The following is a 144,179-nucleotide window of genomic DNA, read 5'->3' as shown; positions in this document are numbered from 1 at the left end:
TCACTTTTAATATTTTGGGATATCTTCTGTTAGGTGCAATGTAAGTGCTTTCCATATAGTATCTTATTTAATTGTATAAATTCTCCATGAGATAGATACTCAAAGTCTGTTTTATATTAAAGAATGGGATGCTGAGAGTTGAACTCCCTTAAGGTCACAGACCGTACCAGGTCTGTTTGGTTCCAAAGCCCTATTTAACCATTGCAGTCTGCTGTCTGTGCACACGCACGCACTCACACACGCACACACACACATACATACAACACATTGATCATGTATATTTTGGTTTGCTTTTTGGGCCGCCCATTGCAAATATTTTCCCAGTCAAGATATAATGACTTCAGTGAGTGTGTCGTATACCACTGTATGGCAGTAAGCAGGGTTTTGAAGCTTAATAATCACTGGTGAAGTGGGGTTCATTGTAGCATTTGGGGAGTCAGGAGGAGTGGTTGCTTTAGGGAGGAAAGTAATTTGTCATCACATCAGCTGAAAAGCATGTTAAACATTTCAGAATGTGGAGCTGGAAGCTGGAAGAGAGGTTTTGGGCTGGAGATAACTGGTGGAAGAGATGGTTGGAGCTGAGGGAGTAATACAGTCTCAATGAGAGGAGAGGCCATTAGGATGCCGAGGGTGGAACCTGGGAGAGCTGGAGTCCAGGGCTGAGAAGCGTCTGTCCCATGACTGCTGGTGCCCTCCTCTGCTTGGAGAGTTGTGGTTTCAGCTCCAAGTTTCAACACCTCCTGTTCTAGTAACCCTTGTGAAATTCTGCACTACTCGTAAGTCCTCGTCCCCCCCACCAAGAAGGGCCCATTTGGAAAGCTTCAAGGGTCACACAGATAGTTACTGCTCTATACACCAAAAAAGTCCCTTTGAAAAAGTTGATGATGATTATTTTTACATCAGAGAATATTTTTAGATCATGTTTAAGAGATGATTACTGGGTGTATGTTAGATAGAAAGTGCTGTGGACGCTTTAAGGGTGAATAGGAAATATCTAGATGTTAAGGGGCTTATCACACCTGGTAGATGTGGGCGTCTTTACAGAAAAAGAATTGCTTTAGTTTGGACTAGTTTTCATTTTTCATGACCAAAGACTGTATATTAGTAATAGAAACTTAGTCTGAACTAGCTTTTGCAAAAGGAGAATCTTGTAGGCTGGATGTATACAGAGACAGACTAGAACCAGGGCTTATGGGGAACCCAGGAAGTCCGCTGAGGTCTTCTCTTCCCCTCCTCCTCTGTTTTGTTTCTTTCCTCCATTTTGGAACCTGGCCGCTAACAGTGGCCCCCCTCAATTTTGGCCATGCTGCTTAGTTGCAGTTTGCAAATACTGTGGAAGGATGCCAGTTGGCCTAGCTTGGGTGGCCTGGCCAGCCTGGGCCAGCCCACAGTGACAAGGACAGGATTGTATTTTAATAAGATGGTGTGAGCATGTGGATGGAATCAGACACTGGGGATTCTCTAAAGAAAGGACAGTTTGCAAAAATGGAGCAAGGGGTAATGTAGTAGATATCTACTGCAGACCCCCTTCTATTTAAAAATACTTTGCCCTCAAGGGTCCCACAATTTGAAAGATTTTTTTAATCTGCTAAACTGATGGCTAGCTTGGCTAACTAGATCTTGGTTGGCCTTTAAAATATTTGCATGTGGTTGAATGATGTCCTTGACTGGGTGTCAGCTGGGACCCCTGGCACACACCAGTCCTTGCATAGATTTCTACATAGACTGCCCTTCCCAGCACCTGTGCGAGGTTAGATCATCAGCCTTACAGGTAACCAGAAGTCACACTAGAGTGTAGAGACACAAAGACCCTCAGCCCTAGGGGCAGGAGAGCTTTGAGGAACTGGGGATTCGTGGGTTCAGCTGCTCCCATGGTCAGCAGCAAGGTCCAGTAGCTTTGATTTGGAATCTCTTTGCCTCATTTTTTCTCTTTAAACTATCAGTTATTTTGGTCTCCCACCTGTGCAGAGTGGGAAGTCATCCACACAAAACTTTTGAATTCCCAAATTGCAATGCTGTGTAAAGAATTGAACCTAAGAAAAAAAGAAGTTGAATTTGTGAAACCAGTAACAATTAGCTTTCCTACATTTTAGTTGAAACAACTAAATGCCTAATGAGTTTGTCCAGTGAACTGGATTCCAGCTCATTAGCTGGAATAGCTGACACCCCAGTGGGGTACAGTCCTTATCCTTAATGTGAAACCAGTGTCTTACAGAGGAACTTTCAGTCTTTAAGAGGCTGTGATTGAGTCAAGCTACGAAGTGCCATTTGGAATAAGAGGATTTGCTCCCAGTGCAGCATTCTTGATTGGCATTGGTCAGAGGAGATTGGGAATGTCCAGCAGCCTTTAATACTGTCTGTTTTCACTGGTCTTTCCACTAGCATAGTCTAGCACAGCGATCCCCAAAGGATGGACTGCCAGCTCCAGAATCTCCTAGGCTGCTGGCCCAAATGCAGATTTCAGGGGCACATTCTAGTGGAATCAGAAGCTGAGAGAAGGAATCTGCCTTTTTTTTTTTTTTGAGACAGAGTTTCGTTCTTGTTGCCCCGGCTGGAGGGCTGGAGTACAATGACGCGATCTCGGCTCACTGCAACCTCTGCCTCCCGAGTTCAAGTGATTCTCCTACCTTAGCCTCCTGAGTAGCTGGGATTACAGACACGCGCCACCACACCCAGCTCTTTTTGAATTTTTAGTGGAGACGGGTTTCTCCATGTTGGTGAGGCTGGTCTCGAACTCCTGACCTCAGGTGATCTGCCCGCCTCAGCCTCCCAAAGTGCTGGGATTACAGGCGTGAGCCACTGTGCTTGGCAGGAATCCACATTTTTAGCAAGCCCTTTAAGACTAGAGAAGCACATGAATCAGGGATCAAAAGCTCGAATTTGGTGTTAATAAACTGTGTGATATAGTTCTGATAAGCCACTTCACTTTTTTGGGCTAAAATCTCTTATTGGGAAAATGAGAATTAAATGCCATAAAGGGTCCTTTTGGCCATGGCAGTATTCTTTCTTTCTTTTTTTGAGATGGAGCCTCGCTCTGTCGCCCAGGCTGGAGTGTAGTGGCGCGATCTCGGCTCACTGCAAGCTCCGCCTCCCGGGTTCACGCCATTCTCCTGCCTCAGCCTCCCGAGTAGCTGGGACCACAGGCGCCCGCCACCACACCTGGCTAATTTTTTGTATTTTTATTAGAGACGGTGTTTCACCGTGTTAGCCGGGATGGTCTTGATCTCCTGATGTCGTGATCCGCCTGCCTCGACCTCCCATGGGATTACAGGCGTGAGCCACCGCGCCTGGCTGGCAATATTCTTTACCCCTCATGCCCCTGTGGTTCTTTCAGGTGCCTATAGAAGAAATTTGCTCTGTCATAACTTTTGGGCACAGGTGCGGGGCCTGTCACCAAGCAATATGCTTGGTGTCCCCAAGGACTTCACAGCTATACCTAGTTGCTGTGAATTCCTTGAATGCAGAGAATGGGAAGCAGGAAAGGAAGAAGGGTACAAGTTTGCTATTCTTGGGCTCAGTTCATCAAAAATTAGGCTGTCTGCAGCAGTTATTAAGATTTTCAAGCCACTGCTACCCTGTACTTTTCCTGACCCCATCCCAGTATCCACCCTATAAAAGCAAAACCTAAAAAAAGAATATCTAATGGTCTGTGTGTATGAAAGCTTGCCCATGTCTTTGGTGTGAGGTGGGGGACAGTAAGGGCAGTGTGTGGGTTGCTGCCTGGCTTCGTTCACTTGGTGCTATCTCCAAGTGAGGTTAGAGTTCTCGTCCCAAGATTTGAAGATATGAAGGATTGAAAGTTTTTTTTTTTTTAATACCACTTTAAACTTTGCTTTATTACAGTACCTACCTGTAAAGTACTATAAATTGATATTTTTCGTAACTCACAAGTATCTTACAACTCTTCTCCTTTTTTCCCTTTTGTTTAAAGGTATGCATCTGTTCAGTGTAAATGTAAATGTGCCCCAATAATTGGCAGTGTGGGCACCTCTTCATCTGCAGATAGCCTCAAGTGAGCTGTAGGCCCGGCATTTCTGTGCCTGGCAGACACTGGTGCCTCCCCTGCTCTGGGTCCTGGTCTCACCGACACGGCTGTAGTCCCCTGAGACCAGGTGGGCAAGGATGTTTAGGGAGGGTTCAAGAAGGGGACCATGCCCCCGTTGCAGTTCACTCCCACCCAGCTGCAGATGGAAGTTTCACAGTTTTGCCCTGGGATTGGCTGCAGGAACTCCATGGAAACTTTACCCCCCACTTTGAAAAACCAAGCTTTTCGTAATCCCGTGGAGGAAACCAGACAGACTACAGACTCCATGCTCAGGAAGCGAGCCCCGAGGCTGGCTGCTCAGATATTTGCCCCCCTTGCCAATGTCATTCCCCATATGGAGCCCTGGCCTCCTGGCCGCCTTGGCCTTTGCCCACACACTCCTGATGTTTGGAAGTGATGATTAGACAGGATTCGTAAAGGCTGCCCTTGGGTTCCTGTGGCTCGTTCCCCACAGACACTTAACACAGATGGTCACCGTCTCCCAGGAACTCTGGAGACAGAAAAACCTTTAGCCTGCTTTAGAAGTCTACAGAAATTCATTAAGACATGTGGCCTTTCCCGTTTTGGTGGGCACTCTCTGTTCACTTCCTTGATTGGCCCTGACAGCCATCAGCTGGCCTAGTTTTGCAGGTGTGCGCTTTCTGAGTCTCAAGGATTCGGGAGGAGGCACCATCTTTGACCAGAGGAGGGATCTGGGGAGAAAGGAGGGCCTCTGTCCTCTGCCCAGGGCTCTCTAGTCAGGGGGTAATTGTTGGGGAACCCCAGGCCTGTCCCAGCCAGGAGAGCCTAGGCTGAGGAAGAAGGTGACTGAGATGCACGTGAAAGCGAGTGTATTCTTAGGTCGGTGACTTGGTTCACCTAAATGGATTAATAAAGTTTCTCAGCTTTCATTTCCAATAAGGTAAATATTGACAGGTATAACTCACATAAACAAAAGCTCTTTGGGACTCTCAGTTGCAATTAAAATTGGATATAAAATATCCAAGTTAAACGCTGTTAAAAGAGAAGTGGCAAGGTGTTTAACATCCCTTATAACCACAGATGTGTGCATTAAGACAATAAGGTATCATGTTGTACCTCTAAGACCGACAAAGATAGAAAAGCATGATCCTGTCACAGTGAGGGTTTGGAGAAGTAAACCTTCTCATGCATTGCTGGGGGATGGGGTGGGCCTAAAGTGCTGCAGGGTTTTTTTGAGCGCAGTTTGGTAATACCTCTGAAATTGAATATGTATGCCTGTCTTTTGACCCTGTAATTGCATTTTTTAAAAACTCCAAAATGGCCTTGTATTAAATAGCAAAGCAGAATTGCAATATAGTTTTAAGATATGTGTAACTTAGGTCACAAAAGCGATGTAAAATGTTTGCAGTATGACTGTTAAATCTTCATACAGCTAAAGCCAATTATTGACTTTTTTTATACCAATACAAACATAAAATCATTTTGTGATGAATAGTAGTCCAAATTGAATCACTTTGTTGGTAAATATCTTTCTTCCCACTACATTTTCCCATTGCTTTGGATCTGAGGCCCGGGATTGGGGAGGATTGGAAATGTGCCTCGGGCATTCTTCTCCTCTTGTCCTCCTTGTCCCCCACAATTTCATATTCACAAGTATATCTTAAAGAAGCATCCACACAAGTGGATAACAGCACTTGTACATGGATGCGTATTGCAGGATTTTTTTTATAATAGTGATAGAATACTGTACAGTTGTTGAAAAGAATATGGTAACTATATATGTATATAGAAAGATGTTCACCGTGTAAAGTTACAAATCAGTATTTACCTGACTTTGTGTATGTGGTAACAGTAGAGAAGAAACCATATGGGTGTGCATAGTGCCTTGAGGAATATATGCTAAACTACTACAAGTGGATATCTGAAGAACCACAGTTTCAAAGTGTGGTCTGGGGACCCCTAGGGGCCCCCGAGATTCTTTCAGAGGGTCCATAATTATATGATGGTGATATTGACAAATGTGACTTTTTGGTTATTGTGTAAGAAAATGTACCAACATTTGGAAGATCCTGCATAATTTATTGAATCCATTTTCCACCTTTTTCATATGACTAACGCTTGATATTAAAAGATCCATTCAAAGTGCAAGACTGATAGGTTTTAATGTAATAGAGTGTGAACATTTCATTGGTATAGTTCCAAATTCCACACTAAACAACAATCAACTAAAGGGCAGTAGCAAAGAGGAATATCCATGATTGTCTGAAAAGGCTATTGAAATACTCCTTCCTTTCCCAGTTATACAGCTGTGTGAGGCCAGATTTTCTTCGTTTACTTCAACCAAAACAGCACGTCACAAAGGACCAAATGCAGAACCAGATAAGCCAGACATGTAAAAAGATTTATGAAAATATTATTTGTGTTAACATGTAATGGGCTTCTTCTTCTTCTTCTTCTTCTTCTTATTATTATTATTATTATTATTATTGAGACAGAACCTCACTCTGTTGCCCAGGCTGGAGTGCAATGACAAGATCTTGGCTCACTGTAGCCTCTGCCTCCTAGGCTCAGGTGATCCTCCCACCTCAGCCTCCCGAGTAGCTGGGACCACAGGCAAATGCCTCCATACCCAGCTGATTTTTGTATTTTTTGTGGAGATAGAGTTTTACCATGTTGTCCAGGCTGGTCTTGAACTCCTGGGGTCAAGTGCTCCACCTGTCTTGGCCTCCCAAAGTGCTGGAATTACAGGTGTAAGCCACCACGCCTGACTGGTTTATTATTTTTAGTGGATTAATACATATTTTAAATTTTCTCAGTTTTAATTTCTAGTAATGTAAATATTCATAGGTATAACCCACATAAACCAAAGCTCTTTGGGACCTTCAGTAATTTTTAAGAGTGTTTGGAGACCAAAACATTTGAGGTCTGCTGTTTTATAACAGGGAATTAAGGAGAACTGGTTCATATGATTATGAACCATTTGAATTTTTAATACAATTAGAATACAATTAGAGTGTTTATTTTTACAATCAGAAAAAAAAAAAAGAATGTACAAAGACATTTCTTAAAGAAAATGATCAATTGCTTTTCTTCATCTGTTCCCAGGACAGAACAAGCGGAAATGGGCTTAGTTTGTACAAATGTTAGTTTAGGTTAGAGATAAACAAGAATGTCCTTCTGAGAATTGTTAAATTGCAGAACTGGCTCCGTGTCAATGTGGATGCCCTCACTTGTAAGTTAGCAGAAAATCCAACCCAAACCGCTTTACCTGGTAGAGGAGTTTCCTGAAAAGTGTAGAGGTGGGATGTGCTTTGGGTTTAATGGGGCTTAATCTGGAGGCACAGTCATGCAATCTGGTTTATCTTCTGTCTCTGAATCCTGATGGCTCTTTAGAGTCTAGTCCTCAGCTTGGCAGGTCTGAAATATTAACAGGGGATGAAGCTGACCAAATGACACGAGTGTGTTTCTGCCCATTGGGAGGAGAAGGCTACATAGGAGACCACGTCATCAGAAGCTGTTTAGTGAGCACAGAGCTGGAACCCACCAGGAAGCTGAGAGTCCTTCAGGGTGTTTCTGTCAAGCTTGGGTAGCTGAGCTCATAGGCCGTCTCCAACTGCATCAACACTGATGAAGTCTCTCTTTGGCTTTTTCTAAGCAGTATGAAGGGCAGCATCCTTCAGTCAACACATCCTTTATCAGAAATCAGGTTATAATCGATTAGATCTCTGCTTTCTTCAATTACAGCCCAGGCCTGTGGATATAAACTAGACATTGTGATTAGATTTGGGGCATTTACCAAGTCTTTAAAATAAATTTGTGAGCCATCTGTATATGCTTACTCATTCATTGTGTTTCTAAAAGATAACTGAAAGTTGTCTCATTGTTAATACATTTTCATAATAGAAAACTTAGAAAATTCAGAAAAGCCAGAAATAAAAATTGCCTGTGATCCAAGCAGCCTGCTATACCACTGCTGAGTCTGGGGCCTCTCTCTTCATCTTCCCTGCATAGGCAGTGCAGGGTGATGGTCAAAGCACCCGTTTCAGAGTCCTGCAGACCTGGTGTCACTCTGCCACTGACTAGATGGTCTTAGGCAAAGGCCTTTGTCATCTCTTTTCTTTTCCTTTCTTTTCTTTTCTTTTGAGATAGGGTCTTGCTCTGTTGCCCAGATTGGAATGCAGTGGTGCGATCACAGCTCACTGCAGCCTCAACTTCCTGGACTCAAGTGATCCTCCCACCTCAGCCTCCCAAGTAGCTGGGACCACAGGCACGTACCACCACGCCCAGGCAAATTTTAAAATATTTTTGTAGAAATGAGGGTCTTGTCATCTTGCCCAGGCTGGCCTGGAACTCCTGGGCTCAAGCAGATCCTCCTGCCTCAGGCTCCCAAAGTGATGGAATTACAGGCGTGAGCCTATAATCTGCACCTGCCGGTTTTTTGGTTTCTAAAAAAACTTAACATTTTTCATGATGTTTTGGTTTAAATCGACACAAATTTCCTTTGAAAGGTTCCTCTCATCTTTTAAGCCTTGTTTCCTAGTGGTCATGTTTCTATTGTCCTTTCTTTAAGTTAGGAAGAACTCTCTCTCCCATGCAGCCTCCAGAGACATTCAGAGGCTTTCAGTGACCTAACACCCAGCTGGGAGCCACCGCCCTGTCTGAAGTGTATTTGTATGTGGAGCCTACTGTTTTGAAAATTCCAAGTGAAAGGAAGCAGTTTCAAGGGTGGTTTGGGCTTGTTTGGTCCCATTGTTGGGAATGCTGTGGCTTGCGGGGCCACCTGCGTGTGTTGCGGGAGGGGTGGAGGGGAGCTCTGGGCATGGGAGAAGAGGAGTGAATGATCAGGAAGGAAGCAGGAAGCCTGCACAGAGAGCGGAAGGACCTGCACTCGCAGTTTACAGCCATGGAAGCTGCTGATTGTTCTTGAATTTAAAGTAGAGAATAAAGGACCACAAATTGCAGGGTTTGAGCATTCCGTGTTTTTCTTAAATGAGCCTGTCTGCATTTTCAAAACGTGTGCTTTCAAAAGAGAGCTGTATTTTCTGAATCCAGCTGTGAATGTGGAGACTAGCCGTCCTCCCACGACATGCGGAACGCACCATTAGATGCAGGCTGCTTCTGCTCCGAGGGTGGCTTGCACGGTGGCTCCCCAGCCACTCCTTTTTCTGGAAGGGTGAGAGGTTCTTGTTCATGGTGACTTAACCTTGTCTTACAATCAAGTCCTTTTGGATGGTCACTCTCTCCCCTTCCTGCAACCAAGACCCACATGCCTTCGGCATAGAGAGATTGACCGCCAGGTCTGCTCTCTGAAGAGCGCTCCTGGAGGAAACTTGGTTGGGTGTCTTTGGCCCTCGATGTGGTGGGAGGCACGCGAGGACTCAGTAGTCTGGTGCTTCCCACGGGGACACCTGGTGGTGTGCAGGGCACTCGGCGGCTGCCCCTTCAGCCTGCACCTCTGTGACTGCCTGAGGGATGCAGCCGGAGATCTGTGGGTGCCAGCACCACCCCACTGCCAGGCCACTTCTGCAGCTACGTGTTCTCTGGGAGGGTGTCGGAGATCTCTGCAGCCAGGCGTTGTCACTGATTCACCAAATATCTGCCTGTCTGCTCTGTAAGTTTCTGGGCTGGGTACTGAGAGATCCAAAAGGGAAATGGTGTTTGCCTTCATGGAGCTTGTCCCGTGTCAGGAGAGAGAAGACCCGTGTGCACACTGATCACAGAAAGAGGAGTAAATGCCCTAAGACAGATGGAGAGGGCGAGGGGAAGGGGTGAACGAACTGGCTGAACCAATCACAGTCTGAAGAGTGGAGGGAATCAGGTACAGGGCGGGTGGTTGAGGAGCATTGACAGATGCAGTGGGGATGGGGGTGTAGTGGGGGACAGTCTGGGCTGTGCAGGTTGGGAGTCAAGGGCATAAGCCTGAAGAACAGTCAGACCAGATGGTGGAGTGCTGGCTACGGATCTTCCGCCTCCCTCTAGAAAACGTTAAGTGTTGCAGTGTAAACCGCCACAGCTGAGGAAGAGGGGCCCGGGCTAGGAAGTCTTGGTTTACTGTGCAGCGACTTACCTCATGTCCTCCGAGCTGATTTAGAGGATTTCTGGTAAATCAGGAAGTTTAGTCTGGTGCCTGAAGGCAGTGGCATTGAGAGGCTGGGACGTGTGTAGGCGTGTGTGTGCGCGTGCATATGTATGTGTGTGCGTCTAATCCTTGTTAAATCCGTCTGAACTTTTGCCATGTGTTGGGTTGGGTAATAGGTGTGTGCGGGGCTGCGCTGTATTCCTAGGCGGGTCAGAATTCCTTTCTAGGCCAGTGTTCCACCTGATGACAAGGCAGCTTTGTGAGTCATCTGGGTGCTACAGTGCAGAAGTGTCCAGGGAGAGATCCTCTTTGCTTTCGACTCCTTGCCGGGTGCGTCACCTCGGTGGGTCTGGGAATAACTTGGAAATGGCACTGTCAGGAGAAAAGCCTGGAGCCAGGTGTCTGGCTGGAATGGAGTCATGGGGGAGTCAGAGCCTTTGAAACCTAGAAGCATTCAAGCTCCTGTGTTTACCTGGGCCGACCTCAAACCATCCTAGGAAGGAGAAAATCAGACCTGCTCTGATACCAGGGTGCCTACTGCTACTTAGGTGTTTTTCAGTGATTCATTCCTGGGGTGAGAAACTGAGTCTTGGATTTACCCACTCTGCTGGTGTCAGAGGGGCTCAGCAGGGAAGTAGGTCTAGGATTCCAGATGAACTTCTTCCATGATTTTTGAGCACGTACTGATGTGACCCCCAAGAGGACGTGGCTTTCTTGATTAAAGTTAATATTTCTTTTATTAAATCCTAGAAAAGATAGGGACGTCAGAGCTGGCCGAGTCAGACTCCTGGGGCATGTTGATGGTATCCAGATGCAATTCTGCAGAGGAATCCTGGAAGACAGGAGCAAGTCTAGAGGAAAGGCCACGGGTGGTTAGTGGGCAAGAGGTCATAATGAAAATAGTGGAAGAGCCTGAGATATTTAGCTTGGAGAGAAGACAGGGTTGGGTTTTGTTTTAGGGCATAGGGGTGGTGGAAAGTAAATGACCTTCAGATTAAAGGGTAGTTAGGAAAGAGTGAAACTAGATCTGTTTGGATGCCCAGCCATCACACCCAGCATCAGGCGCTCTGTGGGGCCTCCAGGCTGGGAGGCTTTGACTTGGTATAAAATAATTGTATTGGTTTGGAGAGGAGCGCACTGGTTTGGAAGGTCCTCCTTTTGGGGTTTGAGGTAAGATATCCCAAGTCCTTTCCTAATTGAGAGTTTCCCCTTCCTCACGAGGCAGTGTCACTGGCACGTTGTCACCCTGCCTGACTGTGCTGGCTGTCTTCTGAGCGAAGGTGACCATCTGGCTCCTTCTCATGTACCACCTCAGTGCTGGATTGGGAGAGGAGCGGGAGGAACACAGTGGGACGGGGCGCTTCTGTTTTCAGAGCCTGGCTGCACCTACGGCTCCTTCCTGAGGCGAGTCTGCCCACTAGCAGAGTGGAAGAGAAACCGTGGAAATAATAACAACAATGAGAATAGAGGCTATTGATTTTTTTTTTTAGTAGCTGAGCAGTTTATCCACGGTTTCTCAGCTGGTGAGTGGCGGAGCCAAGATCTGAACCCAGGCAAGGAGGTAAGCAGGTTCTGAGCCTGCACTTTTAATTCTGTGCTCTTCTGCTCGGCTGGCCTGAAATTCCAAACTTACAGGATAATAAATATAAGTGGCTTGGGAAAATCAGAAAGATATTTGTGTCAAGATCACTGGTTCTTTGCTGGAACTGGGCATCAGTATCATCTGGGTACTTTTTGTGTTGTTTATTTATTTTTTCAATAGAAAATTCCTGAACTAACTGACTTTTCTTTCCCTCCCTCTCTCCCTTCCTTCCTTTCTTCCTTCTTTCTTTCCCTGTCTCTCCTTTTTTTCAATAGAAAATTCCCAAACTATGGATAATTTTTAAAACACAAATGACAGATATGCTGTTTCCCTCCCTCTTGACAGACACACATCCTATCGAACTCTAATCAAGAAAAAAAGCAAGCAGTGGTGTCTGCCCTAGGGTGTGGTGGCCTGGGCATCTCTTAAGTTGCCCATTGCTTGCCTATTCAAGGTATGTTTTTGAGATGCCATTGAATGAAGTTTGCCCTCTGAGTACAGCCCTGGAAACTGTCTCTCTTTTGCTTGCAGTTCATTTAGGACAGAGAAGCAACAGTTTATATAGGGTCACAAAGTGTTTGAGCTAGCCATAGATGAGCCAGCCCAAATCCCCCATTTTATAGGCTGGCAGAGGGTCGGGACCTCAACCAAGCCACAGAGGATGGCAAAGCTGGGCCTGGAGACCACGCTCCTGACCTGTGACTGAGGTCTCTTCCTAAGAAAGTTTAGAAATTCTAGTGTCATGAGTAGTTGTGGTAACAACAGAACCCACCTTCTATCTGGAAGTCTTCTCGAGTGTCTTAGCGAAAGATGTTCTGAAGGCTGGGCACAGTGGCTCACGCCTGTAATACCAGCACTTTGGGAGGCCAGGGCAAATCACTTGAGCCCAGGAGTTTGAGACCAGCCTGGGCAAGATGGCAAGACCCCATCTCTACAAAGAATTTCTTCAAAAAATTAGCCAGGGATGGTGGTATGCACCTGTAGTCCCAGCAGCTTGGGAAGTTGAGGCAGGAGGATCCCTTGAGCCCAGGAGTTTGAGGTGGCAGTGAGCTATATGGTCATACCACCGCACTCCAGCCTGGTTGACAAAGCAAGACCCCATCTCTAAATGTGTGTGTGTGTGTGTGTGTGTGTATGCTATGTAATAAAACATAGTTCTGATTTTTATGGTTTATTCAGGCCGTAGGAGAGAGACAGCCAGTGTTCACTTGGCAATTTAGAGTAGTTGGAGGATTTGAAGAATAAACCTGGAATTTAACACCCAATCTGTTTACAAGATGAACACTTTTTACCAGGCCTCAGCTTCCTTTTGTGAAAGCCCTGCTGTCTTATGTGTAAAATCTTACTGCTAGGTAAATGAGTCATTTTGGTAATTATAAAATCTGTAAATCCTCTGACACTTTCTGTGTGCTTTTCTACATGCACATACCCATGCATCTTTAGTGCTTTAGCCCAGGAGGCATTAGCCCTGTTTATTGAATGGATTGATACTGAATCTCCCTAGTAGCTCCATAAGAGAAATTATTGTTCCATTTTGCCATCAACCAAAGCACTGAGATGAAGGTGATAAATGCCTTGCTCAGTGGCCAAGAAGTTGAAGGCAGGTCCCCTGGTGTCTTCTTGAGTTTCTTCCCGTTGCCATTCAGAGCAGGGTCTGTGGAACAGCAGCATTGCACGGGATCACCATAGGGGCTTGGTGGAAGCACAGCCATCCAGTGGCACCAGACCCACTGAATCAGAGTCTGCTTGTTGAACAAGATCCCCGGGTGGTTCTCATTCACCTTAAAGGTTAAGAGGCGCTGGTGCGGTTCTATGCTGCATTTCCAAGCGGCTTAACTGTTCTCTCTTTGGTATTGGTGTAAATGATGCATTTCCTGTTCTGATCCTGCTCTTTTCTCTGGGATGGGTGGTGGGGAAGGGAGGAACTGGAAGATAAACAAGTATATGACTTTTATAAATGTTCTTTGTTCTTTTGCTGCTTGATTTTGTGGGACTAGTTTTCAGGAGGCACTGTAGAGCCCTTCATCTTCCAGGGCTTTCTCGTACTCAGTCAGTTACTCTGGGGAGGGATCCCAGAACCATCTGGGATAAGACTGACCCTGCCTGGAGGAGAGGGAGGCAGTGTAACCTCTGACCACTGAGCTGCACAGAGGTGGGTACTCCAGGGGGATGTCACATTGGCCAGCTGCTGTCGCCGGCAAGGGGCATTCTGTTGCCCCTGGGAGTTGAGAATGACTGCATCGCTCAGATCCTAACACAGTAGCAGGGAAGGCCAATGTGGGTCTTCTCCAAGTCTAATTGGGAGAGAAGGTGACACACTCGTTTCTTGGCGTCCAAAGTGAAAGCAGGTGGGGCCACTAGAATGTGCAATGCTGTTGCTTCATCAGGCGCGCTCAGGAGGGCCAGGGTAAATTCTGCAGGCTGACCTAGTTGCCCCACAGATGCGATCCTCCCTGGACTCATTGAGTAACGTCTGAGGTGTGGGCATAACACAATTAAGGTGTTCTCAAAGCTGGAAATCCAAAGCATCCGAGTGATGCTCTGAATCATTTGCTGTGTGGAAGGAATGTGCTGGCAGGCGCAGATTGCCGGCTGAGTGTTCCACCGAAATGAAACTCAAGTGCTGACTTCTTGTTTTTTACCTCCCCACCCCTTCCCTCAAGGTTGGTCTCCGCCAGCTGGACATGTCCTTGCTCTGCCAACTGTACAGTCTCTACGAGTCGATTCAGGAATACAAGGGGGCGTGCCAGGCAGCCTCCAGCCCAGACTGCACTTATGCTCTGGAGAACGGCTTCTTTGATGAAGAGGAGGAATATTTCCAGGAGCAGAACTCCCTGCACGGCAGGAGGGACCGAGGCCCTCCTCGGGACTTGTCACTGCCTGTCTCCTCCCTCTCCAGCGGCGACTGGATTCTGGAGTCCATCTAGAGGGTCTTGGGAGGGATGTGACTGTTGGGAAGCCCTTCGTACTGGACACACTGTCAGCATTTGCTGCTTCTCTTGCAAGAAAGCACCTCCGTTTTGGATGGTCCTCGGGCACAGGGGATGAGTGCTACCAGTTTCATTTGTAGGCAGGGAGTTCTCTGCGGACGCATGGTGGCAGTCTGCTTTGATGGCAGCAGTTTTTGCTTAGGTGACCTAGAGGTCCTCAGCAGTATCCTCCACACCTTTCTATTGAGGTGCACCTGCTGGGGATTCATAGTGAGAATATAACAAGAGGATCTCGGTGAAAGGCCTCAGTGGGTGTTTTGTGTGAGGTGGCTTGTAGCTAGCTGCTTCCTTGTGGATGGTAGAGTATTCCAATCCTCTTTGTGCTAGGGTTCTTGCTTCCAGTTTGGGGTGTGTTAGAACCACCATTTCACTGCTTCCCTTCCTCAATATGCTCTGCAGCTTTTCTTGCTGTTTAATGAGCTTTTAAGCCTCTCGCTTCAGCTTTATTTATTTGTAAGCTGCATTACTAACTGCCCAGTGATTCGGTGAAGGCTTTTTACTGAAAAAGTTCACATTTCTAGTCACCCCAATCAACTGGCTTTTTTCAACCAAAAATTTATATCATTCTTTGTCTATGAGGTACAAGAGGAAGGAAGATAATACAAAGACATGTTGAATAGTGAAAAAAAAAAAAAAAAAAACAACTGGGGCAAGCCAATGTTCTGTAAAACTCACTGTAAGATGGCAAATGTTTTCATTTTTAAGATTCTGAATGTAAACTAGTGTGCTAGAAAGCAAACCACCCTCCACTCAAACCAGTAATTACCTTAAGCCTTAATATATTTATTAAAATACTTTATGAGAACATTACACTTTGTAGGTTAAAAATGAGGATAAAATGCTAAACTATCTGTTGTCGTGTGTTATTTTATTCTGAGTTTGAAATCATCAACTTTCATGACTTGAATGCATTGAGTCCAAATAATGAAAGAAAATTACAGTTTGTTTTTCTGCCACTAAATGCATTTGAAAGAAGGTTGATCTGTTGAGCTTAAGGAATCATTTTAGCAAGAGTAGATCACCATTTACAGCTGGTTCTCAGTGCTCTCTTTTTTTTTTGTGAGACGGAGTCTAGCTCTGTCGCCTAGGCTGGAGTGCAGTGGCACAATCTTGGCTCACTGCAACCTCTGCCTACCTGGGTTCAAGCAGTTCTCCTACCTCAGCCTTCCGAGTAGCTGGGATTACAGGCGCCCACCACCATGCCCAGCTAATTTTTGTATTTTTAGTAGAGACGGAGTTTCACTGTGTTGGCCAAGCTGGTCTCAAACTCCTGACCTCGTGATCCACCCGCCTTGTAATCCCAAAGTGCTGGGATTACAAGCGTGAGCCACCATGCCTGGCCACTCTTCTGTCTTTGAATGCTGCAGACTCCTTCATCTTTCTTTTGGTGCGATAATTGCTCACTAGAGCCTCCTTCAGGTTAGGGAGAGGAAGACATCTCAACATCATGCATCGCCCAGTGTTAACCTGTCAAGTACACCCTGTGTCAGGAACTGGGGTGATATACAGGGAAGGAAGAATACGCCTGCTTATTTCCTCTGTTGAAAGGAGGTAAAATGAAAGGTGGCAATTAATTGCCTTCAGCACATAACTGGTCAGTGGGGACAAGAAAATTGAAAGCAGTTAAGACCAACAGAGTTAAGTTTGGGTCACTTGCAGGAATGTGTTCTTTGAGGCTGTTCCATGGTTACAGTGAGTTGAACCCTTAGATCAGCTGTTCTTGAACCTGACCACTTTAAGAATCACCTGGGGAATGTTTAGGAAAATACTGATGCCTAGGGCTGGGCGTGGTGGCCCATGCCTGTAATTCCAGCACTTTGGGAGGCCAAGGCAGTCGCATCAGAAGGTCAGGAGACTGAGACCATCCTGGCCAACATTGTGAAACTCTGTCTCTACTAAAAATACAAAAATTAGCCGGGCGTGGTGGCACTTGCCTGTAGTCCCAGCTACTGGGGAGGCTGAGGCAGGAGAATCACTTGAACGCAGGAGGCAGAAGTTGCAGTGAACCGAGATCATGCCTCTGCACTGCAGCCTGGCGACAGAGTGAGACTCCATCTCAAAAAAAAAAGAGAAAAGAAAGAAAAGAAAAATACTGATGCCTGAGCTCCAGCACCCCGCATCCCTAGTCTGGATTTAATTAGGAGTAAGGTGTGGGCACCTCTGTGGAGCGAGGAAGCCTCCCAGGTGATTCTAATGTGCAGAAATGTTGAGATACAGTCCTTCAGCTACATAGTGTTCAAAGCACTGTGTTCAAAACACTACAAAGTGTTGTGTAGATCAGACATGCAGAATCTCAAAGCACCCTGACCCTGCTGAATCAGCCCCTGCCTCTTAACAAGATGCCTCTGATGATTCCTCTGCACAAAGCTTGGGAAGCAGCTTTCTGTCGGCTCAGTGCGTAGCACTTGGAGACCACTGCTTCGTAGAGGGCTACCAGGATCTCCTTCAGCACTGAGGAAGAGCGGGCCCCAGGGCATCGTCAGGAGACCCCAGTCCTCTCAGAATGGGTCAACAATACCAAGGGAGTGAAGCTCCAAGGACAAGTTCAGGCTTGGGGGAACTCATGGTTCAGAATGGCTCCCTTCCCTGGGTTGCTGCCTCTGGGCTGTTCTGGAACTGCAGTGATTCATTGTGCTTTTGAGTTTTGGGGCTTTCTTCTCACTATTGCTGGATAGTCTGTCAGAGTTAGACGCGGAATGAGTCGAGGCAGGCCAGGGGCCTCTGCCTTGCTGCTGGGAAGGGCCAGCACATTCCTCGTTCCTATGATGAAGATGCACGTGTATACAATAACCACCACACTTCTTTATACTCCACTTAAAACACATAAATAACCCCAAACTGTTACTCCAAGTATAATGTGAATACAGCTTGGCAAGGAATTTAATATTTACAAAACTACAAAATGTTTTGTAGTATAATTTCTTTACAAAAGGTGTCACAAGGGATTAGAAAATAAATTCAACGATTGTCCTTTATTGCCACCTGGTATAAATCATATCGTTAAGCCCAGAGTGGGACTTTCTCTGCTATTCTTGAGGTTATACTCAGTGCCCAACAGAGAGATGTTAAGGCCATCCCACATTAACTGATGAAAGCTGAAAAAAACATGATTTATTATGTGAGGCAAAGTACATAGTAGTCAAAGCAAAGATTCTGTAGCTTTCTACAGCATGTGTGCAGTGAACCCAGAAGTGTTAATAATTCAAGCCTTGCAATCCACAGATAAGGTGCAGTTCCTCTATGTCCCTAGTAGAATTCATATTCAACTAATCGACTTGACTTGTCGCTTTCATTTGTCCCAACCTAGGCTGATACCATTTTTTCAACTAATATTTAATTTAGCACTTCTCCGGGTCACATTGGTCCAGGCACCAAGAATAACATGAAGAGCCTTGGGCAGATGTGACAGTTACACAAACACCCCAACCCATATGGTTAAGTGTTACCATAATAACATCTGAGTCAGCTTTGAAGATGGATAAGTTCTTTACAAGGAAGAGTGAGAAGGTTGACAGAGTGGCATAATCAAACTCCCCTTCACAGACTTTTATGTCTAGTGTTGTATTTCATAAAACATTTTCATTGCTTTTTTTTTTTTTTTTGAGATGGAGTCTCACTCTGTTGCCAGGCTGGAGTGCAGTGGTGCGAACTTGGCTCACTGCAGCCTCCATCTCCCGGGTTCAAGCGGACATTTTCATTTCTATCATGAAAACACAGGTTAAATGATTTGCTGAAGGTCATGGCTAAATACAGGCAGAGCTAGAGTTCCTTCTCAGATGCAGTTTGTGCTCCGTGTACATAAGGCACAGGCAAGTGCTGCAATATGACAAATCTAGAGAGATTGTCGGGTATAACCCTTTAATCTTATGTGACAATGCTTTACTATTTAATGATTTATTGTGTAATTTTTAAGAAATCAAATCTTGCTCTGACTTCTATGCGGACAGGCCTAGTTTCTTTCAGAGCCTGTTGTCAGCAGTATATGCCAAGCATGTGGATAATGGGGAGGCTCTATAGCATCTTAAGTCACCTCGCTGTGGGTGGGTTGGCCATTTCATGTCAACTTCCTGCCCAAAGAAAACTTTAGAAATCGAAACCTCCAAGCACGTACAGTCTTCTTGTCTTCATGATTGAGTATACTTTCAGTTCAGAGAGATTTATTCTATTAGGAGGTAGTAAAGGTTATGATAACCTCTGGAAGATAACATCTGGAAGTTGCCCCTGATGAACAGCTGACCCCTGCTTGATGACGATTTCATGGGTGAAAAAGCTACAGGAGTGTGGGTCTTCCGGCCACCTAGTGTGAGCCTTGGAAACAGCTTCACCAAACAGCCTGGCTGATGCCTCTCTTCTAGCCAATTGTGATAGGAATGCATTACTTTTCCACCGTGCCTCAGTCCTCCCAACTTCTCTGGCCACTGGTAAAGTAAGGACAAGTTCCGAAAACCCAGCTTCCTACCTAATTCTCCTGACTGCCATGGAGAACTTACACAAGCTCAGCATCTATAGAATGTTGAGCAAGGGTCGGGTGCGGTGGCTCACACCTGTAATCCCAGCACTTTGGGAGGCCGAGGCGGGCAGATCACAAGGTCAGGAGTTCGAGACCAGCCTGGCCACTATGGTGAAAACCTGTATCTACTAAAAATACAAAAATTAGCTGGGCATGGTGGCAGGTGCTTGCAGTCCCAGCTACTCGGGAAGCTGAGGCAGGAGAATCGCCTGAACCCGGGACGCGGAGGTTGCAGTGAGCCGAGATCATGCCACTGCACTCCAGACTGGGCGATAGAGCAAGACTCCATCTCAAAAAAAGAAACAACCACAACAAAAAATGTTGAGCAAGGCCAGCAAAGCAATCTTAGCAAAAATAAAAGCATGAAACAATAGTAAGGAAGATGTTATAGCCTAGGATGCAGATGCCCGAGGCGAGGAGAGGACGGGGTAAATGCTAACTGGAAAATTATGTGTCCTCAATTTCAGGCAGAAGCTCAATGGCTCCATCTTCCTGTTTCCCATTCTGTCTCCAAGATAGAGAATCTCTAATAAGCTCAGTGAGGAATGGAGCCCCAGAAACCATTATATCAGGAAAGTAGATTTTGGTGGGAGGGATACTTTCATTAGAAAGAGGCACGGTAAAAGGAACAGTCACCATACAGTCAGACAGCTCTCCCCAGTTCCCCCAGGGCACATTCTAAGATAAGGGAAATTAGGATTCAACAACTTTGATCAGTTCTGTTCTAGTTAAGGAAAAATAACCTCACCTTTCATTTTATTTCTTTTCCTGCCCTTAGGATGATGAGATGTCGGAGTAGGGCTTAGGGAGAAAGGGTGAAAGAGGAGACCATTTAAGATGGCATCTAAGCCTGGGCAACATGGCAAAACACCTTCTCTACAAAATATACAAAAATTAGCCAGGGATGGTGGTGCATGCCTCTAGTCCCAGCTACTCAGGAGGCTGAGGTGGGAGGATCTCTTGAGCCCCAGAAGGTGGAGGTGGCAGTGAGCCAACATTGTGCCGCTGCACTCCAACCTGGGCAACAGAGAGAGACACTGACTCTCTCTCTATATATATTTTTAAGATGGAATCTTGCTTTGCCACCCAGGCTGGAGTGCAGCGGCGTGATCTTGGCTCACTGCAATCTCTGCCTGCTGGGTTCATGCGATCCTTCTGCATCAGCCTCCTGAGTAGCTAGGATTACAAGCACATGTCACCATGACCGGCTAAGTTTTTCTCCATTTTTAGTAGAGATGGAGTTTCGCCATGTTGGCCAGGTTGGTCTCAAACTCCTGACCTGAAGTGATCCACCCGCCTTGGCCTCTCAAAGTGCTGGAATTACAGGCGTGAGCCACTGCACCCGGCCTAAATAATTTTTTTTTTTTTAAGATGGTGTGTTAAAGTGGAAAGAAAGCTCGTTTGAAATTCCTAAGTCCAGCACAATGGTAGGAAGGCCACGGGGATCTGAGGTTGCAGGGCAAGCTAGCAATCCTGCCCATTTGTTTGGTGTGTCCCTGTGCATACATGCTTCAGGAATCTAGATGGAGAGGTCTGGAGACTGAGGGTGGGTGCTCGCTAACCAGGCTCAACTCACAGGTACTGTGATTACAAGCATGTCATGACCAGCAACCTCTCAACTGGGCACTCGTCCCTTTTGAGACTGTTCCCCAAAGTTCTTGCTCTGTTTGCCTTTTCTGGCAGAAACATGAGGAAAGGCAGGCTCAGCTCAATCCACCTCCAGTCATACACCATCACTAAGTGACTTCTCTTGACATGCTTCTATCAGACACACCCTGAATGACTGTCTCATTGGTCAGAAACCTGTACAGACTCAGCCACCCTTACCAACTTATTTTCATGTGCAGAAAGCTCGAATTGGAAGGAGCTCCAACATAAGACCTGGAAGTTGCACTTGTCTCCACTTGGTGCTGAAGAGAGAGTCCAAAAATGCCCCTATAGGGTAGGAACATGTTCTAGACCAGAGCTATGTTTTATCATACATTTATTAAATGCATTGATATTATTTATATACCCTTTGTTCCTAAACTTATTCCAGGATGCATTATAAAATTCACATAGCACAAAATGCAATTTTAAGAACTGGTTTTAGAATTGGGACAAAGGGAATACAAGGGCAGGACAGATAAGATGAAACTAGTTATAAAATCGTATAAGCAGCACTCACTGTGAGAAGGACAAGTAGTCGTATTTGTTTGCAGGACGTAAACGAGTCAGGTACTGACCTTGAATGCAAATTAAGGACCGTAGATAGATGGTAAATGCTCAGCTCTAGAGCAGGTGTTTGCTTGGTTTCTCTGCCAAAGGCATTCGAGTAAGGTGACTTCTGGAAAACAGGGAAGTGTTCGAGTGGCTTTCTTTAAATGTTGCAAGGGAATCTTTAGCATTGTATCAAATCCACCTCTTGACCAGTGTGGGGATCTCCATCACAGACATCCGGCCATAGCTCTGAGGGCAACTGGCTCCTGCATTTTGAGGCGCCTTTCAAAAACTTCCTGCAATGCCGTGAAATCTGCCTTTCTGTAACTTTGATGAAGCTGCAGATAAAGTGTTCTGCTCCTTGCAGAGTCTTGCTCAAATTTGGGAGGGTGTGGATGGATAGGTTGGCAGGGATACTACTAGCCAGATGATTTTGTGAGAGGCTGAAAAATGCAGCTCCCCCAAAGTTCTCTGGGATTTGTAAGTGTGACCTTGCTTGAAAAAATGGTCTTTGCAGAGGTGATTAAGGATCTTGAGTTAGAAAGATTATTCTGAATTATCCAGGTGGGTCCTAAATGCTATCACAAATGTCCTTATAAGAAAGAAGCAGAGGGAGGCTGGGTGTGGTGGCTCACACCTGTAATCTTAGCACTTTGTGAGGCTGAGTGGGGAGGATGCTTGAGCCCAGCAGTTCAAGACCAGCCTGGGCAACATGGTGAAACCCCATCTCTTTAAAAAAAAAAAGGATTAGCTGGACATGGTTGGTGCATGCCTGTAGTCCCAGTTACTCAGGAGGCTGAGGTGGGAGGATCACTTGAAACTGGGAGGTCGAAGCTGCCACAGTAAGCCATGATCACACCACTGCACTCCAATCTGGGTGAGAGAGCAAGACCCTGTCTCAAGAGAAAGAGAGAGAGAGAGATTTGACTCACACAGAGATGATGTGAAGATGGAAGAGAGATTAGAATGATGTGGCCACAAGCCAAGCAATGGCAGCAGCCACAGAAAGCTGGAAGAGGTAAGGAATGAATTCTGCCCTAGAGCCTCCAGTGGGGAGTGTGGCCCCACCAACAACTTGATTTGGGCCCAGTGAAACTGATTATTTACTTCTTGCCTCCATAACTGATGAGAATGAATGTGCTGTTTTAATTCACCCAGTGTGAGATCATTTACTTCAGCAGCTATAGGAATCTCATGCAGATTTCTGGGCACCTGTATGTTCTCTCCCCTCAGTCCTTCATCTGCCATGATGGCCATCATCACTCAGTTTGCACCATAGTCACTCAATCTACATCATCATCTTTCAATCTGCACCATCACCACTCAGTCTACACAATCATCACTCAGTCTACACAATCGTCACTCAGTCTACACCATCATCACTCAGTCTGCACCATCGTCACTCAATCTACATCATCATCTTTCAATCTGTGCCATCATCACTCAGTCTATGCAATCATCACTCAGTCTACACAATCTTCACTCAGTCTACACCATCGTCACTCAGTCTACACCATTATCACTCAGTCTACACCATCGTCACTCAATCTACATCACCATCTTTCAATCTGCATCAGCATCACTCAGTCTATGCAATCATCACTCAGTCTACACCATCATCACTCAGTCTGCACCATCATCACTCAGTCTACACAACCACTCAGTTTATGCCATCATCACTCAGTCTGCACTATCATCCCTCAATCTCTGCTATCATCACTCTGTATGCCACCATCACTCATTCTGTGCTATAATCACTCAATGTGCACCATCGTCACTCGATCTACATGATCATCACTCAATCTGCACTATCATCACTCAATCTGTGCTATCATCACTCAATCTGTGCTATCATCACTGAATGTATGCCATCACCACTCAGTCTACATGATCATCACTCCATCTGCACAATCATCACTTAGTCTGCATTATCATCACTCAGTCTGTGCTATCATCATGGAATGTATGCCGTTATCACTCAACCTACACGATCATCACTCAGTGTACACCATCATCACTCAATCTGCACTATCATCACTCAGTCTGTGCTATCATCACTGAATGTATGCCATCATCACTCAATCTACACGGTCATCACTCAATCTGCACCAGTCACTCAGCCTATGCCATCATCACTCAATCTGCACCATTATCACTCAGTCTACACCATCATCACTCTGTCTACACCAACATCACTCAATCTACAGACCCAGCACATTATTCAAACTCCTCCAGTACTCTCAGAAAACTTCCTGATGCGTTCTTCTAGCTGACAAGCATCTTCTAGGGATACTGTGGGGATTAAACAAACTAATACTTTTAAAGCCCTTAAAACGGTGCCTGGCACAAAGTAGATAGTATTTATAAATATTTGTTAAATTGGATAAAGAAATAGAATCCTGTTTTGCCTACCAAGGTTCTTGCTTTTATAATGCTCTTCCTCTGTTGGATGTTCAGGAGTGAGGGAATATTTTACATTTAGTCTTGGCTTAAGAAGACTAAATGTAAAAATTCGCCTTCAGAACGTTCCCAATTTTATAACTAAAGGTTGTGGTTAGAAATGTTAGAGCCATGAGGTCTCATGAAGTCTCACAGGTGTTCCACTAAGGAAAGAATACAGAAAAATGCTTGTTTCCTACCACAGCTTCTTCCCTTGGAGAAAAAAGGCTAAGATTTAAAACCAGGTTCTGGTCATTTGAGTTCCTATTGATTTAAAATTCTTTTGTTCCCTATTCCCTGTATTTGAAGAACAGGATATTATCCTCTTTCTCAGTAAAGGAAGACAGACCCCGCCCCAACCCCGCACCCGCAGGGATCCACCATTAGAATACAAATAGGGACCCTCCATTAGACTAGGAGTGGAGACCAAGACAGACCCAATTTTGTCACTACTTGTGTGACCTTGAGCAAAGCCTTTAACCGTTTTTATTTTATTTTAATATAAAGTCTTACTCTCTTACCCAGGCTGGAGTGCAGTGGTATGATCATGGCTTATTGTAGCCTCCAACTCCCAGGCTCGAGCAACCCTCCCACTTTAGCCTCCCAAGTAGCTGGTACCACAGGTGGAGGCCACCACTCCTGGCTAATTTTTTTTTTTTTTTTTTTTGAGATGGAATGTCACTCTGTCACCCAGGCTGGAGTGCAGTGGCACGATCTCAGCTCACTGCAATCTCCGTCTCTTGGGATCAAGCAATTCTCCTGCTTCAGCGTCCTGAGTAGCTGGGATTACAGGAGTGCACCACCCCGCCTGGCTAATTTTTGTATTTTTAGTAGAGACGGGTTTTTGCCATGTTGGCCAGACTGGTCTTGAACTCTTGACCTCAAGTGATCCCCCTGCCTTAGCCTCCCAAAGTGCTAGGATTACAGGTGTGAGCCACTGTGCCCCACCTCCTAGCTAATTTTAAAAATTCATTTGTTGAGATAGGGTCTTGAACTCCTGTGCTAAAGCGATCTTCCTGCCTCAGCCTCCCAGAGTGCAGGGATTACAGCATGAGCCACTGTATCCGGCCCTTAACCATTCTAAGACTGTGATTTTAAAAATGTCTTTTAACTTTTCTGGTTAATGCTTTTTGTCTTGCTGTAAACATCTAAAAATACCCTTTCTTTGGCTCACTATGATGTTTTCTTCCCAATTCGGTTCAAATGACTTCAAACACTCTGGTAGAAAATCTTTTAACAAAAGACCACTTGTCTATTTTCTATGTGACTTATTAGTCTATATTGTGCTCTCATAAATTGAGTACTTTTTCTACTGTGGCTCTTTGCTGTGTTGAAAACTCAAGAGCCAGCAGTGGGCTCTGTCAAAGCGTAACCACAGTGTGAAGAAAACTGATACATAATTGTGATTCCAAGACAGGTTTTCTAGGAAGGCTGGAGTGCATGTACTTTTCAATAAAGATAGGGCACCTAAAAGTGATTTAATTTTTATTACTTCAAGTGGATTTTCATAGAAATACATTTTGTTGTTGTTAGACTGCATCTCAATGTAGGAGGGTGGTCAGGAGGGGTGGTTTGGGAAATATAGACATCATTCTAAGGCACCAAGCATTCCCACCACCTTCTAACTTCCCGACATAACCAAATGGGCAGTTCTGCCTAATCTCAGGAATCATCTTTAAAACAAGCTGTAAAACGAAGTCAGGGCAAAATTAACAACTGTAAAATTTAGGTGGTAGACATGTGTTTTCATTGTACCATTCTTTCAACTTTTCCGTATCTTTGAAATTTTACATTAAAAGTGTTGAAAAGATTTAGGGCCATGAGTTCACAGTGTAGAGATGAGATGAACTCTCCAGGCTTGGGTGTGGGGAAGACTGTGGGGAGGTAATAATGAGTTACTTTCTCTTGCAGTCTACCTAGTAGGCCACTTGAAGGCAGCCTCTCTGCCTTCTTCCTGGGGTCTTACTCTTTCTTTCCCCACTTCAACGAGTGATATAAGAAATAATATGCTGAGGCCGGGCGTGGTGGCTCAAGCCTGTAATCCCAGCACTTTGGGAGGCCGAGACGGGTGGATCACGAGGTCAGGAGATCGAGACCATCCTGGCTAACACGGTGAAACCCCGTCTCTACTAAGAAATACAAAAAAACTAGCTGGGCGAGGTGGCGGGCGCCTGTAGTCCCAGCTACTCGGGAGGCTGAGGCCGGAGAATGGCGTGAACCCGGGAGGCGGAGCTTGCAGTGAGCTGAGATCCGGCCACTGCACTCCAGCCTGGGCGACAGAGCGAGACTCCGTCTCAAAAAAAAAAAAAAAAAAAAAAAAAAAAAAAAAAAAAAAAAAAAAAAAGAAATAATATGCTGAATGGAGTCTAACATTAGTGATGAATCAGATGGGCTTCCTTTGCAACTAGTGGGTCTAGGCCAGTCCTCTACCACATTCCACAGCCCTTAGCTGAACACTGCTCACAAACATCTTGCTGTTATTAGGGAAAGGGGTTCTAATACTTTTTAAAAATTTTATAATTTAATTTCAATAGTTTTTGGGAAAACAGGTGGTTTTTGGTTACACAGATAAGTTCTTTAGTGGTGATTCCCAAGATTTTGGCATGTTCGTCACTGGAGCAGTACATGCTGTACCCAACGTGTAGTCTTTTATCCTTCACTTCCCTCCCACCCTTCCCCCCAGTCTCCAAAGTCCCTTATATCATTTTTACACCTTTGTGTCCTCATAGCTTAGCTCCCACTTATAAGTGATAAGATATGATATTTGGTTTTCCATTCCTGAGTTACTTCACTTAGAATAATGGTCTCCAACTCCATCCAGGTTGCAGCAAATGCCATTATTTCATTTCTTTATATGGCTGAGTAGTATTTCCTTGTATATCACATTTTCTTGTAGATTATATATATGTAATCACTTTTTTTATTCACTTATTGGTTGATGGGAATTTGGGCTGGTTCCATATTCTTGCAATTGTGAATTGTGCCTCTGTAAACATGCATATGCAAGTGTCTTTTTCATATAATGACTTCTTTTCCTCTGGGTAGATACACAGTATTGGGATTGCTGGATCAAATGGTTGTTCTACTTTTAGTTCTTTAAGGAATTTCCATACTGTTTTCCATAGTGGTTTCACTAGTTTACCTTCCCACCTGCAGTGTAAACGTGTTCTCTTTTCACCACATTCATGCCAACATTTATTATTGTTTGATTTTTTAATTATGGCCATTCTTGCAGGAGTAAGGTGGTATCTCATTGTGATTTTAATTTGCATTTCCCTGATAGTGATGTTGAGCATTTTTTTGATATGTTTGTTGGCCATTAGTATATCTTCTTTTGAGAATTGTCTATTCATACCTTTTGCCCATTTTTGATGGATTTTTTTTCTTATTTGTTTGAGTTCCTTGTAGATTCTGGATATTAGTCCTTTGTTGGGTGAAGGAGCTTTTTAGTTTAATTAGGTCTCATCTATTTATTTTTGTTTTTGCTGCATTTGCTTTTAGATTCTTGGTCATTAACTCTGCCTAAGCCAATGTCCGGAAGAGTTTTTCCAATGTTATATTCTAGAATTTTTATGGTTTCAGGTCTTAAAGTCTTTGATCCATGTTAATATTTTTTATAAGGTGAGAGATGAGGATCCAGTTTCATTCTTCTACATGTGTCTTGCCAATTATCCCAGTACCATTTGTTGAATAGGGTGTTTTTCTCTACTTTATGTTTTTGTTTGCTTTGTTGAAGATCAGTTGACTGTAAGTATTTGGCTTTACATGCCTGCTTTTATACCAGTACCATACTGTTTTGGTAACTGTGGCCTTGAACTATAGTTTGAAGTCAGGTAATATGATACCTCCAGATTTGTTCTTTTTGCTTAGGCTTACTTTGGCTATGCAGGCTGTTTTTAGGTTCCATATGAGTTTTGGGATTGTTTTTTCCAGTTCTATGAAGAATGATGATGGTATTTTGATGGCAATTGCATTGAATTTGTAGATTGCTTTTGGCAGTGTGGTCATTTTCACAATATTGATTCCTCTCATCCATGAGCATGGAATGTGTTTCCATTTGTTTGTGTTGTTGATGATTTCTTTTAGGAGTGTTTTGTGGTTTTTCTTGTAGAGATCTTTCACCTCCTTGGTTAGGTGTATTCCTGAGTGTTTTATTTTTTGTAGCTGTTGTAAAAGAGATTGAGTTATTGATTTGATTCTCAGCTTAATTGTTGTTCATGTATAGTGGTGCTACTGATTTGTGTACATTGATTTTGTATCCTGAAACTTCACTGAATTCATTTATTGAATTTAGGAGCTTTTTGGATGAGTCTTTAGGGTTTTCTGGGTATATGATCATATCATTGATGAGCAGTGACAGTTTAACTTCCTCTTTACTGATTTGGATGCTCTTTATTTTTTTCTCTTGTCTGATTGCTCTGGCTAGGACTTCCAGTACTGTGTTGTATAGAAGTGGTGAAAGTGGGTATGCTTGTCTAGTTGCAGTTCTCAGGGGGAATGCTTTCAACTTTTCTCTGTTCAGTATAATGTTGGCTGTGGGCTTCTTATGGATGGTTTTTATTACCCTGAGGTATGTCCCTTCTATGTCAACTTTGTTGAGGGTTTTAATCATAAATGGATGCTGGATTTTGTCAAATGCTTTTTCTGAGTCTATTGAGATGATCATATGATTTTGTTTTTAATTCTGATTATGTGGTATATTACATTTATTTGTTTATTGACTTGCATACATTAAACCATCCCTGCATCCCTGAAGCCCACTTGACCACGGTGGATTATCTTTCTGATATGCTGTTGGATTTGGTTAGCTAGTATTTTGTTGAGGAGTTTTGCATCTATGTTCATTAAGGATATTGATCTGTAGTTTTCTTTTTTTGTTGTTTGTCCTTTCCTCATTTTGGTATTAGGGTGATACTCGCTTCATAGAATGATTTAGGGAGGATTCCTTCTTTCTCTATCTTTTGGAATCATTTCAGTAAGATTAGTACCAGTTCTTCTTTGAATGTCTGGTAGAAATCAGCTGTGAATCCATCTGGCCCTGGACTTTTTTTGTTGAAATTTATTTCTGTTTCAATGTTGCTACTTTTAATTGGTCTGTTCAGAGATTCTATTTCTTCTTGATTTAATCTAGGAGGGTTGTATATTTCTAGACATTTATCTGTCTCCTCAAGGTTTTCTAGTTTGTGCATGTAAAGGTGTTCATAGTAACCATGGACGTTCTTTTGTATTTCTGCAGTATCAGTTGTAATATCTCCTGTTTTGTTTCTAATTGAGCTTATTTGGATCTTCTCTCTTCTTTCCTTGGTTAATCTCACTAATAATCTATTAATTTTGTTTATCTTTTCGAAGACCAGCTTTTTGTTTCATTTATCTTTTGTATATTTTTGTTTAAATTTCATTTAGTTCTGCTCTGATGTTTGTTATTTCTTTTCTTCTGCTGAGGTTGGGTTTGGTTTGTTCTTGTTTCTCTAGTTCCTTGAGGTGTGACCTTAGATTGTCTGTTTGTGCTCTTTCAGACTTTTCAATGTACACATTTAATGATATGAACTTTCCTCTTAGCATTGCTTTTGCTGTATCCCAGTGGTTTTAATAGGTTATGTCACTATTACTGTTTGGTTCAAATAACTTTTTAAATTTCCATCTTGATTTTATTGTTGACCTAAAGATCATTAAGAGCAGGTTATTTAATTTCCATATATTTGTAGAGTTTCAAGAGTTCCTTTTGGAGTTAATTTCCAGTTTTATTCCACTGTGATCTGAGAGGATATTAGATATAATTTTGATTTCCTTAAATGTATCGAGACTTGTTTTGTGACCTATCATGGTCTATCTTGGACAGTGTTCTATGTGCTAATGAAAAGAATGTATATACTGCAGTTGCTGGGTAAATGTTCTGTAAATATCTGTTATGTCCATTTGTTCTAAGGGATAGTTTGAGTCCATTGTTTCTTTGTTGACTTTCTGTCTTGATGACCAGTTTAGTGCTGTCAGTGGAGTACTGAATTCCCCTACTACTATTGTGTTGCTATCTCATTTCTTAGGTCTAGTAGTAGTTGTTTTATGAATTTGGGAGCTCCAATGTTAGGTGCACATATATTTAGGATTGTGATATTTTCCTGTTGGACTAATCCTTTTATCATTATATAATGCCCACTTCATCTTTTTGTTGTTGTTGTTGTTTTAAAGTCTCTTTTGTCTGATGTAAGAATAGCTACTTGTGCTTGCTTTTGGTTTCCATTTGCATGGAATATATTTTTCCACCCCTTTACCTTAAGTTTATGAGTCCTTATGTGTTAGGTGAGTCTCTTGAAGAGAGCAGATACTTGGTTGGTGGATTTTTATCCATTCTGCCATTCTGTATCTTTTAAGAGGAGCATTTAGGCCATTTACATTCAACATTAGTATTAAGATGTGAGGCATTGTTCTATTCATTATGCTAGTTGTTACCTAAATACCTTTTTTCCCCATTTTGTGTGTGTGTTTGTGTGTGTGTGTGTTTTTTAGGCCCTGTGAGATTTATGTTTTAAGAAGGTTCTATTTTGGTGTATTTCAAGGTTTTGTTTCAAGATTTAGAACTCCTTTTAGCATTTGTTGTAGTGCTGGTTTGGCATTGGTGAATTCTCTCAGTATTTGTTTGTCTGAAAAAGATTTTTTCTCGTCTTCATTTGTGAAGCTTAGTTTTTCTGGATACAGAATTCTTGGTTGACAATCATTTTGTTTCAGGAGGCTAAAATATAGGACCCTAATCCCTTCTGGCTTTTAAGGTTTCTGCTGAGAAATTGCTGTTAATCTGACAGGTTTTCCTTTATAGGTTCCCTGATCCTTTTGTCTCACTGCTCTTAAGATTCTTCTTTCATCTTGACTTTAGATAACCTGATGACTGTGTGCTCAGGTGATGATCTTTTTTGTGTTGCATTTTCCAGGTGTTCTTTGAGTTTCTTGTATTTGGATATCTAGATCTTTAGCAAGGCCAGGGAAGTTTTTCTCACTTATTTCCTCAAATAAGTTTTCCAAACTTTTAGATTTCTTTTCTTTCTCAAGAACACCAATTATTCTTAGGTTTGGCCATTTATCATAATCCCAAATTTCTTGGAGGCTTGTTCATTTTTAAAAAATCTTTTTTCTTTGTCTCTGTCAGATTGAGTTAATTTGAAAGACCTGTCTTCGAGCTCTTTAGTTCTTTCTTCTACTTGTTCTATTGTCGAAACGTTCCGGTGCATTTTGTATTTCTCTAAGTGTCTTTCATTTCTAGAAATTGTGATTGTTTTTTCCTTATATTTATTTCTCTGGAGAATTTTTCATCCATATCCTGTATTGTTTTTTAAATTTCTTTAAGTTGGTTTTCAAGTTTCTCTGGTATATCCTTGAGTAGCTTAATAATCAACCTTCTGAATTCTTTTTCTGGCAATTCAGAGATTTCTTCGTTTGGATCCATTGCTAGGGAGCTAGTGTGATCTTTTGGGGGTGTTATAGAACCCTGTTTTGTCATATTACCAGAATTACTTTTCTGGTTCCTTCTTATTTGGGTAGACTATTTCAGTGGAAAGGCCTAGAACTCAAGGCCTGTTGTTCAGATTCTTTTGTGCCATGGGTTCTTCCCTTGATGTGGGGCGCTCCCCTTTTCCCTTGGGATGGAGCTTCCTGAGAGCTGGACTGCAGTGATTGTTATTGTTCTTCTGGGCGTATCCACTCAGTGGGTCCACCAGGCTCTGGGCTGATGCTGGAGACTGTCTGCAGAGTCTCCTGATGTGATCCATCTTCAGGTCTTCAAGCCATGGATACCAGTTCCTGCTCTGGTGGGGGTGGCAGGGAGTGAAATAGACTGTGAGAGTCCTTGGTTGTAGATATGCTTAGTGTGCTGGCTTTCTTGAATGCTGGTTATGCCAGTAGTGAAGTTGTCATGTGGACAGATTCAGGACCTCTGGTTAGCCAGGATGTTGCAGACAGTGGAATTAGCTGTTGTTTTCTCCTTCCTGGGAACAGGGTTATTCTGCAATGAGTTGCTGTAATGGCCTGAGTTGGCTGGCCTCTAGCCAGGAGGTGGTGGTTTCAAGAGAACACCAGCTGTGGTAGTAGAAGGGGGCTATAAGCTTGTCGTAAGTTGGCGAGGATAAATATTCAGGTTTCTCGGATGATAGGTGAGGCCATAAAACTCCCAAGAATTTATGTCTTTTGTGATCAGTTATCAGGGTGGGTAGAGAAATACCATGGTGGGGTTGCGCAGGGATAGGTAGGTCTAGGCTCAGACTCTCCTTGGGTAGGGCTTTCCATTACCATTGTTAAGGATGAGGGGGTGGTTCTCAGGCCAATGGGGTTACGTTCCAGAAGGGATCATGGCTGCCTCTGCTGTGTCATCTAGTTCACCAGGGAAGTGGGAGATAGCTGGTAGCGAGAGGCCTCCCCATGCAGTTGGTGAGGCTGGTCTCACTCCTGCAGTGCCCACTCAGCCCTTGTCCCAGGCTGTAAGCTTCCCCACTAAGAAACTAAGCACAAGTTTCAGGCCTTACCCCTCCATGTCTGCCCACATTGTTGGTGGCGGCTCCTGCGCTCATATCTGCAGCAGTTACCATTTACCCACTGGATTCTGCTCAAGAAAATTCATGCCTTGTAAAAATTATTACAAATTTCAGTTGGAAGCTTCTTTCACCCTGTTTAAGACCTCCCTAATTCTGCTGTCTGCCTTCCCTGAGGGCTCCTGTGAGATGTAGTCAGGGATGGCTTTCCTGGGCTTGAACTGGAGACTGGGAGTGCCTACAAGGCTCTTCCCACTGCTGCTTCTACTTTTGTATTTTGTGCGGTTCCCTAAATCTGTTCCAGCTCTAGGTAGGGTTAAATCCTTCTTCTGTGATCTGGATTTTCAGATTCTCCAGTGGGGATGTGTGTTCAGAGGTAAGTTTTCCCTCTTTCACACATTGAGAACTCACAATTTTTTGCCTGTCTTGCAGAATTTGCAGTGGTGTGCTGCTTCTTTCAAAGGATTTGTAAATTATTTTGGCTTGCCTGGCATGTTCCTATGGTGGTCTTTGGAGCAAAAGTCCATGGTGAGTCTCCACACTGTTCTGTCTGTCCAAGAGGGAGTTGCATGTTAGCCCTGTCTCCCTGTCTCCTATCCACCATCTTCCTCCAGATCTACCTTTTTTTTTTAATGACTAATAAACACTTCTGTGGTGATAAAAAAAATGAGATTTATTAATTTATAAATGGAAGATGTGTTTATCTTCACTTGTCTAACAGATTAGACAGATTTGCAAAGCTATAATCATTGATGTATTACAGTTTTGGTCCTTTTTTTGACACTTTTTTTTTTTTGAGACGAGTCTTTTTCTGTCACCCAGGCTGGAGTGCAGTGGCACGATCTTGGCTTACCATAACCTCTGCCTCCCAGGCTCAAGTGATCTTCCCACCTCAGCCTCCTGAGTAGCTTGGACTATAGCTGTGTGCCACCACGCCTGGCTATTTTTTTTTTTTTTTTTTTTTGTAGAGACAGGACTTTGCAATGTTTCCCAGACTGGTCTCAAACTCCTGGGTGCAAGTGATCTGCCCACCTCAGCCTCCCCAAGTGCTGGGATCATGGGCATGAGGCACCGTGGATGGCCTCCGACACTTGTTTTTAACTGACCTTTTCCTTTTGGTTGTATGCCTTTGAATCCTGTTCTCCCTCTCTCCCCTTAACACTTACAGATGGTCAACAGCCCTCTCTGTCCTGTGGCTGTTTTGAGATGTTACCCCAATTAATTTTTTCTAATCTTTGGATTCTTCTGTTTAACTAGCTGTGCTGGTTTCACAGTCCTTGGGGACAAATTACAAAAGGTTCTTCATAAACCATTTATATGACTTCCTAGTGTCACTGTGAAGCCCCCACTGCCGAGCCTCGTCCTGGTGTCTATGTACTTTCAGGCCCTGCACAATCTCCAACACACTCTCCACCCTCTAATTCAACATGTGTTCTTGTTCTCTCTAGCAGGGATACTGGAAAGTTCCTTTCCTTTCCCCTTCCTCTCCAAAGCCCTCCCAACTTCAAACGCTGCAATAGGTGTTGCTACTCTGTACTGCCCAAGCACCCTGTCCCACCTCTTCATTGCACTGCACTGTGATTCTCTACTCATACTTCCGAGTCCAGCACTGCCCAGTAAGCTTCAAGGGGACCATGTCTTATTCACTCCTGTAACCACAGGGTCTGCCACAGAGACAGCAGGTGCTCAGTAAGTATCTGTGGCATGAATAATAATGAAAGAACAAATGAATGAAACAGGGAGAGTGGAAAGGGGAGAGGTGTTATTTGTTTTTAATCACAGCTTTATTCAGATGTAATTTACCCTTGTAAAGTATATAACTCAGTGGTTTTCATTATCATTTATTTTTGGATCACCCAATTTTAAAGATTACCTTAATTACTGAATTGAAAATTTATAAAAACTCGGTTTATTCTGAAATACTTTATTAAAAGCGTTTCTACTGTAAGAACACAAAATATTTTAAGCCAGTAACAACATTTAAATTAAAAAGATACAAACATGTCAAAGGAATGAAACCTAGATGTTTTATTATGTGTGAATTATGAGTGCTTACCTGGGCTTGTGTATAACATATACATCTTCACCTGTTGCATGTCATTTAGTCTCTGCAGCAACATTCTTTGTGTCCGTGTGGGTGTTTCTATATGTGACTGTGAATATCTGTATGTAAATGGCTTGTCTCTTGGGTGCATCTGTGGGGGTGGGTATCCACTGCTATTATCATTGCTTTCTTTTTCAGAAAGTGTTTCCAATCTTTGCTTCATTTTACTCAACAGAAATGAGGAGGTTGGTTTATATTTCATGTCTTTTCTCTTTCAGATACAGCTGGTCATGCCACAGATAGTAAAGATGAATAAAACTGTGAAAAATAAAGGATGTATTTAGAATGGCACATTCTGCTGAAAAATCAAACTGACAGACACTTACTAGGGCAAGTCCTGAGTTAAGGTGGATACAAAGGAACCCAAGGCATGCCTCTCCCAGCACCAGACTTCTGAGCAGGCTGGGGGAGTGAGGCATAAACACATGAAATTTTAATGCCAGACACAGATAAGTATAAAACATGAGATCATAAAAAACAGTGTAATGGCTTTCAAGTGATTGAAGATATATGACCTTATTTTCCTAACTATAAATTATAATTGACTGTTGGACAAGCAGATGCACTTATGAAAGCAGAAACAAAAGATCTGACCCTGGGGCAATGTCAGAAGTTCTTGGGCAAGTGACTGCTCTAGGTGTTAAGTTGAGCACTAGGAAGTAAACGGAGAAAGCACTGCAAACTGGAGTTTTTGGAAAGTCTTCACTTATTCCATGGAGAGGCAAAGCTGACCATATTTGGTTAGGTGGAGACGAGGGCCCTGCAGGACCCAAGGAGAACATAAGGCAAGTTTGGAGAAGAGAGGACCTGTGGTGGATGTGGAACGTAAGTAGGAACATGCCTGGGGAGATCAATTAGGATGACATTATGGAGGGCCACACTAATGCTCAGAGAAAACTAAAGACATTCTTCGGAAAGAGACAAGAAACTCCTATGTCAGCAATCAGAAATGATGGAAAAATTGAGAAGGCCCCAGGAATGGTGCTCCCTGAAGACTTACATGGCAGCAGTATGGGTTGCAGGCTGGTTTGGAGGTGTTAGAACCTTTAGGCAGGAGAGGGTGAGGTCTGAGTGAAAAGAGATGAGGAGCATTTCAAGAGAAACACTATCAGAAAAGGACTCTGCTTCAACAGGAGAGTGCAGGTGACACTGAATTCCATATCAGACCTGTGGACACTTGAGGTAATGGCAGGACCGTCCTGGTAGCAGGCAGGGGACCTGGCAGAGAGGGGAAGCTGGAGGTATGAGGCCTGGAAGGAAAGTGCACAGTTATGTGCACAGTGAGCGGGGAAGGAATAGGGCTGAGGACAGAATCCTGGCACAGGCAAAGAAGTCAGTAAAGAAAGATCTAACAGGAAGGGACTGGGTGTTCTATTTCAGGAGGAGCCAGGAGCCAGAGGTTTCTGGAGCAGAGCTGAGGGAGGAGGAGGACTCAGAAAACAAGTGGGAATTGGCTTCCTTATGTTTTTTTTTTTGAGACGGGATCTTGTTCTGTCACCCAGGCTGGAGTGCAGTGGTGCAATCACAGCTCACTGTAGCCTTAACTTCACGGGCTTAAGCAATCCTCCTACCTCAGCTTCCTGAGTAGCTGGGAGTACAGGTGTATGCCACCATGCCCAGCTATTGTTTTTTTTTTTTCTCCCTATAAAGATGGGGTCTCACTATGTTGCCCAGGCTGGTCTTGATCTCCTGGGCTCAAGCCGTCTTCCTGACTCGGCCTCCCAAAGTGCTGGGATTACTGACATGAGCTATTGTGCCCTGCTCTCCTTGTGAATTTTAGGAGCATAGGTTCAGGAGACTCTGGGTGAAAGTATGTTTTATAAAGAGAAAAGGTAGTGAAGAAGGAGGGGAAGCAGGCTTACATCAACTGTTCTGGAATGAAGAGCTTGCATGTACACAGGCAGAGGGAGAGAGCTGCTATACAAGAGAGAGGGTCAATGAAGCAGCAATATGTCTGAAGACCCAAAAAGGAGGATTAGCTGGGCATGAAGAGAGACTGAGGCAACAGGAGTGGAGGAGTGGAGGACGGCGTGTTAGAAGAAGCTTTACAGCCGCTACTTGCAAGGAGGATGTAACAGAGCAAGGAGGGAGAGACCAAAGCGCAGCCTCAACTCTGTCCCTCTGCTCCAGTGTTTTCCTCACTCTCTGGCCCAGCCTTCCGGGATCCTGCCTAAGGTCCTGCTTCCTAACACAGAGGCTGCCATCCACAGTCTGGCTGTGACTGGAGAGAGGGGGACACCCACAGATCAGAAACAGCCCCAGAGAGGAAGCTGAGCACAACATGAGATAGGAAGGAGAGAAGGAGGAAAGAACGAGGGAGATCGAAGAGGACCTGAAGTAAAGAGGGAAGCTTAAGGAACTTGCGAAGGTCTCACTTCTCAGCAAAGTCAGAGCAGACACAGGGGACGACCAGAACAAAACAACTAAGGTATGGCCCTCTGATAGAAGGGTCACTGGAGGTGACTATGAAGGCACAGGAGCAGCATGACATCTTCTGAGGTTCTGTGCACTGGCAGAGGTGGCTGCGCAGGAAACACTGCAAGGCTCTCTAGGAGACAGGTGGCAAGACCCACCCAAACAGCCTTAGCAAAGGGTGTATGATGGAAGGCAAAAGGCTGATAGATGCCAACGTACTAACAGAGAAGAGCACAACGCAGCCTACAGGTTCCAGGTGTGGTTAAAAAAGAGGCAAGGCGGGTCAGAAGCAGAGGAAAGTGAGAGGTCAAGAGACTAGAGGTGAGAAAGGCAGCAAAAAGCTGGCATGGGGGAAGGGAGGGTGGAGAATGGCTGGGAAGGGTAGGAGACAGTTTTAGAGTCTACAATCCTAGTAGAATGGGTGGGAGTGGAGGTGTTAGAAAAATTGTGAGGATAGGACCCTAGAAGCAACAAAAACATGGATGTTGATGTCCCAGAGGGTGACAAAAGGAACTAAAGAGAAGACCCCTGGGAGCCATGTACTAAAGTCCTCGAGGAAGATGAGGGTGACCTAGAGGCAATTAGACGCTAGAGAATGGGTTATGTAAGGGCACCGACTTCTTTTACAATGACATCTGTCTAATTTGAGAAGGCTATATGTCTGAATGCATGAACACCACATGCTTTCAGTACCTCTTCAGAAGTCCTGAGATTTATAGATGGCACAATCACTTCCAACATCCCATTCCATACTCTGGAAGAAGTAGACCATGATGCTTTCCAGCAGTAAGCCACTCACCATGGCCAAGAAGGAGAGCTTTCGGTTGATGTTGAGGGTCACTGGAAAAAAGAAGGCAGCCAATAAGTCCAGAATTAATGAAACGATATTGATATGTGAATTTTGGTGTAGTATGAATTGTTCTGTAAAGCTGTTTTTAGAAAAATCTATTTTTGTTCTTATTAATCTGTGCTGTTACCTTCTCCCACTTTTCCATCTACATGTTTATTTAGAGAACCAAAGCCTCTGCTTACAACAAAACACTAAGCCCCTCCTCCTCAAATCAAGTGGCAGATTCCCATGAATATCAAAGGAGAAAACAAAAAATTCTAAGGCTATAAGAGAATAACGACAACAAAAAAATGATACTTCCAGTGTCACAGTTTGCAAGATGACAAGCGTTCTGATAAAAAGTATCAGGTAATAAGTGCATTTAAAAGAGGAATTCGGCCAGGCACAGTGGCTCATGCCTGTTCCCAGCACTTTGGGAGGCCAAGGTGGGCAGACTGCTCGAACCCAGGAGTTCAAGACCAGGCTGGCAACATGTTGAAACCCTGTGTCTACAAAAAATTAGCGGGGTGTGGTGGCATATACCTGTGGCCAGCTTTTCAGGAGGCTGAGGTGGGAGGATCACTTGAGCTCAGGAAGTAGAGGCTGTAGTGAGCTGTGATCATATCACTGTACTCTAGCCTGGGTGACAGAGTGACACCCTGTCTCAAAAAAATAAATAAAATAAAAGTAAATAAAATAGCAGTGTGTACAATATATGGGTAAAATGAAGGCACACAGGGCTGCTCTTCCTGGTATAGCAGAAATTGTCCTGGATTGAGAGGCAGATACTCAGCATTCTCTCCTGACTTGATAACTGCCCAGCCATGTAACTTTGGACAAGTCACTTAACCCTCAGAGTCCCAGGAGCTCATTCATAAAATCAAATAATGGCTGTTCTACTAACCTCACAGGACACAGATGATGCATATGAGAGCATTTTGAAAACTATAAAGTATTACATGGGTAAATGTAACAAAACACTGAGTATCTGCTATAGAAGTGTTAGGTATTGTCACTATGTGATGAAGAATTCCAGTGTTCAACAGGTTATATAAAAACTGCACCCTAGAAACAAGGCTTTAAGCTTTTTATGGGTTGAAAGCTGAGAAGGCAGAATAAACACAGAAACATACCTCTAATTGCCTGAAAATTTGATGTTAGAACAAATACTTTAATGAGTTTGAGGCACAGAGGTGTGTAGTCATGTTCCCAAATGACAGCTGGAATCAGCAAGAGTTTTCCGTAGCTAGATAATAATAATGCTTTCAGCAGCAAAATGAAGTTGGGCTTTTTTTTCGCCGTCATGGGCCGTTCTACCCACAGGAAGGTAAAAATGCCAATAAAATAGGCAGTCTGTTCTAAAGAAGAAATGGAAAATAAAAGTATGAATGTCCCCATCCAAAATATATCACCCTAAAAACAAATAAACCACAGTTCCAAATTACAGCTTAGCAGCTGACTTCATAAGAAATACTTTCTCAAGATCACAATCTCTTTTTCTTCTTCTTTTTTTTAAAATAAACTTCTGGCTTTTGTGTCAGATCCTGCTGGTATAATTTCAGAAACATTATCCACTGAAGAAAAAGTAACTCATAAGAATTGTAATCATCAACTTTCTGAAGTTCCTTGAAGGAAGTAAGATTCGGCTTAAACATCTTCAGTGTAAGAGCTCTCCAAAGAATAAAACAGGAGAATGGTGGCTTTTCAGCCTGAAAGATGGGACCCATCCTAAGAATGGGATAACACAGGAAGACATTTTTCTTTGTGCATTCTTCCACTATTTAAGTGCCTATTATCCACATGATTTTTAATATTGTTTTTGTTTGTTTGTTTGTTTTTGAGACGGAGTCTCGCTCTGTCGCCCAGGCTGGAGTGCGGTGGCCGGATCTCGGCTCACTGCAAGCTCCGCCTCCCGGGTTTACGCCATTCTCCTGCCTCAGCCTCCCGAGTAACTGGGACTACAGGTGCCCGCCACCTCACCCGGCTAGTTTTTTGTATTTTTTAGTAGAGACGGGGTTTCACCGTGTTAGCCAGGATGGTCTGGATCTCCTGACCTCGTGATCCGTCCGTCTCGGCCTCCCAAAGTGCTGGGATTACAGGCTTGAGCCACCGCGCCCAGCCTAATATTGTTAATTGAGACTTCCTTTACTCATTTTAACGACATTTTAAAATGCAATTCCTTACACTTCCAGAAAGTATTCACAGGACAGAGTCCAGAGTAGCAGCAGCAATAGTTCCACTGTCCCCTACGGTCAGAACACAGCACAATCTGTTCAGCTTCTGCTAACTAGGAATTTAACATCTCTTTTAACTGTGCTGTAATTTTTATTAGGATTGTTAGTCATCTGATTACCCAACTGTATCCATTCTGAGTGGCCGGTCCCTCATTTTTTTTTTTCCCATATAAGCTATGTTATTAGCAGTTTAGGTGTCTGCAGAATTAGGTTTCTCTGGACACATGTATTATATTACAGCAGAAACAACTATCCTCTTTTTTGAACTTAATAAAACCAAACTAAAGAGGTTCCAAATGTAGGTGGATTAGGATCAATAAAAATAATTTAGGATGGTTAACCTCCATGAAATAGGATGTATTTCATGCTATCTCCCTTCAAAATAACTAAAAGGCTTGTCAGCTACAAGAATCTACTCAGGTAGATTGTAAAGCTTGGATTTTGGATAAAAATAATAAATAATTCCTTGAATGAATACATAGTGAATGAATAGCAAATAACAAGAACCATCTAACAATGGTAGGTTGACTCCTGTCACTGGAGACATTCAAAGCTACAACCTCTCTCAGGAATCTAGACGGAAAGATTTCTTGCACCAGACAAGCTAGACTAGATAACCTCCACATCTTTTAAATGTAGGATTTATGAGATTTACGGAACTACACCAGCCCTCAGGCTCTCATCAGTCAGGTCAGTTCAGTAGGAGCTGCTACCTACCTATAGAATACCCCAGTGTGGAAAACACTGAAGGGGGTCGGGAGACTTTCCTCAGTCTCAGCACTGATAGTGACCCACTGTGAGGCTTCGGGAAAATCTATACATCTATGTTTCCGCAGCTATAGATGGGGGAACCCCTAACCTACCTACTTACCTCAGAGGATGATTGTGAAAATTAAATAATTCCTGTAAAAGCAGTTTTTAAATTATAAAATGCTTTATTTATGTAAGATATTCTTTTATTTTTTTGAGACAGAGTCTTACTTTGTCGTCCAGGCAAGAGTGCAGTGGCATGAACGTGACTCACTGCAGCTTTGATCTCTTGGGTTCAAGTGATCCTCCTGTCTCTGCCCCTCAAGTAGCTGGGACTACAGGCACATGCCACCATGCCCAGCTAAGTTTTGTAATTTTTATAGAGACAGAGTATTGCCATGTTGCCCAGGCTGGTTTCCAACTTCTGAGCTCAAGCAATCCACCTGTCTTGGCCTCCCAAAGTGCTGGTATTACAGGCGTGAGGTACCATGCCCAGCTAAGAAATTCTTTTGGACTATACAGTCTAATTAGGGATTAGACTGAGACACATAAAAAAAAGTTAAGTAACAGTAGAAAGAAACTTCTGATTAAGCATCAAAACGTCTACTACAGAGTAGTTGCTATAGGAATTCTAACCCATTTAAAAACAAGCCTGGTTTTTAATACTATATACAAAATATGGACATATAACAGTTTATCTTTAGAAATTTTAAGAAGGGCCAGAAGCAGTGGCTGATGCCTGCAGTCTCAGCACTTTGGGAGGCCCATATGGGAGGACTGTTTGAGCCCAGGAGATCAAGACCAACCTGGGCAACAGAGTAAGATACTGTCGTTACATAATTTTTTTTAAAAATTAGCCAGGCACAGTAGCATGTACCTGTAGTCCCAGCTACTCAGGAGACGGAGGCAGGGGGATCCCTTGAGCCCAGGAGCTCCAGGCTGCAGTGAGCTATGACTGTGCCACCGCACTCTAGCCTTGGTGACAGAGCAAGACCTTGACTCTTAAAAAAATAAAAATTAAAAAAAAATTTTAAGAGGCTTTGCTTTAAAGTTTAAAATCATATTAGGTTCTAATTCTTGGGCTAGATGATGTGCTCAAGGATGTTTTTAGTAGTATTATGCTTCATAAGATAAAAAGGCTAACATATTCTTTTGTATATTTCAAATATTTTAAATTGCCGCAAAGTCCAAATTGTATATAAAATTATCGATAGACTGGACATCATGGCGGTTAAGCTGTCATAAGCCTTAGTAATTAAATAATAATGGATGCGGAGATTTTTCTATGTATTTTCCATGGATATATCTCTAGTACCTAAAGTAGTAACTGGCACCTAATAAGTATTTTAAAAATATTTATTAAGGGAATGAATAATAATGAATAATGAATGAATAATCACCGAGTGTAACTGATGATGACTTGCTCAAGTTAGAGTGCGTACATGAATGTAGTATGCAATAATTCATTCAATCGGCTGAGCAAATATTTATTAAGCACCTACTATGGGCCAGGCACCTAAGTGCTTGAGCTACAACCGTGAGTAAAACAAAGAGCTCTGACCTCATTCAATTGATATGTTAGTGGAGAAAGGCACTAACAAAAGATAGTAACTTCTGTGATATGTTAAATGGTAAGTACCATAAGAAAAACAAAGTAGAGCGTGAACAGGAGATCAGGAGTGCCAGGGGAGGTGGTAGCACTGATCAGGGTACACTTAATTGAGAAAGTGTCATTTCAGCAAACTCTTGAGGGGTGTGCAGGAGTCAGACATCTGGGCATTAGGGGGACAGGCATTCCAGGCACAGGAAGAGCCACTTCAAAGGCCTTAAGGTGGAAGTTTTCCAGTGTTTCTGAAGCAAGTTAACTAGATGGGGAGGGTCAGAGTAGACATGGGAGACGACAGCTGTGGATAAAATGAGAGACGTACTGGGAGGGGCAGATTCCAGTACAAGGCCCACTGTAAAGACTTCAGCTTGCACTCTGAGTGCAACGGGGAGCTACTGTGTTCTAGCACAACAGTGACATGATCTGATTTGGTTGAAAAGGACTACTCTGTGTTCGTGCAAATACAAGGTGGCTACTGTAGTCACGTAGGTGAAGGATGAGGGTGGCCTACACCAGGGTGGCAGCCCTGGAGGGAATGGAGAGTAGTAGTAGTGTGGCTGGGCGCAGTGGCTTATGCCTGTAATCCTAGCACTTTGGGAGGCAGAGGCAGGCGGATCATGAGGTCAGAAGCTCAAAACCAGCCTGACCAACATGGTGAACCCCTGTCTCTACTAAAAATACAAAAATTAGCTAGGCATGGTGGTGCACGCCTGTAATCCCAGCTACTCGGGAGGCTAAGGCAGGAGAATAGATTGAACCCGGGAGGCAGAGGTTGCAGTGAGTCAAGACGGTGCCACTGCACTCCAGCCTGGGTGACAGAGTGAGACTCCATGTCAAAAAAAAAAAAAAAAAAAAAAGTAGAAGTACTTTGAAGGTGGAGCCAACGAGATTTCCTGATGACCTGACTATGGGGTATCAAAGAAAGAGGCACCAGGGATGACTGCAAGGCTTTCTGGTTAATGCAACTAAAAGAATGGAGTTACAACTGAGAAGGGAGAGGCTGTGGTAGAGGCAGAGAGATGAGGAGCTTAATTACGGGTATGGTGATTTATTAGATATCCAAGTGGTGATGTTGAGAAGGCAGATGGATGCAGAGTCTAGAGGTCTGGAGAAAGATCTAGATTAGAGATGGACATTTGAGAGTTCTCAGCAGACAGGTTATATGACCAAGAGAGCGAGGGCAGATAGAGAAAAAAAGAGGACAAAAGAAGACACACAGACCAGAAATGTGGTATTGGAGTGCACTGGAGACTCAGTATTACTAAAGTAAGATTTCATTATAATCAAAGAGTTGAGAAGCAGAGGAGCATGGAACTAGCAACAAAATAGTCACAGAAATTAGCTCAACACAATTCTGACAATAGGAAAACAATAACTTATGAAGTCAAATTCTGAAAAGCACTTCCTGAACTTAAGGAATTTTGAGAAGTAGCCAAATTCCCTGCATGCAGTCAGATAAGTAACAAGTAACAAAAAATAACGAACCCTATAAAATACACTGCATTAGTATAATGGAATTAGTACAATACATTGCGTAATGTCTGGCAATTATCTCTATTAATAAAGATAGGACCTAGGTAACTTTCAGACTGGATAATCAAAACTTAAACATTAAGAATTTTATTGGCCAGGCACAGGGGCTCACACCTGTAATCCTATTGGGAGGCTGAGGTGGGAGGACTGCTTGAGCCCAGGAGTTCAAGACCAGCCTGGGCAACATGGAGACCCCCATCTCAACAAAAAATATAAAAATTAGCTGCAGGTGGTGCATGGTGTGGTGGTGCATATCTGTGGTTCCAGCTACCTGGGGGGCTGAGGCAGGAGGATTGCTTGAGCCCAGGAGGTCAGGACTGCAGTGAGCTGTAACTGTGCCACTGCACTCCAGCCTAGGCAAGAGTGAGACCCTGTCTCAAAAAATATATAATAATAAAAATAAAAGAATTTTTATCAACAATATTGTGCTTCAAAATATTTTATGAAACTTTCTAATCTGATAAGCACAACTATTTCCATACCATATATGTTGTAACAGATTTTTAAAAAGCAGGTGATTCAAACATACTCACTTCGTAGGTTAGTAGTGGTGGAGCTGAAAATTCCATCTCAAGTCCCATATTAACTAGCTCTTCTTACCAACGATTAAGACTACATGTCTTAGTTTTAACCAGATTAGTTAAGTAAGAATAGTTAACTAAGAATGGAAAGCGTGGCATCTCCTTACCTAAAGCAGCAACCGCAAACATTCTATAGAAATCCCATTCCTTAGCATATCTGATCAAGTCGTCAGGGGCAGTATTCTGGTTGGAATCTTGAAGCTGCCACCACCTCAGGTATGCTTCACAAAGCAAACAAAATATGCAGAGTTTTCCATGGATCTGATAGTCAAAGACATTGCCATTCAATTAGGTAACGAAACAGTTGCACTAATATCAACAGGTACAGAGTATTTGTGGCATCCCACCTAGTCACTTTTCAAATTCAGAACTGCCCAACTAAGTGGCTAATTGTAGTCATTTTGTAATCAGTGGGTTTTAATCAGCAATGTCCCCCAGAAGCACATGGGGAGATTTCTTCAAAAATTTAAATGTCTAAGCCCCAGTCCTGATTCAGAATCTTTGTAGTAAAACACAGACATCCATATTTTGCAACAGTTCTGGGGGGATTCTAATGTGCACCCCTAGTTAAGAATGACTGCTTTAAATAATAGTTCATCTTTCATTACACATTTTTTACTTCTGTCCTTTCCACAGAATCAAGCAAAAAACTTATGTGATTCATGTATATGTGGGAACAGCAATAAGAGAACAGATTTAATCTGAAGATTCTATGATATTGAATAAGCAACTATTAGTCTGAACATCAATTTTTAAAAAATACCTCTGCCTGGATGAGTATGATTCAATATATTAAAAGAGAACAAATAAAATCTGGAAGTTCTTAAGAGTCTGAAATTTTGGCTAAAATAAAAAATACTAGGCAACAAAAATTGTATTTTTTCTATGTAGTCCTCCTTCAGGTTGAACTTTCTCCATCAAAATAAAGTGAGGAAGAGGCTGGGCACAGTGGCTCATGCCTGTAATCCCAATACTTTGGGAGGCAGAGGTGGGCGGATCACTTGAGGTCAGGAGTTCCAGACTAGCCTGGTCAACATGACGAAACCCCATCTTTACTGAAAATACAAAAATTAGCTGGGCATGGTGATACATGCCTGTAATCCCAGCAACTTGGGAGGCTGAGGTAGGAGAATCACTTGAACCCAGGAGGTGGAGGCTGCAGTGAGCCGAGATTACACCACTGCACTCCAGCCTGGGTGACAGAGCAAGACTCTGTCTCAAAAATAAATAAATAAATAAAATAACAGGATGCCCAGTTAAATTTGAGTTTCACATACAGCACGAATAAATTTTTATTGTGTAAGTACGTTCCATGAAATATTAAGGATATTCTTATACTAAAAAATTAATTCGTGGTGTATATGAAACTCAAATTTAATTGACTGTCCTCTATGTTATCTGTCAACTCTACCCAAACTATTAAAGAGTTCACAATTCTATTCAACTTTATAAATCAGGATTAAACTTTGATTAAACTGAAAGTTATTTATCTTATACATTCCTTTAATAGCAAAGTATAAAATGCAATAAATTATGTTTTTAAAAACATTTTTCTTTTAATGTTTGCTTACCTCATTTAGGTATAATTCTCTCCCTACTTGGATATGTCTAATTGTATTCTGTTAAAAACCAGTGATGATTGTTTCTATTTACTAGCAGGTAATTCAGATTATGACTTGTCAGTTTCCTGCCAGTGACCACATTCTTAAACACTCATTGAGCATTATGCACCTTTTAAAATCAACATCTATTATTTCTAGAAACTTCCAGATACGTTGCAATAAAAGACCCTCTTAAGTTAGAATTTCTTTTTCTCTTTTATAATATTCTTTAGTTCTGCTTAAAATTCTTATTTTTCAAAATGCAACAGCATCAAATAAAATTAAAAAATAAAATGATCACAACTTACATTTATTTGAGTATTGAAAAGAATATGTCTGTAGGCCTGAGCTTTGCACAATATAGCATTAATCAAGATGATAACAGGATCATACTCAATGTATTTGTCCACAGGTTTCTGGCAGGATTTCTGAAATAATGCAGGATAATATTAGAACAAGCAAATGTATACTTTCTGGAATCCTCAAGGATTTCAAAACAGCAGGGTCTATTTTGGACACATATAGCAATATTGCCATATTAGCAATTATTTATTTATTTATTTATTTATTTATTTATTTATTTTTTTGAGACGGAGTCTCGCTCTGTCTCCCGGGCTGGAGTTGCAGTGGCCGGATCTCAGCTCACTGCAAGCTCCGCCTCCCGGGTTCACGCCATTCTCCTGCCTCAGCCTCCCGAGTAGCTGGGACTACAGGCGCCGCCACCTCGCCCGGCTAGTTTTTTGTATTTTTTAGTAGAGACGGGGTTTCACCATGTTCACCAGGATGGTCTCGATCTCCTGACCTCGTGATCCACCCGTCTCGGCCTCCCAAAGTGCTGGGATTACAGGCTTGAGCCACCGCGCCCGGCCATTAGCAATTATTTATATAAACTTCCATTCAGATATAAAATGTTCGTCTACATAAGAAAGGGTTTCAGAAAGGACTAAATATAATCTTCTAGGCTAGGAATATTAATATTTTAACCTCATATTCAAGAAGCTAAAAATATATCTAATTTAAAGACTGAGTTTAGGCAGGAAAGTATTGTAGAAGATTTTACTTTCAATCTATACAGACTCTATGTCCAATTCTACTTTCAATTTGTAGGAATTATTATAAAATAAATACATTTATAATGCACTTTCATTGATAAATTATTGCCTCTTGGCTAGATGCCCCTGACTTTGTGGTTCTTGGCATATGATTTGGAGAAAAGTACTCAGTAAAGTTACCTTGTCCCCAGAACTACTGAGAGCTGCAAGCAGGTAAAGAACGGGGCACAATTCCAAAGATCCTGAGGTGGCCGGTAACAGGGGAAGCCTGGGATTTTCTCCAGTAACATCAAGGATATGGAAAGAAAATGGTTTTTCTCTGCTAGAGTAGAGGCAATGGAGAGTGCTGGGCTGTGTAAGGAACTAGGTTGTGCAGCCTAGATCTAGGTTCCAAAATCAAGGCTCCCTTGGCTCTTAGCAGTTCACATTAAATGGCTTTCTTCCCCCCTGAAGGGTCACCAATTTAGAGTTCAGATTCTCTAGACACATGTGATTACAATGTTACCAAATTCCCACACCATTAGAACATAAAAAATGCAGGTATACACAAACAAGCTCATTAGAAATGTGACCTCTAAAGCAGTACTAGTCACAAAGTTGCATCAAAGCTACTATTCACTTTATAAAACTAGAGCAGTACTCCCATAGCCACAGTTTTGCTTTCGGCAGTTTGTAACCTGAGGTCAACAACATTCTGAAAATTAAATGGAAAAATCCAGAAATAATCCTAAGTTTTAAATTGCACGCTGTCCTGCTCTACTGCCCGGGATGTGAATCATCCCTTTGTCTAGTGTGTCCACGTTGCAGATGCTCCCTGCCTGTTAGCCATCTAGTTGCTGTCCAGGTTAACAGGATTAAGGATCGTAGTATTGCAGTGCTTGTGGTTCAAGTCACCCTTCTTTGACTCAACATTGGCCCCAAAGCACGAGAGTAGTGATGCTGGCAATTTTACAGCCAAAGAGAAGCTGTAAAATGCTTTAAGTGAAAAGGTGAAAGTTCTCGGCTAATAAGGAAAAAAACAATCTTATGCTGAGGTTAAGATCTATGGTAAGAATGAATCTTCTACCTGTGCAACTGTAAAGAAAATAAATTGTGCTAGTTTTGCTGTGGCGTTTCATACTGCAAAAATTAAGGCCACAGTATGTGAGAAGTGCTAAGATGGAAAAGGCAGGGCCAGGTGCCATGGTTCACATCTGTAATACCAGCACTTTGGGAGTCCGAGGTGGGAGGATCACTTGAAGCCAGAAGTTCGAGCCCATCCTGGGCAACAAAGCAAGACTGTCTCTGTCTCTCTCTCAAAAAAAAAAAAAAAAAAAAAAAAGAAAGAAAGATGGGAAAAGTATTACATTTGTGGGTGGAAGGCATGAACAGAAATGTGTTCCAACTGATGGTAATCGGGTTCCGTACTACCTATGGTTTCAGGCACTCATTGTGGGTCCTGGAATTTATCCCCCAAAGAGAATGGGGACTACTGGAATGGCTACAATTCACACGCATAACATTTGGAAACTTTGAGGAGATAAAATAGAAGAGTTGCGAGTATAAAAACAGTCTAGGCTGGCCTTTTAACTACATTAAAGTGCTGGAAGAAAAATGAAGTGCACTGAAGAATACTGACCCTGCAATTCAAATGTAATAAAAAATTGGATGTGTTCCCAATTTACATAGTTTCTCCACTTCATTTGCGTCATTACAGGAATAGGTATGTTTTTCAGTTACCAAGTGATCCAATGACGGGAGATGTGCTGTTACCTCAAACTTAATTCTGCTTAATCAGGGCCGGGCGCTGTGGCTCATGCCTGTAATCCCAGCACTTTGGGAGGCCAAGGTGGGCAGATCATGAGGTCACAAGATTGAGACCATCCTGGCTAACATGGTGAAACCCCATCTTTACTAAAAAAAAAAAATACAAAAAATTAGCCGTGTGTGGTGGCAGGTGCCTGTAGTCCCAGCTACTTGGGAGGCTGAGGCAGGAAAATGGGGTGTGAACCCGGGAGGTGGAGCTTGCAGTGAGCCGAGTTCGGGCCACTGCACTCCAGTCTGGGCGACAGAGCAAAATTCCGTCTCAAAAAAAAGAAAAAAAATCTGCTTAATCAAACTGAGGCATAAGGAGTTAATATTTTTGCAGTTCTTTATCTGAGCAGGGAATAAGCCAGCATCTAAACAGAAGCCGCAGAATCAGAAATTCCATGTCCATGACAAAGAGCTGTTTGATAGGTCTTCCTTGGCTACTCACGGGGAGCATATCTCCTTCCTTTCTACGTGCAATATTGGGACACCAGAGAGGCTGCTTCATGTTAAAATGGAAACCCTAAGAAGTCAGGGGTCCTCTCTGTCCTTTAAATGTTCTCTAAAACCCATTTTTGGACAGCATCACAAGTCTAAGGCTGGGGATTTGGACAATACTTGGAAGGAGGCAGGCAGAAACCAACACCAAGAGACACAGCAGCTGTTATTCCTTTTGCATTCATCTGTTTGACAAAAGTCTTTGGAGCTGCTATCGCATGCATAACAATCGCTCTCTTTTCTTGGCCATTGTATGGACCAGGAACTTGCAAGGTGCTGGATACTCACCTTCAGCCACAGTTTCTATCCTCAAGGACCTAACAGTTTAGAAGCAGAAGACAAATATGCCTCTATGATATGGTCTGATGACCACAGTTCATCAGACTGTGTAGCATCCAACGGCTACAATGGGATGAGCACAGGGTGATATGAAATCAAACAGAGGAGGCAGCTTCTGGTAGTATGTGATATCCTATGTGCTTTGCCCATTTCCCTTCTTAGCATTCGGCGTGTTTTATAAATGCTGAGAAGTCATTAGAATTCGCTGGTTCCCTCTCAGTTTACACCTCACTTTCCTTGTTCTCCCTCTGTTATTTGCTTTTCCCTTAAGTGCTGCTTGCAACTTCCTTTCCCTCTGCCTTCACCTTGAATGTAAAGAGAAAAACTACACACACACACACACACACACACACACACACACACACGCACACACGAAACAAACAAATGTAGATATCCCAAAACAGACCACTGGGAGTCGTATTTATTCAATTTAGTATATATGCTTTTTTTCTTTTCTTTCCTTTTTGAGACAAGGTCTCACTCTGTCGCCCAGGCCTGGAGTGCAGTGGCGGGATCTTGTCTCATTACAGTCTCTGCCTCCCGGGCTCAAGCGAACCTCCCACCTCAGCCTCCTGAGTAGTTGGGGCTACAGGCATGTGCCACCATGCCCAGCTGATTTTTGTAGTTTAGTATAGATGGGTTGGGGGCAGGGGGTGGTCTCACCATGTTGCCAAAGCTGGTCTTGAACTCCTGACCTCAAGTGATCTGCCATTTAGTCTCCCAGTGCTGGGATTATAGATGTGAACCATCATGCCTGCCCAGATTTAGCAACTATGTTTCTTATGTTTCTTATTTTGGCAAAATTGTTTCATTTGCTACTTTATAGGCAAGTATCCTGAAAAGAGAAAAATCTTCCTCTAAAGAATCCCTACAGCACAAGGACCAAGCATACTCTGGGAATTCAGGCTGCTTCCACTGCCTGTCTCAATATGGATATGACTTCCTCTGTCCTGCTGTGTTCTCCAATGCCTGACGAATCAGATCTCTTTTAGAATATAAATCAGCCAAACCAAATTTGTTCTTAAATATTCCTGCTGTTTCCTTCCTGTCATCTCTAGGAGCATTCCCTTCCCTTCTTTAAGTCTTTAAGCTCCTCAAGGATAGGGCCATGTCTTATTCATCCTCACATCTAGGATCCCAAGGGTGGGAGCCGAATGCTGTAGTGCTGAAGGAAATGGAAACTTAGGAGAATCTTATAGGAGTTTTGTTTTGTTAACATAATAATGAATGTATTAAATATCTGTGCACTTAAAATAAGCCAAGCCCTATAGTAAATACAGAGTACTGTATCTTTTTTTTTTTTGAGACAGAATCTCACTCTGTCGTCCAGGCTGGAGTGCAATGGCGCAATCTCAGCTTCACTGCAAACTCTGCCTCCTGGGTTCCAGCAATTCTCCTGCCTCAGCCTCCCAAGTGGCTGGATTACAAGCACGCACCACCACGCCTGGCTAATTTTTGTACTTTAGAGAGACGGGCTTTCACCGTGTTGGTCAGGCTGGTCTTGAACTCCTGACCTCGTGATCCGCCTGCCTTGGCCTCCCAAAGTGCTGGGATTACAGGTATAAGCCACCGTGCTTGGCCAAAAGTACTGTATCTTTAAGCATACTTATAATAAATTGTGAAGAGCTGAAGCAGCAGGATTGGCTAAAAGCAAGGGACACATGATACATTAGACAGAAGAAAGAGAAACACAGAAAGGCAAGCTGGGAGGAATAGCAGTGAAAAAACAAGCAGAGCAAAAGGAGAGGAGACTGGGATGAAAAATACAGGTGAGCAATCAGGCTGAGTACCTTGCTGACTCCAAGTTTGGTAGGGAAGAGACCAAAGTATGTATGAGTAAGCACTTAGAAACTCTGGAGATTATGTCACAACAAATGGTCTAATGTCTAAAAACTTCTTACTTTTTGTATCTCAGAGGTTGGAGAGCCTTTAAAATAATTCATCGCTTCATGGTTTAATTTTTTAGTCTGGCATTAACGAAACGATTTTTCCTGAGTGGTGCTATTATCGTCTAAAGTTTAGTATGCATTAGTATGATAGTGACAAGGCTATTACAAACTCTGTCTCATTATGGAATGACTGTGGACAATAACGAATCCATAAAGTACTGTGCCACCATTCAATACTCCAAATATAACTCCAAAATCCATCTCCTGGGAGAAAGAGTATGATGTTAGGGAACAAAGGGGAGGGGGGAAGTGAATGTTGACCTAAACAGCTATCCAATAATTATTTTGCCTTTCCATAAACAAAACAAATACCTGTTGTTTAGCAAAGGGATTTTGTTAGCTTAATGCCAACAAAAAAGAGATTTTTTGTATTTTTAAAGACTCCTAAAATGCATATACAAATACTAGCTTTTCTTCAGACCATATTCAGTTATGTGGTTATCATCTTCCAAATGAACCATTTAATTGGACCAGTCCAAAAGTTATTAAGTTTAGACCACGTATAAGATCTTGTTCTCTTCCTCCTACCTGGATGGCCAAGCATGTGCTAATCTAAAAACCTGGAAGGGATACATTTATTCAACAGATATTTACTGAGTGGCATCCACATGTCAGTCGCTGTTCTGAGTGATACAGCTACGTTAATGAATAAAACAGACAGAATGTCTGTCCTTGTGTAAATTACTTTCCAGTAGGAGAAGATACACAACACTAAGTCAATTATATACAAGATTACTAGAAGATAGGCGTTATAGAGAAAGACAAAGCTGGGAAGCCTATCATACTTTTCAATAGGGTAGTCAGAGTAGACTCTCTGAGATGTTTGAAGGAGGTAAGGGAATTAGTCACGCAGATACCTGATAGAAGAGTGCTCCAGGCATTGTGCAAAGGCCCTGAGAAAGGAACCTGCCTAGTTTGAGAAACACCAGGAGGCCAGTGGGACTGCTGTAAAATAAGGAAGGGAAAGAGTAGCAGGAGACTACATAGGGCCTCATAAGCCAGTTCAGGGATTCTGGCCTTAACTCTGAGATGGAAAACCATCAGAAAGTTTTGGTCAAAGGAATGATATGATCTAAATTATATTTTTCAAGGATCAGTCCCTGGCTACCGCGTGGAGAAAAGACTGAAGAAGTGCAACGATGATGTAGGGAGACCAGATAGGAGTTACAACAATAGTTCGGGTAGACATGATGGTGGCTTGGATGAGGATTGTAGCAGCAGGAGTAGTGAGAAGTAGTGGATTCTGAACATAATTTGAAGACAGAACAGGATTTGCTGAATAACTGAATATGGGATGTGAGAGGAAGAGTAGAAATAGGGATGACACCAAGGTTTCTTGGTTTTAGGAGTTAAAATGGTAAAGTTAACACTAACTGTGATGGGTATATGTGAGCTGTCTATTGAAATCCAAGTGGACAAGTCAAGTAGGTAGTTGGACATTTAAATCTGCAGTTTAGGGAAGAGGTTCAGGGTAGAAATATAAATTTGGAAATTGTCCAAATGTTGATGGTATATAAAGCCATGAGACAGAATGAGCTCTTCCAGGGAAAGCATGCAGACAGAAGGAGGCCCAATGACTACGCCTTGGAATACACCATGATTAAGAGCTAAGGGAGGTGAAGCAAAAGCAGAAAGGAGATTGAGGGGTAATAGCCAGTGAAGTAAGAAGACAATAAGAAGAGCACTGAGTCCTGAGAAGCGCACACAGCATTTCAAGGAGGAGAAAGTCATGAGGTAAAATGCTGCTGATCATTAACCGAGAATCGACTACTGGATTTAGCAAAGTGGAAGTGGTGATCTTAACAAGAACAGTTTCTAATGAAATGTGGGTGCGAATGTGACTAAAGCAGGTTCAAGAGAAACTAGGAAAGGAAATAGACAGTACAAACATATCTTAGAAGGCCTGCTTTCTAACTAAGAAGAAAAAGAGCAGAAGCTAAAGGGGGAAGTGGCAGCAAGCGTATTTTGTTGGTGGTGTTGGTTTTATTTTTATTTTTTTGATGGAAGAAGTAATAGTATGCATGCTGGTGGGCATGATCCAGCAGAAGGCAGAAGAAGACAAGAATACAGCAAAGAAATAACAAATGCCAGTATTGTGTTTATATTGGTTTATGTTGTTGCAAACCTGGTGGAAGTTCTCTTCTGTTTTCGCGGTGGCTCACGCCTGTAACCCTAGCACTTTGGGAGGCTGAGGTGCGTGGATCATTTGAGGTCAGGAGTTCGAGACCAGCCTGGTCAACACGGTGAAACCTGGTCTCTACTAAAAATACAAAAATTAGCCCGTCGTGGTAGTGCGGGCCTGTAATCCCAGCTACTCGGGAGGCTGAGACAGGAGAATCGCTTGAACTCGGGAGGCAGAGGTTGTAGTGGGCTGAGATTGCCCCACTACACTCCAGCCTGGGTGACAGAGGGAGACCCCATCTCAAAAAAAAAAAAAAAACAAAAAAAACAAAAACGAAATAAGATTGCCAGACAGCATGAAAGGCCCACATGAGGTTAATGGTCACAAATTTGTTTCCCCCAGCAACGTACTGCTGCATGGGTACAGGGACAAGACCGGGCAATATGTTGGATTTAACAAGGGTTGACATTTTGACAAAGGAGGGAAAGCATTTGAGAGAGGAACAGGAAATTGAGGGTGTATGCACCAAAACGTTATGTGGTTGACAGATTATATAGGTATACACTCAGTTTGTCTATTCTCTTGTATATTACTACAGACCATAATTTACTAAAGAGATTATTAGAAAATCACAAGATCTAAAATGGGACAAAAATGTACTCTCTATTCTGTGACACGTTCTTTGCTAATTAATACCCCCAAAGAACCTCCAACTTTGTAGACTCTTTAAACATAGGATTATTCTCTCTTAATAAACTACGAACACCTTGAAATGAGAATTTTTACTTCCTCACTTTTGGGTTTTGTACCACCAACGTCTAGCATAGTGCTTTGTACACAGCAGACAATTGACGAATTCGTACAATTGACGAAACCTTAAAAAGCATCGTAGGTGGATTCAACACGAGTTGTGGAGGGTAAGGATGGTACCATCTCTCTGTCAAAGGGAGAAGAGCTACAAGGAAGTAGCTTTGGCATGAACCAAAATGTCAACCGAATTGATCTTTACATTTCTCTGCAAAATGCCCACATCTACCTCTGCCTGGCGGTCCAGTCCGTTCGCCAGCTTAGGTCGTACCACCCAAATATGCCCCAGGATGAGAAAAGCGCTGTCGGGTAGCTGAGTTCTCTATCAGTACAGATATTCATGCAAAGACCCCGGGCAGGAATATCAACTACCGAACTAAAGACTGTATCAGAGGACCCTGCTCCTCGCGGTCCCCAAATCCCGCCGCGCCATTTTCTTCTCAAGGACACCCCACATCTGACAACTCACACAGATGGTTATCTTCAGCACACCGTGGTTATAGTCTCGGTACAACTCTTTGGCCTCCTGGTTGCATTCGATGCACCTGTACTGGCAGGAGGCCGAGGCAGCAGTAGGAGTCGCTGCCACCCCATCCACATTCCCTTTCCCCTGCTGCAGCCCGCTCCGCCCGCCGTTGCCCATTTCCACTCAACTGCAGCTCAGAACTTCCGATTCTGTGGCGGGTAAGACGTCAGACGCCAGACCGGAAGATTTGCGCCGCGCGGGGCTTATGGGATTCGTAGTCCCAGCACCGGCAAGGTGGCCAGGGGCTGGTCGAGCTGGGACTACCATTCCCAGCACACAATGCTTCTCCCTTTGCCCCACCCCCTTGCCACGGTCCACCTGCCCGCTGTGGGTTAGAGGCGGGGAGGCCTGAGAGCCGGGCAAGGGCTGTCGCACATGCGCCTTGAGGGAAGATGGCACCTGCCGGCTGCTGCTGCTGCTGCTGCTTCTGGGGCGGCGCTGTGGCCGCCGCGGGCGCCGCCCGGCGTGTCTTGCTGCTGCTGCTGCTGGGGGTCCTGTCCGCCGTGCCGCGGCCGGGAGCCCTGGCCACCGAGCACTACTCGCCGCTCTCCCTGCTGAAGCAGGAGCTGCAGCACCGGCAGCAGCAGGAGGCCCCGGCGGGCGGCGGCGGCTGCAGCCCGCAGTCCGGGGACTGGGGGGACCAGTACTCTGCCGAGTGCGGCGGTGAGTGGGCGGCGGCGGGCGTCTAAGTCGGCCGGGGCCACGGGGCGACGGGGCTGGGGTCCGGGGCCGGGGTACGGGCCGCCCGGGCCTCACGCCTCCGGCTGCGGCGCGCGATCCGCGGGAGCCGGCTCCGCCAGGGGTCCTGTCGGGCTGCTTCCCGCCGCTGCCACCCACGCCGCCGCTTGCCCTCCTGCAACCGCCTCTGGTCAGGGCGGCGAGTCGAGAAAAGAGCTGACGGCATGCTCCCGGGGCCAGGGCGGCCTCTCCTGAGTCTGAAGCGACTGTTGGAAGGGTGGCAGGGGAGACGGCAGGTGGCCCGGGACAGCCCTGTTCCCGCCGCCGGCCTCCCGAGGATACCAAGGGGGCGAGGGAGGGGCGGACGGATGAGCACCCAGCCCGGCGTCTTGCGGAGCCCGCCCCGGGAGGGAGACGCCTGGCCCATCTTAGGCCTGGAAATCAGGTTTCCTGATCTCCTGGGTTAATGTCTCGTATAAAACAGTTCCTAAAAATTCGATCCCTGGAATGGAAAAAAAGAGCAAGCCCTTCTTATCTGCTCGTTGACATCTTGCTTCCAGTTGTTTAAGATTAACCTGCGATCTGTCAGGTATCTCCCAGAGTGAAAGAAGGCCCCTGCAGGCCTTGAGCCTGGGTGTCAGTGCCGTGTGTGTATTGGAGCTACGCCAGCTCATTCATTAAGAATGGGCGCTATTAGCTTCAGTTTAATAAATAATAGCAGATGCCTCTGGAACGAAATACATGTGTACATTTTTTTTTGTTTTGAAGTTCTGTCGTGGGTCTTTTTACCCATCAATCCCCTCCCTTTCTCTTTCCCCATTCTCTATGTGAGTTCCCTTATAGTTTGCTTTGGGAAAGGCCTGGGTCTACCAAACTCACTAGGAGATGGTTGCTTTTAAGACTTGGCAGCGGTTTTCTTTAGCATTGTGTACCTGGGAAAACAATACCTTTTTTTTTTTTTTTTAGTTGAGATGAGACATCAAGATTAGCACAATCTGATTTCCTTTTAGCACAATCTGACTTCCTTGAGGAAGTGTCACTCACTGAGAGGTATGTGACTTTTTTTATTTTACAGTAGGCGGTAGCTGGTAACAGCATAACACGGCTAGCCTTGCACAGTGGAAAACGAATGGCGTTTACTTGCCTCTGTCACTTTCTGTATCTCTGAGCTAGTGAATTACCTGTCTTTGTAAAATGCCTCCTCTGTAAGTGGAAAGCACTGTTCACCTAATTGTGGGGTTTTATTTTCCTCACGAGGGTGCTGTGAGGGAAATGAGAAGTAGCCGACATATATTGAGTGCTTGCTGTATGCCAGGTGCTGTTCTAAGTGCTTTAGGTCTATGAGCCTAGTATATTAGTCTGTCAGAAAAACAGTAACCACCTCATTAGATGGTGGCTCATTTTCTCAGATGAACAAACTGAAACATAGTGAAATTGTCATCTTCTTGAGATCCCACAGCTGCCAAAGGAGGAACCCATGTAGTCGGGCTCCAGACAAAACCTTTGTCTTCACTAAGTTGTTGTAGGTAGGCAAACCACATCTGTAGTATTTACTTGCATATGGTGCATGTTGGGTAAATTTCCGTTTCTCCCTTGGTCATGTGGTGCTTACTGGCTAAAGGAGCCCCAGCGTTTAGATAGTAGAAGGTATATATTGATTAATACTATGAAATCTATTGGTATTATTGATGTCAGTGCCTCATTTGATTCTTTGGTGTCAGGCTAACCACCAGTATTTAAGAACCCTTGTTCAAGCCAGCTCTGACTTGTATTATGATTTTTCCCTGGAGGATGAACATTGTATCATGAAGCTTTAAACATAATTTATTTAGATGTTTCTACCTTCTTTTTCTCTCTCCCATGTAGTACTTATTTTTTCTAGCTTGGAATTTAAAATGTACTCTTGCAAATGAACGACCTGAGTCTTTCAGATCACCTCCTCTGGCTGTGTGAGTAGCTGCCAACAGGTGCTAAATGCGGGCAGCTGCCGCTGTGGTCACCCAAGAAGTCATTTCCAGAATCAACTACTTGGAGCTCCAGCTGTTTCCCTCAGCTTTCCTGGCTGCAGTATGTGACAAAAGCCATCTCTGTTGTTGTAGGGGCTACTGAAATACTTCTCATTTCTTCCTCTTCGCCCTGGACAACTGTGTAGAAGCTGGACCCTATGAAACCTGCTTCATTTCTTCTCTGTCCTAGGATGTGGGGATGAATTCAGGATTTACAACTAACCATGCCATAGCCTGAGGGGCAGCTGATGCTCTGTATCTGGAAACTCATTTGAGCAACATTAGGGTCTAGACAAATGTCAGGATCCAGAACTAGTCAGTTCTTCAGAATCATACAGACTTGGCTTTACTAAGCATTGATCATGCCATCGTCTCTTGCTTGCCTGTCCAGCCACAAACCTGTTCATATCAATCCAGCACATATACTGAGGACAAGCACAGCAGCACAACCACTTTTCAGAATCTTTCCCACAGCTTTCAGGTTCAAATGGCTGAGCTGATGCCTGCTTGGGTCTAAATTTAAATCTGCATAGCTCCTTACAAGCCGTATGTTTATTCCCTTGAGACAGAACTGCCAGTGATTGTACATACAAGGACAATGGCTGGTGGGAGCCCACCAGTCCAAAAACAACAGACTGGCAATGGCTGGCCCAGCTATACACACCACCATCACATGGAATCCAGGTCCCAGGGAACAGCCTAATTGTTCAGTGGGCTGAGTCCTACCCAGATCCACTGCAGAGGTTACAGGCATGGATGCCCCTCTGGTGCCATATGTCTCAGCCTGAGCTTTGCATGTTTCCTGTTCCCCCTTTTAACATTTTCTACTCCACATTTTTACCGTAACCTTTTTGATTTTTGATTTTATTTATTTTTACCTTTTTACTTGAAAAGCATATATAACCACAAATTTGTCTTCTCTGTTTACTTGTAGAGAAAATAATATTTTTAAAAAAGGAACACTGTATTGTACATATTTTAAAAATAAAAGTAAAATTCCTGTTGCCAAAGCCCTATCTTTAATTTGTAACTGTAGAAGGAAATAATGAACAGAAGTATTTTTCCAATTCTTTCCTCACTTTTTTAGTTATATCATCATAAACACTCTGCAATCTTTTTTAATCCTTTTGATAGTGAAGTAGGTGCTGTTGTTTTTTTCTATTTTTTTAGAGACAGGGTCTTGCTCTGTTTTCCCGGAGGTAGTTCAGTGGTGCTATCATAGCTCACAGCCTCGAATTGCTGGTTTGAAGCCATCCACCTGCCTCAGCTTCCCAAGTAGCTAGGACTACAGATGTGTACCACCATGCCCAGCTATTTTTTTTTTTTCTGTAGAGACAGCGTCTGGCTATGTTGTGCCTAGGTTGGTCAAACTCCTGGACTCAAGCAGTCCTTCCACCTCAGCCTCCCAAAGTGTTGGGATTACAGGTGTGAGCCACCATGCCTGGCCAATGCTGTTTTTAATTCCCATTTTACAAACTGAGACAGAGAAGTTAAGGTTACACAGTGAAGAGTGGAGCCAGGATTTGAACCTGACCTGGCCATTTGTGTGTTATCTTCAGTAATTGTTGCATATTAGTGTAATTTCTTACTAATATTAATGATAAAGTCCTATACCTTCAAGCTTTGTTGAAAGTTACATTCTTAAATCACTGTTAGAATTTTGTATTTGACTACAAATACAAGGATGCTTCACCGAACCTAGTATTTTGAACTGCATGACTAGAATGGGTTTGTTCTTTCATTGAAAAAGTATTTGTATACCTACTAGATGCTACTTAGTATTCTGGACCCTGGTGATGCAGCACAGCTGACTGAGTTCCTAGTGTGGATCCTGTGTCTTGATGAGGGAAGAAATAAGTACAGTTACATACCATTTAACAACAGAATATGTTTTGAGAAATGTGTCGTTAGGCGATTTCATCATGGTGCAAACATCAAAGAGTGTTTACACAGACCTAGATGGAATAGCCCATTACACACCTTGGTTGTATGGTATAGCCTGTTGCTCCCAGGCTACAGACCTGTAGCATATTACTGTACTGAATACTATAGGCAGTTGTAACGTAGTGACAAGTGTTTGTATATCTAAATATAGAAAATGTACAGTAAAAATATGGTATTACTGTCTTATGGGACCATTCTCATAGATATGTGGTCCATCATTGGCCAAATCATTATGTGGCGCGTGACTCTATATAGTAGGGCCTGGTAATACATGCCTTGAAAATAAAGCAGTGTGACAGGATAAAGAGCAGTGTGCAGGTGCTACTTTAAGAGGTGGCCTGGGATGGCTTCTGGTAAGGAGACATTTGAGCTGAGACTTGGATAGAGTGAGATTTGGAGTGATCTTAGAAATATCTTAATTTGCCACTCTAATTTTATAGATCTAGTGAATTAAGGTCTTGTGAAATTGTAACTTGTTCATTGATTTAAAAATTCAGGTTCTCTGCTCTTCTTTTTTTTTTTTGAGATGGAGTCTTGCCCTGTCACCCAGGCTGGAGTGCAGTGGTGTGATCTCAGCTCACTGCAACCTCCGCCTCCCGGGTTCAAGTGATTCTCCTGCCTCAGCCTCCCAAGTAGCTGGAATTACAGGCGCCTGCCACCAAGCCCAACTAATTTTTTGTATTTTTAGTAGAGACGGGGTTTCACCATGTTGGCCAGGCTGGTCTGGAACTCCTGACCTCGTGATCCGCCCACCTTGGCCTCCTAAAAGGCTGGGATTACAGGCGTGAGCCACCACACCTGGCCCCTCTGCTCTTCTTACCAAAGCTAAACTATATCTCTTTCAAATGTAGTATGCATCATGTATTAAATTATATCTTTATACTCTTTACAGACAGTATAAGGTATATTTTATGGTTCAAGCATATGCATTTCTATAAGTTGTTTTAAAAATACTTTTTTTCTCCTTTTGTCTTGAAAATGTAGTAGTAACAAGAACAGTGAGTTTGTGAGAATCTTTTTTCCAATGCCTTCAGCTTTTTTTCACTGCTCTTGAGTGATGCAGCCCTGTACTTGATGTCTTAATTTTCTTTAGTTTGTTGAAATTAATGAACCCAGAATTGTGTTTGTTCTATTTTTTCCGCAGTTCTTTATGGGAAAAGGCATTTAGAGTCTGTCTGTCCAATTTGGGAATTATGAGCTGCCAGAAAAATAAGGAAGTAGCTGTGAACCTAGCTCTGTGTTTTTGACAAAATTGGTAACACTGAGATTGTCGGTGTATGTGGTAGCTTTCTTAATTAAGGAATTGGCCATTTAAATACGTGAAGTCAGTCTTTTCGCTCACGGCACATAGATCATTGCTATGCCTAGAGATGGGAGAGAATCAACAGAAGGAAACTTACGATATGAGAGCTATTTCCTTTTTTGCTCTATGAGGAAGTTGAGAACCACATTTTGTGCTCAGTCATAGCAACTGTGGTAACCATTATTGTGAGTGTATTTGGTCAATCCTTTCGTCTCCTGGCTCTGATTTTCTGTGTTTGTCATCGTACATAGTTTCATGGCAGACCTCTTCATGTCTTGTTTTTCTTTTTTTTTTTTTTTGAGATGGAGTCTTGCTCTGTCGCCCAGACTGGAGTGCAGTGGCCGGATCTCAGCTCACTGCAAGCTCCGCCTCCCGGGTTTACGCCATTCTCCTGCCTCAGCCTCCCGAGTAGCTGGGACTACAGGCGCCCGCCACCTCGCCCGGCTAGTTTTTTGTATTTTTAGTAGAGACGGGGTTTCACCGTATTAGCCAGGATGGTCTCGATCTCCTGACCTCGTGATCCACCCGTCTCGGCCTCCCAAAGTGCTGGGATTACAGGCTTGAGCCACCGCGCCCGGCCTCATGTCTTGTTTTTCAAGGCGTACCTGAGTAAATTTGCCAGGGCAACGTCGCTGTGCTCAGAGACTGAGGCACAGAGTGATGAAGAGATTGTGATCTTGCCACATCCTGGCCCCTGTGCCATTGCCAGAGGGTGTTTCCCTTTTACTCACTGAACGGCATCTTTCAGAAAATCCTCTGGTTTAGAAGTAGCATTTTACAGCTTAAGCCCTATGATGATGGCAGCCTATCATTCACTTTTTCACATATATCTGTTGTCATTAAGACTTACATCTACCTTTTAAAAGATCTACACATTGCTAAACCTGTTCAGCTTCAGGTGATAAGGGTTAATTATTATTTTCTAATCTCTGGGTGGAGGCAGAAGTTACGTGGCTTGGGTTTTAGAACCTACTTGGAGCATGACTGTAGGAAAGTCAAGGCCCTTCAATGTGCACCACTCAATGTACAGACAGCTTAGCTTCGTTGCACTCGATAAATACATGACTAACTTTTAAAACTTCTCCCTTTCACAATGGGTTGTTTTAAAGAGGTCATTTTATTTGGGCTCATCTTATCTTGCAGATAGAATAAATACATGATTTATCAAAGTAGCAGAATTTTAATACTTTTAACTTTGGGTGAATGCTTTCTGACATTTTCCTTTTCTTATGTTTTGGTTTTACTTTTTTATCGAAATACAACATATATACAGGAAAGTACATATGTCCTAAGTGTAGATAACTCAATATATTTTCATAAGCTGAACAACTTATGTAATCAGAAAGAACCGAAATCAATAGCTGTCTGTTTTTAAGATTGCCGATAGTCTCATTCCATGCTAACCCTGGTTTCATTTGGGAACTGTTTTGCCTTTCTTTATATCTGATTTAGGGTCCAGCACCATGCAGTGGACTTACACTGCACATGTGCTGGCATTCTTTCCATAGACTTTCACTTAGGAATCAGTTGGTGCATGTCAGGACCACCTCTACAAGAGAGGACCAGTTGTCTTCTCTTGCACCTTTTCCCTGCTGGTGTTTGCGATGTTCTCAGTGACTCTGTATTCCCTTGTCACTAATCTTTTCATGTCAGTGCCTGGCTCTGCTTCAGCATTCCCTGTGGAGTTGATGTTGTCTGCCAGTATGTGTGGGCTTATGAGAAAGCTTTTAGCTCTTAAAAGTATGTGTCACTTTGAGCATCTGATGCATCTTCAGTCTAGTGTATAAACTTACGCTAAGTAACTGCCCTTTGTAGGGAAGGCCTGGCCACCCGGTTTGTTGGTTAAGGCATCCTTCTTCTGTTCTGCTCATGTAATTTGCTACTGTGCCTTTTTTTCCATCCTGTGCAGTGAATTCCTTTTCTTTTGATTCTTTACATGTGTTAATATTTGTATGTGGGTTAAGATACCTTTGATTCGATTACATTCAAGCTTTATTAAAAAACAAAACAAAACAAAACTTCTGTCTCTTTAAGATGGCTTTTGTGGATCCTTGGTTCCAATGGATTAATTATATGTTTACTTTATAATTTAATACTCAGCAGGCAGTCTCTATTTTCAGTTTGCTTTACGATAACACATCTCAGGTACTGATGAATATTTCATTTCATTAAATGAAGCATATAAATTCTTCAGAGCATTTTGTCTGTTATTACACTCTAAAAGGAATTTACCCCTTGGGACCATATTTCGGGGCCATTGAGCAATGTAGTATACGATGTCAACTGTGGTTGTATGTTTTTTTTTTTTTTTTTGAGATGATGTCTTGTTCTGTCGCCCAGGCTGGAGTGCAGTGGCGCGATCTCCGCTCGCTGCAAGCTCTGCCTCCTGGGTCCACACCATTCGCCTGCCTCAGCCTTCCAAGTAGCTGGGGCTACAGGCGCCTGCCACCACGCCTGGCTAATTTTTTTGTATTTTTAGTAGAGACGGGGTTTCACCGTGTTAGCCAGAATGGTCCCGATCTCCTGACCTCGTGATCTGCCTGCCTCGGCCTCCCAAAGTGCTGGGATTACAGGCGTGAGCCACCATGCCTGGCCACCTGTGGTTGTCTTATATGTGCAAAAATTGATAAAAGCAAAAGACACTACAAGTTGATACCACATAGCCACCTGGCCTTCAGGTAGTTCTTCCAGCCACAAGAATTCTGCCTTCTCTTCCCAGGTTTACCCTGTACCTGAGATTAGGATTGTCGATAAATAAGTTGTAGCCTATCCAAGGGAAAAGCCCAGTCATCCTTGTATTCAAGTAGCTCAGTGTACAGTCTGTTATAACTAGGTGGTTGAGTGATGAGTGCTACCCAGCAGCTATTGATTTCCTTCTAAATTGGCCATGGGTTTGCTGCTTATAAGCTTTCAGTCAGTTTTCTCACACACATGGATGTGTGAGAAATACATGCTACTGCCAGTGCCACCTTCTCTCCTGCCTTGGAGGTGATGACTGTCATCTTATTTGACTAAGAAAGAAGCAGTGAGAAAACAACTTCCTTGCTCCCCACCACCCCAGCTGCTGGCCTGCTGGCAGATGGACTGGTCGATTTTGCTTTCTGTGCTGTTGTGGTGGCTGAGTGGCCGGCGCCTCTGCCTAGTTCAGCTCTCTGTTCACTGGCTGTCATTTCCTCTTGTCTTCCATCAGCATATAGATGGTCTTAATAACTACCATCCTGAAAAGACAAGCAACCAAGATGACCACACATCCCTCCAGCCGCTGCCCCATCCATCTACCTCCTTTTACAGCAGAATTCCTCAAAGGAGATGTTCATATGGACTGCCTCCACCACTCCACTCTCTCTTGGACCTTCTATGGTTAGCTTTTGTCCTCGTCACTGTGCCAAAACTGCTCTTCTTAAGGTCAGTTGTGTGTGAGGTTTAGGAGGAGAGGAAAGAAGTTTCAAGACACTGCTATACCTAAATTGTTCTTACTAGGACCCAGCATTGGCAGAAAGAGTTGTGACAAATGTACCGTGTTCTTCATTGCTGTGGCAAGACCTGGCTGTGCTATGTCTTTGTTTTGTGACTTTAAACATGTTCATTAACCTTGAGTTTATTTCCCCATGTGTACAGTGGGCATAGTGTGCCCTGTACCTACCTTGGAAGATGGAGAATCAAAAGAAATAAGGTTTGTGGAGGCATTTGGAAGCTGGGAAGTACTGTGAAGGCCAAGATAAGCTTAAAGAAAGTAGATAGAAAAATTTAACAGAAAAACTCTACGATTTTAGCCTATAAGCATATACTAACATTTAACAATCCTTTTCTATACACAGGGCTTTATACCTTTATTCTTTACAGTAGCCCTGTGAAGGTACCTGGGGGTGGTTATTTCTGTTTTACAGATGAAGGAGCTGAGGCTAAGACGTACTAAAGGACTTGCTGTAAGTCAAACAGCCAGGGAAGCATCCGATCTGGGTTAGTCTGACTCCATAGCCCTGCCCTGAACCACTGTTACATTGCCTTCAAACTAATTAATTACGTTTGAAGTCAGGGAAATACTAGAATTAATTATAAGACCTAGTTCTTTGAAAATACAGCTTAAGATTAGACAGTTATCTAGCAAGCCTAATCAAGAAAAGTGAGAAGAAACAAGTGTTTGGCTTGAGGAATAAGCAAGTAAATAAATATGAAAATCATTACAATAACTATGTCCAGCTTTATGGCCCAGATGTAGAACCTTTCAAAGAAATGGATAGTTCTTTTAACAAAAGATAAATTGCTAAGTTGATTCTCCCACTATCTCTTAAATGTTCATCTTCACCAGGGTCAACTCTTCTCTTATTTATTTTTTTGAGACAGAGTCTCGCTCTGTCACCCAGGCTGGAGTGCAATGGCCGGATCTCAGCTCACTGCAAGCTCCGCCTCCCGGGTTTACGCCATTCTCCTGCCTCAGCCTCCCGAGTAGCTGGGACTACAGGCGCCCGCCACCTCGCCCAGCTAGTTTTTTGTATTTTTTAGTAGAGACGGGGTTTCACCGTGTTAGCCAGGATGGTCTCGATCTCCTGAGCTCGTGATCCGCCCGTCTCGGCCGCCCAAAGTGCTGGGATTACAGGCTTGAGCCTCTGCACCCGGCCTAACTCTTCTCTTATTAAACGTAAGCTTCCTAAGCTTTCTTAGAGATTGTACTTACAGTCTCAGCTTATCATCCACTGTAAGTTAATGATTATCCAATCATCACATCCATATCTGTAGCATTTACCTTTCTCTGGACTTTCTTAACTACATGCTAGACAGCCTCCAGCATAATCACTTGACTCAAACCCAAAGTTAGCTCTTGATTTCCCTCTAAAACCTCTCTTCCTCTTAAACTCCCTGTTTCCGTTGATGGCACCACTTCTTCCCTCATTGCACAAACTGGAAACCTGTGTCTTTTCCCTCTTTCTGTGCCTAACTCTTTCTCAAGGCCTTGTGCTTTTTACTTGCTGTATCCTTTAGACTGTGACCCTCTGTTTCAACTTGATGGCTGCTGCCGCCGTTCAGACTTTGCTCATTTTTACTGGCCATGGCCTGCCACCTGCGCCCTGCTCCCCTTGCCCCTTCTCTCCTCAGACACGTGTTAGTGATGTCACCTCCTGCTTAAACCCACCCTGCCTTCTTAGTTTAATACTAAGAAGAAAGGGAATAAATGAACTAGATACTGAACTTGAGCTGCGAGAAGAGGTAATAAGGGAAATTAGAAGGCCTAAATACAGCAAAGCTGGTATAAGTGAATTAGAAATAGAGCAGCAGTGGAATTGAGAAATAGACCCTAGAGTTGTTTTTTTAAAAAAGGATGTTTAAGAAGTTCTGGAGGTCTGTTTCACATCAGTGCACATATACCTAGTACTACTGAACCATACCACCTAAAAATGGCTAACGTGGTTGCTTTTATCTGATATGTGTGTGTGTGTGTGTGTGTGTTTTAACCACAATTAAAAAAAGCCCCTTCCCCCCGCAGGAGAACAAATTCTTAAGTGATTAAATAAAACAAAAAAGGGCCGGGCGCGGTGGCTTACGCCTGTAATCCCAGCACTTTGGGAGGCCGAGGCGGGCGGATCACAAGGTCAGGAGATCGAGACCACGGTGAAACCTCGTCTCTACTAAAAATACAAAAAAATTAGCCGAGCGCGGTTGTGGGCGCCTGTAGTCCCAGCTACTCGGGAGGCTGAGGCAGGAGAATGGCGGGAACCCGGGAGGCGGAGCTTGCAGTGAGCTGAGATCCGGCCACTGCACTCCAGCCTGGGCGACAGAGCGAGACTCCGTCTCACAAAAAAAAAAAAAAAAAAAAAAGAAGAATAAAATAGATAAGTCTGATGAGGTGACCACAGAAAGAGGGAGCAGGTGCAAGCGTCATTTGTGAACGAGAGGCATGTGCGGAACTCTAGAGGCCGTGAGAATGAAGAGACAACTGTGCAGAAATCTCTGCTAAGGAGTTAAACTCTGACGCAATGAAGAAATGTCCGGAGATGATGTAGAAGAACAAGGTAGAATTCTGTGATGCATTTTCACATGGTTTCTGTAGTAATCAGCACTAATTTTACTTGTACAACGTAAGCAAGGAAGAAAACTAATGCTTTTCCTATCCAAGGAAATTTATACAATTTACATACAGCTGGTTGAGCTGTAATTATTTATTATATTATGTAGTTATTCTTTAATATAATCATGTATGATAGTAATTAAAGCCATTGTGAGTATATATTTTAAGATTGAAGAACAAATTTAACCTCCTGTTGCAAACAACTATAGTTATAACTGTAGCAACTATTTCTCTATTGCAGACCTTAGAAGATGCATACATAGTTATAAAAATTTTAAGTAAAATATTAGTAAATTGAAACCAGCAAGCAATTAAAAGAATAATCTACCTCAATCAGAGTTTGTTTTAGAAGTACACAGATGGTTCAACTTGAAAAAATTAATTGGTTCATAAGCCAAAAGAGAAAAATCATAGAAACATCTAAATAAATCTCAAAAGGTGCTTGATAAAGGTCAGCAAGCTCTCCTGATTTAAAGTTTCTGTTAAAAAAAAAAAAAAAAAAGAATAGTTCTTTTAATACAGTGAAGTATATCAGTCTCAACTCATAGCCACCACAGAGCAACTTTCCACTGGATGTGGAGAAATGTTAGATGAAAAAGTTTTATCAAACGTTGATGAAATCTTAGTTATTAAATGAAGTATTAATGTCAGGAATAAGCAGGGGTGCCTGTTAATCACTGGCGTTATTGAGCACTTTTTGGAAGTTTCATCTAGTATAATAAGATGCTAAATGAATATAAATATTTTAAAAGACCTTGATAAAATTACATACAGATAATACAGTTATCAACTGAATAAATGGAGACATTAATAGGGCTGTAAAGAGTTCAATAATGTGGGCAGATAAAATATTCAGCACTAGGCAGTTAGACAAAGGATTTACCACGTGCTGGTATTTCTGCCTGACTGCTCTCCCAGTGCCGTAGCCTCCTATGGTGAAATTCTTAATTTCCTTCAGGTCGCCTTCCACTTATTCATGGCTAAGAGCACAGACTCCAGAACCAGACTGCCTCGGTTCAGGGAGGCCTCCACTGCTTTGCTAGAGGGTAGTCTCAGGAAGATTACTGTAAGTTCCTCGGGTTCATTTTCCTCATCTTTGAAATGGGGATTTGAAGGTTGCCTGTACAAGGTAACTATGTGTTAGCTGATATTATTCACATCCGCGGGAAGCTGACCAGGCCACGTCTTCCTACTGTGCTGTCATATGTAGCTTTCACACTGTTGTTGGTTTACGTTTCTTTGTGTACTTTGATTGCTATCAGTTTTCCCACAGGGAACTATAATCTCTATGTAGAAGAAGGGTCATTTCTGGTTTTGCTCAGTAGAGGCTAACACAGTGATAGGAACATAGTAGATGCTCAACAAATATGTATTGAATCAATGGTTATCAACCCAATTAAAAAAAATCACATGTAAATCCTATATAAAATGTATGAAGTGTCATGTAGTTTAATAAAATATTTTAAAAGATAAAATTTTATAAAGAAGTATTTATTCTCCTATTAATCTACAATTTTAATGCCATCCTAACACAAATCATAGAGAGATTTTTTGTTTTGGAACTTAAAAAACTGAAGTTTATCTGAAGGAATAATGTTTATATAAATAGCCAAGAAAGTTTTGGAATAAAATTGATAATAGCTTTGCTTTATATTAAAATGTATGTATTGTGTATCAAGATATCACCCTCTACCCCATATGTACAATTATTTTGTATCAATTAAAAATAATAAAAACCAAAAAACATTTATTGTGAGGCTACAATAATTGAAACAATGTGATACTGAAATCAAAGCAAACAGATCATTATAAGGGATTAGAAAGTGTAGAAACAAAAGTTTCTTATAGAGAACTAAAAATTTATTTTAAAAATATTAAATGAAAAGTGATATATAATCGTAAGTTTAAGTAATTAGGAGAAAATTTAAGTCAGGTGCGGTGATTCATGACTGTAATCCCAGTATTCTTTGGGAAGTTGAGGCGAGAGGATTGCTTGAGCCCAAGTGTCCGAGACCATTCTGGGCAACACAGTGGGACCCTGTCTTCACAAAAAATAAAAATGAAAAATTAGCCAGGTGTGGTGGTGCACGCCTGTGTTCCCAGCTACTAGGGATGCTGAAGTCAATGCTGCAGTTAGCCGAGATTGTGCCATTGCACTCTAGCCTGGGTGTCAGAGTGAGACCCTGTCTCAAAAAAAGGAAAATAAAATTTAATCAAATGGGAAAACATTTACATTATATTACTAAGTTAAGAGGACAGGTTACTAAGCAATGTATCTCATTCCATTCTCACATTATCCTAATGACGATAGTGGTAGGTAACATTTTTTTTGAGCTCTTTCTGTGTGTCAGAAACTGTACCATATGCTTTTCATATATTTCCTTATTTAAATATTACAACCACCCTGAGAAGTTGATACTATTATTGACCGTATTTTGCAAATGAAACTGGAAGATTACAATGGCTGAGAGCCAGGAAGTAGTAGCAGAGAGCAGGAATTCAAATCCAGACTGTCTGATTTCAGAATTACCACTTTTTATTACGTATACCAAAATTTTCAGTGGTTCTCAATGAATGATGCCATTCTAAATGATTTTTACTTATGTTCTGCAATTTCTGTATATTTCATATTTTCTACAATGAACATGAACGTGAAATACTACTGTAATTTTTAAAAACGTAAATATCCATGCAGAGATTGGACATTTGTTAGAGCTGTTGCTGAAGTTGCACTTAAATCTTAAAAAAATGTTTTTTAACTTATTCAAAAAAAATTTATGGGTACATGAATATTAGTTGTATGTATTTATGGAATACATGAGATGTTTTGATACCAGCATGTAATGTGAAGTAAGCATATCATGAAGAATTAGGGGGGTGTGCATCCCCTCAAGCATTTATCTTTTGAGTTGCAATCCAAATACATTCTTTAAGTTATTTTAAAATATACAATTAAGTTGTTATTGACTATAGTCATCCTTTTGTGCTATCAAATAGGAGGTCTTATTCATTCTTTCTGGGGTTTTTTGTAACCATCTCCACCTCCCCGCCATTCCCCTACTATACTTCCCAGCCTCTGATAACTATCCTTCCACTCTCTATGTCCATGAGTTCAATTGATTTGATTTTTAGATCCTACAAATAAGTGAGAACATGCAGTTTGTCTTTCTGTGCTTGGGGTATTCCACTTAACATAGTGATCAGCAGTTCCATCTATGTTGTTGCAAATGACTGGATCTCATTGTTTTTTGTTTTTTAGACGGAGTCTTGTTCTTGTCGCTTAGGCTGGCATGCAATGGTGTGATTTTGGCTCACTGCAACCCCTGCCTCCTGGGTTCGAGCGATTCTCCTGTCTCAGCCTCCTGAGTAGCTGGGATTACGGGTGCCTGCCACCAGGCCCAGCTAATTTTTGTATTTTTAGTAAGGACGGGGTTTCACCTTGTTGGCCAGGCTGGTCTTGAACTCCTGACCTCAGGTGATCCACCCACCTCGGCCTCCCAAAGTGCTGGGATTACAGGCTGATCTCATTGTTTTTTATGGCTGAATAGTACTCCACATTTTCTTTATCCATTCATCTGTTGATAAACACTTAGGTTGCTAACAAATCTTAGCTATTGTAAACAGTGCTGCAGCAAATATAGGATTGCAGATATCTCTTCCATATACTGATTTCCTGTTTTTTGGGTGTATACCCAGCAGCGGGATTGCTGGATCATATGGTAGCTCAATTTTTAGTTTTTTGGGGAAACTCCAAACTGTTCTCTATTGTGGTTCTGCTAATTTACATTCTCACTGCAGTGTACAAGGGTTCCCCTTTCTCCATATCCTCACCAGCATTTGTTATTGCCTGTCTTTTGCAATATACACCATTTTAACTGGGGTGAGATGATATCTCATTGTCGTTTTGATTTGCATTTTTTGATGATCAGTGATGTTGAGCACTTTTTCATATGCCTGTTTGCCTTTTGTATGTCTTCTTTTGAGAAATGTCTATTCAAATCTTTCCCCATTTTTTCTTTGGATTATTAAATTTTTTCCTATAGAGTTGTTTGTGCTCCTTATATATTCTGGTTATTAATTGCTTGTCAGAGGGGTAGTTTGCAAATATTTTCTCTCATTCTGTGGGTTGTCTCTTCACTTTGTTGCTTGTATCTTTTGCTGTGGAGAAGCTTTTTTTAACTTGATGTGATCCCATTTGTCCCTGTTTGCTTTGGTTGCCTGTGTTTGTGGGTGTTGCTCAAGAGATCTTTGCCCAGACGAATATCATGGAGAGCTTCCCCAATGTTTTCTTGTATTAGTCTCATAGTTTGAGGTCTTGGATTTAAGTCTTTAATCCATTTGGATTTCATTTTGTATATGGTGAGAGATAGGAGTCTAGTTTCATTCTTTTGCATATGGATATTCAGTTTTCTCAGCACCATTTATTGAAGAGACTGCCTTCCCCAGTGTGTATTCTTGGCACCTTTGTCAAAAATGAGTTCACTGTAGGCGTGTGGATTTGTTTCTGGGTTCTCTATTTTGTTCTGTTAGTCTGTGTGTCTGTTTTTATGCCAGTACCATGCTGTTTTGGTTACTATAGCTGGATTTAAATACTCTTAAAGATTTCCTTTAAAAGAAAGTATAGAAACAGATCCTAATGTCTATAATGTATTATAAAGGTGGCATTCAAATTGATAATTTAACAAGTGGTGCTGGGACAACTGGCTAACCATTTGGAAAATAGATAATTAGGAATTTTTTTCAATACCTTATGCATGGATAGGTTTAGATGACTTAAAAATGAGCAAAGGATATAAGCGATTTACAAAAGAGGAGATACAAATGGCCAATAAACCAAAAGTTTAACTTTATTAGTGCTATGTTCAGATTGGGAAAGACAAAAAGAATGTCAGTACTCTGGAGGGAAATGGACCTTCTCAAACTGCTAGTGGGAATGAAATTGTTATTATATGCTAGGAAGGAAATGGGGCAATATATATGAAAAATATTAAAATTGTGTACACCCTTTGACTTGACAATTTTATTTGTTGGAATCTATTGTAAGTGGGTACATTTTCAAAATTATAGGTCAAGAATACTTACTGAAATACTGTTCATATTGAGAAAAAAGTAGGGACATCCTAAGTATCCAATGATAAAAGTATGGTTAAGTTCCATATTATGGAATGCTGTGCAGCCTTTTAAAATTATGTAGGTGTATATTTATTGAAACTGAAATGGATTCCACAAAAGAGAGGGATTGTTAGAATAAGGCCATGTATACACATTGCTTAGCACAGTGCCTGACATATAGTAAGTAAGCTAAGTTTTCTTAGCTTAGAAAAGGCAGGAGAAACAGGTTATAAATGTGTAAGTTTCCAAAATATCTTTCGAGTCATTATTCTCCAACCATCTGCCAGGAACCATTACTACCTTCATTCTTGTGGGACTAAAACCTTTCCCTGGGGTTCAGATCAGACTTTCTGCAGTCTGACCCCTCACCTTCCAAACTCATACTTTTTCTTTTCCAACACAAACTCCCTGCTCTAGCCAGGGAGTAGAAGTAGGAGTCTCCTCGCTGCCCTTTGCATTTCCTTGCCTTTGCACCTTCGTGTGTAACACTCGTCATCCTATCCGGAATACCCCTTCCCTTTCTCTGCCCCAGTCTAAATCCATCCATTCTCTTTTCTTTTCTTTACTTTTCTTTTCCTTTCTTTTCTTTTCTTTTCTTTTCTTTTCTTTTCTTTTCTTTTCTTTTCTTTTCTTTTCTTTTCTTTTCTTTTCTTTTCTTTTCTTTTCTTTTCTTTTCTTTTCTTTTCTTTTCTTTTCTTTTCTTTTCTTTTCTTTTCTTTTCTTTTCTTTTCTTTTCTTTTCTTTTCTTTTCTTTTCTTTTCTTTTCTTTTCTTTTCTTTTCTTTTCTTTTCTTTTCTTTTCTTTTCTTTTCTTTTCTTTTCTTTTCTTTTCTTTTCTTTTCTTTTCTTTTCTTTTCTTTTCTTTTCTTTTCTTTTCTTTTCTTTTCTTTTCTTTTCTTTTCTTTTCTTTTCTTTTCTTTTCTTTTCTTTTCTTTTCTTTTCTTTTCTTTTCTTTTCTTTTCTTTTCTTTTCTTTTCTTTTCTTTTCTTTCTTTCTTTCTTTCTTCCTTTCTTCCTTTCTTCCTTTCTTCCTTTCTTCCTTTCTTTCCTTTCTTTCTTGACAGAGTCTTACTCTGTCATCCAGATTGGAGTGCAGTGGCATGATCATGGTTCACTACAGCTTCGACCTCCTGGACTCAGGTGATCCTCCCACCTTAGCCTCTGGGTAGCTGGGACTACAGGCATGTACTACTACACCCAGCTAATTTTTTCTTTTGTAGAGATGGTGTTTTGCCATGTTGCCCAGGTTGGTCTCAAGCTCCTGAGCTCAAGGGATCGGCCTGCCTCAGCCTCCCGTGCTGGAATTACAGGTGTGAGTCACCGCGCCCAGCCTCCATCCATTCTTTTAAACCCTGCTTATACCTTGTGAAATTTAACATTGCAGCTTCAGTAATTATTCACCACCCCAGGGCTTCTTTGCCATATCATGTCTTGCTTCTTATTGTTAAGATGTACAACATGTGAGAATTTAGCTGAATTATACGTTCTTTGAGGACACAGACTGATTTTGATATTATAATTTATTCTCTCCCTCAGATGGTTCCTTGAACATAATTTAATGTTCTTTAATGACTGCTGAATTAGAACATATCTCTTTTTGCAATAATCTATCAAGGTGAGATGTTTTAATATAAAATTAACCATTTTAGAGCAAACAATTCAGTGGCATTCACCACGTGCAACCATCTAAAGTTGTTTTCAACACACCAAAGTAAAACCCCTTATCCATTAAGCAGTTTCTCCCATTCCCTCTTTCCCCTGTCCCCAGCAATCACCAATCTGCATTCTGTCTCTATGGATTCACCTATTCTGGACATTTCATATAGATGGAGTCATATGATAAGTGACCCTTTGTGTCTGGCTTCTTCCATTTAGCATAATATTTTGGAAGTTCTTCCACTTTGCAGTGTGTATCAGTAGTTCATTTTTTGATGGTTGAATAGTATTCTACTCTGTATATACCACGATTTGTTTATTCATTCATCTGTTGATGGACACTTGGACCGTTTCTACCTTTTGGCTACTGTGATTAGGGCTACTATGAACATGAATACACAACACTTGTTTGAGTCCCTTTTCAATTTTGGGGTATATACCTAGGAGAAGAATTGCTGCATCATATGGAAATTCTGATTCACTTTTTAAGGAACTGTTTTCCATAACCGGTGTACCATTTTAGATTCCCACCAGCAATGCACAAGGGTTCCAAGTTTTCTACATTCTTGCTATCACTTGTTATTTTCTGCTGTTTGGTTATAGCCATCCCAGTGTGTGTGTGAAGAGGTACCTTATTGTGGTTTGATTTACATTTCCCTAATTCGTAATTAGTAATGATGTTCAGCAGCTTTTCATGTGCTCAATGGCCCATACAGGTCCTTTGCCTGTAAATTGTGTTGTCTTAGTTGGGTTGTAAGAGTTGTTTATATATGTTGCATACTGGACTCATAGTGTGTATCTTTTTTTTTTTTTTTTTGAGTCAGTTTTGCTCTTGTTGTCCAGGCTAGAGTGCAATGGTGCGGTCTCGGCTCACTGCGACCTCTGTCTCCCGGGTTCAAGCGATTCTCCTGCCTTAGCCTCCCAAGTAGCTGAGACTACAGGCGCCTGCCACCATGCCTGGCTAGTTTTTGTATTTTAGTAGAGACAGGGTTTTGCCATGTTGGCCAGGCTGGTCTCGAACTCCTGACCTTTGGTGATCCACTTGCCTTGACCTCCCAGAGTGCTGGGATTACAGGTGTGAGCCCCCGTGCCTGGCCTAGGGGGTATCTTTTAACATTTAAGTCTCCCTGGTTTGGCTTATTCTCCCTTTTGTGATTTTTTTTTTTTTTAATCTGTGGTAAATGCTGCCCCATAGATGTTCAACTGAAGGATCTTAACAACAATATTAGTTCCACATGTGTCCTGAGACAAGCATTGTACTAGTATATTTCTGTCCTGTTGCCTTTAGATAAGTTACAACCTATTTAAACCTCATTTCACCATCCAGGAAGCTCACTGGCTTTGCTCATTTGAGAATGGTGGTGAGGACCATTACTAATGGTTGTGCAAGATACTTGCAAACTGTAAAACATTACCCAATTATAAAAGTAGGATACAGGTTGCCACTTCTATTTTTCATTTTCTAGAGACAGGGTCTCACTATTTGAGACCAGGCTGGTTGGTTTGCTGTTGCCCAGGCTGGTCTTGAACTCCTTGCCTCAAGCAAGCCTCCCGAGTTGCTGGGATTACAGGTGTGAGGCACCGTGCCCAGCTGGTTGCCACTTTTAGTGTTGTTCACACCTATTCTTATTTTGGTTTTGTGGATTCATAGTTTCTGATTCATAATTAAGCACCTAAGAGCATAAATTAAGGTGTAGAGAATAACCAAGAATGCTTGCCTTTCAGAGTCATCCTTTTTGAACTTCCATGACTCAGACTGCGAACCCAAGGGATCACCACCCTGTGACTCCTTGCTTTCCCTCAACACTGAAAAGATTCTGGTATGTATCTTCTCTCTGTTCTGTTTTTGTGACCTGAAGCCCAGTAATACTAGTTCCAAAAAGTGGAAGTCGCCTCTGTCAACTAGAAGTTGGGCCTCATTGAGTCTATATGCATAGGATAAAGATAGGTCGTCTGATATTTTGTCACATTGAATTATTATGACTTAGGCATTGGACGGTTGATCATTCAGGACATAGAACTTTTAATTTGCAAGTCTCAAGAAATAAAGGGGACATTATAGTTCAACCTTATTTCTAGCAGCCTTGTGTATTTGGAGGTATAGTAGACTCTTACTTTTCCAACCTTTGCATATGTGGGTATCTTTTGTATCTATGTTTTCTATCAGTACCAACTGAACTATACAGTGGACCTCTCCATTTCAGGGGTGAATACTTGACGGTAGGTAATGTTTGCGTCTGCCCTATCCATGTTAGTGTGTCTCCTCCTCCAGCCTGGCTGCCTCAAGGGGGATGGGTCTTCTTTTTGTTCACACTCAACTCTATGAAGCTGATTGTTCTTTCCGTGTACAAGTTTAATATATTTTTTTCTCCAGGCCTTTTCCTTCAACATCTGCATAGATACTCTTTGCATCTTCAGTTTAAAATTTCCTTTTAAGATTTTTTTTTTTTTTTCAAACAAAGCCTTGCCTTTTCATGTCAGAACTACTGAAGATGGATTGAAACTGCAAACTAGAGATCTGCTGCTTTTACCTAACTCGCTGCATAGTAATCAACTTGATATATGGAAAACTCTTGAATTAGACTTGCCTAAAACCAGAAAGGGCCATCTTGTAAAGCAGTGAGTTGGTCATCTCTGAAAGTGTTTAAGTAGAAGTTGGATAATCCCATCTTGTATAGGCAGTTAGATTCTTAGAGTTATGAAAGCCTTCTTACTGAGAGTAGTTAAAATATTTTCTACTAGTTGCATTTCCAGTTTAAGCTAGCGCTAGCTAGTGTCCTATGGGAGAAAGCTCATTAGTCTTGGCCTTTCCTTTTCCTGAGGTTGAAATATGGGACTTAGACTATTCATTTATTGATCCAGTCTCCCAATATTTATTTTGTACCTATTATGTGCCAGGCATTGCACTAGGTGAGTATTAGGAATACAGCAGTAAGCCAGATAGTGTTGGTCTCTGCATTATGTACAAGGCATTGTGCTAGGTGAGTAATAGGAATACAGCAACAAACCAGATAGCGTTGGTCTCTGCGCCATGACTTCTATAGTCACCAACCAAATCATTATGCAAATAAACATAAAAATGTGATTGTACACATCATATGAAGGAATACCAAGGGTCAACATAATCTCCCTTTATTTAGGGGTATCGGGCAATTCAGCTTTCAGGAACTGAAACGTAACCAGGGATGAGAAAGTTGGATTGAAATTAGTCTACTAGTGATGTTGAGCTGTGTGTTCAAACTTACTTGAGCATAGCTTCTCAACTCTGTCCAGAGGAGATACTATAGATGCAGTATTAGAAATAGGAAAAATTCTTTTTCATCAAGAATTTGATTTGTTGTTTGGCCAGGCACGGTGTCTCATGCCTGTAATCCCAGAACTTTGGGAGGCTGAGGCGGGTGGATCACCTGAGGTCGGGAGTTCAAGACCAGCCTGACCAACATGGAGAAACCCCCATCTCTACTAAAAAAATACAAAATTAGCTGGGGTGGTGGTGCAAGCCTGTAATCCCAGATACTCAGGAGGCTGAGGCAGGAGAATCATTTGAACCTGGGAGGCAGAGGTTGCGGTGAGCCAAGATCGTGCCATTGCACTCCAGCCTGGGCAAAAAGAGTGAAACTCCATTTCAGAAAAAAAGAATTTGATTTGTTTATACTATCCTTCTCCTGCCCACTTTCTAATGAATACAAATAACTTGAAATCAAATATATTCTTCAGTGTACTCTTCAGGTTGCTTAGCAAACAATTTGTGGAATTTTATTTCTGTCCTCGTCCCAGTATCTTTTTGCAGAAAGGCTTGGCAAATGGTAGACTCTCCTCAAATATGAAATAAAGCAATATTTACAGACTCTTTTTCTTGGCTCTAAGCAATTTACTTGCTTTTTTTCCCAGCTTCACTGAGGTGTAATTGACAAATAAAAATTATATATTTACAGTGTATAATATGATTTTATATACATATATATAGTGAAATGATTGCCACAATCAAGCCATCTAAGCAATTATTTGGGGTGCAGTGGCACAAGCAGGGCTCCCTGCAGGCTCGACCTCCCAGGCTCAAGCCATCTTCCTGCCTCAGCCCCAACAAAGTAGCTGGGGCTATCGGTGTACATCACCATGCCCAGCTAATGTTTTTTGAACTTTAGTAGAGACGAAGTCTCACTGTGTTGCCCAGGCTGATCTCGAAATTCTGGAGCTCAAGTGATCTTCCTGCCTTGATCTCCCAAAGTGCTGGAATTAAAGGCGTGAGCCACCATGCCCCATCTATCTAAGCAATTTATTAAGGAGAAAAATCTTTTGCATCTGTGAACTTGTCCATAAACACTTGACAAAGAGGAAGGACTCATATTCTGATCACACCCAGCTGTATACCATCAGTAACACCCTTACGCGTTGTTCAATCTCCCACATCTTGAAGCTTTACTGGGTTCCATGTGTGGAAGCTCCCAGCTGCCTAGCAAAACTGGAAGGAGCTGATAAGAGTTTCCCTCTCGTCATCAAGGTTTTACTGAAAGCCATAAAGTGTAAAACATTCCCACAATAGTGGCATTTTCTTGCTTCCACTTAAATCAAATGTAGCCATAATTTTTTAAAATACAGATTTTAATACAAGTTTTCCTTCATTTGTGATAAGCTAAAATGTATGTTTCTTTTTTTTTTTTTTTCCCAGAGCCAGGCCAAGTCTATTGCAGAACAGAAGAGATTTCCATTTGCCACTGATAATGACAGCACAAATGAAGAGTTAGGTAAGATTTGAATCTGGTAATATTCCTGTAGTATTTGCCTCAAATTTTTGGTTAGATGCATAGCAGGAAGACAGGATGGTAAGGTGTGGAGAGACTGGCTTTGCCAATTTGAGCTGTTTGATCTTGCATGGAGCATTCAGCCCTTGTGACATTCCATTTATTATATGTCAAAAAAAAAAAAAAGGTTTGGATGGAATAATCTGTTTCAGCTCTCCATTTCTATGGAAATTAATAATTATGGCAGTGAGCTCTTATGAGCTGTTCTGATTCAGTAAAAGGTTATTTGTGTGCTGTCATCAGATGTGAGCAATGAAGAAGTGAAAGCAGAATAGAATCTCAGACTACCTACTTTTCTGTGTAGTGAAATAGCAATGTTGAAGTTATTTTAACTTAAACTTTAAGTTATTTTACTCATTTGGCTAGTCATTTATTTTTGGGTCTAAGAATGTGGGTGTAGAAAAATTGAATTCATTCATATCTGCATGAGTCACATAGTTTGGTGTGTTCATTGCATGTTTTAAAACAGGCTGATTTTGTCAGTGTCAGATATGCACTGGGTGTGTTTCCCTCACTGTCTACTGAGTTTACATTTGAAGAAGTGGAGACAAAATTGAATATAGGGCTGAGCAGTGCAACTGGGCAGTCTATTGAAGCACATGTTCTCGCATGGGGCCCAGTCGCCCAAAGCACCTGCAGGAATTCTTCTCTATCTAATTTAGGCATAATTATTTTATCCTTACCATGGCCATACATGTTTGATATTAAGATTAAGTGCTCCTTATACTGGCTTCTTTCCTGTTAGTATAGGGTCTTGCTCTGTGGCCCAGGCTGGAGTGCAGTGGTGCAATCATAGCTCACTACAACTTTGAACTGGGCTCGAATGATCTTCTTGCCTCAGGCTCCTGAATAAGTAGGATTACAGGTACATGCCACAGTGCCTGGCTAATCTTTTTTTATTTTTTGTGGAGACCAGGACCCCCCATGTTGCCCAGGCTGGTATCAAACTCTTGGGCTCCAGGAATCTCCTGCCTTGGCCTCCCAGAGTGCTATTTTGAAAATGCTGATTACTTTGTGGTGATATTCTTTGAGGAGGCTTTGACGACTGCCCTTTAAGACATCAGATCTAGTCTTTTCTGAAGTCCTTGGATTCTACTTAGAGTAGTATTTATTTATTAAATAATGAGTTCAGAGCCTGATATGTGCCAGGTCTGTTTTGTTCTCCAAGAATAATCCTAGTAGACCCTGGGGTAGTATAGCCCCTGAGCTGGCCTACGATCTTTTGTACCCAGTATTTTGTCTTGAAAAAATGGCATCTGTGAACATATACATTGCTCGGAGATGTGGGGTTGCTGGTGAGTAGAGATTTCTGAGAGAAGTCCAGTTATACCAGCTTTTCCTTTATGTCTTTAGACTCCTACAGCAAAATTTAGATCCTAATAGTTATTTGTATTTGCACAAGATTTGGATTATGATTATTCTTTTTTTTTTTTTTTTTTTGAGACAGTCTTGCTGTGTCACCCAGGCTGGAGTGCAGTGGCCCAATCTCAGCTCACTGCAAGCTCCGCCTTCCAGGTTCATGCCATTCTCCTGGCTCAGCCTCCTGAGTAGCTGGGACTACAGGCGCCCACCACCAAGCCCGGCTAATTTTTTTGTATTTTTAGTAGAGACGGGGTTTCACTGTGTTAGCTAGGATGGTCTCGATCTCTTGACCTTGTGATCTGCCTGCCTTGGCCTCCCAAAGTGCTGGGATTATAGGCGTAAGCCACTGCGCCCGGCCGATTATTCTTTTATTAATAGATACTTCTGGTTTTGTTCACAAAATGTTGAGTTTTAGGTGGAGAGATTTGAAAACTGCATTTGATTTGAAGTGGAATTCAGTCACTTCAATGTGGACAGCCATTTAAATATGTTCCTAAAGTACAAAATTTATCTCTGAAAATCATATTTATTTTTATGGCTCATTGATTGATTTGTTCATTCAACAGATATTTACTGATTATAGGATAATAAATAGGAAATAAAAATTTAGATTTGAAAGGAATCTTTAAGAAAATTTTCTACAGGCATATTAAGCAAGACCCAGACAGTTATGAGAAGTGACTGAGGTCCCCATGATCACACGGCTGGTGAGTGGCAGAGCCAGAATCCGAGCTCAGATCTTGGCTTTCTGTGCAATCGTCATCTTCCTGCATTCAAAGAAGTACAAGTTTATGTTTTTATCCATGTTCATCTGACCATTAAGGAATTTCAGCCACTTGGCCATCCCTCCAGTGCACAGTGGTTTGGGAACTGCCTTGAATTTTCTCAGCGTACCAGGCTCCCTGGGAGGTTAGGCTCCGGAGCCAGGCAGCTTGCTGCCTTCCTCTCACCCTCTGCTTATGGTCCTTGGACAGCTTGTTTAACCACTTTCTGCTTTATTTCCTTGTCTGCAAAATGGGATTAATAATTGTACCTACCTCATTGCAGTGGAAGAGCAAATGAGTTAATGCTGGTAAAGGATATTACTATGCCTGTCACATATTAAGAATGCAATGCCTGTAACCACTGTGATTCTTGCTGCTGTTTTCACTGCTAATATTACTGCCCCCATCCCCTGCAACCCCTGCCAAAACTAAAGGTATCCTCTGGTTACCTGGAGGTTAGCTAACTGAATGGTATCCATTGTCAGCATTCTGAACATGTATTTGGGCTTAATTTATCTTTCCAAAGAAAGTAGGGCAAAAGGGCTCTCTTTTTATTTTGAAGAGTGCCCCCAGAAGTGCTTATTATGGTGTTCAATTTGAACTTTATTTTTACTTTATTGATTTATGAATATATTTTAAACTCTTTCTGCATTTCATATCTATTTCTGCTTTGTTTAATGTTTTTACTACTTTTAACTATCAGGAAATATAAGCTCTTAATGACAGTAAAAGTTTTCGTTGCCCGTCTTCTTGAACACTTATTTGGTCCTAAAGGGTATTGCAGTAAGGTTTTACAGAAAAGCTTTTTTGCAAATAAATGTTACCAAAATAGTTATGTTGAGTGATGAATAAAATGTTTTTCAAGGATTTTGGGGGGCCTAAGGGTTAAGCAGTCAGGGCAAATTTTATAGATGGTAATGTAATCTAGAATATTCAAAGATTGTTTTTTGGATGGGTGGCAGAATTTAGTAAGAATATTGCTGTGTTTTCAGAGATTGTCCTGGCTCTAATTTCAAAATACCACTCTCCTAAACAATGTGATACAAAATGATTCATCTTTAGTGTATATTCTGAGTAGCGTTTTCACTATATTTTGAATGGAAGAAGTAGGAAAAAGACTGTCATTGCATTATGGTGGTTTGTATTATCCACAGTTAAGCATTATGTTAATATATTTGAGTCCCTGTTTTTGTTCTTACTAGGTAATTGGCAGTAAATTCAGCACTCTCAGGAATTGAAATTTGTGATGCTGTTTGGGTATTTCTCATAACATTCACAGTAAAAATCACATTGCCATGTTATGTGGACATTATTTAGGCTTATTACTAGCTTTTGTGATAGCTAGGAGACATCACAAAGGTTATTTGGGATCTGAAAATGAATGATGGGCTTAGAAAAAGATAAGTATCTCTTGTAGGCAGATATTTTATAGATGACTTTAACAATTTAAATCTAAATGGAATTGGAAGGCTGATTAGCAAGTGCAGAGTGGTGAAAGTGGAAGAATTCAGTGACACCTTATTAACTTCTAGGTTTTCTTTAACTGCTTCCAGTGCTTGGAGCTGCCTTTGGAGATTTACCAAAGAAGTTAGTTATTGATTCTAGTTTGAGCTACTTTATTCTTTCCTTTAATATTTTGTATTTTGTTTTATAGCTATTGCTTACGTCTTGATTGGCAGTGGTCTCTATGATGAAGCAATACGGCATTTTTCAACAATGCTTCAGGTAATTTTTCTTCTTATTTATGGAATTTCGAGTTTATGGTCATGCCAAAAATATGGACTAATGCACAGCTGAAGTGCTGTAATACAACGTGTTTTTAAATTATACAAGAAAGCGAAAGAAATTGGTATGGACTGAGCACTTTCTTGGTGCCAGGCCTTGTGACATGCTTTCATTTAATCTTTGAAATATTTTAAATAAAACTTCATTTTAAATGAGAAAAAGGGAATCTAATCAGGTCAAGCAATTTACTCATAGTCTCCCGACCATCAAGTTGCAGAGATGGGATTCAAATGCAAGCTTTAAAAAAACATTAGCATCAGTTCACTTTCCTCTCTACCACAGTATCTCCCATGAGATATGGACACTGGAAATTCTTGAAATTCCAACTTATTTTCACACAGGAGTTGATCTTCATGATTAACTTAATTTCTACTCATACATATGTTTCTCACCTTAAAGTATAATTATGAGACTCCTTAATGAAGTATTGGGTCTTTACTGATTGGTGGCTGTGCTAAAGTCTAGTTAAGATAAAACATGCAAGCACTACATGTGTAAGAGTTGCAGAGAAGGCTGGTAGCTGCCCAACATCATTGGCCTTATATCTTGTATCATTATTTAACTGTATGCACTGTTGGTGCCTAACCATTTATTGATTGTTGATGTGTCTTTCCAGTAAAGTACAGTGAAGAAGACGTGGATTTTAGAGCTAGAGATGCCTTAATTCTAATCCACTGTGCTTCCTGCTACCAAGTTATTTAAACTCCTGAGTTATGGAGATAATAATAACTACCTCCAAAAAAATTCTTTTTTGGTTTAAATGAAATATCCTATTAAAGTGCTTAGTACCTAGTGCCTGGCACATAGTAAATGCTTAGTAAATTTTGGCTAGTCAAAGTACTGTTCTGGTATATTCATCTGTGTTAATCATAGCAAGGGCCAACAAATACCTTGCAGTCTAGCAGGCAGACTTAATTTAAATGATCCACTTTGAAATGTTAGCTCTGCTTTTGTTTTCTCTTTAAAAGTAAGGTTAATTATATTGATAACATCTTCATTCTCAAACAATTGATGAGATATTTTTAGTTATTACTTTGAGGTCTTTGGATCCAAGGAGCAGTGTATTTGGGTGGTCATGTGGAACACTATTCTTCAGTGGAATTTAAAGTACAAAGCGTAGATTATAGATAGTTTTAAAAATCACATTTCTGTTAAGTATTGGCAATGTTATAAAAGGTAAGCAAACACTTTTACACAGTTAACACTTGATCCTGGCTTGAAAGGGAGGTTTTGATGCATTTATAGGAGCAAATATCAGTTAATTTAAGGCAACCAGGCTGGAGTGTAGAATCCAGCAGAAAATAGGAATTTGCAGATGTATTATTTTATTCAACTTTTTGAAAATGTTATTACCATTGTGGTTGAAGACAATATAATACTGTTAAAGAAAATATTTTAAATAATAAAAAATTTTCGAATTCTGCCACTTTAACATGTTTAAATTTTTTATTTATGCCTTTTCAAGGTATGCAGTTGTTTTATAATCTGAATATATGTACTGTTTTGTATTACTTTTTCACTTAATTCTATGCTATAAATGTTTTTCAGTATTTTTCTACAATCTTATTTTTAATGGCTCTATAATATGCCTTTGTTTTGTCCATTTATAGTTGTAAGACATTTCTCTTGCAGTTATGTTCAGAAAGTATATTAGCATTTTTCTCTTGGTGCAAAGAAGATAATGTATTGAAATGTGATACCGCATTTTCATCAATCTGTGATACAATGGGTTGCTTTCAGCTGGGAAATCTCTCTTTGAGAATGTGTGGATTATAAGGTTGGACTGCTTTACTGGCATTTCAGACTATCGATGGGGCAGGGATGAAGGCAGTGGAAAGTTCAAATGCAGAAGAATGAACTGGGTGGTCATGTATAACATATTTTTATATAGCAGCAAGAATGCCCTTGGCTTTCCTGCTGGTGCTTTCTTCAGTGATTTCTCTTCCCTTACCCTTTACCTCAGTGCTTCCCAGCTCTTTCCACATCATGGCACATGTGGAAATAATATTTGCATGGCACATGGGTAAGCAAGAATAATTTGGAGGCATCCAGATAAAGCTTTGTGAAAATCTGTCACATTTTCTTTATATTTTATGACTGATAAGAAATAGAAAATTCGAAGATTCTACACTCCAGCTAGAGAGCAAGAACCTGTCTCTGAAAAAAAGAAAGGAAATACCAAGATTCGATGTTAAATGCTAACATTGTTTTCAAAAATTTTAATAAGAAACTTGATCCTACTTTTCCGGACAAAACTTTTCTATATTCGAGTTTATGTTTGAAAGTGATGCACACAGTCTCTGTTTGAGTTTTCTGTTGATTTCATCAAATTCTCGATAGCTAGTGTCATCAAGACACTATAAAAGTAGGTGGTAGCAAATGTCCAAAGAATAGTTCTTGCTTCTTCTCCAATTGACTGAAACTCCTTTTTTCATCATGAATCATAATTTGCATAAATCAGTCTCTTTAAATTATATATTACACATATGATTTTTCTCTAAATCTAATTACTCTTTTCTTTTTTGTTTTGTTTATTTTTTCTTTTGTTGGCAAACGTAGTGATAAAATTTCTTGCAGTATGAAATACATTTTTATCTCAATCATACTTTTTCATATCCAATATTTCAGAATAGTGATAAAGCTTTTCTTCAAGTATATACAGATGTTGCTGTACTACTTTTCATTCTTCAGGTTGTTCCTGAACTAAATATCACTTGAGAACCATTTTTCTCTGTATATGCTAATACATTTTTACCTGTTCCTTGCAGGACCTTCTAGATATGCAAAAATGCAGTATTTTTAAGCCAGTAAATGTCTTTTAACAGATCTACAAAGTGGTAGCTATTCATGCACAGCTTTTTGGTTTTTTTGAGTTCATTAACTCTTGGCAAATTTTTTTTTTTTTAAATGAGACAGCTCATGAACTCCAGTATGAAGCAGCAGAGCATGGAATATGATTCTGTTTATAGAATCAGGCAACAAATGGGGACTCGGGGGCTTGGATTTTATTAGAATTGCTATTTTGATAAGCTCATTTAATATGAATTTCAAATCTACATATAAAGGGTACTTTAACTCCAGAATGACTTTTTGATATAAAGCTCTTATACCTTTCCTGTTGTCTTGGTTTCACCAGCAGGTGACAAACCTGGGAAATATTTCCATAATCCTCGGTGTTTCAAAGTGTTTATTGGAATGTGTATTCCCTGTGGTTTGATTTTCCTTTACAGAAGTATCAAGGTTTCTAACTGAGCACAATGACAGGGTTTAATAGATGTCGGTCTGCATTGGAAACTCTTGATTTTTAAAGCTTATAAGTTAGTGTTGCCTCTATGCCAATGCCCTGAAGTCACTTCCACGTGTGTCAATGCATCAATAATAGTGTTCTTGAGTTGAAAAGTAGAACTTTTTCCTGATTTCTGTGTTGCTTTGGTCCCCATGCAGGGATGGGTATAACATAAATGCTTCAACAATTTTATGAGGCAATTTGGCCTTTGCTTCATTGTGTGATCTTGAGCTCATCTGATTTTGATCTGATTCCAGTGGAACTGAACTTGTAAAAGAATATTATTTCTTATTTTACATTAGCATACAAAATTGAAAACATTCCTCTGCACAGAATTTTTAATAACATCCTTTATGCAGATACATGTGTTCATCACTTAGGTGAAATCTAATCCTCTTTACATTGCTTATCTACTGACTGTTTCGGCTTGTTTGTTTTTAGATCCAGTGACTTTCCAGTTTTAATAAAAAGCCAGCCTTATAGTGGTAAATACAGTAAATACTGTAAAATTTAAAGTCACTATATAAGTAATAAAATGAGAATAATATATTAGACTTTTTTTTGAGAATTGAGACATCTAAGTAGACACAACACCATTTAGGCAACTGTTATACCATGATTTTGCAGTTGCATAAAGTAAAATTGGAAGATTGAAGTATTCATTTTCATTTCACTCTTTTTAAGTTTAAGAGTATAGAAACTTTTTAAAGAAACTTTTGAAAAAGTTTCTGAAAACTTTATAAAGTATAAATATTATAAAAATATTTTGAAAAATTGCTCTTCAGAGCCTAATTTGTTTTTAGAAATAAACATTGGTTTTTATTTGGAAAAACCCAGAAATTTACTATGGCATTCCATAAAGAAAAGTTTTTGGCTTTTTAGTTAATGATAGAAAAAATAATAAATAAAGTATCAACTTTTAAAAGTAATAAAATCTGTTACTTAAATTTAGGAACGCTTGATACTGGACTGTAGATATAACAGCCACAGTAAGTATATGTCCTTCTTGACTGTTAGGAAAAAATTCTGAAAAGAAAGAATAAATTGGGCCGGGCGCGGTGGCTCAGGCCTGTAATCTCATCTCTTTGGGAGGACGAAGCGGGCGGATCATGAGGTCAGGAGATCAAGACCATCCTGGCTAACACGGTGAAACCCCGTTTCTACTAAAAATACCAAAACAAAACTAGCCGGGCGTGGTGGCGGGCGCCTGTAGTCCCAGCTACTCGGGAGGCTGAAGCAGGAGAATAGTGTGAACCCGGAAGGCAGAGCTTGCAGTGAGCCGAGATCGCGCCACTGCACTGGGCCACAGAGTAAGACTCCATCTCAAAAATAAATAAATAAATAAATAAACAAATAAATAAATAAACAAACAGAAAGCATAAATTGAATACAGAAAACCTAAATACTTTACAGATAAGCACAGTAATCAATTCAGTGCTGTAGTAATGATGAGACCATGGGGTGACTTGAGGGGAGGCCCATGCGAGGGGCTCTGTTGTGGGGCACACATCCAATCCTGCAGTCAAGATGATGATGGCTACCTTTAGGAAGTTGTCAGTGTTCGGATATTTCAGTTGTTGCAAACTTGAATGACTGGGTTTTTTTTGGTTTGTTTCTTTTTTGTTATTGTTTTAAGTTTAAAATTTTTATTGCTACAAAAATGTTCTAGCTGCAAGAGCTGGAGGCCCACCATACGTTAATCACTGTGGTATATCTGTCATAGAGCTTTGCCTTCCTGTTATCCTGGATCGGGCTCTTGTTTTCCATTGACTGCACCCCACTATTATTAGCCATGTTGTCCTGCTTGCTTCCCCTTTGGGAAGAACAGGCTTAACAGAGCTGACTTTGATCTGGTAGGTGAATCTCTTGTCTTCTGTGTTGGTTTTTGCTTGCTATTCCTAGTAGGTGGCAAGAATAGCATGGCTTTGTGTGGTATTCTTAGTGCATGGAACCTGAGATAGCTAACAGTAGGCCCTTAGTAAATAATCGTGAAATGAGTGGCTGACATCCATACAATGTACAGTGGGATAAAGGAGAAGGAGCATATTTATTTTCTAGGGGAGTCTGCAAGGAATCCACAGGTGGTGTTTGAGCTTAGACTTAAGGGATGAAAGGAATTTCATGGGGACCAAGGCAATGGGTGAGTGTTTCAGACAGAGGGGATAGCATTTGCAAATGTACTGCATTTGGGAAAGCATCTTGTATGTAGGGAATTATTAAATAGTTCTGATTTCTGGGGTATGAAATGAAGCTGGGTGTGGTGGCTCATGCCTGTAACCCCAGCATGTTGGGAGGTTGAAGCAGGAGGATCGCTTGAGCCCAGGAGTTTGAGACCAGCCTAGGCAACAAAGTGAGACCTCCATCTCTACAAAAAAATTCTAAAATAGCCTGAGGTGGGAGCATCACCTGAGCCCAGGAGTCTGAGGCTGTAGTGAGTTAGGCTTGCACCACGGCACTCTAGCATGGGTGATAGAGTGACACCTTGTCTTTATGAAAAAAAAAGAAAAAAAAAAGAGGAAGGAGATGAGGCTGAACAGTAAGGCAGGAAAATGATTAATATTTTCTGCAGAGCCATTTAGATGTTACTTTTTTTTTTTTTTTTTTTGTGGGTTGCTGCCCTTTAGTGGGTCCTGAAATTAATTGACAAGTTAAGATTAACACTTTTTTTTTTAAAAGTGAAATATGCTGGACTAGAGAATATCAGATTCCATAGTGTACAGTAAGTCCTAGGTGTAACCTAGTGAAACTGTTTTCTAATACGTGTGTGTATATATCGTGCACATGTGTATGTGTGTACTGGGTTGTAATGTAAAATGTATTTCAGTGATTTGGAGTTGAAAAAGTTTGAATGTCACAGTATTAGGTGTTGGGGAGTCACTGAATAATTTCAATTAGGGAAGTGATATGATGAGACCTTAGTGTTAGATAACTCTTGGTGTGTATCTGGAGAATAGATGGGAAGAAATGAGAACAGGTAAGGTGATCACAATATCCTACGTGAGAGAAGAAGGCTTAGAATAGGGTAGTGGCTGATGGAGTGGGCGGGTGGATGCTGATCTGTTCAGGAGGTGAGATGGCCAGGATTTAGTGAGGGGTGTGTGAGCTGAAGAGCAGGAGGATACCAGAGCACCAGCCCCGGCCATGGGTGTGCGGGGATGCCGGTCGTATTAGTAGAATAACTGCTTATTTACATATTTTTCTGTTTCACCTCTTGGTCATCTGGAGTAAAGTTTTTTCTCAGTTAGGAGAAAAGCAGCTCAGATAATATATTTTGAACCATAACAAATCTGAGCATAGGTTTGGTTCTTCCTGGAGATCAATGTTACCTTAAGCAAGCTTGTCCAACCCATGGGCCAGATGCAGCCCAGGATGGCTTTGAACGTGGCTCAACACAGCTTTGTAAAGTTTCTTAAAACATTATGAGATCTTTTTTTTTTTTTTTTAACTCATTAGCTATCATTAGTGTTAAAGTATTTTATGTGTGACCTAAGACAATTCTTCTTCCAATGTGGCCCAGGGAAGCTAAAAGATTGGACACCCCTGCTCTAGAGGATGAGCTCCCTGGGCTCACTGACTCCCACACCAGCCTGGCCAGGGTTCTGTTCAACCATTGACTGTTCTGTCTTCTGGCTTTTTTGCTACAGAAAAGCATGAAGCCAGTATTACTTTTAATTCCTCAATAGGTTCCCTTTTTTCCTGCTCCCCTTTTCCCCCTGACACCTGTATCCTTTCTCCATCCAAACAACTTATTCTGCCTTCCTTTAAGCCAGGAAAAATATTTCAGCGTTTAAAGTTCTTATCTCTGGGGTGCAGGCTTATAGGGCTCCTTTACTTTCTGCTTGGTACTTTTCTTCATTTTCTGAAATTTTTACAGTGAAACATGTATTACTTAAAACATATTTTTTTCTGATTATAAATGAGCATGTCTGTTTTAAACAATTAACAGGAATATAACAATGTATTAAGTACAATGGGAATATATCTAGTAATCTCACTCCCCAGAGGAAATTTCTGGTAGCATTTTGGAGAGTTTCTTTCTGTGCACATAATGGCTCATATAATCATGTGTAAGTATGATTTATGAAATGTAAATACCATCTTTCTATAGGTCTATAACATGTACTGTTCCCCGCCCCACTTAGCAAATAGCATGGCGACCTCTATGCCAGTTACGTATAAGCTATAACCTATAAATCCAGAACTTTGTAGGGGCCAGGGAGGTAACATGAGCAAAGAGAGTTGGCACAGTGTGGCTGCGATGGGTAGGCCCTGTGGTGAACTGATGGACTTGTACCTCTCATCTAAAGAGACAGCCAGTGCTTAGCTCTAGTCAAGTATTTATTGCTGTGTGAGAATGCCAACATGTGGGCCTATGTTTGTTGAATCTTTTGATGTTCTAAGAGAAGCTAGAAACCTAAAATTGTTTAGTTTAAATTTTGCAATTTTTCATCCACCATGTAGTCCAATCTGCTGTCTGGGTTGTGGCTAGTGATATGACAGTTTACCACTGGATATAGATGCATCTCATTCTATTTGAGTAGCTTTTAAGAAAATTTAAATGAGTGTTATCTTCTCCTTTATTTTTTCCCATTTACTCATCATTGAAGTGGATGTGTTCATTTTCTACAATACTGGCAGATACCCTAGCTCAGATAGGAAACTGAACAATAGATTAATCTATCAAGTTTTTGCAAAGTTTCTTTCTGGAGAATCCAGTGCTGTTCTATGAAATCCCTTAGCAGTGCAATACTTCCACCCAGGACCTTATAGCCAGAGGTGGCTGTTTATTCTTCTTTCTTAACTGGATAGCAAACCATTCAGAGAAGTAAAAATTGTAGAGGCTAAATGTAGATGAGAGGCAATTTCATTCACTCACCAACTAACCTGTATGTAAGGACTCAATGGCCGGGGTCAACAGATGTTTTGTCCTTGGTCCTAATAGGTGTTTCTTCCACCTATTCTGCAATCTGGATTGCAGAATAACCAGAGAAAGCATGGGAGCAGGCTACAAAAAGAGTCTGGTTTTTTATTTTGACCCATTAGTATGAAGGGTTGGATTAATTTCCAACAGATTTCAGCGCAGCCTCATTTCTAGTTCGTCATTGTATTGGCACTGAGTGGTTCTTTCCTCTTCAGGTTATTTCATGGATGTATGAAAGGAAACACACTAGTTACAGGCATTACCCAATCCTTTGCTCACATCTCTTTACCCCTCTGAGCCGCCTTCTTCTCTGTAAGACATGATTGCTGATGCTGCCAGAGTTGTTGAGAGGATTGCATTTTAAATAGGATGACTCTGTGAAAGAAACCAGCATACTGCTCTGTAATGTTGGTTCCCTTCTCCTCTCTTTATTATTTCTTTCAACATGAAACTTTTATCACATTTCATTCAAATGAGCTTTAAGAATATAGACTTTTCAGGTTGGAGACTGCATATTGACTTATGAGTGGTGGTAGCATAAAGAAGTAGAGCTGTCACTTGTGGCATTAACGTGCTTTAAGCAGAAACTGATTTTTTGTTTTGTTTTGTTTATGGTTTTTGACGTGTTTCTGTTTTGGTCTGACTAGGAGGAGCCTGATCTGGTTAGTGCAATTTATGGCCGAGGGATAGCCTATGGAAAGAAGGGACTACATGTGAGTATGTAATAGTTACGATTGCCATAGCGCCTACATGACCTGACACAGACCAGGGTTTTGCTAGAACTGCTACTGTTCATTGACCCTTGATGGCATGTGGAGTGGTATCTATCGTTCCAGTTCACAGATGAGAAAATGGCAGCTAGTAAGTGGTGGACTGGGGATTTCCACCCAGATCTTCTGAAGTAAACTTTGATAAACTGGATAGACTAAGAAAAGCATGAGAACCTGCTTGCATTCCTAAGAGATATTCAATGGTCCAAGTGGAGACTGGGCATCAATAGTGAACTAGGACTTAGAGTTTGAGTTCCTTTCACAATTATTAAAGGTTGATGAAAGAACAAAAGGTTTTTTTTAAGTGTGTAAAATTTATTTTTATTTGTTATATTTTATACTTTTTGCACATAGGTATAATATATTTGTAGCTGTAATCAAATTATTCCCCTTATTTCTTTGAGGAAGGCTGGAGGAGGACTATAATAATCATATTTTACACAAGCAAAGGTACTACGGTATAAAAATGAAGACTCCTGAAATTATATAGTAAATCACGAAATGGTGTAAGTTCAGTTTTCCAAATTTTTAGTCTAGGACATTATATGCAAACTTTTTCTATTGTCTTATTGTATACTAAAAATATTTGTGTGAAATTGTGCTCTGAGAGAGCAATACAACTTTTGCAACTTTTACATTAAAAATATTAAATGTTTAACATGTTTATTTTATTACAATTTATAACATATTACAATTAATATTGTACTAACCTTGTGCTGGCCCACTGGAGAAACTTTGTGTATCTGTATACTTCTGAGACATAGAGGACTGAGAATGAATTCAGAATTGGGAATGATGGAAGTGCTTAGGGAGGAAACGATATTTTACTCAGAGCATCAATAAATGACCAGGTTGAAGTTGCACTAGTAAAGTTCAGAGCTGCCTCTTCCTAATTCACATCTTTTAAAATTATACATCTTGAGATTAAATTTGCGTGTATATTTAATAAAAAGTTACACATGCATTTTTAATGTAAAAGTAACATGCAAATGTTAAAGAGAATTTACCTAAACTTCTTAAGATATAGATTTATAGGCTTATGTTTTTGATAGATACTATCTTGACCCATTTCTGTTCCCCCATTGCCACTGGTCAGCATCATTTCACGTGCTGGTATCCACATACTCATCCACTGAGATTCGTTGATTCCATGTTTAAGTAGATTAAGTTTAGATAATATCCTGCCATCTGTGGAACTTGTGATAGGTAGCCGGGTCTAACATGTTATTGTTGAGTAAGTAGATAGACTTGAGTGAGTTAAATAATTGTGATATCATGACTGATTTGACATGGCACATCTCTTACATAGAAGTGAAGTTCATATTTATTTTTAAACAATTGGTTATATCATTACTAAATTATTAGTTTTCTCAGAAAATCTTTTCAGCCTGGTTTTGAGTAACAGTATGTCTCATACTAAGCTAATGCCTTTTCAAGGACATTAAGAATGCTGAGCTTGCTCTGTTCGAACTGAGCCGAGTAATTACCTTGGAACCAGATCGTCCAGAGGTATTTGAGCAGCGAGCAGAAGTGAGTGTGGTTTTCTTTTTCCCTCTGTCGTTATTGGAATAGTTGAATCTCAATATTTTTCCTATCATTTTATTACTTGTAAATTTTAATGCTCCCTTAAAACTCTTATGTTTTTCTATGTAGGTACTTAATGCCTTTAAGCATGGTTGAAATTACTAGAAAACTATGGACCGAGTGATATTCCTGAACTAACACAGAAGAGTAATATTTAGTATGAAAATATGTGGTTATGATGTATACTACTTCTATAGATATTCATTGAAAAACATAACACATATTTACTGTATATGTGACCTACTCTAGCAAAACTTGATATGACTGTTTGTCAAACTAGAATTCACAGCCCTTGGAAGTGTTCATTCTGCTGATGTGTATGTGTGTAAGCACTTACCTGTAATTCTTATGAGATAGACCTAGCTGCGTGGACACATAGATCAAGTGGATGATTACAGCCACATCTTAATGGAACTTGACATAGAGACAGATAACATGTGGTGAAGATGCCATGTAGGACTGGCTCAAGTAGACACAGGAGGTGCTTCTTTGAGAAGAGAAGAAGGGGAATGTTAGGAGTGTTTGCTGAGGCCATCAGAGGAAGCGAGGCTAGAGCCGATGCAATCCCATGGTGTGGTGGGGACAAGATGGAGGAGAGTGTTCAGCGCAGGGAAGAGAGTCTGTACAAAGGCATTCTGTTTTATGTTTTTAAGTGAAATGTGTTTATTTTACTTTCTGAAAATAATAAGCTATCTAGGCTTGATATGTGTTACTGTATTTAGTCTGAATAAAACAACTTTTAATCATCTGATATGATCTCATGGTTGAACTAAAGAAAAAATTACTTTTTATTTTCTCTTTTGGGAGAGAAAACTAGTAAAGGAAGTGCTAAGGGTATAAGAATTTAAAAACTGTATTTGTGATATTTTTGTTCTCAAGATTATTGGGTCTTACAGTTCAGTCTCTTAAAGTGAATTTTTGTTTTGTTGGGGATTTGGCTTTTTGGATAAAATCTTTCTCAATGAATGATTTCATTTCTTACATCTTACCTATTTTGAATTGTAACCCTAAGGGTTAAGTGACTATAGTTTATCACTGCTTGAGACTTGCTGGTATTTAGTTGGTGTTTAGTGGCTAATTTGGTGACAACTTTGGTGATCATCTGCTTCTGGGAGAGGGGACTGATGCTTTTTCCCCTATATTACTCTGGTTTGTGTTAAAATCTGGTAAATCATGAATTAAATTAAGTATATTTAGGTAAGAATTATTTAACAGGTCTTTACAATTTGCATATCTAATAAAAAGCTACTGTTTATCAGAATGGCATTGGTAATTAGAAAAATACTTTTTAATTGTCTTATGTATAATAATATTCTCTTTTTCTGGCATTATTGGGCAATAATGTTACTACATACTGAATTTTCCAGCTAAATTATAACATACCATTTATATATGTCAGAAGTCATTTTATGAGAAATCTTTCACTTTCATGCTTTCTGAAATATTCTATATTTGATGAACATAAGTTAACTTTTTAAAGTTACTCATTATTATGCATATTGATTGTTGTGCTGGGATATGATAATTCAGTTATGTACCTAGGGGTTGATAAACTCAGGAGGGATGATTTTCCTTCCAAAATACAACCCCAGCCCACTGTGCTTTTTGAATTCTCAGGCTTATATTCAATTTCTTTCCTCTTTCTGAGCTATCATGCTTACTACTGGTGATAGGCCTGCCCGAATCCTCTCTCTCGCTGATTTTAGAGTAGGAAATTATAATATTTGGTAGAAATAACCTGTCTAATAAGGATAGAATAGGCTGGGCGTAGTGGTTTATGCCTGTAATCCCAAAATTGTGGGAGGCCAACACAGGAGGATTGCTCAAGGCCAAGAGTTTAAGACGAGCCTGGTCAATGTAGTGAGACCCCTACCTCTGCAAACAAATTTTAAAAAATAAATTAGCAGGGCATGATGGCATGACCCTGTAGCCTAAACTACTCAAGAGGCTGAGGTAGGAGGATTGCATGAGTCCACGAGTCCGAGGTTACAGTGAGCTGTGATTGTTCCACTACATTCCAGCTTGGGTGACAGAGTGAGACCCTGTCTCTAAAACAACAACAAAATAAACCCTAATTTAAGGACGTTTATTCAGGATAAAGTGCTGGGGCTTGATTGCATGAACACTGATACCCACTTTGGATTTTCTTATGTCTTTTTGGTTTACTTTTGCATTCTGAACTGTCTTCTGTATTTTCATGTTGCCTGAATACAACTGATTGCTGGCTCAAAAGAGCTTTTCCAAACAGGCTTGCAGATATTTTTCCTCCTACTCTGCAGATCATGACTCATGAGTTAAAAGTTGTTACACAAAAGGGCTTAAAGAGCATCTGGAATCTTAGAAGTTGTCATTCAGCTCTTCTTACCATAGAGGACAGAGCTAAAGTCCATGGAGGACTCTAATCTGTGTCCAATAATTTGTCTATTTTAATGGTTCAAAGTTATCTTTCAGGTTAATTTTGACATCTTTGTGTATATATGCCAAATTTTGATTTAAAAGGTAAAGTCAAGAAAAAAAAAAATCACATTGTAAGAAAAGTAACATCTGGTACAACCCAGAATGTGAAATAGTGACAAGGCAGTTGCTGCAGTCATAGTTCATCAGCCTCCTGCTTGACTGGACAAAGACTAGTGGCACCTCAGGTGGTTGACTTTGAACACCACCACATAGTATATGGGGTCAAGGATTGCAGCCTGCTGAGAGTAATTTTGTGAGTGGAGTAGGGTGAAGTGGAATTGAAGAGTCAAAAACATTGGGATTTTAGGGTTGGTCATTGGTATTTTTCCTGATTACATGTTTGGGATTTCTAGATTCTGTCCCCTCTGGGACGAATTAATGAAGCAGTGAATGACCTCACTAAAGCTATCCAACTGCAGCCTTCAGCACGGCTGTACAGACATCGGGGAACCTTGTACTTCATATCAGAGGTGACTTGTTTTTGTCTTGAAGTATTTCTTTTTATGATGATGAAAATTTCATTTTTCCCTTGACCTCAGAAAGTGACTCTTTGATAGATTTGGGCTTTGGCTGTTTAGTAATATATCTGTGTCATAAGAGTTATAGGCTGGGCGCGGTGGCTTACACCTGTAATTCCAGCACTTTGGGAGGCCGAGGCAGGAAGATCGGGAGGTCAGGAGATCGAGACCATCCTGGCTAACACAGTGAAACCTAGACTCTATTAAAAATACAAAAAAATTAGCCGGGCGAGGTGGTGGGCGCCTGTAGTCCCAGCTACTCGGGAGGCTGAGGCAGGAGAATGGTGTGAACCCGGGAGGCGGAGCTTGCAGTGAGCAAAGATCCTGCCACTGCACTCCTGCCTGGGCGACAGAGTGAGACTCCGTCTCAAAAAAATAAATAAATAAATAAATAAAAGTAAAGAATTATGAAAGCATTTTCTGTAGCTGAAATTAAACCCAGTGGAGAACATTAACTACTAAAAACATTTTCTTGTTTGAGCTGTCAGCAATAACTAATTCTGGACTGGCATTAAAAAAAGAGAAAGATAAATTTAGTTTGTGGATTGTATGTCAATCTTTCTTGCAAATGTCATCATAGAGAAGCAGGTGTGCATGTTGTCAATGTGATTATTAAACTTAGAGGTACAATTTGAATTTCTTTGGGTTTCACAACCCAAGAAACATACCCTGAACTAGCATGGCTTTCCAGACTATAGCTTCTCTATGTAAGTGACCCAAGCCTAACAAGGTTGTCTTTTATCATCAGAGTGACATTTATGATTGCCACAATTATTTCTGTGGCTTATAGTACTTTAAATAACAATTTTCTGTGCCAAAGAAAATATATTAAAAGAGTCTCAGCATAACACATTTTAATGTTAATCTGTGGCACAATTATTTTGGAACTATCCAGTATGATAAAATGTTAGTACCAGAAATTTCTCTAACAGATTATTACTATAATACTATTTGAGATAAATTTTTTTGTAGTTAAGACAGAGTGCTTAATTAAACCTTTGTGAGTTTTTCTCACAATTGCTTTTCTTAAAAAGCTCCCAACTATTTGAATGAGTAGCATAAGCATTTAACCAATATATAGTATCATAAAATGTTTCCTTTGAAGCCAAAAAGGGCAGAAGATAAATTGAGATATTTTTTCTCTACCAGCCAAAAATTAGGAAATGTTCACATATCTAATAAATACTATTTTATTTTTCCCCCCACTCTCCTTTTTGTAGGACTATGCAACAGCCCATGAAGACTTTCAGCAGTCCTTAGAACTGAACAAAAACCAGCCTATAGCTATGCTATACAAAGGTTTAACTTTCTTTCACAGAGGACTTCTGAAGGTGAAAGTGTTGTGCATATGTGTACCATATGATGACTCTGCTTCTCTTTTGTGGGTGGGAGGAATTTCTTTTGCTTGATGGCTGATCTGATGTAGAAGGTAGTCTGAATCAGCATATTTATTATTTATTGAGCTTCTACTCTTTGCTGGGTTCCTGGAGGGAGATACAGAAAGAGAAAGGATCAAAGGTTAATAAGTGGGAGAAATGATACTTTACCTTTATAGAGGATACAGTTTGCAAAGCTTTTTCCACATATAATTTATCATATGGTAAACATACTCAAGAACATAATATAAACAAAGTGCTATGAAAATGTAGATAAGAAAGATTCACTGGAACTGCAGAGTTAGAGAAAGTTCCAAAGAACAGGTGGACTTTGTCCTGGAGCTGGAAGACTGAGTAGGATTAGGGGGTGGAAGTGGGAGAAGAAAAGCCCATCAGGCAGAGAGGAAAGCATGGGTGAAGACTTGGGGAGATGGAAATATGGGCAGTTCACAGAGTGGGAAGTAGTTGGGTGTGGTTTAAGGGAGATGAAGCTGGAAGGTCGGTGGAGGGCAGGTCCTTATCCTGGAGTACTGTGCTAAGCATTTTGACTCAAATTTGCAGGCCAGAGGAGCTATAAATTCTAGATTGCCAAAATGCATAGGTTCCAGCACTGAGACCAAATCTGTAATTTAGAAAGTCGATTCTGACAGCATGGTGGCTGAGGAGATGGGGGACAGAAGGACTGACCGGGTGACATTGTTTGGGTCTAGGTCAGTGGGCATGAAACTTGACCCAGCTCCTTGAGAGACCACAGGGACAGGTTGGGAGACCCTTCTGAGATTCACTGTATTGGTATCACTTGAGGACTGCCTGACTGCTGGGCAGAGGAGGTAGAGGGAAACAAGAAAGCTATCTGAACTGACTGAAAGTTTGGGCAGAAATGTGGCCTGTAGCCTGGCCCTTCCTCCTGCCCAGGCACTCAGTTCCATGTTCTGAGTCTGTGCGGGGAACCCACCGTGAGAAGGCTTGTGCCAGAAGCCGGGGGCCTGGAACCTGATGAGGAGCTACCTCTCTTACCTGGGCTTCCTTAGTGCCACTCAAGGCCTGCCACATAGTAGGTGCTCTCACAAAGGACACATCCAAGCTACCTGATGGAAGACAGACAGGCCTGAGAACGAAATAGAGTCAGCCTGCACAACTGAAAAGCGATTCGTTCTGATAGGAGCCCCAGAAGGTGGTACTTAACGAGAACTTTGAAGGCTGTGAAGAAATTCAGTAGTGTGTGGCAGGGATGTGTATTCTGACAGAAAGAACAGACATTTTATTATTGAAAGTGGTTTGAGGATCTGACATACATATATTTGGGTTGTGGGGAGAGTGTTTACCTGTGAAAAGGCTGCACATTGCAAATCCTCAGTGTTAAGGACAATGCCTGTCACATAGGAGGTGCTCAATACGTATTAGTGGAATAATGAATTTCAAGGACAGAGCACTGAAGTTGGTGTTAAAAGGTCTTGGTTTGAGCTCTTGCTCCAGGCTCCATGGGCAATCAGTTTCTCCTTCCACGTCTGTAAAGTGGAAACAATTCTACTTTCTGCCTCTTGGAGTGATCACGAGGATTCAATAAAATACTCCATGTGAAAAGTACTTTGTAAGCTTTAAATAGGAATCGAATATTAATTATTATAGATTATTTTATCTGTGAAAATTAAAAATTTTACAGATTCTAAAAGAAAACTCCCATTCCACTAAAAGCCAAACCAAAGGAATTTTGCAGATTCTATTTCATAAACCTCACATTCCTTTTGGAAGTATGTGGAGGATGCTCCTAATAAAGACCTCTCTCTCCCCTCAGGATTCAGACTGGCAGCCGTAGACTTTGAGAGCAATTTCTTAAAACATGCTTTGAGCAGCTGCCAGATAGACTTGTCCAGTTTATTTTGTATCTACCCTCTGTTCCTCTCATCTTCTCTGACAGTCACCTTAAATTTAAAAAATTCAGAACCTCAGTACTCTACTCAAATATCTCATGGAGGAGAAAAAGATTACAAATACAAAAAAATACCAAACTATTCATATTAAGAGGTTGAAAATATTTTTAAAAGTAAGCAAATGCAAACGATTTCACTTTTAATGTTGTTACTGTAGAGCCAGGTTTAGGAACGTGGACGGGGCTCTTTGGGGTATTTGAAAATGAGAATTTTTCAGAAAAGAGAAACTAACCACAGTTCAGCACAAGAACTGAAATTCACTTTGATTTACTTTAGATCTGCGTGATAAGAACCTAGAAACAGTGCTTTCATTTTGAGCGTTAGAAGCCCCTCAGCAAACTAGTCCTACCAAGTTATTTGGTGCTCTGTCGTTTTCACCAGGCTCATAAGCGCAGCATCAGCAAGTATAATAGATGGGAACTCTTGCTTTGCGTTTTTATCGATCTGCTGTCTGAGGAGGTTAGAGTGGTTACTTACTGTCTCCTTCATCCCAACGGCATCCCCATGAGGTATAGGAGGAGTGGAAGGTGTCCCCGTTACACAGATTGGAAAACTGAGTTCATAGTGAAATGGCTGAATTAATAAATGAACTTTGCTTAGATTTTTTTGTTTCTCTTGTTAACCTTAGAGACAAGTATTAAATGGACCAATAAGTTTGAGCTATTTTTATATCCTAAAGGTGGTCTCTCTTGGCCAACAGCAATTTAAAAATTAATTAAGTGGGTGATTGCTTATTTACTATATGATGTCATACGTTAGAAGTATATTAGGCAATATTGCGAATTTTATGACTATCCAATTCAGGGGTTATATGAGGCATTTTGGATCTTCCTAGGGAAACAACAAAAGCTTTTCTATTGAATCCCATTGTTTTATCTATGTTATAAGGATATTTCACAAACCATGTGTCCCAAGCACCATCAGCCTTCACTTTGAGAGTTTTCTGAGAGTGTTCTCTTAGTTAACAAGGAACAGCCCTAGGGTGGTGGTTGCCTGTCAACTAGTAAGAAAGATGGGGACTGAAAATGGTGGGATGGCATTTGCCAAGCAAATTAATTCAGAGCCAATTCATGTGCTTAGAGATTGATTCATTCAAACGTAGTTTCTTTGTTCCCAACGCCTTAAAATCTTGATTCTACTATGTCCCCTCTTTGGCAGAATGAGGTAGAGAGCTGTGCAGTGATTAGACAGGAACCCTGAAACCAAAGACTCTTAAAAGCTGAAGAGAAATCAGACTTTGAAGAACTGTGGCGTCCAAGCATGCTGTAAGTGGAGTGGGCAGCCCCCTGGGCGTCTCCACCTAGCTGTCCACAAGCACTCCAGACTTAACACGCCCCGATGGGCTCGTTATTCCCTCCTGCCCCACCCCATCCCCACCTGCAGCTGCCCCTTCTCCTGTACTTCCTTACTTGGTTAATGCTCTCGCCACCCACCCGAGCTCTTCAGCTTAAAAGCTTCCTACCCTTTCTTCTCCCTCATCTCCCATACCCAGGCAGCCACCAAACTCTGTTGTAGTTTGCCTTTCAAAATGTCTCCTGAGGTTGACCCTCCTTTTCTCTCCTCAGAGACAGTTTCTTAGTTTGAGCTTTCATTATCTCTTGCTCCAACTACTGCAGCAACTCCCTCATTTGGCTCCCTGTCTCCATTCTCTTCCCTCCCTAGTCTGTCTTTGTTGCTGCTAGTAGTAATCCTCTCTAAAAAGTACATTTCCTGAGGTCATGCACCTGTGTGAAGCCCCCTAGTCCTCACTGCCTGCACAGTTTGGCCCAGGAGGCCCTTCCTTTCCTGGCCCAGCTTTCCACATTAGCCTGGTCTCCCATCTTTTCCCTCTCCCCTGTACCCAACCATGCACCCTGCACTCCTGCCTCACTAAATTTTCCACCATTTCTGAGTGATCTATGCCACTGTACAGTACTATTTCCCCCTCCAAAATGCCCTCTTTCTTTACCAAATTCCTTTTCATTCTCCCAAGACCCAACTCAATTGTCACTTCCTCCCTGAAGCCTGTTCTGTTACCCCAGGCTCAGTTAGTGGTTTCTTTCTCTTCATTCTCAGAGACTTACTTATATCTCTATTGTAGCTCTTAATTTGTATTCCAATAACCTGGTGACACAATTGGCTTTCTAACTAGACTCCATTCTTAGAGGACAGAGATAATGACTGGCTCATCCTTGCCTCCCCTGCACCTCACACTGTCTCTGGCACATAGTAGGCGCTCAATACATGTTTACTGAATTAAGAATATAGTGGTAAACTCTTAAAAGATCAAGGTTACACTGTGGCAAGAAGCCTAACTAAAAGTGATCTTTAACATTTCTTAAATGTTAAAGTTTATCCATTCCCATCTCTCTACCCAACCGTAGATGTTCAGCAGGAGTCCTTAATGAGTAGATTGTCATCCCATTGTTGCCTTTGAAGAGTTTGCACACCAGCCTCTCTTGTCCTGCTGTCTCCCTTTCAGAGAAAATCAAGGTGCAGGGAATGAATGCCTTTTTGAAAGCAATTAGAATTGTACTGCTTTTGCAAAACAATTTTGTGTGCCTTACCAAATCATTAAATATTTATTGAGTGCCTACCATGTGCAAGGTATGTGACATCTTCAGTAGTTTTCTTCTATGAATTATCTAATCATGTGTAAAATTATCTAAAGTCAAGTCTTTTGCATTAAAGCTATTAGAGATCATGATGCCTTATAGCAGGTAACTTTAGTAAGTATGTCTTTTCCTTAGGAAAAATGTTAGTAAGCTATATAGTCATAATTTTTTTATTGCAGTGTATGAGTCACAGTGAAAAGTACATTTAACATTGGTTTAAGCCTAGGTTGTTTCTACTTAAATAGAATGGTTCATTTGATTAATAGTTTTCATAGATGGAGAGGGAGTTAGGCAGTAGCCAAGTATACCATGCATTTCCAAGGACAGCTTCCCAAAGCACAGCGCCTGCTTAGCAGTTCTCACTGTCTTAGCCTCAGACTTGGTATTAGGCAGATGGAAGCTCACCCCAAACACCTGCAACTTAAGGTTTTTGTTTTGTTTTGTTTTACTTTTTCTTTTTCCTTGTAGATCATGGGAATCCTTCAGATGGTGAATCTAGGAGCCTTTTTGCTTGTTTTATAAACAGTTTCACATTGGGCTTTCTTTTTTGTCTCTCGGTTCAATTTTAAATGTTGCCAGTTTTGATTGTTTTAAATTATTTCACACAGCTGTTAGGCTTGCTTTTGGTCCTAGGGCCTTTATTAATTAAGGATATGATATTAATAATATGAAGGTGAAATGATTAGTATTCAAAGTTTTAATGAAGTAGCTAGTAATAAAGTAGGTAAAATGGAAAGCTGATTTCCCATTGTAAAGGGGAGAAATTTAAGGCTCGTATTTTTCATAGTAATGCATTTGTTTACTGAAATTAAAGCCTTCTGACTTATAGTTTATTGCATTTTCTGCCTGTCTTTTTTTAAAGTCCTCCTATTTAAAAGAAAATCTGTCAGACTATGTAGGATATATATTTAAATCCTTTTATGATTTAAGTGAAACTCAATTTTAACAGTTATGCAAATGAAATAATTTTCTGTACACTTTTTACAGGAAGCTATTGAATCCTTCAAAGAAGCTTTGAAGCAGAAAGTTGATTTTATTGATGCATATAAAAGTCTAGGGCAGGCGTATAGGTGAGTAAAATAATAACAGTTGGGGTAGGAGGGAGGCTGAAGAGTGGGGAGACAAGATAGCTTCACATAATATTTTAAAAGAAATGATATTTCTTAACCAAAGGAGATGGGTATTTTGAATTGCACAAGTATGTATAGATTTGTTGATATTTTCTCTGGAATGCAGAAAAAAATAGTGTCAGAGGATGTCATGATGCACAGTATTCTCTCTTAACTTCAGTGTGTGTGTTGGTCTAGAAAACATTCGTCCTTCAAGGATTGTTGTTTTGAACAGTGGCATTATAAACTGTTGGGGTATAGATGCTGTTGCTACTTTCTTAGACAATAACTAAGGTAAATTTCCTATGATCTTTTTGAAAAGTCCTAGAATGAAGGGATGGAAAAGTTGTGATTATAATGTACATCTATTGAGAATGAAAAGTTGTAACTAGAACTTGGCTTCCTGACCCCATGCATTGCCCTGATGAATAGAGCTATTGTGACTTTTGGCCTAAAAAAAAAAAAAAAAAAAAAAAAAAAAAGTAGGCCAGGAGAGGTGGCTCACACTTGTAATCCCAGCACTTTGGGAGGCTGAGGCAGGCATATCACTTGAGGTCAGCAGTTCGAGACCAGCCTGGCCAACATAGTGAAACCCCACGTCTACTAAAAATACAAAATTAGCCGGGCATGGTCGTGGGTGCCTGTAATCCCAGCTACATGGGAGACTGAGGCTGGAGAATCGCTTGAACCCGGGAGTCAGAGGTTGCAGTAAGCCGAGATCATGCCACTGCACTCCAGCTTGGGCGACAGAGTGAGACTCCGTCTCAAAACAGGAAAAAAAAAAAAAGTATATTGTGTTATGAAAAGGAAGTAGGATGACATGAGTGAAGGAGCTCATGACTTAGTTCTGCCTTGGTCGTTCTGCAGGTATGAGTGCTTCACTTCTCTGAGCTTCTGGCTTCTCACTTGTAAAGGTGCTACAAAAGCTAGAAAAGAAAAATAGCGACAGAAAGTCCCTTTATTAGGTACCTTATTCTGGAAGGATTATATTCAAGAACTTATTTATCTGATAGTTTGCGGAACTCTTATACTAACTTGGAAAAAGTGTGTCTGGATTTGTTTGGGGTTTAAGGGATGATATTTATGCTTCCTGTCTCACAGAATTTTTGAATAGAAATTGAAAACAGATTTGAAAGCACCTTGTAAAGTGCTGTATGAATGTAAGCAGGAATTGTATTTTTTTAAAATGTCCATTATATATAGAGAATTAGGTATAGAACATTTTGAAGTTACTTCTATTCTTTGTAATATATAAAAGAATGAACTGCCAGGCTCTGTGGCATGTGCCTGTGGTCCCAGCTTTTCAGGAGGTGAGGTGAGAGCATCACCTGAGCCCAGGAGGCTGATTTCAGCCTGTGCAATACAGTGAGACCCAGTTTCTAAACCTATTTAAAAAGCAAATAAAAAGCAGATTGATCCATAACAACCATTTCCATTCTGGAATGGTTACAATTCTAAAATACACTTCTTTTTTCAGAATTCTAAATTATATAATGATTTACTAGATTTTAAGCAAAGCAACTTTGGTGACCAAAAAAAAAAAAAAAAATGCATTTTTAAGGCTATGAATTTGATTGAGAATGATGAACTGTTTATGATTATAATTGGTATACTTTTTTCCAAATGGGAAAAGTATGTTTTTATCCATATATTAAAATTTACACACAGTTCTTTAGGGTTTGGGACTCATTGTGAATAATCAAGGAGAGGGGTTTGAATAAGCATCTGCCTTTGGAAATCAGCAGATGAATTTTCCCCACAGAATTTCAAGAGCTCTGTGGTTATCCTATAAGCTGGTAAGATTTAGAAGTAAGTAGAATGTAATGTGTCAGAGGCTATAAAAAAGTAACAAAGGGAACACCCGCATCAAGGTATCTTGTTTACATATTGGTCCATAATTCTGAGGATAGCTTATTCTGTATGTTTCCTGTAATGTCTATACTGTATTCATAACTATTATTAAATACCTAGAGAATTGGGCAATTTTGAAGCAGCCACTGAGAGCTTTCAAAAGGCACTGTTGCTCAACCAAAATCATGTGCAAACCCTCCAGCTCCGGGGAATGATGCTCTACCACCACGGCAGCTTACAGGAAGCCCTTAAGAACTTTAAGGTGAGCATCCGTAAATAAGTACACAGTAATTGGAATTCTTGGATTATTCTTCAGTGAAGTTTAGTGAAATGAATAGAGAAGGGGGACTGAGAATAGTGTTTTTACTCTAACAAAAAGAAAGAGAAGAAATCATTGCCCTTGTCTTATAGACTAGTTTACAGGTCTGGTTTAACCTGGAGGGAAAACTAATTCCGGAGTAAAGAATAAGGCATTTCAAAGTTTTCTTAAACTGTATTGATACTAATGCAGCATTTTGTCCTCAGCGGTGTCTGCAGCTAGAGCCGTATAACGAAGTGTGCCAGTATATGAAAGGGCTCAGCCACGTTGCCATGGGACAGTTTTATGAAGGGATAAAAGCACAAACAAAAGTTATGCTGAATGATCCTCTCCCAGGCCAGAAGGCTAGCCCTGAGTATCTTAAAGTGAAGTATCTCCGAGGTAAGTCAGAAAATCACAGAATTGTTGGATTTTCATGCTCAAAGCTGTAGAAATCATATTGCTTGACTCTTTTATGTTCCATATGAAACAGTGGAGTCTGAAAGAGGCTAGGTGACTTGTCCACAGCCACGCCTTGTCAGTGCTAGTGTTGAGACTAGATGTTTATATCTTCGAAAGATCAGTCGAATGCGTTTTCTACCACTTTTAAAATTTTTACTTTCTAAAGTTAAAACATTTTTTACTTAAGTTGAAAAGCCATATTTTGAACTAAATGTGACAAGCATCTGGAGTATTTGTGTCTCATCACATGTTATCCAAGAATACAGGAAGGGCAGGAAACTGACATTCTGTGAGGTTCTTACTGTTTTTTTTTTGTTTTGTTTTGAGACGGAGTCTTGCTCTGTCACCAGGCTGGAGTACAGTGGTGCAATCTCAGCTCACAGCAAGCTCCGCCTCCCGGTTCATCCCATTCTCTTGCCTTAGCCTCCTAAGTAGCCGAGATTACAGGGATGCGCCACTATGCCCAGCTAATTTTTGTATTTTTCATAGAGACAGGGTTTCACCATATTGGCCAGGATGGTCTTGATCTCTTGACCTCGTGATCCACCTGCCTCGGCCTCCCAAAGTGCTGGGATTACAGGCGTGAGCCACCATGCCCAGCCAGTTCTTACTGTTAAATGTGAACTTGGTATATTTGACTTGTCATTCCTTCATATCAAAATTCTCATATATTTTGGAGAAATATGACGTGAGGAAGAAAGCAAATCTTGCAGTTACCCTTTTATTAGTTGTAGTTTTACTCGCCTTTTATCTCCTGTCTCTGAAGACAGTTTTTTTTATTAAAGCCTACATTTTCTTTTGCTATTGTGAGCCCTTTATACCATGACTGTCCAAAAGAAAAAAAAGTATAACGCTGTGTGTGTAATTTTAAATTTGTAGTAGCCACATTAAAAAAGTGAAAATCAAAGAAGTGGAATTAATTTTAATAACGTATAATTTTAAATTCAGTATATCCAAAATATCAGTTCAACATATAACATAATTAATATGAAACTGCTATTCATTAGATACTTCACATTATTTTTTGTGCTAAGTCTTTGAAATCTGGTGTATATATTATGCTATAGTACATCTCAATTTGGATGTTAAATTTTCATTGGAAATACTTGATTTGAATTTAGAATTTATAATATTTATAGTTGAAAAAGTAGGTTCATATGTGCAAGTCATTTCAAACATACTGAAGTTTTCTAATGATTGAATCAAGTATCAGTTTGTAGGTTTAAATTAATTCAAACGGTGAAACCCCGTCTCTACTAAAAAATACAAAAAACTAGCCGGGCGAGGTGGTGGGCGCCTGTAGTCCCAGCTACTCGGGAGGCTGAGGCAGGAGAATGGCGTAAAAACCCAGGAGGCGGAGCTTGCAATGAGCTGAGAGATCTGGCCACTGCACTCCAGCCTGGGTGACACAGCGAGACTCCGTCTCAAAAAAAATAAATAAATAAATAAGATAAAATAAAATAAAATAAAATAAAATTTAAAACTCAGTTTCAGTCACCCTAGCCTCATTAAGTATCCAATAGCCAGGTGCCTTGGGGCTACCTATTAGGCAACATCTTTCTTTACCCTGAATTACAATTCCCTTTTTTCCTGGTTTAGTAGAGCTTGCACTTGTGAATTATAGGCAGAAGGGGCAGGCGCTGTGTACTTTGGGTTTTTTCCTACAGTGCTTTCATAGAGATAAGCAGCAGTCCATTAGTCGGTTGGTGAAATCATATATCCAATTAATCTGTATACCAGTTGACAGAGTACCAGGCTCTGTCTGACACAGAACTTGGATTCTCAAACTCTGGAATTGAAAACAATGAGATTTTTAGTGGTTTTCCTGGAAAGGTGATTAAAATTTAGCCAAAGTAGGCCAGGCGTGGTGCTCACGCTTGTAATCCCAGCACTTTGGGAGGCCAAGGTGGGGGATCACGAGATCAGGAGATCGAGACCATCCTGGCTAACACAGTGAAACCCCATCTCTACTAAAAATACAAAAAGTAAGTCGGGGGTGGTGGCGGGCACCTGTAGTCCTAGCTACTCTGGAGGTTGAAGCAGGAGAATGGCACAAACCTGGGAGGCAGAGCTTGCAGTGAGCCAAGATCTTGCCACTGCCCTCCAGCCTGGGCGACAGGGTGAGACTCCGTCTCAAAAAAAAAAAAAAAAAAATTAGCCAAAGTAGAACCAGACTGACTGACTTATATTTGACCTTGTTATCTCAAGTCAGTGGCAGGTTACCTCTATCATATACTAATAGTGACTTACTAAAATTTAGAAACTCTTTTTAGAATTCTTATAATTGAAGAACAGCTTGTTACAAAGTATTTGTATAGCAGTTAGACATAAGAAAGTTTCTTTAGCAGTATTTGGATGTGTCAGATCTCCTTTCCTTTCTGCAGAGTATTCTCGATATCTTCATGCACACCTTGATACCCCCCTTACGGAATATAACATTGATGTGGATCTGCCTGGAAGCTTTAAGGACCACTGGGCTAAAAATCTGCCTTTCCTCATAGAAGACTATGAAGAGCAGCCAGGGTTGCAACCCCACATAAAGTAAGTGCTTTAAATGAAGATCATATTTTTTCCCTTTCTCAAAACTGAGCTATAAGCTGGGCATGGTGGCACGCTACCCCCTGCTACCTGGGAGGGTGAGGTAGGAGAATTGCCTGAGCCCAGGAGTTCAATCAAGCATGCTATCCTTGTGCTTGTGAATAGCCATCCATCACACTGCAGCAACACAGCAGAGACCCCATCTCTAAAAACAAAACAAAACAAAAAACACCTATAGCAAACATCATTTTAACTAATGAAATGGTAGATACATTAACATTAGCATTGGGAGTCAAACCAAAAAGCCCAGAATCAGTGCTTCTCTGTAATAGTGAACTATAAGTCCTAGACAGTGCACAGAGAGAAGAAAAAGAAATCAGTGATATGGATTAGAAAGGAAAATAGAAAGCTGTCATTGTTTGCAGATCACATAATTTTCTACAAAGGAAACCTAGAAGATCTACAAATTATAGGAAATGATGAGATTTAGCAAGGTCATTGTTTATAATCAATATACAAGAATCAGTTACATTTCTATATATGAATAACAAAAATATCATTTATAATAGTAACAAATACTTAGAAAAAATCTTACAAAATCTGTATAAAACCTGTATGGAGATCACAAAACTTAATTGAAAGTTACTAAGCAAACAAATAAATGGTGAGAAATACTGTGTTCATGGATTGGAAGTTCAGTAACATTAGAAGGCCATTTCTCTGCAAATTAATTATAGATTTAATAAAATGCCATTCAAAATCCCAAGTTTTTTTGAGGCACTTGTTGAGCAAATTCTGTAAATTCTATGGAAGAACAAAGGACCAAGAATAATTAAGATACTCCCAAAGAAGAGGATACTCAGGCTTGAAGGGGAAGGTTCTCATCCTACCAGGTGGCAAAACTTAATATAATAAGGAGCAGAATGGTATTGGTGCAGGGATAGACAATGTACTAAAGGAAGAGAATACATACCTTAGATAAATGGTAAAGGTGTGTTACAGATCAGAATGGGACTGGTCAAGATGTGGGGGTGGGCCAATTAGGTTATTTTATGGATAAAATAAAATTGATATTTGCGATGGCATAGTAATCTAATTCCAAATGGATGAAAATCTGAAGTACGAATGGCAAAATATTTTAAACTTTAGGAGGAAATATAAACGAAGATGTTTATGACTTTGGGGTAGACAAGGATTTATTAAGAAGCACAAAGCATAGATTTGAAACAAAAAGATTGATAAATTGGACTACATTGAACCTAAGAACTTCTGTTCAACAAATGACACCATAAGGAAAGAAAAATAAGCCCAAATTGAGTAAAGGTACTTGCAAACTTAATAACTGACCAAGAATTAGTGTCCAAATTTTTGAAGTGTCACTACAAATTTAAAAATAAGAGACAACCAATAGAAAAGTGTGCAAAAGACATGAACAGGTAATTTTACCACAGGGAAAACATGAATGATAAACATGAAGAGATACTTCATAAATTAAGGCCTCATGAGATTTTTTTCAGCCACTAGATGAGCAAATGTCACAAAATCTGATAATAGTAATATTGGTCAGAAGGGAGATTATGGAGAACTTTTATACTCCTGATGAGAGTATAAGTTGCTACAACCACTTTGGAAAGCAGTTTGTCATTATCTAGTGAAGATGAATATTCTCATACTTGATATGAGATTCTGTTCCTGTGTCTATTCAGAGAACTTTGTACTTGTGCACATATCTACCAGGAGAGACTTGAACAGGTCTACCAGCAGTATTTGTTCACAGCTAACACTGGAAATGAACCCAAATGTCCATCAACAGAAGAATGGAATAAATGTGATACAGTCACAGTCACACAATGGGATATTATACAGCAGTATAAACAAATGACTCAGGCAACAATGTGGATTAATTTTTAAATGTAATGTTGAATAAAAGCAGCAAGTCAGCAGGCTGTGCTATTACATATTTTTTTCTCCCAAAGTTCATAAACAAAACTGTAGAGTATATTGTGTGTGTATATGTGTGTGTGTGTGTCTGTGTGTGTGTGTAACAAACCTAGTTTTTAAAAAGGTAAGTAAATCAGGAGCACAAATTTCAAGAGACAGGAGGATGGGATAGGAAAGCAGCATACAAGTAGATACAACTGCATGAATTACTCTAGTTCTTAAACTGGGTAATTTGACTTTGTGTTTTCTATGTGTCTCAACTATTAAATGAATAAAAATAATAAAAAGAAAATTGATTGCTCATGGAAGTTTTGTATATTCTCTAACCACTCCTTTTTTGAGAAACATTTCTATGCACAAAAGTGTTAACATAGCAGGCCTATGACTGCTGTCCTTAGAAAGGACCGCTTGCAAGAGTGACCCTTGGTTGGTATCTGGGAACTTGGATTTCGAGGGGATTCCTACCACTCCCAAAACTAATAGGAGTAGTTCTCTGTGCCTAAACTGTTTGTTCAAACAACGTGGTTTCTATTGAACACGTGCTTTCCTTCTGGGTATCTGGAATTTGGGAACTTGCCAGGCAGAAGGTGTCTATAACCCTGGCCACTGAGTCTTTAATGAGCTTTCCTGGTTGGCAGCATTTTACGCGTGTTCACAACTAATTGCTGGGAGAGTTTAATGTATCATATATGACTTCCTTGGGAAAGGACCCTTGGAAGCTTGTGCCTGGTTTCCTCCAGACTTCTCCCAATGTGCTTCTTCCCTCTGCTGGTTTTGTTTTGTGTCCCTTTGCTGTAATAAATCACATGTGCTGTGATTTATTATAGCAAAAGGACACAAAACAAAAAATGATACTCACTATTGTGAGTACCATTATGTGCCAAGTCCACTGAGCCCTCCCAGCCAATTTCTGAGCCTGAGTGAGAGTGGTCTTGGAGATCCCCAGAACCACCTATAATTTAGAGTTTCAGTCTTCGTTATAAAAGCATCAAGCAGGTTGGCAGCTAAACAATAGTATTTCCGTGTACCATTCCAAGTATACTTGTTCTAATACAACTTGGGCAGGAGTGAGGAATGGACAAAGGGCAGAGGTTTGGTTGCTTGTTGAAAAAGGCAATCCATTCAGGTATGTATTCTGGAGAAGTTTACAAAGCAAATAATGGAAAGAGGTGTCTTCTGAATTGCACACTAGTTACAGTTTTCACTGTTACTAACCAGCATGTGATGGCAATTATGCACATGCTGTCATAAAGATTCCCTTTTAAACTGAGGTGTAGTTGGGTGCAAAGGACTGAAGTAAGGATTATGTGGTCGTAGACTGCTTCATTAGTTTTCCAGTGGAGGAGGTGACTGCTTTTCAGGTGGAATTGGATTGCCAAATATCTGTTGAAAAGTCCTTATCATGTACATGTTTCTTCCAGAGATGTGTTACATCAGAATTTTGAGAGTTATAAGCCTGAAGTACAGGAGCTGATTTGTGTGGCTGATCGTTTGGGATCCCTGATGCAATATGAAACACCTGGTTTCCTGCCAAACAAGCGAATACACAGAGGTATTCTGGAAACTATCTGAAAATGAAAATATTCCTGGCATAAGAGCAAGGGTGGTTAAACTGTGTCGTGTGTTTTAAAAAATTATTATTTATTGTACTTGTTCACATTCTCCATGTGATCAGAATAGAAATGTGTAGAATCATTCAAACTGAATTCTGAAAGAAGACTCCTTACATACTTGGCTTTTTTGCTATTACTGTAGTAGAGACTAGAATATAGGTCTGAAGTCCTTACTTAAAATCAGACAGCTGATCCAGGGAGCTATTTCCTTACTCCCTGTGTGGAAGAATGCAAACCTCCACTTGGATTAGTAGGAGGCAGAGTTGGGAGCAGACAAACTGAGCTGTCTCTAGTTAACTCTGATGGGTTTTAATTTTAGTAGGACCATCATGAGTGAAACATGTGTTAGGTCTTCTTATATCACCAATATAACTGACCCTTTATGTGTTAACTATTGACTTATCACTGAGACTCTGTAAAGTAGGTGGAACTCAGTCCCTCTAAAGTATACTAACTCTTCTCGATATTCCTTTCTCATAGCTATGGGTTTGGCTGCCTTGGAGGTCATGCAAGCCGTACAGCGTACATGGACCAACTCGAAAGTTCGAATGAATGGAAAGACACGGTTGATGCAGTGGAGAGACATGTTTGACATTGCGGTTAAATGGAGAAGGTAACTAACATCTCAGTGAAAATAAACTGTAAGTCTTATCATTGTCAAATAACGTCAGTCTGTTTTAGCTAACAGGCTATGAACCCTGTTTTGCTTGTTAACACCAGGCCTTCTAAGTTAGGTTTTCCTCTCTAAAGTTTGTCAGAAATTGTTGGCATCTTTATTCTTTGACATGCACTTAACTAATATTTTCAAAATAGGAATTGATTGGCTGGGCGTGGTGGCTCATGCCTGTAATCCCAGCACTTTGGGAGGCCAAGGCGGGTGGATCACGAGGTCAGGAGATCGAGACCATCCTGGCTAATACAGTGAAACCCTGTCTCTGCTAAAAGTACAAAAAATTAGCCGGGCATGGTGGCAGGCGCCTGTAGTCCCAGCTACTCAGGAGGCTGAGGCAGGAGAATGGTGTGAGCCTGAGAGGCGGAGCTTGCAGTGAGCCGAGATGGCGCCACTGCACTCCAGCCTAGAGGACAGATGGAGACTCCATCTCAAAAAAAAAAAAAAAAAAAAAAGGAATTGATTGTTGTCACATTTCCAGTCACCTGTTTACCTGAAGCATTTTAGAAACAGTCTCTTTGAAAGAACAGATCTATTACCTGTGGTACCTTTGAATGAACTTCACTGGACCAGTCCCTTTATAGTTAATGGGGTGCCTGGCAACTAGCTAGTTTAGAGTAACCTTTGATATTCGTTTGCATGACAAAAACTGTGCTCTGCTCCTAAACTTTTACCTTTACCTGGCTTCTCGCCCAGTCTAGCTGGAACACCTGTTTGGAATTTGTAGGTATGAACATCATATAATGGACTAGCTGTTGCTTTATCCCCACCTTTGCAAACACTTCTACATGTTTTATTTGGAATGCTTCTGAACACTTCTGGTTTTATAAAGGTCTCTGTTTTATAGGATTGCTGACCCAGACCAGCCTGTGCTGTGGTTAGATCAAATGCCAGCACGAAGTCTTAGCAGAGGTTTTAACAACCACATCAATTTAATCAGGTATGAAGCTTTTGTGCATCTTTCTTCTTTTCCTAGGAGTTTCTCAAGACACAGGCCATGGAGACCAGGAGTGACCCATTGCTCCTTTCCTGGTGACTTTTTGACCGGGGAACATACACCTACGTAATCCTGCCTGCATTCCTTTCCTGTAGCCCAGCTGCAGAAAGAAACATAGTATGTGCCATGCTCCTTCCCCAGGCCCTTCTGTCTGGTATAGAGCACGACCGAAGGGTAGATTGCAGATGTTTTCCTAGGGCGTCAGTCTTTAAGGTGTCCTAAAACATCATAGAAAATGATTAGATGGAGAATATTACATTTACCATAATATTCTGTTAATAATACTACATGGCTCTTGACAAGTCTCTCGTTGTGGAGGAAAAGCTCCCCGTCCCACCTCAACACACAAAGGGTTTGGATAAATAACACTATCTGGTAACTAAGCTGCCATCTGGGGAGGGCAAGTCAGGTTGGCTGGAAAACTTCTGTTTTGTCCAGAGCCTCTGCTAGTTGGGGACATGGGTGAAATGCTCACTTCTTTACCCTTTCTTTATGTGCCTAGCTGCCTTCTAAATAAATGGTGAACAAATGTTAAAGAATATCAGTTTCAAGGGGACCTATATTATCAGCCCATCTTTTAATGAATTTAATTTTAGATAAAATGTATAAATATGGTAGTTGTGTCACCTCTAAAATGCTTCTAGTTCAAGGAAGCTGAATTAAGAAAATATTATTCAGGCCAGGTGCAGTGGCTCAAGCCTGTAATCCCAGCACTTTGGGAGGCCGAGGCGGGTGGATTATGAGGTCAGGAGATCGAGACCATCCTGGCTAACACGGTAAAACCCTAAAACCCCGTCTCTACTAAAAATACAAAAAATGAGCCCGGTGTGGTGGCAGGCGCCTGTAATCCCAGATACTCGGAGACTGAGGCAGGAGAATGGCTTGAAGCCGGGAGGTGGAGCTTGTAGTGAGCTGAGATGGTGCCACTGTACTCCAGCCTGGGCGACAGAGCAAGACTCTGCCTCAAAAAAAGAAAATGGAAAATATTCTATACACCTTTGACATTTAAGTTTGGGTTTTAATGGAAATATAATTTGTATGTATATATATTTTTAACTTCTAGAAAACAAATTTATTTTCACCTTGTGACTTGTATATTCCTATTTCTCATGGAATAATTTGTGGTGTAGATAGGTAGACTCAAGCAACTAACTTTAATTGAAGACTACTGTGGATCAGCCAGTGTGCTGTGCTGTGCTGTGTGATGGGGATACAGAAGGGAAATACAGCCCCACCTGCCGAAAGCTCACAGCAGACAGACCAGCAGACAACTACTATGCAGTGTGTTAAGAGTGAGGTGATCACATGCACAGGATGCCATGGGAACCTGGAGAAGGGGTGCCTGATTTAGCCTTCTGGTGCTACCAGAGCTATTTGGAAAAATGGAAAACAGAGAGGTGGGGTGATTAACATGGACCAATGGATGAGTTAGGTATAGTCAGAAAACTGTGACTAACTTGTTATGCCTGGTAGTGAGTTTGCAATTAAGGGAGTATCAGGAATTGAGGCTAGAAAGATAGGCAGAAGTCAGAACATAAATCATTCTATAGTCCAAGCTAAGGAATTTTTTCCCCTGAAGACAATGGTGAGCCATTCAGAGATTATAAGCAGAGAAGTAACAGGAACAGATTTACACATTGGGACGATCACCTTGGCAGCAGATGGCAAAACAGATTGGAGAGGAGGCAGGAACTTGGGACGTAAGGGAGGAGGTTGGAAAATTGTGTAGTTGTTCAGGTGGACAAGTGCAAAGGTCTCGAAAGCTGTATGGTAGTGAGTTGGAAAGGAAGAGCTAGACTCTTAGAAGGTAGAATCAGGAGCACTGGCAGTGGGCTGCAATCAGAGAGGGCATAGAGTTAGAGGAAGGCAACCTTCCTTCTCAGGTACATGGTGGTTCCATTAGGCGAGAGAGCACCAGAATGAAAAGTAGGTGAACACATTTAGTGGGGAGGCTGGGAGAAGTGTGGGGTGCAGGAGGGAATTCTTACTTGACAGTAACCTTTGAGGTTTGGGATGCCTGGTGGGAACCCAGGGAGCGATGTCCTGGGAGCAGTCGGCTGTGTCATGTGACTCAGCATGTTGGCTGAACATGGAGTTCTGGGAGAGAGTGTGAAAGAAAAAGATCAGAAGGGATAGAAATGTGAGGAAAAGAATATTCAGAGTGGGTAGAGGAAAGGAGACTGCTAGTGAGCTAGAGAGCAAGACAGGGTGTTCGATAATGCTGTTGGGAAAACGGAGGCGGGGGCAGCACACTGTCCACAAGTGATGGGGTCCGTCAGAGGACGCTGATATGAAAGTCTGAAGCTCACTTCAGTGCTGGGGGATTTGTCTTTCCATTGTGACTGATCTGGTGCCGAGTTTGATGGCTCTCCTGCCAGGATAGGCCCCGTGAGCTGCCAGGCGGTCTTGCTAAGACGGTGCTTTGCTTCTCCACTCATTGACTATGAACAAGTGAATTTCCCAGACTTTTTTTTTCCTACATTATTCTCATAGTTTCTTATTTTTTAAAAATTAACTTTGAAATTAGATGTTGGCTTAAGCATATTCTTCTATAAAAATATTCTTAATTTTATTATTTTTGCCTTACAGGGGTCAGGTGATCAACATGAGATACCTGGAATATTTTGAGAAAATACTTCATTTTATTAAAGATAGAATTCTTGTTTATCATGGGTAAGCCTTTAATTTTCTCCTTCTTAGTAATGAGTTGATTTCATGTATTTTATATTTGTTGTATTTTTGAAACTTGAGAACTAAGCCTGTTGACAGGCTAAACAAGGTCTATCAAATTTTTACATAGTGTTTAGAATCATAAAGGCTTTCATAATCACTTTCTTTTTAATAACTCTACAAAATCCATAGACCTCAACTGAAGTGTTTTTAACTTTACATGCACTATTGTGACTTTTCTAGTCTCTTTCTTCTATAAAGCGGATGTTTCTTTGGATTTATCTGTTAGGGATTTCACCTTTAATACTTATTCTCCTTCACTTGAAAGGCAGGATGGTATAGACAAAACAGTGAGCAGAACACTAGGGGAAAAAGATCTGAATGCTTAAATATCACCAAGTAAATATAAAATTAGTGGGAAAACCTAGCAGAATACTTTCATTTGAGCAGCTTTAGAAAGGAAAAAAGCAAAACAAAACATATACATCTAATTTTAGAGCTGGAACAGGAAAATCAGGGTTTCAGAATCAAACTCATAACCATACATGTTCACACAAACACTGGCTGTTGATCCATTCTGCTTTTTCCTGTTTTGCCTTCTAAATGTTTCCTTAATTCTCATCTGCTGCTGTTTCCTTAATTTTCATCTGTAGTCCAAAACTCATTAGAATTGAACCATCCCATTATTTAGAAACTTTATTTGTGGCCTACCATTTTGAATATTAAGCTACTCAAAATTGAGGTCAATTTATTTAACTTAAAGATAATAGCATGATTAATTATTACAATTCTGCATTAATCTCAGTTGCCATCTCTCTCTGTCTCTCTTTAAGAGCTAACAATCCTAAAGGATTGCTGGAAGTTCGAGAAGCCCTGGAAAAGGTACACAAAGTAGAAGACCTTCTTCCAATTATGAAGGTAACTTTAACATCAGCATGGCAGTCCATGTTTTTAGAGGAAAAGAAAACCAACAGCACTTTTTAAAAAAGAATTCAGAATTATTAAATGCTATTTGAAATCACTAGTATGAACACATTCTGAAAAATAACCAAAATAAAAGAACATACAGGCATCAGACTCAGCTTGCGAGGAAGCAGTTAATATAGAAAAAAGAAAACTTAAAAATACTTACAATTGAATTCTGCTTCTGGCCCACAGCTGAGTAACTGGTACTCAGCTGCCCTTCTACATGATTGCAGTTATAAAACTGGACAAAATATAAGTCAGTTATTTTCAGGCACTGGCTCATTACAAGACTCTGAACCTCACTGTCACCCCTGGTTTCTACTGGGAGTATTTATTAGACCACTGCATGGTAATGTGGAGCCCAAGCAGAGTACAGTGGTCTTGCTAAGCTAAGGAGGTAGAGAGTGGAGTTTGGGTCTGCCAAAGTGGCTGGAATTTGCAGAGCAGAGTATAGAAGAGAAGGAGGCCATGTAGGCTGGGGAGTGTTCAGGGGTCAATGTGAGCACTCCTTTTCATGCTTGACTAAGACCTTGATCATGAACATGCAGTGAAAGACCGTGAGAGGCTCAGCAGAGAGTAACTGCTGTGGGGAAGAAAGCTGAGCAGAGGTATCAGAGGTGTATGTGCTGAGAGACATTGGAGTTTCAGCCTGGCCAATGTGGATGGATCCTGTGAACACCTCCGGCGTTTAGTTAAGACCTCAGAAAGGACACGCTGTAAAAGTAAGACCACACTCTACAGTAAGGCCCACAACCTAGGACTGAGAACCATTTCTAGATAGACTGCCCTAACAAAGAATGAAACTAAGTCTAAAGGATTAAATGGATCTGCTAGTGATTTTACTACCTGTCAAAACTCAGTACCCTTTAAAGGAAGGCAAAATAACCTATACTCTTTAATTACTAGAGAAGTAAATGCCATTGTTTGAATGTGTTTCCCCCAAAATGAATGTGTCGGAATGGAATCCTCAGTACACACATGTTGGGAGGTGGAGCCTAATGGGAAGTGTTTAATGGCAGAGCCCTCATGAATGGATTAATGCCGTTATAAAAAGGGCTTCGGGGAGTGACCTCTCTTGCCCTTCCACCTTCCATCATGTGAGGCAGCAGTAAGAAGGCTCACATCAGATGCTGGCACCTTGATCCGGACTTCCCAGCCTCCAGAATAAATTTCTGGTTTTGTTTTGTTTTGTTTTGTTTTGTTTTTGAGACAGAGTCTTACTCTCTTGCCCACACTGGGTGACAGAGTGAGACCCCATCTCCTTAAAAAAAAAAAAAAAAAAAAAAAGATAGTATGATCCAGGTATACCAGGCAAATGCTAATGAGAAGAAAAGTATGTGTGGCAATATCAATAATGGAAACATTTGAATTCAATGGGAAGAACACTACAAGGGACAGAAATTATTTGACTAAAGTATAATCCATTAAGAAATTATAACTGTGTGAACCTTTCCTCCATCTAGGAGTAAAACTACCCCAAAACATTCCAACAGCAGTTAGAATTGCTTTTCCAATTAGTGATTTGAACACTAACATGGAACTTCAGTAAATGTTTTCCTTGTAGCTATAGTAGATGAGATTGATTCATGTAAAATTTAGGAAATTTGTATGAATAAGCAAAGTGTGTCCATTTCTAAGGAATACCGAGGAAGTAGCATGTCATGAACAGAGGTGAGCATCTGACCCAGGACCCACATCTGCCTGGCTGGGTGTGGATGAGCCTATTTTACAGTTATTCCAGGTTTTTGTCTGCTGAAGACCAAATATTCTGGCCAGACCTACCTTGGAGAGTTTATTGTGAGGGTCTGATGCACTAACACAGCGGCCCTCAACCTTCTCAAACTCACTGTGTTGACTCAGTAAACATGTTCAGATGCCCCCTTTACTTACTCTTTTATTGCACTAGGATGAACTTCATAGAGAATATGTCTCACCTACTAAAAAATGTCCACGCAAAGTCATCTCAGTATCTCAGTTCACACAATGTCCACACAGTGTATCTCAGTATGTGGAAATTCGGGCATGCCTTCTCTAGAAGCCGGAAAGCAGCAGCCAGTGCTTCACACCTGCACATAAAATCATGGTGAATGTGGCAGTTACAAGTCCGTCAGCCCCATATCTGTGAGTTATTTGGTGAGCTACGTTGTCATTCGCAATGTGGTTTTCTGAAATGGTAAACCACGCTTAGCAAAGCTCCAAGCTATATATAGTATACTCCTTAATGTATATGCTATTTGCATTCCTGGCAAATTCAGTGGTATGAAAACTTATAATAAATAATCAGTGTTTAAGTGCAAAACAGTCTGGTTCCAGGCCCACATATTGATTAAATGATACACATGTTCTTCATCTACATGAAAATCCAGTGGGACATTAGAAAATCATACATTATGTGTGACAATCCCCTGTACTGTGGGACATATAGTAATCTTGGCTCCCAACTCTCCAATCCCTGTAACAATCAGTCTCCCATAAATTCCCTCAGTGCCCCACAGGGGGCAGAATGGCTTCACCACAGGCCCTGAGATGTAGCATATAGAAAGGAAACTGGAGTGTGTGCGAGGGCTCTTCAGCTGCCTCCTTGTGGGTATTCTAGTCAGGCATTTAGATGTCCTGTGGTATTAGGCAGAATACAGCATCAGCTTAGGGAGATTTTAATATTTTATATGTCTTTGTTTAAGAAGAAAAACAGAGTGGGCTACAAGACTAGTCACTTAGCATGCAGCCGGAGAGACGCGGCATCGCCAGTCTCAATGCGCCTCTTGGTGTGAAGTCCCAACTGTTTGGAAGATGTAAGATGTTTGTTCTCTGTGGTGGGATGACATTCCACTTCAGCATTATACATCCAGCTTTTACCCAGGATTACGGATATATTGGTACTTTGCAAGGCACACACAGCGGAATATACAACAAGATATCTCAGTGTTTAAAGTGCTTGGTGAAATGCACCAGGTCAGCTTCCACTGAAAGGCACAACGGTGCTGTTGATGAAAAACCAAGTTAACGTGTATGTCAGCGCCCCCTAGAGGCGGTTTGTTAGCAATTAACGCGGACTGGAATTCACCAAGGCCTTTGGGCCCACATTCCAACTCTGCGGCTTCCCTGCTGGCTGGGACTCAGCCAGACTTTGCCTCACCTAGTTCGTTTCTCATCTGTAAGATTGAGACCATACCTAGTGCTATCAGTATGTTGTGAGGATTAGATGAGAATTGGCACATAGTGTGTTAGCGCATTTCTTCTGAATAGTTTTTTTGCATGAAAGATGCTTGCCTGTTCAGTGCCTGCTGTGGCCCTGATGGCCTGTGCCACTCATCCTCTGGCTTCTGGGCTGCTGGTGACACCTGGTGCATCTTTCTGTTTCTAGACAAACTCTCCCCTCATGAAGCAGCAGCCTCTCTTACGTTACTGTTGCTTCTCTTAACTTCCAGTCCATCGATTTTTTTAAAAAGGCAATATTAAGTTAACTGAATTTGGGGGTCATTTTCTGAAACTTGTTTATTGCCATTGCAGGTTTGTCCCAAATGTTTTAAACAGAAAGCTAACATCTGAAACTGTGTTCATACACTTATCACCCCGAAGGCCATTCTTAACTCTGAGTAATTCCTTTAACTTAACCGACTTCTCTGTGGCCCACAGAGTTGGGTGGGTGTGGGTGTGGGTGTGAATGAAGTTCTGCAGTTAGTGGATATAATCCTGGCTACTATTCAGAAAAATCAGACTCTGCTTTGAGCACTAGTATGAGAGTTGCATTTTTGAGTTACAGGATGTTAGGTGCAACTATTCTGCTGTGATCCAAAGTTGCTGCCTACTAATGTGGGCATGAGAAAACATTCAAAGGGAGCTCTTAGAAGTGAGCAGTGCCCCTTCTTGATGAAAAGAACCTGTGAGCTTTCGGTGCTGAGGTTCTCTGCTGGCCTCTGGTGGGAGCTGTGGGGAGCGTAACCTGGGCTCTGTTGGGGCCTGAGGACAGGCAGAGATGTCCTTGGCCACCAGGACACTATCTCTTGTATCGGATGACCTCCTTGGCTTTTTAAAAACATGTAAGGTAGAGCCAGCGCTACAGAATTGCAGTTGGGGTTTACAGTGAATGAAACACTAGTAATGTGAATTTTCTTTTTCCCTGAAAGCAGTTTAATACTAAAACAAAGGATGGGTTCACCGTGAACACGAAAGTTCCCAGCCTTAAAGACCAAGGGAAGGAATATGATGGATTCACAATCACGATTACAGGAGACAAGTATGTGCGCTTCTTAATGTGGTGTAAGCTAGAGACGAGGCAGGAAGGGTGCCTGTGCTTATTGTCGCTGTAGAGTTTTGTCATGTTGAACTTTTGCTCCATCCTGAAATGAAAAGTGTCAAGGTCCAGTGAGCAGTTATAACCAGTTATTTTTTAAAATGTGACATCTAAAGTATTATACCAGCAGATACATTTTCTGACTGTCTAAATCTAAGGACTTTCTAGATGCTAAGTATGATGTAGTTTGTGGAAGACATTCTTCTGGGTTTTTGAAGTTCCTTGTGGGGCGCGAGGGAGGCTTTTACTAATAAAATGAAAAAAGATGAGCAGTTGGCAGATTGAAGTCCCTTGTAGATTTAAATATATATATATGTAAGCCTATCTATCTATCTATCTATCTATCTATCTATCTATCTATCTATAGAGAGAGAGAAACAGCTTTAATAATTAATGAGTAGTATAATCTTATAGAAAATTTAGAATATACAGATAAGCAAAATTAACAAAATAAAAATCAAGTTATTTTCTTTAAAAACTGAGGTTAGACTGTTCCACTATTTACCCTTACCATTACATTATCACAGTCATTTCCCCAGTCATATTCTTAAAAGTATTTTTAGTAATTGCATAATATTCCACTGTATAGATGTAGAATTTCTCTGATCTTTTTGTTATTGACCACTTAGGGTATTTCTCATTGTTTTACTTTATAAATAGCACTGTAGTAAACATTTTTGTTAACTCTAGTTTTATTTACATCTGAAATCCAAGCTTTGTCTGTCAGCCTCCATATTCCTTGAATTGTGGGTAGAATTTCCTTGAGCTGTGCACGTGCACACCCACACACACCCCCCCCCATACACACACCCCATCTTCAGGTGCATAGCCTTGGGAAGTGCCATGCCCTCCCCCTGGTTTCCACCTGCTCAACAGTAAGACTGTGACTCACTTTCTGCAGCCCCTCTGCCTCTTGGGCTCTGACTTTCTCACATACTTTTCCTCTAAGCTACAAGGAGCCACCTCTTCAAGTTTCACATCAAAACTTAAACAGGGTGGGGTGCGGTGACTCACGCCTGTAATCCCAGGACTTTGGGAGTCTGAGGTGGGCAGATCATGAGGTCAGGAGATCAAGACCATCCTGGCTAACACGGTGAAACCCCGTCTCTACTAAAAATACAAAAAAATTAGCTGGGAGTGGTGGCGGGTGCATGTGGTCCCAGCTACTTGGGAGGCTGAGGCAAGAGAATGGCATGAACCCAGGAGGCGGAGCTTGCAGTGAGCCAAGATTGCGCCACTACACTCCAGCTTGGGCGACAGAGCAAGACTCCGTCTCAAACAAACAAACAAACCAACAAAAAACAACTTAAACAGGTCTTCATGAGTAAACACCAGTTCAGCAACTTCCAGATTTCGGGGCTTTTCTATATCTTTGAAGTCTTGATCTTCACCTCAAGCTTCTTATCAAAGTATGTTCCCAATAAAGATCATTCTCCCCTGATTGCAGGGTGTGCTATTTAATGTAAAAAGTGTTCTCCTCCCTTTTCACACATCCATGATATGCATCCTCAGATCAGATTCCCAAACAGAAATGAAATTACTATATAAGTACAGTTGATCTTTGAATAACTCCAGGGTTAGGCGGATTGACCTTCCCACCCCTAGCAGGCAAAAATTTGCATATAACCTTTGACTACCCCCAAATTTAATAGCCTACTATTGACCAGAAGCCTTACCAAAAACATAAACAGCTGATTAACACATATTTTATATGTTATATGTATTACATTTTGTATTCTTACAGTAAAGTAGGCTAGGGAAAAGAAAATGTTATTAAGAAAGTAGGCTGGGTTCAGTGGCTCCCGCCTGTAATCCTAGCACTTTGGGAGGCCAAGGCAGGCGGATCATGAGGTCAGGAGTTCGAGACCAGCTTGGCCAATATGGTGAAATCCCATCTCTACTAAAAATACAAAAATTAACCAGGCATGGTGGCACGCATCTGTAATTCCAGCCACTCAGGAGGCTGAGGCAGGAGAATCGCTTGCACCTGCAAGGGGAGGTTGCAGTGAGCCAAGATCATGCCACTGCACTCCAGCCTGGTGACAGAGTGAGACTCCGTCTCAAAAAAAGAAAAAAAAGAAAATCATAAGGAAAATAAACTTAACTATGTATTTAGTGGAAGTGGATCCTCATAAAGGTCTTCATCCTCATTATCTTCACGTTGAGTAGGCTGAGGAGGAGTTGGTCTTGCTGTCTCAGGGGTGGCAGAGGCGGAAGAAAATCCTCGTATAAGTGGATCCATGCAGTTTAAACCCATGTTGTTCAAGGGTCAACTGTACATGAAATTTCTCCCCCTGAAATGTGACATCCTTCCTCAATTGCCTGCTTCACTCCACTTATTGCCTCCCTTGCTCTGGGCCTCCTGACCCCTCGAGACGACTCTGCCTGGCATCCCATCTCCTGTCTCCTGCTTCAGCAGCGCTTCACCAATGTCGCTAAAGCAACTGGACGTTCCCCTAGCTGGACGTTCCCCTAGCTCCACAAATCTCTCCCCTCTCCATACGCAGCCATTTCCTGTGGCTACCCAAACCAGCTTCCCTGCCAGGCATTCACAGCCTCTTACAAAGTGGCCTCAGACATTTCCTGCTTGACCTGGACCGTTTCCCTGTTGGAACCTGGCCTGCTAGTCCGACTGGAATGCTTGTTCCCCAGTTCACCTCTGCTTTCTGATGTCTGGGTCTCTCACTCCCATCCTGACCCACATTCAGGCCACTTCTCCCATGAGACCTTTCCTGCTTTTTTCTAGTTGTCCAAATTAGATTCTTTTTTTGAACCTCTGATGAGCTACATTATGACCTGAATCATAGTTTCATAATAATTTGGGGCCCTTGGCCAGAAGTGGTGGCTCATGCCAGCATATTGGGAGGCCAAGATGGGAAGATTGCTTGAGGCCAGGAGTTTGAGACCAGCCTGGGTGACATGGTGAGACTCTGCCTCTGCAATGGATTTTTAAAAATAACTACAGTTGCGTACCAGTAGTCCCAGCTACTCAAGAGGCTGAGGCAGGAAGATCACTTGAGCCCAAGAGTTTGAGGCTACGGTGAGCTATGATCATGCCACCGCTCTCCAGCCTGGATGGTAGAGCAAGATCCCATCTCTAATAATAATAATTTGTGGCCCAGTTTCTTCCTTCCTTCCTCAATCAAGGCAGCAGCTGGGCTTTTCTTTGTAGGCTCCAAGGACTAAATGCAAACTTTGCTAGTGGCGTTATACAAAAAATGCCTGTTGTATCAAACTTATATCCTCCATAGAACCTAAGTGGACCTTAAGCTCCACTTTTTTTTTGTTTTGATAAAAAACAAAAACATGTTGTCGTCCCTGAACTATCTTCCTACACACAGTTCTTGCTTGTGACCTTTAATCCTAATGGGGTAGCTTAGAAAATATTTACTGGTTGTTTATATGCATTCTTTACTGTGTGTAATTGTTTTCCACATATTAGCTTAATTTTGTGTAATAAGTACATGTAGTTAGACTTAACTGTGAGCAAATGAGTTACTGATCACTTAAAGGTGAGGCAACTATCACATTTTATGAAGAAATAATGCATTCTCATGACACCTGCCTTGCTTGTCTGTAGTTAGAAAGGTAAGGCACATTCTTGTGTATGTTTAGTGCCACATCAGCATGCTCTTTGGTTTTTAAAAAAACTTTCTGTGTTTGGCTGTTTGAACTTATAATATATGCCTTTGACACTTATTTTTGTATTTTCAGAGTTGGCAATATATTATTTTCTGTGGAAACTCAAACCACGGAAGAAAGGACACAATTATATCATGCTGAAATAGATGCGCTTTATAAAGATTTGACAGCAAAAGGAAAAGTATTGATTCTTTCATCAGAATTTGGGGTAGGTTTCTCTTTGTTTCCATTTTTCTGTTCTTCTCATGATTCTTTTTAAAACTTTTTGAACCTCTGCCCTTTCATTGAGATTGTACATCTTATGCTTGAAATTGGGTTGAATTGACCTAAAAAATATTTCTTATTTCTTATAGGCAAAAATTCTCGTATTTAGTAACTACAGTAATGGGGAGGATAATAAATTAATAATTTAGTACTGTGCTACAACATTATCATAAGTTTGAGCTTTGACAAGATATAAAAAAGTTGGTCCGTAATGAAAATGACCTGTTCTTCACCTTTTCCTTCCATTTTCTTCCCTTCATTGTGGTTGTTGCTTATAACCATATATTTATAATGAGCTTTTGAATGTAAACTGGATGATGTATTCTGATGAGTTAATGGCAAGGAAAGTACAATGAAGTTGTGTGTACTTTGCACTTAGTGGCCCTTTCCTGGTCTGTGGCTTCCTCCCTTGGTTGTCCGCCTGGACTCGAGGTGGCGTCGTTGCAGGCAGCAGGGTATGGTGGACATTCTATCCCCACCACGCCCCCTCCCTGTGTTCTGCAGTGGACGGATGCCCCTTACCCTTGAAAAGTCACCTTATTTCTCCAACATTTAATCACTGCATCCATATAATTAAACATCTAAGTTTATATACATAATTGAGCATCATCCAAATCTCAATGCAGAGTAGGGGAAGGGGCTTACACAGATCATTTGGAGTAAGGATGCATGTTGTTTGAGGAAACATATTTGGTGTTAATAAATGCCTTTTAAAATTTTAGTCACAATATATATTTTGACATTTCAAATAACATTAAAGGAGACTGAGATTTTTATGTTTATCAAAGAGTTGCAGTTTAAGAAACAGCTGGGAAAACATTGCTCTAAATTGAACTAAATTGGAAAAAATGATACAAAAGGGTATAGAATATTCAAGAATTTGAAAAGTAGGTTCTTATGGGAGAGGAAGAAAACAATCCTTTTCTTGTTGTAAATTATTCTTGTGTGTCCTGTCACCTAATGAAAAATTAGTTCGTAATCTAGTATTTAAGTTTATGAGCCTGTGTCTTTTTTTCTAGGAGGCTGATGCTGTCTGCAACTTAATATTATCCTTAGTTTATTACTTTTATAATTTAATGCCACTCTCTCGAGGATCCAGGTAAGTAATATCCTGTCATTAAAATTATTTTAAATTGAGAAATGTGTTCTTTTTTGCTTATCCTTCCTGTTATGGATGTAGGTACAGAGTACACAAAGAAATGGTAAGGAACTCCCTATTTTTTTTCCAAAATCTACACGAAAAAATATTTCCTTAGTCTATCACATCATCAAAATAATTATAGAAGACAGTTCTAACATACTGTGCTTACGTTTAATAGGATAGGGATTCATCCATTCAACACAAGTTCATGGGAAGTTTACTGTGTACCACGCACCGTGCTCAGTGTGTTTTGATTTTTTGTATCTGTCAGCCTCTTACTGAACCTCCTCCTCCTCTCCCTTTTCCATTTTGGGCTGTCAGGCGACCCATAATCCTCATGTTTTATACTTTGGGGCCACCAGTCACTCTGTACTATTTTTATTATTTTTGATAAATTCTTGCTACTTGTATATCAGGAGTTTTTTAGGTATCATTAAAACAAGGGCTATGACTGTAGAGTTTTCATTTCATTCTCCTTTTCCCAGTACTGTGTGCAGTAAATCATGTAAATGGCCTTTTGCCATTGCTGGCACATAGTTGAACTTAAGATGTTTTGGCTAAAAATAATACACTTGAATGTCTTTATCTTTGATTAATGCTTTAGGAAGTAAAACTCCCCTAAACGTGATAGTAAATTTGGTTATAATATTTAAGACTCATTGAAATGAAATAGAAACATAAATGTTATCTTATCAGCATAATATTGCTAGTTGTGTCCACTGAATAAGTGATGTGAGGCCTGTACACATCACTGCCTGTGGGCCCCACGTGCAGGCACCGTGCTCAACAGCCAGCATCTGTCCTTTGTCCTTTGTCCTTGCAGCGGTTCTGCTGGCTCCTGTGTGACATTGAAGGAAGTGCAGCTCTGATTGTCCTCAACTCTCCCTCATCCCTACATCTCTTCAGTTCTAAATAGTCTGTTGGTTGTGCTTCCCACACTTCTGTTTCTCTCTTCCCTATACCCGCTGCAGCTAGCTTTGCTCCTGCTCCTCTCTGTGCCCTGCGGCTCTCCAGCACCTTCTGAAAACTATGGGCTCAAGCCGAGCTTGGCAGCACGCACAGTGCACAGTGCCAGCCCTGCCCTGCCCCTTGGCTGCAGCACCGCTCTCTTCCACTGCTCTTTCTCCTCCCCTTGGCTCTCCACGTGGGCTATCCGCCACATCTCCTTGCCTTCTCTGCCGCTTTCATCTTCAGCCCTGGGGCCCTGGAGGATGCAGGGCACATGTCTTTAGCCTCTGAAGTCTTCCCTGCTGGAGAACCCCATGAATCACCTTGACTCGCTTTTCTTGGTGTCTGCCTGTGGCACTTGTTAGCTTTCTCTGAAGGTGCTCATGCCATCCTTTCCCCCTGCTAGGATGCATTATCTCATGGGCGAGAGCTGTCTTTATCTTGCGCCGATTTGTTTTGGGAAAAGCACAACACTGTGGTTATAATAGCGGGTTCCATGGCCTTTTGCCAGCTCCTTCCACCCAGAACCAGCCAGCTCCCTCTCTCCCCTCACCAAGAGCAGAAGCACAGCACCTTGCAAACGCCTCCCACCCCAGACCTGCACATTCACAGCTCTATACTCATTCTGGAGCGACAGGGCAGCAGACCTTGCCCCACGAGCCTCCGAGCAAGCAGGCAAAGGTATCCCACAATCTCCTGGCCTCTAACAGCCACCTCAGAGCCCTGGCAGTTCACACGCACGCCCAAAGCTCGAAACCATCTATCCGTTAGTACATTGTGAGAATGTATTCTGCATTTCTTCCTTGAAGGCCAGCATTTCTAATGCTTAAAAAGTAAGACTAACATATGTATTTGTATTTATTGTATACATGCATTGCTGGAGTACAGTGGCACGATCTCAGCTCACTGCAACCTCTGCCTACCAGGTTCAAGCAATTCTCCTGCCTCAGTCTCCCAAGTAGCTGGGACTACAGGCGCTTGCTGCCACTCCTGGATAATTTTTTGTATTTTTGTTAGAGATGCGGTTTTGCCATGTTGGTCAGGCTAGTCTTAAACTCCTGACCTCAAGTGATCCACCTGCCTCGGCCTCCCAAAATGTTGGGATTACAGGCATGAGCCACTATGCCCAGCCTGATGTTTGTGTTTTTAGTAGAGACAGGGTTTCACCATATTGCTCTCAAACTCCTGACCTCAAGTGATCTGCCCGCCTTGGCCTCCCAAAGTGCTGGGATTACAGGTGTGAGCCACCTCGCCTGGCCAGTAAATACATTCTAATAGTAAATAGTAAAGTATTCTTAAATAAATAGACATATTTTCATGTTAAATGAAACATTTAGTGTTTTATTCGAAAGAAATTTTGAATAAATTTTATCTTTCATGATGGGAAGTCCATGGTGAAATTTACCATGGTAAGTATAGACCGTTCAGGATGGATTGACCACTGTTCTTTATTTAAATAGTGTAATCGCTTACTCGGTCATCGTGGGAGCGCTGATGGCAAGTGGAAAAGAAGTAGCAGGAAAAATTCCCAAAGGGAAGGTACGTTGGAGGGGAAGGGAGACATGCTTGGTTGTATGTTAAGTCCCAATTGACAGATTTTTATTTTAAGGTACACAAGTTGCACCGATCTCCAGCCGAGCCTGTGTCCTCCACATTTAGTAACGTTCCTAAATGTCTTTCTTTTTCAGTTAGTAGACTTTGAAGCTATGACAGCCCCTGGTTCAGAGGCCTTTAGCAAAGTCGCCAAAAGCTGGATGAACTTGAAAAGGTAACTACTTGAGGGGGGTCCACACAAGGGTATCATAACTGGAGGAGGAAAGGGAGTTTCCTGTTACTTTGGAGCTCCGTGAAAACTGGAATTGTTATACTCATTTTTATAAGTTAATATGTAGTAAAATGAATTTGATCCACTTTTTCAAGGTTAAAGTGTTTTGCTGTTGTATAATATAACCTTTTAAGGGTGAATGTATGGATAAAAATGGACTATGAAGGCCAGGCACGGTAGCTCACACCTGTAATCGCAGCACTTTGGGACACTGAGGTGGGAGGATCATTTGAGGCCAGGAGTTTGAGACCAGCCTGGGCAACATAGTGAAACTGCTCCCCTCTACAAAAAAAATTAAAATTAGCCGGGCATAGTGGTGTGTGCCTGTAGTCCCAACTACCTGGGCAGCTGAAGCAAGAGGATCACTTGAGCCTAGGAGTTTGAGGCTGCAGTGAGTTATGGTTGCACCACTGCACTCCAGCCTGGGTGACAGAGTGACACCTTGACTCTTAAAAAAAAAAAAAAAAAAAAAAAAAGAACCATGAATAAAAAATTTAAAAAGTAGTTGGCGAAAGAAAATTACCAAAATCTTATTTATATGATCAGGTATTCACCTCTTTTGGCCTACTTACTCTTCGGCTCAGTATTCAGGAGTGTTTGAACTTGTAGACAGAGCCCATTTTACATTACGCTGAGTGGTAGCACTTAGCCTACTTAGTGCATTTTATTGCAGCCAGGAATTTTATAGCAGCCAGGAATTATCCCTGACGGTCACTGTGTGTGAGGAGTCTAGCAGACCGTGATCGTTCCTGGCTCTTGTTTCCAGAAGCACTGGAGAGGACTGTGTGAATTTGAAGTGTGTGAAATTAAACTCATAGATGCCTCAGTAGTTAATGAAGAATAAGTAAGCCTCACTGTTCAACCTTCGTTATTCTTGCCCCTTCTCCTGCTTTTTTACATCCCAACCACCCCCAGTTTTGCCTTTCACATCTATTTGACATAGCAACCACTCTATTGCTGGGTAATTTATATTCTGTTTAAAACAGAAAAATTTGTGCCTGTAGTCCGCCATTGCTCAATTTGTAATTTAGCTTTGCAATGAAAGCTTCTAACAGTTACACCTTGTCCTGGTACATTCTTGTTTCAGGTTTATTAGTTTGCACATGTTTTAGTAATACGACCCCCAGGCCAAAGGTCTTGCTTCTGTTTTTACATAATTGTACAATGTGAATCTTTTGAACATTCTTTAAGGAATAGTACAATGTGAATCTTTTGGACATTCTTTAAGGAAGGAATAACAATGCTACCTTACATCCTGCAGTTGACACTTTACAGTGTACCTCGAAATACCTTATCTCATTCAGAGCTCATGGTAACTCTGCGAGTTAAGAACACTGTCCCTGTGACAGATCAGGGAAGTGCAGCCTAGAGAAGTAAAGAAAGCTAATAAGGAGTGAAGCTGGACCTGAAACCTGTGTCTTTTGATTCCAAGCCCAGCATGCACCACAGCTGGACATGTAAATCAAGAGTTTAATTTTCTTTTTCAAAGCTCTGGTTTAACTTCCAAGCAACTTGTCACACGTCGGCTGATACCACAGGCCATTGTGAGAGGAGCCATTCTGTTCACAGCTCCTCCCTGCCTTTCTAACATTGTTTGATATTACAGAATGAATATAATAAATATAATGATAGGAAAAAATATAAGCTCTGCCTTTTTTTTTTTTTTTTGCAAATTTTGTTAATTTTCATACCGTTACTTTATGTTTTTCTTTTTCAGTATTTCACCTTCTTATAAGACTCTTCCGTCAGTATCAGAAACGTTTCCAACGTTAAGATCGATGATTGAGGTGCTAAACACGGACTCTTCTCCACGTTGTCTTAAGAAACTCTAGTTCTGTTGTATTTATACAAGTAAAGGGCCGGACCTCTTGCTTCTTAAGTTATTTTTTAAAACATGGAATTATAAAGAAATTAGGTCCTCTATTACTTTTGATACCAATTTTTGATAGGAATTGAATACTTGAAATCATTTTCTTTACTTTTCTGAACCATAACGAAAATCATGAAAGAAGCTTTCGGGGGAAAAAGCTACTTGACTTGGAGGGAAAGTGTATTAGCCAGCAACCTGTTGGTTTCCACTTATAAAGTCATATAACTCCTTTCTTACAGTAAAAAAGACCATTTTCCTCAACAACTAAAAAATAATAATGAAGATGAACAAAAACAAAAACAAAACCAAATAAGAGTGTTTGTATTCCTTTAGAGATTTGAATATTTTTCAAACTTTCTTTTTACGCACATTGTGATAGAGCATCTTTTGTTGACTCACGTAACCTCCATGTGTGGGTCCTTCGTTTTATTAGAACCGTGGAAGAAGGTTCCTGGGCCATCAGTATGTGTTGCAGAGCTCACACCCAGGAACACTTATTTTGAACAATACAGACAGTATTTGCCAATGTCCCAAATGCTGAATTATTGAACCATGTTTTTTTTTCCTTTGTTGAAAAAAATAAACCGGGGTGATTTCTATAAATCACCAGTTTTTGGCACTGGATTATGTATGTGTTTGTTTTGTGAACCAGTTTCACTTTCAGGTATGAGAACATTCAGAAAATCTCTCTCGTTTTTTTTCCCAGGCATGGTAAATGACAGTGAGTAAAATGGGTTAATTAAAACTGCTGCTGTTTCCAAATGGCACCATCCATTAGCAAGCCTGCTCTTCTCTCCCTTCTACAGGACGCACCTTCCATCTCTTCGCTTGACCACTTCTCCCTGTACATCGTAATTTCTCTTGGACCACTTCTGTAGTCTCCTGACTCATCTTCCTGCTACTGCTCTGTTTAAACCCCACAGCCTCCCTTTGTCCTAAAATGAAACACAGTCTCTTGCTGTAGCCTAGCTGACGTGGCTCTGTTTCTCAAATTGAATCTCTTACTCCCCACACTCCCCTTTGTTTGAACCATCAACTCACCTACCCTTTTCCTTCCTTGAGAACCATTCAGTTAACTTGACACTGTCCAATAGAACATTCTGTGATGACGTTCCAGAATGTTCTATGTGCTGCCAGTATGGTAGTCAGTAACCTCATGTGGCTACTGAGCACTTGAAACAGAACTGGTGTGCCTGAGGAGCTGAGTTTCACATTTAGTTTTGATTAATTTAAATTCAAATAGCTGCATGTAGCTAGTGGTTATTATATTGGTCCATGCAGCCTACAGAGTTCCTAGTGAGACTTTAAAGGTTTTTGCACAGAGATGATCTAGAATGGTGGTCTCCCAGGGTAATTTAATATCATTTTGAATTTGTGGTTATAGACTTGCCTGAGTAGCTAAGCTCTTACTATGATCCGTTTTTATTCACAAGAGTTCTGATACCAGATGTGTGGAGTTTTCCCCTCACACCAACCAATTCTCCAGCTTTCCATGTATCAGCTGGAGTGGGGAGGGATCCTGCAATTCACATCTGACACTAACTTCCTGTAGTTAAACAGACCCCAGAGGTTAAGGGCTAGTCTCACAAGACTGCCCCCTTTTCAGATGCCAGTTGCAAGTCATTGCCTCCTGTACTCCTGACTGATTGGCTATAAGTTGGGGGTTCCCATCACACCCTCCCACCTCATGTCTGATAATTTGCAAGAATGGCTCACACAATTCAGGGACACTCCTTACTTACTATTACTGATTTGTTATATCGGATACACATCAACAGTCAAATGGAAGAGGTGCACAGGGCAAGGTATGGGGGCAGCATGGAGCTTCTATGCCCTCTCCAGGCCCACCACCCTCCCTCCACCTCGATGTGTTCACCAGCTAAAACCCCCAAACCTTTTCACTTAAGGTTTTTTATGGGGATTCCATTGCATAGGCATGGTTGATTAAATCATTGGCAGTTAGCTCAATTCTCAGCCCCTCTTTTCTCTCTGGAGGCTGGGGGTTAGGACTGAAAGTTCCTCTAATCACATGGTTAGTTTCTCTGGCCCCCAACCCCCATCCTCCAAGAGTCATCTCATCAGCATAAATTCAGGTATGATTAGAAGATGCTTATTAATAACAAAAAACACTTCTCACCCTGATCACTCAGAAAATACCAAGAGTTTTACGAGCTCTGTGCCAGGAACTGGAGGGCAGAGATCAGATACAGCTTTCTTATTACCTCAGTATCACAGTTCTATTGATAAAATTGCTCCTGTGAATCAAGATGTTCAAACTTTTAAAAAACTAACTTGAAAAAGTCTAGAGCAAAATTTGCTAGTACATTAAGAACTTTAGTGTGGAATTTCTTTGGTATAGAAATGAGGGACAAGAAACTGCCCTCCAACTCTGTGATCATTACTCCCTGATAATTTGCAAATATGGAATAAAATTGATATGCCTCAGAGGAGAGATGAGCAAAATCACCTAAAGAAACCCAGTGTGTCCCAGACCAGCAAAATCTGAGGGTTCATGAATACCTCTTAAGATGTCTGTAATGGAGCCCATCATTCCTTCACTCAAAGTCTGTTCCTCCGCATGCTTCTCTGTGTCAGAAATGGTTCCCTCTTCACTCAGCAGCTTCCGCCAGACACCCAGGCGGCCTCTAGGGTCTACACTGCCCTCCTCCAATTTTCAAATCATCACCATCCAGTCCGATCCTGTTTACCTCTAAGAATATCCCAGATCCATTCATGTCTAACTATCTCCATTGTTACCCCCAGGCCCAAGCTACTTAAAGCTAAACTAATTAAAATTAAACTAAATCGAATGCTTGTTTCTGTCTCTCTAGCTGCCTTTCAAGTGCTCAGTAGCCACATGGGGCTAGCAGCTATCTGATTGGACAGCGCAGACGTGGGATAGCCCCATCACCACAGGACATCCCACTGAGCAGCACTGCTATCCTGAAAGCAAACAGCTCAACCCAACACACTGCTGCATCCCTGTGGTCTTAAGCAAGGGTCCAGGGGCTTTCAGGGTCAAAACCACAGTGTTTGGTGGCAGCATGGGGGCACAAATGAGAGAAAGAAAAAAAACTTCTAGACTGGCTTAAAACGTTTCCTTCTGTTTTCTGATCCAAGGGGTCTGTGGTTAGGCCTGGGATCTCCAGCTTCACCTGAACCTCACGTGATTCACACAGAAGTGGTCCAGGAACCACACTCGAGAAACATCAAACTAGAATATCATGAAAATCTACCTCACTGTACCAGAGATTTTTTTTTTTTCTCCCTAACTGCCATCATGAAACCAAGTATGTTTTTGAATATTAGAGCTGTGATTAGATTTATAATAGTCCTTTTTGCTTCAAACTGTGTTCCCATAAATATAGAGTCCCTTTAGTTTTATATGTTGTAAACATAAATTTTACGAGTTAAACTAGTCTACAGAAAGTTGGATATACAAAATGAGATCACACTACACTGTGCTTAATTTTTAAAATTTACTTTTTTCAGTTAACACATAATGAATTATATGTCAATAAATATATTTGTAACATTTTAAGTTGGATATACAAATATATATGTAAGTAAGTCTTGAACACAGGGAGCTTGGTTGAACAGAACTTGGTTCACAAGCTTCAATTCCTACTGGGAATAAAGAATTTAACTTGGGCCCATTCAAGGTGACTCAGACATGTGCAGTTTTAAATTGCCTTAAGTTCCCAGCCTCCTTGCCTTCGCCCTTCAGGGAACAGTCTGATTTCCTGAGCCTGTAGTCTCGGCCGCCCTCGGGCTTTTGCCCGGATCCTCCGCACTGAGATTTAGCTCGTGTTCCCTGTGCTAGGGTAGCAAGCCTTGGTCGGTCCAGCGTCTACCGTTGTTTGACCTCTACCCGCTCGGGTCCGCTGGCCAACAGCGCATGCGCTGCTGCTTCCGCCGCCTCTGTGCAGCAGACTTCTCTACCTCCAGAGCTCTGGGCTGCGGTACTGAGCATGCAGAACTCGGAGCAAGTGCCCTGCCATTGTGGAGGCCCCCCTTGGGCCCCCTACTCTATTCTATGACACACTGGGCTTGGGCTTCCCGCCACCTCTCGAGGGGTGGGGGGTTGCAACCGGATGCTTCTCTCCCCAGGGTTTGGGGCCCTTTGGGAGCTAATGTGTTTTAAGCACTTCCTGCGGCTGGCATTTTTCTTCTTCTTCTTTTTTTCAATCCTGAAAACGGTGTCTCGCTCTGTCGCCCAATCTGGAGTGCAATGGCGCAATCTCAGCTCGCTGCAACCTCCACCTCTCGGGTTCAAGCGATTCTTCTGCCTCAGCCTCCCGAGTAGCTGGGACTACAGGCGCCCGCCACTACGCCTGGCTGATTTTTGTGTTTTTAGTAGAGACGGGGTTTCACCATGTTGGCCAGGATGGTCTCGATCTCCTGACCTCGTGATCCACCCACCTCGGACTCCCAAAGTGCTGGGATTACAGGCGTGAGCCATGGTGCCTGGCCGATTTTTTTAAAGCTTTGTACATTGTTTTACTCATTTAATCCTTTGAAGAGGCCTGTGAGATAAGCACTAGTATTATCCCCGCTTAGGTGACAAACGGGCTCAGGTAGGGGAAGTGACTTGCCTGCCATAGCTCTTGAATGTTGCCTAGGGTGCTTGCCACGCAAGGTTAAGTCCTCAGTGGAGAGTGGTGGTGGGGCCAGCGGGGATTTGACTGCCACATTCTTGGCCTTAAACAAATAAGCCCTTCTGTCAAGGAGCTTGATTGCTTTCAGCCATCTACCAGGTAGAAATGACACCATATTACTCAAGGGGCTTCCAGCAGTCATCCATCGGGGGCCACGCGGATTGGCTTGTTGTATAACACAACTCTAGAGATAATGTCAGAATGAACAGATTTGTCAAGGCTTATGTATAAGCCCAACAAAAACTGGAAATTGTCACTTACTAGGATCAGAATTTAAAATAATACATATCTGTCCAAAAATAGATTCTGAGTCAATGCATCTTTTAGTAGGCTTCTAATGCAAAGAACTAGAACAATTTTTATATGCAAATTAACTCCTTGAATTACCAGTTTGGTGTAGAAGTAACTTCTAAAGTGAATATAGCACTTTCTGTTTCAGGTAAGTACACAAATGTTAACCATCCAGTTTCACAGCTGGATAAAAAAAAAATACAACACGTAAGAAAAATATGAGTGGGAGAAGCAACTAACTGATCAAGTATACTTGTTTTATACAGATGCCTTTCAATGCTCATAGCACTTGAGAGCTAAGGAGTTCTCAGATCATCTAGTCAAGCTCCTGTAATTTGCCATCGAGGAAGCTGGGACAAAAAGAGGTTGAGTAGCTGCCCAAAGGTCAAACAGGGAATGCCACGGAGCTGGTGGTCAACCTAGGTAAACACTGTCATTGAGCGAAATGCACAAAAATACTTCAGACAGCTCCCCTGCTAGGACTTTGCTTGTTCAGCCTAAACGGCTCCTCCCACCTCTTCATACTCCTTAAAATGAAATAACTGTTCATAGTTAAACATAATAGTCCACATGTGGTCTGTCCAATAAAATCTTTTTACTGAAATACAACACACATATGAAAAATGCGCATGTGTGTGCACATTGGTGAATCTTCACAAACCTAACATAACCAGCTTTGAGATCAAGAAACAGAACATTACCAGCACCCCAGAATGTATATAAACATATGTTTATATGTATAATGTATAAATATATGTATATGTATATGTATAAATATACATCACATATTTCATACAAACATATTTCATATAAACACAGCTACATACAGTAGCTCTCGAAGGCAGCTTTGTCACACTGTTGACCCAAGTCAACTAAAAATCTCTAACTTCAGTCTTCCCTAGCAGCTGTGTCTGTTAGTAAAGCTTTACCATTTAATCTTTTTACGTCCACCAAGTGTCATCTAATATCAGTCCATTCTTATAGCTGTTTTCTTTTGTATTATGAAATCTGATTTTCATCCAGTATATTATCACCCTGTTTATTTTGTGTCAGCCATAAGTGATTTCTGTTAAGATTAATCCAATAAGAAAAATCACCTTATCTGAGGCTTACTCCAGCCTTTACACCTCCAATCTTTTTTCCAGAAACACTCCTATCATTATAACAATTGATATTATATTTCTGTTTGTGATTTTAAAAATTATCATCTATGAACACTTCTATTTTTTTTTTTTTTTTTTTTTTTTGAGACGGAGTCTCGCTCTGTTGCCCAGGCTGGAGTACAGTGGCGCGATCTCAGCTCACTGCAAGCTCCGCCTCCCGGGTTTACGCCATTCTCCTGCCTCAGCCTCCCGAGTAGCTGAGACCACAGGCGCCTGCCACCTCACCCGGCTAGTTTTTTGTATTTTTTAGTAAAGATGGGGTTTCACCGTGTTCGCCAGGATGGTCTCGATTTCCTGACCTCATGATCCGCCTGTCTCGGCCTCCCAAAGTGCTGGGATTACAGGCTTGAGCCACCGCGCCCGGCTAACACTTCTATTTTAAGAGCCTTTACTTAAAAGTAAAATCTTGACTTCGTAATCCTTTTATTACAAGAACATTTTCATTAAAATAATCTTCATTCTTCTGTTCCTATGCTACTTGACCCTTCTACTTTCCCTTTCTGTATCTGTCACACTTTTTCTTACTCTGCCTTCAGGGCAGCTTTAACCAATACTCTGATTTTGGTAATGTGTGTGCATAGGAGCACAGCTCTGGCCCTCCGAGTGAGATGCTAGCTTGGCCATTGAGCAGCCCAGTTCTGTGCTCCACATCCTTGGGAGACCAAGAATATTGAAATTACATGCTGGCATATTCCTTCCAAAAATTATTTGAGCAATTGAAATGCCTTAGATAAGGGGGGAGAAAACTTTTGTCAAATTCTTCCCATCAGATAGTATAAATGCACTGGATTCTTACATAGTGACGTGCCTTTTTCCAGTAGTCCAGATTGTTTTTTTCTTTGCTTTGTTCCAATTCAAGAGGTTCTCATGAATTAGCATGGACTACGTGACAGTTGCACGAGATAACTTTAGATATGCAGGTCTAGCCACAACACGTAAAGCATGATGCCAGTTCTTTACACTGGCAACCAAATGGACATCAAATGCTAGAATTGCAAATAATTTTTATATTTAAAATTGAAATTATATTTTTAAAATAAAATTTAGATTTAAAGGTTTGATTTTTAATTTAATATTTGTAAACTATAATCTGCACACTGCCTTTAATTTTTTTTTTTTTTTTTTTTTTTGAGACGGAGTCTGGCTCCGTCGCCCAGGCTGGAGTGCTGTGGCCGGATCTCAGCTCACTGCAAGCTCCGCCTCCCGGGTTTACGCCATTCTCCTGCCTCAGCCTCCGGAGTAGCTGGGACTACAGGAGCCCGCCACCTCGCCCGGCTAGTTTTTTGTATTTTTTAGTAGAGACGGGGTTTCACCGTGTTAGCCAGGATGGTCTCGATCTCCCGACCTCGTGATCCGCCCGTCTCGGCCTCCCAAAGTGCTGGGATTACAAGCTTGAGCCACCGCGCCCGGCCTTTAATTTTAATAGAGCGTATTGAACACTTAAAAAATTTTTTAAAAACCAAGTTTAAAAATGTTTACATTTATTTAAATTTTTTGAAAATATATTAGATCTGGCATATTTTTACTACAATTACATCTTTTTAAAAATTCTTTTTAATCCATTACTGATGATAGAGCACAAATTCAGTAAAAATCTTGAATATAACCACATTAGTGATTTTGCTGAAATGAAGGCAAGAATGATACATTTTAAGGAATTAATGTGATTTTTGAATCATGCATATCTTTATTACTCTGGCTGATGTCAGAACCTATCGAGAACACCAGATGTGTAATAATGATTAAATTTGCTGGTCTTTGGCATTTTGCAAACTTTTGAATATGTTAAGCCTGTAGCTTTACACATGTTCCATATCCATTTTTTTTCTTATGAAAGTACATTTATTAAAGTAAGAAGACAGGATATGTTTTATTTGACAATGGATTTATAACTTCCAAGTTTTTAGATATGTGATAGGTGGGTCCATTTATATTCTGGCCCTGGACCCTCAAAATGTTTCAGCTGTGCTGGATGTGGGCTCTGCCTCTCCTTTCTGCTCCTCTCTCCATCTGCAAACCTGTTCTCCTGACATGGTGGGTGCAGGGCTACTACCAGTGTTCAGCTTTGCACCGGCGACCTAAAAACAGCCCATCCTTCGCAGTTCTCATCCCAGAATCTCAGGGAAAGGACTCGTGATTGGGCCAGCTTAGGTCAGGTGACCACTTGGACCAATCCAGACTGCCATAGGGTAGAGTCATATGATACCCCTTGTTTAAATCATAAAAGGGATGGTGATTTCTGGATTAACCATCCCTTCATTGTATATTATACTTTGGCAGAATGTAATTGCTTTATTTGAACAGACTTCTCTTTTAGTGGTTTCAAGTCATGCATTCACTTAATGTTTCTTTTCTTATTGTACATAATTTCCAGAGCTAAAACTTTCCAAACCTAGGTTACAAGGAAGACAGCCCTAAACCCCAATTTGCTCAGAACAGTCCTGATTTATGCCTGCTGTCCCATTGTAATTATTAATAGTGCCACTTTCCATTCAAAAGTATCCTGGTTTGGATAATCATTCTTATGGTACCCCTGACTGTAAGTGACCTTTTGTTTGGTGAGTGTGAAAGTTCACTTGTATCCCTGTTTGGTCCACATGGCACCTTCCTCCCAGACCCAGCAACTACTAGAGACCAAGCTATGTCCTAGATGTTGGAGATGTTGAGTAAGACAGTAACCGTTTCCAGAAGGAGCTCACAGTCCTAACAGCAGAAATTGTACAAATTATGTCATGATACAGCCTAAGAAGTCTGGGTAGGAACAGAAGAGCAGGGAGTAGCTCTGCCTGGGGAGACTGGGAAAGACCCCAGAGAGGATGCAACATTGGACCGGGTGACACGAACATCCCAATTGTTGACTCTGGCATATTAGAATATACCTCTTATTTTTATTAGCTACATAATCCGAGGCTAAGATGTTTGTTATTCATAAAGCTCACAGAAGATTACTGACTTGGGAGAACCCCTCAGGGATGCCTTTACGACAACGAAGTCAGGCCACTTCATCCCCAGGTTGAGTCTTGGAGTAGGCGTCTCAGGTGTGCATGCAGGTATCAGGAGAAAGGAGGGGGAAGTGCTTGTGCCATGTGTGAACACCAGAACGTCCTCAAGTCCCTGGCAGAGGGAACTGCAGGATTCCAGAGTCAGGACTCCCTGATGCTCTAGAAAGAGCTGCAGTAATGACCAGCTGTAGAGTATTCAGTCAGGACACCTGGGCTCCAAAACCAACCCTGCCGCCTACCACCAAGCAAAGCATTTAATCTCTCTGGCCTTACTTTACCTGGAAAAGGAAAGCGTGAAACTACGTCATCTACAGTGTTTTATCGGCTTTACAGTTTTGATAGATTGTATAGTGGGCCAATTACAAATTCTTAAGTTTTCTCTAACTTACTAGCCAATTTGAGAAGATTCAGAAAAACCAGAGCTCATTTAAAATAGTTTTTCCTTTTTCATGCTTTTGATATAACCAAAGCTTTTATACTGATAAAGACTTATCAAAGGATCTCTGCATTTTGAATCCCATGTGGGAGATGTAGGGATAATTAGAGAAACCAGCCAAGAAACGCTGGCCAGTACAGGCACAGTGCCTCATCCCTGTAATCCCAGCACTTTGGGAGGCCGAGGTGGGAAGATTGTTTGAGCCCAGGAGTTCAAGAGCAGCCTGGGCAGCATAGCAAGACCCTGTCTCTACAAAAAATTAAAAAACTATGCAGGCATGGTTGTGCATGCCTGTAGTCCCAGCTACTTGGGAAGCTGAGGTGGGAGGATCATCTGAGCTCAGGAGTTTGAGGTTGCCATGAGTTATGGTCATGCCACTACACTCCAACCTGTGTGGCAGAGCAAGATCATGTCTCAAAGCAAACAAACATACAAACACATAAAAACTGGCCAGTAGAATAATACGGTTTCTGGCTCTTGCTTTCCCCATACCAGACTGTCTTGGTCACAAGGGCTGGAATAATTTCATAATGTAAACTTTGCTGTTTTTTCCTGCCTCCTTAGAGTAAAAAAACAAAACTCAGAAGCACTCTCAGGAAAGCCTTTCAAATTCCTTTTTGTTCTCTGGCTCCCAGTGACAGATACTTACTCTGTCTTTAATGTCAAAAGTTGGAGGCAAAGCTTTGCACTATTTGATCCCTCCAGAAGCACAGCTGGGAGAGCAGCTGTCCCTGCAGAGCTGCTTAATCTTGCTTGTTGGTAGAGCTACGATCTGCTTTGTCTAGGATTTCTTTCTGCTGGATCTCTCACTCCTCTCTCTCTCTACTTTCTCCTGCCCCAACCCAAGTTAAACAGCTCTTATGTGTTTATTGGCCACTTGTATTTCTTTTCTTTTTTATTATTTATTTATTTATTATTATTATTTTGAGATGGAATCTTGCTCTGTCAGCAGGCTGGAGTGCAGTGGCGCAATCTTGGCTCACTGCAACCTCCGCCTCCAGAGTAGCTGGGACTACAGGTGCACGCCACCATGTCCAGCTAATTTTTTGTATGTTTAGTAGAGACAGGGCTTCACCATGTTGGCCAGGATGGTCTCGATCTCTTGACCTGGTGATCCGCCTGCCTCGGCCTCCCAAAGTGCTGGGATTACAAGTGTGAGCACCACGCCTGGCCTTCTTTTTTTATTTTTTGGAATCAGGGTCTGTAGCCAAGGCTGGAGTGCCATGGCATGATCATTCCTCACTACAACCTTGAACTCCTGGGCTTAGACGATCCTCTTGCCTCAGCCTCCTGAGTAGCTGGGACTACAGGCATATACCATTACACCTAGTTATTTTTTAAAAACTTTTTGTAGAGATGGGGTCTTGCTCTTTTGCCCAGGTTGATGTCCAACTCTGGCTACAAGCAATCCTCCTGCCTCGGCATCCTGAGTAGCTGGAATTACAGGCATGCACCACCACACACAGTGAGAGGGTTTGAATGTGTGTCTCCTCCAAATCTCAGGTTGAAATGTGATCTCCAGTAAGTTGGAGATGGGATCCAGTGGGAGGTGTTTGGGTCCTGGGGATGGGTCCCTCATGCGTGGCTTGGTGCCCTTCCAGTGGTAATGAGTGACTTCTCGCTCTCTTTGTTCACATGAGAGCTGGCTGGTTGTTTAAAGGAGCCTCTCATCTCCTCCTCCTCCCTTCTCTCTTGCTCCCTCTCTCATCATGCGAAGTGCTTGCTCCCTCTTTGCTTTCTGCCATGACTGGAAGCTTCCTGAGGCCTCACTGGAAGCAGATGCCAGCACTGTGTGTCTTGTACAGCCTGCAGAACCATGAGCCAGATAAGCCTCTTTTCTTTATAAATTACTCAGCCTCAGGTATTCCTTTATAGAAATGCAAAATGTATTAATATACCCAGCTAAGTTTTACAACAATTTTTTAGAGATGAAATCTCACTATGATGCCCGTTCTGGTCTTAGAACCGCTGGCCTCAAGCAGTCCTCCCACCTCAGCTTCCTGAGTAGCTGGGATTACATGCACAAGCCACCAGCTTGTATTTCTTTGTTGAACTGTCTTCATGATCTTCAGCTGTTGCTTTCAATGTATTAAGAAAGATTTGAAACACATTATTTTGTGGTTCATAAATGTGAAACACACTTACGGTTTTTCATGCTCATGTGTGAGATATCCCTCCCTCAAACCTTGTGACAATATTGGCACATTACCTGTCGGACATGAGAAGGAAAAAGAGAAATATTTGAAACACACAAAGAATATAAATAATGATACACAAAAGCTACGTGAAGGAAGCAAACTTCGCCAATGCAGTTGGAGCCCTCCGTGCACTCTCCCCCGATTCCCTGCCATCCCCAAAAGGTAACTGTGACCCTAAGTTTTGAGATCACATGGCCCATCCATCTTTTTATAATTTCACCATAGATGTTTGTTTCTCTACCATTTCCTTGTGCTTATGGATGTATCTGTAGCAATTTGCATCATTAGGAAACATCCTCTAGAGTCACACTTACGATAAAATAGCTTAACCACTGTAGCTCACTACTGATGCTAAAGACCACAGGCTCTTCAGCTCCCCCATGTAATGGGAATTAACACGGGGCCAAGCAGATTTCCCAGACATGGCTTTATTTTGGGGCTTGTACTCCAGTAGAAGGAGACAGTGAAGGTGCAAGGATTCTCCAGGTAGCTCACTGGGAAGAGCTAGTAGGACTTTTTGTAATCAGTCAAAGCATGGGACTTGGCATCAGGGGTAGGGTGTGCAGGCTGGGCTGGGCCAGGCACATGAGGGGAAGGGTGTGCAGGTCAGTGCACCCTACCTGGTTGTGATGGCAGGGGCTACCTGGTAGTCTGGCCAGTAGCAACAAGGCTGTACATCAGGTTTTCAGCATTCCTTTCTGGGGTGGGACATTCGGGAACCTTGGTTCAATATTTGGATCTCCTAAGGTCAGTTTCTGGAATTCTTTAAGTAAAAGGCATAAGCATTATGACAGCACAGAAGAACACTATAAAATGGCTATTTTCCCTGTATGACTAAAGCCTCGGTGTTGGCAGGCGTAGTGTCAGTGAGGTAGTGGTGTGGGTTTTGTGATCAATGGGAGGAGAGAAGAAGAAAAAAGAGAAAGCATGTGAAGGAGGAGCCACAGCCCACTTTTATTCTATCCCACTTACTCTAGTTTTATTATTTTTTAAAATTTTCACTATGTTGTCCAGACTGGGGGATGGTGGTTATAGCGGTTATTCACAGGCACAATCCCACTATTGATCAGCACAGGAGTTTTGACCTGTTCTGCTTCCAACCTGGGCCAGTGCACCCCTCCTTAACCTGGATGACTGGGTGACCCCTGCTCCCAGGAATTCCCTGGTACTGAACTTAGTACAGACACCGAATCTGCATAGCACATTCCAGCCCAGAATGCCTGGGCTCAAGCGATCCTCCCGCATCAGCCTCCTGAGTCACTGGGCCTACAGGCACACCCAGCCTTCTATTCTTTTCAATCATTTGAAAAAATGATTAGCTCATTTTTTTGTTTAGGAAAAACAAAAATAGCTCATTTTTTTTTGTTTA

General features: G+C 41.4%; 3 protein-coding genes and 1 pseudogene across 6 annotated transcripts in view; 3 read left to right on the top strand and 1 right to left on the bottom strand.

Annotated features, from left to right (window-relative positions):
• Window positions 1–15,508, top strand: part of FAM89A (family with sequence similarity 89 member A) — an 18,464-nt gene extending 2,956 nt beyond the window's left edge. The window contains exon 2 of the mRNA XM_025394009.1: window positions 14,331–15,508. Coding sequence (XP_025249794.1) covers window positions 14,331–14,594 — 264 coding nt within the window. The 3' untranslated portion in view covers window positions 14,595–15,508. The remainder of the gene's footprint in view (window positions 1–14,330) is intronic.
• An 18,716-nt stretch (window positions 15,509–34,224) lies between these two features.
• Window positions 34,225–55,429, bottom strand: ARV1 (ARV1 homolog, fatty acid homeostasis modulator). Of its 2 annotated transcripts, XM_025397336.1 has the most exons (6): window positions 54,996–55,429; window positions 46,280–46,399; window positions 44,478–44,631; window positions 38,800–39,024; window positions 37,531–37,677; window positions 34,225–34,680 (listed from the first exon to the last, which is right to left on the bottom strand). In XM_025397336.1, exons 1-5 carry the CDS (start codon window positions 55,167–55,169, stop codon window positions 37,535–37,537), a joined length of 816 nt encoding a protein of 271 aa, XP_025253121.1. In that variant the 5' UTR covers window positions 55,170–55,429; the 3' UTR covers window positions 34,225–34,680; window positions 37,531–37,534. The 2 variants fall into 2 exon arrangements, with proteins under 2 accessions (XP_025253121.1, XP_025253128.1); XM_025397343.1 differs by lacking the exon at window positions 46,280–46,399.
• Window positions 55,403–131,686, top strand: TTC13 (tetratricopeptide repeat domain 13). 3 transcript variants are annotated; one of them, XM_025397311.1, is made up of 23 exons: window positions 55,403–55,715; window positions 75,539–75,633; window positions 78,483–78,558; window positions 82,396–82,466; window positions 91,381–91,446; window positions 92,941–93,033; window positions 95,898–96,014; window positions 97,283–97,393; window positions 102,951–103,033; window positions 105,044–105,185; window positions 105,449–105,623; window positions 108,068–108,224; window positions 111,584–111,714; window positions 112,256–112,388; window positions 113,293–113,385; window positions 116,032–116,115; window positions 116,946–117,030; window positions 121,206–121,315; window positions 125,087–125,222; window positions 126,298–126,377; window positions 128,828–128,906; window positions 129,056–129,135; window positions 130,910–131,686. In XM_025397311.1, the coding sequence occupies exons 1-23, from the start codon at window positions 55,445–55,447 to the stop codon at window positions 131,022–131,024; spliced, it is 2,583 nt and encodes an 860-aa protein (XP_025253096.1). In that variant the 5' UTR covers window positions 55,403–55,444; the 3' UTR covers window positions 131,025–131,686. The 3 variants fall into 3 exon arrangements, with proteins under 3 accessions (XP_025253096.1, XP_025253102.1, XP_025253111.1); XM_025397317.1 differs by lacking the exons at window positions 91,381–91,446; window positions 92,941–93,033 and having other exon boundaries at window positions 121,209–121,315; XM_025397326.1 differs by lacking the exons at window positions 75,539–75,633; window positions 78,483–78,558; window positions 91,381–91,446; window positions 92,941–93,033; window positions 130,910–131,686 and adding an exon at window positions 129,866–130,249 and having other exon boundaries at window positions 55,414–55,715; window positions 121,209–121,315.
• Window positions 131,687–142,721: 11,035 nt separating this feature from the next.
• On the top strand, window positions 142,722–142,831 carry LOC112616506 (annotated as a pseudogene).
• Window positions 142,832–144,179: the final 1,348 nt, after the last annotated feature.

This window comes from Theropithecus gelada, chromosome 1 (genome assembly GCF_003255815.1).
Source record: "Theropithecus gelada isolate Dixy chromosome 1, Tgel_1.0, whole genome shotgun sequence".
NCBI classification, from domain to species: domain Eukaryota; kingdom Metazoa; phylum Chordata; class Mammalia; order Primates; family Cercopithecidae; genus Theropithecus; species Theropithecus gelada.
This window is presented reverse-complemented; position numbering and strand designations above follow the sequence as displayed.

Coding starts and splice junctions, on each gene's coding strand:
- ARV1 (XM_025397336.1), bottom strand. CDS start 55,169: ATGGGCAACGGCGGGCGGAGCGGGCTGCAGCAGGGGAAAGGGAATGTG. Junction 46,400..54,995: donor TGCTGAAGATAACCATCTGT/GTGAGTTGTCAG, acceptor GCATTATTTCAG/AAATCCTGCCAGAAACCTGT. Junction 44,632..46,279: donor TTTTCAATACTCAAATAAAT/GTAAGTTGTGAT, acceptor TTTGACTATCAG/ATCCATGGAAAACTCTGCAT.
- TTC13 (XM_025397311.1), top strand. CDS start 55,445: ATGGCACCTGCCGGCTGCTGCTGCTGCTGCTGCTTCTGGGGCGGCGCT. Junction 55,716..75,538: donor GTACTCTGCCGAGTGCGGCG/GTGAGTGGGCGG, acceptor CTTGCCTTTCAG/AGTCATCCTTTTTGAACTTC. Junction 116,116..116,945: donor AGAATTCTTGTTTATCATGG/GTAAGCCTTTAA, acceptor TCTCTCTTTAAG/AGCTAACAATCCTAAAGGAT.